The 144,179-nt window shown below is 35.8% G+C and overlaps 2 protein-coding genes and 1 non-coding gene across 14 annotated transcripts; 2 read left to right on the top strand and 1 right to left on the bottom strand.

The window, feature by feature from the left end:
- Nucleotides 1-52,249: 52,249 nt before the first annotated feature.
- Nucleotides 52,250-79,701, bottom strand: LOC144376311 (uncharacterized). Of its 6 annotated transcripts, XR_013436623.1 has the most exons (4): nt 79,488-79,701; nt 79,021-79,235; nt 72,181-72,228; nt 60,901-61,245 (listed from the first exon to the last, which is right to left on the bottom strand). XR_013436623.1 is itself a non-coding variant. In XM_078043591.1 (3 exons), the coding sequence occupies exon 3, from the start codon at nt 54,999-55,001 to the stop codon at nt 54,636-54,638; it is 366 nt and encodes a 121-aa protein (XP_077899717.1). In that variant the 5' UTR covers nt 55,002-56,754; nt 79,021-79,235; nt 79,488-79,625; the 3' UTR covers nt 53,691-54,635. The 6 variants fall into 6 exon arrangements, 4 of the variants coding, with proteins under 4 accessions (XP_077899716.1, XP_077899717.1, XP_077899718.1 ...); XM_078043591.1 differs by lacking the exons at nt 60,901-61,245; nt 72,181-72,228 and adding an exon at nt 53,691-56,754 and having other exon boundaries at nt 79,488-79,625; XM_078043592.1 differs by lacking the exons at nt 60,901-61,245; nt 72,181-72,228; nt 79,488-79,701 and adding exons at nt 53,691-56,754; nt 79,368-79,460.
- A 163-nt stretch (nt 79,702-79,864) lies between these two features.
- Nucleotides 79,865-143,869, top strand: Kpna4 (karyopherin subunit alpha 4). 7 transcript variants are annotated; one of them, XM_078043586.1, is made up of 20 exons: nt 79,865-80,003; nt 80,593-80,730; nt 81,848-81,921; nt 83,781-83,854; nt 114,729-114,773; nt 115,627-115,716; nt 115,821-115,850; nt 115,944-115,996; nt 119,626-119,721; nt 120,254-120,339; nt 121,700-121,786; nt 126,505-126,674; nt 126,767-126,811; nt 130,123-130,254; nt 130,345-130,473; nt 131,987-132,091; nt 136,521-136,592; nt 137,918-138,080; nt 140,382-140,476; nt 141,891-143,869. In XM_078043586.1, the coding sequence occupies exons 5-20, from the start codon at nt 114,732-114,734 to the stop codon at nt 141,987-141,989; spliced, it is 1,494 nt and encodes a 497-aa protein (XP_077899712.1). In that variant the 5' UTR covers nt 79,865-80,003; nt 80,593-80,730; nt 81,848-81,921; nt 83,781-83,854; nt 114,729-114,731; the 3' UTR covers nt 141,990-143,869. The 7 variants fall into 7 exon arrangements, with proteins under 7 accessions (XP_077899712.1, XP_077899713.1, XP_013219685.1 ...); XM_078043587.1 differs by lacking the exon at nt 81,848-81,921; XM_013364231.4 differs by lacking the exons at nt 80,593-80,730; nt 81,848-81,921.
- LOC120884686 (small Cajal body-specific RNA 7) lies at nt 130,833-131,143 on the top strand. Its single transcript, XR_005727107.2, has one exon.
- Nucleotides 143,870-144,179: the final 310 nt, after the last annotated feature.

The following is a 144,179-nucleotide window of genomic DNA, read 5'->3' as shown; positions in this document are numbered from 1 at the left end:
CAAGCTACATTAGAGACTGACATACTATTTTGCTCCATGAGTCCTATATAGTAGATTTTCCTTTGAATATCAGCAACTGGACTCTGTATTTTACCAAGTGAGTTTCCCAAACCTAAGAAATCCATTCAAACATGGTTGTGAAGGAAAGCAGCTTTTTAATGCTCTATGTACCTTGAATATTGTGCTCTAATAACATTTAATAATTGTAACCTTAAAAACATTTTATAAGCATTTGATAAAATATTCTTTATCATCCATCTAAACCTAAAAATAACATTATGACATTTTATGGATGGGAACCTGATGCACGGACATGAAGTGACTCATCAACAACAGAGCCGGGGTTTGGACCCAGTCATTCTGGGTCTCCAATTCAGGGACTACCTCATATGGACAGCCTCACTTCCTTTGCCAAGAAATGAGTCAACTGAATAATCTAGTGGCAAAAACTTTATTTGACTAATTCAATTCCTTCCATAATTAATTCTATAAAGGCTAAAATATATAATATTAGAATTATCAAACATAAATTTTGCATATATATATATATATATATGCATATATATTATACATATGCAGAAGTTTATTTCCACTTAATCTGGATTTCCCAGGAAAACTTATCTCACAAAAATATTTTAAAGAGGCAATTTAATTCAAAAGATTAAATTAAACAAAATATCATCATGACTTTAAGAAAATATCTTTAAAGGACAGTTTGGAGAAATCAATTGCAAAAAAGTCTGCCAATTTTTGTCAAGTAAGGAAATTATCTGTCTTTCAAAATGTCTAAGTTATAGTTCAGAGAAATTAATAAATATTCCAGCTGTACAATTACCAACAAATCAATCTGAAGACTGTTCAGATTTTACCTGATAAGACATCCTAGTGTTTCAGTTGCTGAAGTTTTATTGTTCTGATTATAAATGTACAGGATGACACAGCATTTTAAATAGATTCTGCTGGTGCTTTCTTTGTAGTTCTTCAAAATTATTGCCAAATTATCATATGACCAAACATAAAATTTTAAATGAAGTTGGCATTTCATTTATAATATGATGTTGGAGAATCTACTTATTAACTCTAAATTCAAAGCATTAAGAAATCAAATATAAAATAGCACAGTCTTATTTATTAGCCATATAATGAAGATTTACTGCCTCCTTTTAGCTATTTAATTATTCACCCCAACCAAAGACATATTCAGCTTAATCATCAGAATAGTTAAAAGACGGAAACTCCTCATGCCAAGAGTGAACAGTAAAGTAAATCAGAAAATATTGATTTAATAATAGGGACCTATGTTCAGGTGAATCTGGCCGGAAGTCAAATACAGAACATATTTTTATGGGAAGAGATGCAACTTCTCTCTCATACTTCTTTTTTAGCATTAAGCCTCGTGTTAATAGAATAATTTAAAAGTACAAGCCAAATGCTGAGAAATAATCCTTTTACAAACAAAACAGCATTATGTCTCTCATTTTGAAATCGGTTTCAAAAATGAAAGACAAAATGAAGAGCTAAAGAAGGCTTTTATCAATTAATTTAAGGGCAAACAATTGAAAGGTAACTGGAAAATCAGAATTGGGTAGCACATTGGGATTTCTGGAAAGGTACTCCTATCATTGGTTCACTTCCAAAGTGAAGTAGGCTATTCTGCAATTATAGGATCAGTGAAGTTTTTAAGTGTTATCATTCAAGGAACAGAATTTCTGTCATAATAATCCAAGACTGATTCAACACTTCCTTGACTATATCTGTGGAAAGTCACTATGTCACTCTGGTCAACTAAATTAATACATCTACATCTCAATTTGCTTTTTAAAAAAATGTTGGTCCTCCCATAAGATGTTGGAAGAATTTATTAGATAATAATAGGAAAAGGCTTTGCAAGACTATGTATGTACTTACTAGTTGCAAGCTAAATATTACTAATAAAAGATGAGATGTCATTTAAAAGAAACCACTTGGGATTTATGCCAGAATGACACTCAAAAAGAAATTTGACTTTTGACTCAAATATTTTTGATCAGCTAGCGGTTCGGTGGGGAGAGTTCTTCTTTATCTCATTCTAGAAAGGTAAATGTGAAAGAACAGAAAAGAAAATTATTTATGCCTAAAATAATGATTCTCTCTACTAATGCCAGTATATAAATAATTTTTTGTGAAAAATGTTAGATTTTTCCTAGCAATTTAGACCAAAAAAAGGAGTTTTGCATAAAATATCCAATTAATTTAACTAAAATATATTTTAAACTGAATTATTTGTAAAATTACCTCATTTCCTTAAATGACTTTACTACGTTCTACCACAACTAGAAGTAATGTGCAGGTCCAGGCACAGTATTTCACACCTATAATCCCAGCCACTTGGGAGCCTGAGGAAGGAGGCTCATGAGTTCAAAGCCAGTCTCAGCAACTTAGGGAATCCTTAAGCAACTCAGTGAGACCTATCTCTTAATAAAATATTAAAAAAGGCTGGGAGATGTGGCTCAGTTATTAAGCACCCCTGGGTTCAATCCCCAATACCAGAAAAAGGGGAAAAAAAAGAAAGAAAGAAAAGTAATGTGCAGGATTTGAGATATTAGCTCAGATAAGGTATGGTTATTATAATAAGAGGAAAATCAGTATTAACTACATTCATGGAGAGATCTACCAAGCGGGTTGTGATGGAAAGCACTAGACTCTGGAGTTGATAAAATTAGGCTGGAAAATTGGCTCAGCTACCGACTGGCTGTGTGGCTTTTGAAAAATTACTTGACCCTTGAGTCTCAGTTTGCTTGTCTGTAAAGCAATATAATTCCTCCCTTATTGGGAGGATTAAATAAAATTACATTTGAAGAGTGCTTTGTACAGAGCTTGGCTGTTCATTATTCACTTAAAAATAGTGCCTATTCTGTTTGAATGGAATCCAGTACCTCATCATGAGACTAAATGATCTCATTCAAGAAAATCTTGGCCAGTGGTTTGAATGAATATATTTTGAAAGAATCTAAGCAGATAGAGGTGCTATTGTTAATGCTTGAGGGGTAATTTTTTCTTTTCATTATAGTTTTTAAGGTTACATCAGTACTTCATTAATTTTATACAGAATACTCATTTCATAAACTTTTTCAAAGCAAATATTATTTGTATGTGTATACCTGTGTATATGTATTTGTTTACTATTATTTTTTGGACAAAGAACCACTGAACAGACAACCTGTGGATGTGTTTTTACAATGTAAGAGATGATAAATCTGAATTCTTAACTAGTCTACTAAGCTTTTTTTTTTACAGATAAGGAAACTTGAGGCCCAGAGAATTTTCGTAACTTGTCAAAAATCACACAGTACTAGAATTGTGAATAGAATTTAAGTCTCACTGGGTGTGCTGGCACACACTGGTAATCCCAGTGACTCGGGAGGCTAAGACAGGAAGAGTGCAAGTTCAAAGCCAGTCTTAGCAGTTTAGTGAGGCCCAGAGAAACTTAGTGAGATTCTGTCTCAAAATAAAAAATGAAAAGGGCTGGGATGTATCTCAGTGGTTCAGTACCCAGTACCAAAAAAAAAAAAAAAACCACTCAAGTTTCTGGCTGCCAATGTCCTTTTAGTAGTTAAAAACAAACAAACAAAAACAAACTTAAAAAGCAGTTGAAAGCAAGGTGCAACACACCTATAATCCCAATTACTGAGGAAGCTGAGGCAGAAGGATCACAAGTTTAAGGCTAATTAGGGCAACTTTACAAGAATCTGTTTCAAAATAAAAAAAAAATAAGGGCTGGGGTCATAGCTCAGTGGTAGAATGCTTGCCTCAAATGAGTAAGACACTGGGTTTGATCCTCAGCACTACATATAAATAAATAAATAAACTAAACAAACAAACAAATAAAAAAAATAAAATAGAGGTCCATCAACAACTAAAAAATGTCAATTAAAAATAATAAAATAAATTAAATAAAAAATAAAGAGATTTAGGTCTATGGTAGAGTGCTTGCTTAGCAAGTGTGAGGTCCCCTGGATTCAACCCCCAATACTGAAAAACAATGCAGTCTAACACACTGCTGCTTTAATTTTTTTTCTGATAAGAGAATTTAAATGTCAGCACAATCATTTGTTATACATCTTTTTGTTCACACAAATCTAGCAGAGTTGTTTGTCAGAATGAACACTTCAAATGTATATCTCAAATGAACAAAGTTTACAGTGTGTGTGTGTGTGTGTGTGTGTCTGACTGTTTTTCCTATTTAATTTAATTTCATTTTTCTTGGTGTAGTTTGGTAAAATTAGATTTTGCTTTTTGCTCTACATGATATTATAGAAACTACAGTAAGTTTACAATGACATAGGCAAATAAATGATGGACAGTTACTGGAATTTTAAAAAATTATCTGACATTATATAAAGGAAGATTGGCACTACCATGGATAATGCATACTAAAAGTCTCCCTGCCTTTCTTTTCTTTTCTTTTTTTTTTTTTTTTTGGTATTGGGAATTGAACCCATGGCCACTTAACCACTGAGCCACATTCCAAGCTCTTTTTATTTTATATTTTGGACAGGGTCTCCACTAGTTACAGAGGCTGGCTTTGAACTCCATTTCTCCTGCCTCAGCCCCCCAGAGTCACTGAGCTTGTAGGTGTGTACCACTACACTCAGATCACGTGTTTTTTTAAGCTTTTCATTGGTTTATGTTTTGCCAATGACATTTTTTATTTAAATTTTTTTTAAAATTATGATAAACTGTACAAAACATAGAATTCACCATTTTAACAATTTTAAGTGTATAGTTCAGAAACACCAAGAATATTGATGTGCTACAATAACCACTATTCACATCCCAACTTTTTGTCTTCCCAAACTGATACCCATTAAATTATAACTGCTCATTACTCTTCCTTTGCCCCATCTCCTGAAAACCACCATTTTTCTTTTTGTCTCTATGAATTTGACTACTTGGGGTACCTCATACGAATGGAATCTGAAGATTTTATTTTTGTACTTAAAAAACAATTGCCTGGAATTTTCTTATTCCTTTTCCTATATACATTTAGTGTTAGGCTGTGTCTCTGGATAGTCACACATACTGAGGAAAACTGGAAAATAAGGTAACCATAAGATGTTGACTTAATTACAGCAAAAGTGAAAGAGTAAACGTATACCTTTATTAGAGAAGTCATACCCATCAACTTGCATCACAATGTTATATATATGTAGGACCATTCCAACAGTCACAATCTTGCACTAAAATTCATGATTTTGAAGATAATACGAAAACATGAAGAAAAAGATGGTATTCTAATGCTTCACTAGGAAATCTATATTTATTTTCATATACTTTTATATAAAAGAATTCTACACAGAAAAAGGGCGAAAAGAGGATATACCCACATAATAACATTAACTGTGTTAGGGCAGTGGCAATATGAGCACTTCGTCTTATCTCTCATATTTATATGTCCAAGTAAAATGAGTTCTATAAAATAAAGTATAGTTGGACAAGGTGTATATCCCAGTGGCTCGGGAGGCTGAGACAGGAAGATTCTGAGTTCAAAACCACTGAGCAACTCAGTGAGACCCTGTCTCTAAATAAAATACAAAATAGGGCTGGGGATGGTCAAGTGCCCCTGAGTTTAATCCTCAGTACCAAAAAAACAAAAAAGAAAGAAAGTATAGTGAGTATGTGTTATTCATGGCAATTCCAAAGGGTTTTTTTTTTTTTTTGCAAAACCACCCCCATTTTTATAGTTCTCCATACCATATATGATCTTCCCAAAATAAATTCTGAAACTTCCCCTTTCCTAATCTTTCTAGCCTCTAGCCTCTCAGGTCCTACACCTGCTTCTAGCTCTCTGTTGCTCCTGGTCAGAAATTATCTGAAGAACAGATAGGGCTCAGAGCTGGGTATGATGGTGCATGCCTGTAATCCCAGCCACTTGAGAGGATGAGACAGGAGGATTGCAAGTTTGAGGCCAGCCTCAACAATTTAGCAAGGCCCTCAGCAACTTAGAAAGACTATGTCTCAAAATAAGGAATAAAAAGGGCTGAGAATATAGCTCAGTGGTTAAGTGTCCCTGGCTTCAATCCCTAGTACCAAAAAAAAAAAAAAAAAAAAAGAACAGGTAGGGTCCAGAAAGTCATTCTGCTGGCCCAGATGGCATTGATGTCATTGTTCTGGAGTCATCCCTCAGAATGGTAGCTTCACCATTGTAATGAAGATGGTTTGATTCTAGGATTGGTGGTGGCTCAGTCTCAAACCTGTTGCTCCAACCTTTCTAGAGAGTACCTGAGCTTCCTAACCTACCTTAAGAAGTTCCTTACCATTAAAATGAACTAGAGTTGAGTTTCTACTTGCAACTAAAAATGCTGACAGAAAACACTAACAAAAGTAGAGTTTTAGAAGAAGAAAATAAATAAATAATAAACAAACAAAAATCCCCCAAAAAACAAAACAAAAAGTAGAGTTTGTCTTAAGAAAAGGCGGATAAGGGTGACATAAGAGAAGATCAAGCAATCATAGAGTTTTAGATTAAGTGATATAGAGACTTTAAAATGTCTTAATTTCAAAAGGACATTGTGATAGAATAAAACACCTTTTGGTAAATTCCATGTCAGTTTGGAAGAAAGGATTCCAAAGATGATGTGTGACTTTGTAGCTCTTTTCTGCTGTAGCAACCATGCTGGCCTGATGATCCAGTTGATGCTACTTATAATGTGTCAGAGTTTCCAGCAGTCCAGATCTCTGAGAGACTATGTGAAGAGAGCCCCCCACTGATCCAAGTAAACATGTAATGTGAGCAAGAAATAGGTATTTGTTATACGAAGCCACTGAGATTTAGAGGATGATTTGTCATATGGTATAGTCTATCATAGTCTGATTAATACACAATAGTACCTAAAGTGGAAAATGTTTAATAAGCAAAATAAATAAATGCATAAGTTTAAAGCTTTGCATGTCTTAGAGAGAACACTTTATTCAATAATAGTTAATCAAATAAAGAATAGATTTAGCATTTGTTTTCATTTTCCATTAAGCAAAAATATATGGAGTTACTGAAAGCAACAATGAAAAAATGTAGTACATTATGAAAATTCTAAATATTTAATGATGTTAAAACACAGATTATGCTTTTCAATTTCACACTTAAAAAAAGAATTCATGATGTCTATTAGTTTCCTTAAAATAACTTCTCAAAAAGCAAAATGTGATAACAAAAAAGTAAATCATTTTTGCTTATTGTGAAATTTTTGTTTGCCTGCTGAGAAAAGTGTGAGGAAATTGGTTACAGAATTTGTTGAAATTGCTTCTGGCAAACTAAAGAGATGTGAATGCAATACTCATTAGAACAGATGTATCAATGTCTGCTTGCTTTGGCAGCCCTTTTCCTTTCAAATGTCTATTTTGGACTGTACAACAGTAGTTTTTTCACTAGTAAATGGACTTTATTTCATATGAAATGTATAAGATTCTTTCTCCTAAAATAGCTACTGACAAGGTATCTTCTATGTGTTGTTATAATCTGAACCACCCCATCCACACAGGGTGATCCAGGACATTAGCCAAGATTGGCAGAGGAAACCATCATCACAATTCTGTTGTTTGTGGGCTGGACATATGGCTCAGTGGTAGAGTGTTGGCTTAGCATGCATGAGGCCATGACTTTGATCCCCAGTACTACAAAAACATATATCCCCAGGGTTCAAATGCCTTAATGAACCAACCTCCATTATGTCTTAAAGGGTCTCTTGAAAAAAATGGTTTTGCTTTGTCTATATCACAGAAGATCAAATAAAAGAAAAGAGAGTAAAGCAGGATAAATTTCTATTGGACATAAAGAACTTCCAGACTTCCAGAATGGAGAAAATATTGGAACATATGATTAAGAGAGAATGCTGCTGGATGTGGTGGCACACGTCTGTAATCCCAGTGATTTAGGATTGCAGATTGCATCTGTAATCCCAGTGACTCAGGAGGTTGAAACAGGAGGATTACAAATTTCAGGCCTGTCTCAGCAATTTAGTGAGGTCCTAAGTAACTTAGTCAGATCCTATGTTAAAATAAAAAATTAAAAGGTCTGGATGTATCTCCATGGTAGAGCTCCTTTGGATTCAATCTCCAATACCAGAGAGAGAGAGAGAGAGAGGGTGGGGTGGGGTGGGGGAATGTCCATCTTTTGCCAAGCACATCATTTAGAAAGACAAAACTTTTCTGAAGGCATACAAATAGGTCAAATAGTCTTTTGGGGGGTACTGGGGATTGAACTCAGAGGCACTTGACGACCAAGCCACATTCCAAGCCCTATTTTGTATTTTATTTAGAGATAGGGTCTCATTGTGTTGCTTAGTGCCTCACTTTTTCTGAGGCTGGCTTTGAACTCTCCTCCTCCTGCTTCAGCTTCCTAAACTGCTGGGATTACAGGCAAGGGCCACTGTGTCCATTGGTCAAATAGTTTTTCATAGTCCTTTCCAGTTCTGTGGCCTGCTGTAAGACTAATACACATTAGAATTATCTTGGCTTCTCTCTTTTTTAAAAAATTGTTCTTTTTAGATATACATGACAGTAGAGTGTATTTTTGACATATTATACTTATATGGAGTATAACTTCTCATTCTTGTAGTAGTACATGATGTGGAGTTATACTGGTCATGTATTCATATATGAACATAGGAGAGTTATGTCTGATTCATTCTATTGTCTTTCCTACTCCCATTTCCCCCAGCCTTCCCTTCATTCCCCTTTGTCTAATCCAATGAATTTATATTTTTTCCTCTCCACTCCCCTTATTGCGTGTTAGCATCCACCTATCAGAGAAAAATTTAGTCTTTGGTTTTATGGGATTGGCTTATTTCACTTAGTGTGATGGTCTCCACTTCACTCCATTTACTACCAAATGCCATAATTTCATTTTTGTTTATGGCTGATAGTATTCCATTGTGTATATATACCACATTTTCCTTATCCTTTCTTCTGTTGATGGACACCTAGGTTGGTTCCATAGTTTAGCTATTGTGAATTGAGCTGCTATAAATATTGATGTGGTTGTATTATTGTAGCATGCTTATTTTAAATGCTTTGTGTATAAACCAGGGAGTGGGATAACTGGGTCAAATGGGTCCATTCCAAGTTTCCTGAGGAATCTCCATGCTGCTTTCCAGAGTGGTTGTACGAATTTGCAGTCTCACTAGCAATGTAAAAAAAAAAAAAAAAAAAAAAAAAAAAAGGAAAAGTTTACCTTTTTCCTCATATCCTTGCCAACATTTATTGTTGCTTATATTCTTTTTTATTTAATTAATTAATTTTAATTAGGTATATATGACAGCATAATGCATTCTGATTCAATGCACACAATTCAGGCACAACTTCACATTTCTATGATTGCACACAATATAGCATCACCCTATGTGTAGTCATACATGTACCTAGAGTAATGATGTCCATCTCATTCCACCATGTATTCTCGATAATTGCCATTCTGACTGGAGTGAAATAGAATCTCAGTGTAGTTTTTTTTTTTTTTGTACTGTGTATTGAACTCAGGGGTACTCGACCACTGAGCCACATCCCCAGCCCTACTTTGTACTTTATTTGGAGATGGGGTCTTACTGAGTTGCTTAGTGCCTTGCTTTTGCTGATACTGGCTTTCAACTCTCAATCTTCCTGCCTCGGCCTAACAAACTGCTGGAATTAGAGGCGTGTGCCACCATGCCTGGCTCAGTGTAGTTTTAATTCTCATTTTTCTAATTGCTAGTGATGTTGAACATTTTTTCATACATTTGTTGACCAATTGAATTTCTTCTTCTATGAAGCATCTTTTCAGTTCCTTAGCCCATCTATTGATTGGGTTATTTGGGGAGTTTTTTGATGTTTTTTTTTTTAATATTTACTTTTTAGTTGTAGTTGGACACAATAGCTTTATTTTATTTTTATGTAGTGATGAGGATCGAACCCAGGGTCTCACACATGGTAGGCAAGTGCTCTACCGCTGAGCCTTAACTCCATTAACTCCAGCCCAAGCTTTTTGAGTTCTTTATACATCCTAGAGTTTAATGCTCTATCTGAGGTGCAGGTGGCAAAGATTTTCTCCCCTCTGTTCACATTCTTGATTGTTTCCTCTGCTGTGAAGAAGCTTTTTAGTTTGATACCATTTCTCTGGTTTTTATGTATATCATTAGATGTCTCTGGTACCTGCTATTAACTGGTGAAGCTTTGGGAAAGATCTATGGGCCTCTTGGCTAAGTGAACACACACACACACACACACACACACACACACACACACACACACACACTTAGAGGTCAAACAACTCTCAGACATTCTTAGAGACAGATCCAAATTGTGAGAGTTTGGTAGTATTAGGAAGTTCACTGTTTTCACCACTGCCCTCCTCATCAAACTGCTTCATCTCTGAACATGGTCCAGGAGGATAGGCATCACTGACCAGATCTTGAGGATATTATTCCACTATGGATGTTTCCTTGCCAGTGGAAAATGTTATTATAAAACCCTCATCTCTCTTCACATCTCCACCTTTCCTCCTATCATTGTGCTTTCAGTTTTTTCTTCTCCCCCACCTATCATCTCTACCTTCCCTCTCCAGGAATGGCCCTTCTCCAATATTAGCAAGTTGTGGGCCCCCTCCTATGACCTGGAAATCTCAGTACCTGGCACAGACTAAAAATAATAATTTCTTGCTCTTCCTTCTGTTTGTACAAGCTAGGGGAGAGGGAAAGTTTGTATCCCGAAGATGGAAGGTAGTCAGAAGGACATGGGCTGAAGAACTTTGTTTTCTTTTCTTTTCTTTTCTTTTTTTTTTTTTTTTTTTTTTGCCTGTTCTGCTTTGGCTGGTCCATTAAAAAATTCAGACATCTTGCACTCCCAATCTCTGCCAATAACTCAATAGGTCCTTATATGTAAATCATATTCCCCTTTCTATTATGACTAATCAATCAAAAGAGCATCACTTTCTTCCCAACTTTGTATAACAATACAAGACTCCTTTTTACTAACTAGTCATGAGACTAGCCTTTGCACTCTACTGAGCATTGAGGGAAAGGCAACCTGGTCACACATGAAAAGTGCACAGGTTAGCAAATCATGGCTATGGCTTGTGAGACAAATCTAGCCCATGACCTGTTTTTGTTTTTAAATATTTTTTTTTAGTTGTGGATGAATACAATACATTTATTTTATTTATTTATTTTTATGTGATGCTGAAGATAGAACCCAGTGCCTTATATGTGCAAAGCAAGTGCTCTGCCACTGAGCCACAATCCTAGCCTCCATGATCTGTTTTATAAGTAAAGTTTTATCGGAGCAAGACTATGCCCATTTATTACCTGTTGTTTATAAGTACTTCTGCTCTAAAACAACAAAAATGAGTAGTTGCAACAGTGCCCATATGATCTTCAAAGCCCAATATTACCTTTTCCTTATAGAAAAAGCTTGCCTACCTCGGTATAGTGTATCATGTCTGAAAGCAAGACCATCCCAACCCAAAGAAATTATCTGAGCTGCTGATTTTAAGGGTTTTGCATAGATACCTTTTTGCTTTTTCTCTTGAACAGAAGACTTAGACCCTAGAGATGTTATCTATCTATTTTTCTTTCTCTGTACCCTGCATGTCTTTACTGTGGCTAGAGTTATCAAATTTGAGATGGCAGAATCTTTAAAATTAACATCTTTATGTAACTCTCTAATGTTTGATTTAGATGGGCAAGTTCACAAACTTGTAACACTGCAGTCTCTCTTGACTTCCTCTCCTTATCTCTCTATATCCAACTAGTCACCAGGTTCTAATAATTTTACCTCCTAAATATCTTTGACATTAATCCCCCCTTCTCTATTCCCAGTACCTTACTTGCAGCTTTCATCTGTTATCTGAATTGTATCAATGGCCTCCTCTCAACTCTTCCTAGCTCCAGGCCATTCCACCCCAACTAAGTCATTCTCATTTCATGTACTGCCCTCCCCACTACATCATTCATAAATGTAGCCTCCAACCCAAGCTCTTCTTTCTTACCACATATATACCTCTAATCTCAGAATTAGGACTCCTTTGTCATTAAATAGAATCACTCTTTACCTAATCACTCAAGCCCAAAACTAGGAATTATCTCTCATTTGCCATTTTCTCTCATATCCCCATCTAATTAATCAGCAAGTACTTAATCAGCTTTACCTCCAAATATTTATAGTAATTCTTTTTTTTTTTCTTGTACCGGGAATTGAGCTCAGGGGTGCTTAACCACTAAACCATATCCCTTTTTTATATCTTATCTAGATATAGGATCTCGATGAGTTCCTTAGGGCCTCGATAAATTGATAAGAATGGCTTTGAACTCTCGATCCTCCTTCCTCAGCATCCCAAGATGCTGGGATTACAGGCATTTGCTACCATGCCCTGCTTTATAGTAATTCTTATAGTCAAGAGTTTGCCCAATAATTGATGCTTATGTTCCCACCCCCAACTTAAGAACCAGGGACTAGAGATATAGTTCAGTTGTAGAGCATCTTCCAGGCTTGAGTGAGACCCTAGGTTTGGGACTGACCCAAATCAGACAATGGAGATCAAAATACTACTCACTAAAAGAGTTAATATTGATAGTTCATTCTTCTACCTATTGGTAAGAAAGCATCATAGTAGTGAATCCACAGATAGACAGGCTTCCCTTCTAGTCCCAGGCAGCACCACACATATCACTGTGCAGGGCAGAGTGCCTGCTCCTGTAATAATTACAGAACTGAGGAATAGGCCAGAACACACATTTTCAGCATCTTCTATGTGCAGGTAGGCAGATCTTGAGGCTGGAAGAGATGGGAAGCATTCTGGCTCAATTCAGCCCTGCCTGCCCTGCTCTAAGTCCAACAGGTTCTGGAAAGAGTGAACCATAAAGAAGGTTACCAGTAAGTGACAGGAAAGAAGATTCCCTTTCTTCAACATTCCCCATTTTTTTTTGTTGTTTTACCCCTCTAGGCTTAATCATTAAGTGGTGGTGTTGCTGCCCTCCTTTGGGGATAAGACTAAAGATTATTCCCTCAATACCAACCATGACTCTCCTGAAATGCTGGTGGGAAGTGTTTTATTTTTTAACCCCAAGAGACTCTAAAATAGCTCAGAATAGCATGTTAATTAAAATATTTCTAAGCTCTGCATTCCAATCTGTAAATTCTTTCTTTATTCTATTTCCCATCCAAACATTTTAGAGGTCAAAGAATTAAAGTCCCAAAAATCATATTCTCATGTACTCGGGAGTTAAAAATCCAAAGAAATTGAAGTCCAAACTTTATTCTTCCCCAATTTCTCTCTTTTTTAAAAAAATTTTTTCTAGTACTTGGACAAGCATGGTGGCATATACCTGTAATCCCAGTGGCTCAGGAGGCTGAGGCAGGAGGATCACCAGTTTAAAGCCAGTCTCAGCAATTTAGCTAGGCCCTAAGCAACTCAGTGAAACACTATCTCTAATAAAATATAAAAAGGGATAGGGATGTGGCCCCTGGATTCAATAGCCAGTACCAAAGATAATAATAATAAATAAATAAATTTTGCAGTACTGGGGCCTTACACATGCTAGGGAATGGCTCTGTAACTGAGCTATATCCTCAACCCTTCCTCATTTCTAAAGTTTTATTTTAAGACAGAGTCTCACTGAGTTTCCCTGGCTGGTCTGATCCTCCTACCTTAGCCTCCTGAGTAACAGGGATTACAGGTATGCACTACCACCACAACTGGTTTATTCTCCCCAATTTCTTATTCAACTTAGTATCACATACTAGGATTTTAGTGGCCAGATAGAGCTGAGCAGATGCAACCTGGGTAATCTTCAGTGGATGTGGGTCCTTTAGGACTTTAAACATTGCATTCATCTCCAGTATTCTCCATATTTTAAAATTTAACAGAACACAGAAGACTATCACAGCACTGGCCTACAAACTACCAACTCTAGGAAATGAGCCAATATTGTTATCGATATTGTTATCTGAGCTCTATGTTTCCAAAACCCAGAATCACTACTTGCCAAAGACCCTAGTAGTGATTTAATGGGACTGTATTGAAGGAGGTCAGACCAAGAAAATAATTTGGTTTAGCTTCTCCATGATGACAGTCAGTCTGGAATAGTTCTCTGAAACTTGCAATCTAAATTTATACTGAATCTAGATCAACCTCCCATCTAGTAGTTACTTTGACATCATGTATCTATGTATCTGTTGGTGGGGAGAGCTAGGGATTAGATCTCTTTCTAAAATAGTAGAATTTGAGCCAGGAGCAATGGTGCATGTCTGTAATCCCAGCAGTGTGGGAGACTGAGATAGGAGGACTACAAGTTCCAGTTTAGCCTCTGCAACTCAGCGAGACCCTCTCTCAAATTAAAAAATAAAAAAAAGGAGTAGGGATGTAGCTCAGAGTCAAAATTACCCTGGCATTCAATCCCCAGTACCAAGTAAGAAAAAGAAAGAAGAGAAGAAAGAAAAGGAGAATAAAGTAGATTTGAGACATTACAATCTTCTTGCAAAATTAGAAAGTTGGAACAAATAACAGCCCAAATCACCAGGAATTTTTAATGTGCACCCACCTTCACCTATTTACTTATAATCTTTAAATTTCTGTGTTTTCCTTTTTTTCTTTCTTTCTTCCTTTCTTTCTTTCTTTCTTTCTCTCTCTCTCTCTTTCTTTCTTTCTTTCTTTCTTTCTTTCTTTCTTTCTTTCTTTCCCCTCCCTCCCTTCCTTCCTTCCTTTCTCTCTCTCTCTCTCTCTCTCTCTCTCTCTCTCTCTCTCTCTCTCTCTTTCTTTCTTTCTTTCTTTCCTCCACATTTCTGACACCCTGGTGCAAAATTGAATGTCTCATCCATAACCATGAGTAGCCAGGCACAGTGATGCATGTCTATAATCTCAGCCACTTGGGAGGCTAAGGAAGGAGGACCATGAGTTTAAAGCCAGCCTCAGCCAAAGCAAGGTGCTAAGCAATTCAGTGAGTGTAGGAGACCAACCTCTCACTGTTCCTTTCTAATATAATCCCTGCCCTGTTTAGGATAGAATCTTCCATGGAAGTGCCTTGTGTGTGTCCCCTTCTCTTATGTGCCTTTGGGTATGACCTACCCAGATGTCAGTCAACCTGCTGATAGTGGACATCATGAAAATAGACTCAGCCCCCTGAATCCTGACCCCTTGCCTCATTTGAATAACTTCTCCTCAATAAAAGGGGTCAGCATGTGCTCTCTCTCTCTCTCTCTCTCTCTCTCTCTCTCTCTCTCTCTCTGCCTGCGGACAAGGTCAAAGGGGCCGTCACAGCAACCCCAAAGAAAAAGGTATTTGTCTCTCTTGTGTGGTTATTTTGCACAGCCCATTTAGCCCAACTAGAGTGGGCACCAATTGCCGGGTTTCTGTTGGTGATTAGAAGGCTCAGGGGTCAATCTGTCTACAGTAGGGATTTTCACCTAGTCATAGTAGATAAGCTATGGAACCAACCTTGGTACCCTTCCACAGATAAATGGATAAAGAAAATGTGGTACATATACACAATAGCATATTACTCAGCTATAAAGAAGAATGAAATTATGGCATTTGCTGGTAAAGGGATGGAATGGGAGGCTATCATGCTAAGTTGTGAAATAAGACAATCCCCAAAACCCAAAGACCTAACTTTCTCTCTGATATTCAGATGCTGACTGACAATGGGGTGTGTGGAATGCAGGTTCACTAGATTGGAGAGGGGGGGAATAGGGAGAAGGGAGGGGGGATGAGAATGGAAAAGACAGTAGAATTAATCAGACATAAGTTTCCTATTTTCACATATGAATACACAACCAGTGTAACTCCACACCATGGGAAGTTATGCTCCATGTATGCATATTATGTCAAAATATATTCTACTATCAGGTATAACAAAAAAGAACAAATAAAAAAATCTACAGAGATAGAGAGAGAAAAAAAAAACCAACAACTTTCTGTACCACCAAGTCCTTGAAGATGGAGATTAGACACATAAAGTTTTCCTCTATCTTACTCAAATCCAGCTTTGAATAAACTTGGTTTCACTAAATTGCTGAGGCTGGTCTTAAACTTGCAATCCTCCTGCCTCAACCTCCCAAACCATTGGGATTACAAGTGTGTGCCACTGGGCCTGGCAGAAGGGCTGATTATTAAGCCTACAGATAAGTCATGTGAATAGTTAGTTATGTCATAATTTTTTCTCTTGGGCTCAAAACAATGTAAAGTGGAATAAAATTTTAGACAGCAGTTACAGCACTGCTTATCTATAGGTGGCAATAAGAATTTAAAGCCAGAATCTTGTTTACCATCTAAGCCATCTCTGTCTCTTGCTTGGGTCATGACAATAGTTTCTAACTTGTCTCTCAGCCATCATTCCTTCCCCAATAAAGCTTCTACATAGCTGCAAGACTGATATTTTTAACAACTTACATAAGGTCAAAGGACACTAGCAAGAAAGTAAGACAACTCATAGGACAGAAGAAAAATTTCTTAAATCATATATTTGATAAGGACCAGATACACTGAGTATGTAAAGACCTCTTCCAACTCAACAATAAAAAGACAAACAACTCAAGTTTTTTTTTTTACCTTTTAGATTTTATTTTGCTTTTTATTTCAGATTTTTTATTGGTTCATTGTAGTTGTACATAGTGATAGGATTTGTTGTTACATATTCATACATGCACACAATATAGCAATATAATTTGACCAATACATGATGTAATTTTAAAAAGGGAAAAGGACTTGGGTATACATTTCTCAGAAAAGACCTACAAATAGCCTATGAAATGATATTCAACATCATTAGTCATTACTGAGTACAAATCAAAACTACATTGACCCCAGGCATGATGGTTCATGCTTGTAATCCCAGGTACTCTGGAGGCTGAGGCAGGAGAATCACAGGTTTGAGGACAGCTTCACAATTTAGTGAGATGCCGTCTCAAAAAAAAAAAAAAAGTCTGAGGATGTAGCTTAAATGGTTAAGCACCCCTAAGTTCAATCTCTACTCCATATACAATCTACACTGAGATACCACTTCACATCCACAGAGATGGCTATAATTGAAAAGAGAAATATCAAGTATTATTCAGGATGTGAAGAAACCAGAATCTTTATACACTATAGTGGGAATGTAAAATGGTATACCTACTTTGGAAAAGAGTTTGGCACTCCTTTAAAAGTTAAACATAGAGTTATGTAACCTAGCAGTTGCACTCCTAGTTATATAGAAATGAAATGAAAAGCATATGTTTATATAAATATTGATTTATGGATGCGCATGGCAGCATTATTCATAATAGCTAAAAGGTAAAACACCTCAAATTGCTTATTAACAGACAAATGGATAAATAAAATGTAGTATATCATGCAATGGAATACTATTTTTCCCTCAAAAGGAATGTATGTATTACATCTACAACATGGATGAACCTTGAAAAAATTATGCCAAGTGAATAAACCAGACACGAGGAGGCTATATGAATCTATTTATATGAAATGTTCAGGATAGGTAAATCCATAGAGACAAAAAGTAGTGGCTGCCAGGGGCTGAGGGGATTGGGAAATGGGGAATAACTGTTAAAAGATGAGATACAGAGTTTCTTTTTAGGGTAATGAAAATGTATTGGAATTTGTGTTGCTGTTAGTATACAATGTAAAATGCTAAAAACAATGTAGTGTATACTTTAAAATGGTGATTTTATGTGAATTATATTATATCTCAATTAGATCATGATTAATTAACCCTCCATTGGTTAATTAACCCTCCATTGGTTAAGCTTTTTAGCGGTTTCCTGTTGCACTCAAAAAAATCCAATCTTCTTCTCTTCAGGCTCCTACATACAACGCCTAGCCGCATCTCATTTCTCAACAATTCCCAAATTCCTTATCCCATTTCTGTGACATTCAGGTTCACTTTCAATTCATGGCTGTATACTTAATCTTCCTCCTGCTTTGTGGAATTCTGTCTACCTAGGGCTCTTATGGTTCCTCTTTCTTATCATTGAGGTCAACTACTTATTTAGAGTTCACCCTCACTGCACCCATTACTGTCTATCATCTTACCTTCTATTATTTTCTTCACAGCACTTATCAGTCTCTGAATTTGTTTATTTACTCTCTCTTCTAAGAAAACATTCTCTAAGAGCAGGGATTTAATCTTTCTTGTTCACTGCTATAATCCAAAGTGTTAAGAACAATGCTTGACACAGAGTATATGCTCAAAAAATGTATTCTGAATGAATGAATGGTACTTCAACTATGTTCATTGAAAATCTAATTTTTTTTTTTAGTATTTGGATGCTGATAGAGCTAGTAGTTTTGAATGAGGACATTAGAAACCCAGTGCAGTGGTACATGCCAGTAATCCCAGAGACTCGGGAGACTGATGCAGAAGGATCACTAGTTCAAGGCCAGCCTTAACAATTTAGCAAGGCCCTAAGCAACTTATTGAGACTCTGTCTCAAAATTTAAAAAAAATTTTTTTAAAAAGCTGGGGATGCAGGTCAATGGTAAAGCAGCTCTGGGTTCAATTTCTAGCATTTAAAAGAGTGGTGAGGGGCATCAGGAACAATATTTCTGGATGCACTGAAGCCATTAAGAGAGGGGTAAGAAACAGGAGAGTCGAGGAAAGTTACCCCACCATCACTTTCAAAATTTCCCAAAGACAAAGATTTATAGTTGTAAAAACTGTGATAAAACTGCAAAAAATCAGCTACATAAATCATGCAACATAATTCATGATTCTGTTTGTTCACTGTGAAGAGAACCAGGTTGCACATGCTTGATCTGGGTGCATTGGAAGAGATCAAAGAGAGGATGGCCATGAGGCATCACAGTGAGGTGTCCCTGTGATTGCTGCTCAGCCCAGCCCCAGGGCTTGAGCTTTGTTCTTCAAAGGGGCAATAATAAAGAACAGAGGCCTGTAAACCACAGAGCACAAAGCATTTCTGTGCCCAGGAAGAGTGCAAGCTGGGAAAGAAGGGTGGCAAAACAGCCATTGAGAATAGAGGTATGGAGCAATGCTGAAGACATTGTTGGGATGTCAGGACAATGGGAACTATATGGCTGGTATCAGAAAGAGAAATGAAGGCTCCAGGGAGTGAGGAAGGCACTCCCTGAAGACACCTAAGGGTTCTACGAAGGGTCTAGCCTGACTGACTGTATTTTGCTGATGCAGACTAAGCCACATGTTGCTGCTTTGTCAGTATGGCCTAGGAAAATGTTGGTTACACATACAACATAGGGGATAGTTTTTCTATTCCCTTTTTCAAATAAGGAAGATACCTTGTTTTGAATTCTGAGATGATCTATGAATCATATGACATAAATTAAATGGAAGCCACATTAAGGGGAAAAGCCATCTGTCACTGTATATTTTAGTGAGTCTGATCATCAAGCAAAGGAAAATGCTTATCTCTAAACTAAGCCAAGTGGAAGAGAACATAAAGATCATCAAATAAGGAAAAAAGTTATTATGCCAGGAAAGAAAGAATTTGAACTGATGAGAAAGTGAGATGATACAAGGAAACCAAAGACTAGTCTGGAAAAAATAACATTGTGAAATGGAAAGATTAAATTTTGAGCTTGTAAAGGTAATGCTTTGAGGGACAGACCCAGTGGTGCACACTTGTAATCCCAATGACTCTGAAGGCTGAGACAGGAGGACTGCAAGTTCCAGGTCAGCTGCAGCAAGTTAAAAGTGCTAACAATTGAGTGAGACTCTGTCTCAAAATACAAAAATGAAAAGGGCTGGGGATGTAGCTCAGTGGTAAAGTACCCCTGGGTTCAATCCCAAGTACCAAAATCATCAAATCATCATCATCATCATCATCATCATCATCATCATCATCATCATCATGCTTTGACACACACACACACTCCCATATAAGTGAAAGTGATTTTTAGTGAGCAGAATTGCCCAAGCTTGCCTAAACATATTAAGTAACAATGTCTAGAGATGTCTTAGATAGTGGAATTAGATACATTTCTTGTTTTTAAGGAGGAGCCTAGTGATAGTTTGCACAGGTCTGAATTTCCAGAACAGCCTGGTTGGTGGCTTCCACTGTCAAGCCATCCTGCACACCCCATTGCCTAAGTAATCTGCCTGAAACAGGAAATAGGACTTTAATCACAATAAACCCTCAACACCCTCCCATGTCTTTACTAAATCAATTCGGAACTCTGCCTATTCAACCTTCCTTCTTCAAATTCCCTTCTTTCAGGCCTGTCTCTCACGTCCTGCCTCTGGGCCTTTGCCCAACACGATGCCTTGGTTTGAAATGTATTTTTAGTGCTGCGTAATACTCCATGGTGTATAAATGCCACATTTTTTTTATCCATTCATCTATTGAAGGGCATCTGGGTTGATTCCACAGTCTAGCAATTGTGAATTGTGCTGCTAGGAACATCAATGTGGCAGTATCCCTGTAGTGTGCTCTTTTAAGGTCTTTAGGGAATAGTCTGAGAAGGGCAATAGCTGGGTCAAATGGTGGTTCCATTCCCAGCTTTCCCAGGAATCTCCATACTGCTTTCCAAATTGGCTGCACCCTTTGCAGTCCCATCAGCAGTGTACAAGAGTACCCTTTTCCCCACATCCTCGCCAGCACTTGTTGTTTGACTTCATCATGGCTGCCAATCTTACTGGGCAAGGAAATGGATGGCACTAGAGCAGATTATGCTTAGTGAAGCTAGCCAATCCCTAAAAAACAAATACCAAATGTCTTCTTTGATATAATGAGAGCAACTAAGAACAGAGTAGGGAGGAAGAGCAGGAAGAAAAGATTAACATTAAACAGAGACATGAGGTGGGAGGGAAAGGGAGAAAAAAAGGGAAATTGCATGGAAATGGAGGGAGACCCTCATTGTTATACAAAATTACATATAAGAGGTTGTGAGGGGAATGGGAAAATAAACAAGGAAAGAAATGAATTACAGTAGATGGGGTAGAGAGAGAAGATGGGAGGGGACGGGAGGGGGGATAGTAGAGGATAGGAAAGGTAGCAGAATACAACAGTCACTAATATGGCAGTATGTAAAAATGTGGATGTGTAACAGATGTGATTCTGCAATCTGTATTTGGGGTAAAAATGGGAGTTCATAACCCACTTGATTCTAATGTATGAAATATGAGATGTCAACAGCTTTGTAATGTTGTGAACAACCAATAAAAAAAAAAAAAGAAATGTATTACTATCTCCTGACTAACCAAATGTCATCCTCTGTCAAGGTCCAGCTTACATTTCAAATTCCATCATGATCTTTCTTGATTGCCCTTCTCTGAATTCCTAAAACCCAACTGGCTAAATTATATCCTGTAATGTATTATTCACAATTGTTTTACATGTACTAATGCCAGGAAATAAAAGAAAGAGAAGGAAAAATTAATAAAGAAAGGAGTGAAAGTCAAGAGGGGATCCCCCTGTTGTACATTCTGATTTGGAGGTGGCTGCTGCTGGAAGGATGAAGAAAGTGTAGTTGAGTGGTTCAGTGAGTTTGATGCAGGAAAGGAAGTGGGTTTGGCTGAAATGAGTACTCTGTTTTCCATGTCACTTAGCAATGCATCTTAAGTGTCTGGCATCATGAGGAATAAGAAATTTAGCCCGTGGATGTTCTAGATAAGAGAAGTTCACTATGAAAAGTCTTGGGCCCACTCCAGACCTATTGAATCAGAAAGTCTAGGATGGGACCCAGCAATCTGTGTTTTAAGCAGCACTCTAAATGACTCAACTTCACAGTGAAACTACATTACATGAAATTATTTCTGTAATAAATGACATACTTTTTTTGCTTTCTGAACAGAAAAGTGAACTAAACATAAAGTACTCTTTTCTCGTGGGGCCAATCATCATGATGAACATCACTTCTTGCCCAATACTACTGTACCAAGCACCACACAAGACAGAAAAATAAAGCACTATGCTGCCGGAGGAAAAGTCATTTAAGCAACTGACTGCAATTGTCAATGTAGTTTCTTACAGCCCTGACCACTACCTATAACAGTTCTAGAGGGGCTCTTTAGTTTGGGGCTTTTTAAAAAAAAATCCAATGACCAATTGAAACTGACCAAATCACAGCATTAAAAAAAAATCCAAGCGGTTTGCTAATTATACTCATTACAAATATGGAGCAGAGGTATTCTAGTGTCATATTCCAACATCTCTTGACTAAAGAAATGGTGGAAATTTTTAAGCAATTCTCAGGAAATATTTGTTTTCAACTAGATTTTACCTCCATCTTATTCAGGCTCTACGCGTACTCCTTCAAATTACACACTTTATTTTTATCACACACCAGTTTGCCCTGGAATAACGGTTTTCTTAAGAGTAATTTAAAGGAATTCTCATCAGTATCTGTAATTGCTCAAGTTCAGATTTTTAATGACATCACTCTGCCTATGGGTCTAGCCTTCCTTGAATACACTGAGCTGAACCTACCATCAGCTTTTTACTCTTGCAGATCAGCACCAGTTTGCACACTTACGGCTCTTTGCATATTTCTACTTCTGTGTTCTCCCATACTGAGGCTTTTTCAATGAGATTTATATCCAGTCCTACTGGGGAAGAAATAATGTACAGATTAAGTGTAAACTGAATTTCCATGGCTGTAGAGTAGGTACATGTTATCGTTTGACATATATTGCCAAGATGCTTCTTAGAGGAATAGTAACCATGTTCCCAGAAATGTAGATGGTGCCTGTTTTCCCATAGCCTCCCTGACACAAATAGAAATTTCTTTTTACTGTGGGTATCTTTGGACCTATCCCATTATCACATGAAAGTCACCATTAGAAGAATTTCAAACATCTCTATAGATGTTGATGGTTTCTTTTTTAATTTTAAATTTATTTATTTATTCTAATTTGTTATACAATGATAGTCTAATGCATTTCAATTCATCTTACACAAAGAGAGCACAAGTTTTCATGTCTCTGGTTGTACTTGATGGTTTGTTTCTCTTTTCAATGTAATTCAAAGAACTGAATTGAAAACTAACTTTGAAATTATTTCTCCTAAGTATAAAATCAAAGAATTTGTAATGCACTCTGTTCTTTTTCACTTTGAAGATAAATCAACAGTTTTCAAATCAGAAGGAAAAGAAAAACATAATTGATCTGTCCCCTCTTTGTATAATAGTTTGGAGTTTTATGATTAAAAAGCACTGCTATTTATTGGTAATCAAGAGGCTCCCTTACCATGCAGCACTGGGTAATTCTTTATTTCTAAGACAGATGATGTTCAAAAGGTAACCAACTAACCTTTATATGAACCTGAAATTTTATTTGTTTTAAAAGATTACCTCTTTCAAATATTATCTTGAAAGTCCACATCAATGGGCCTCCTTTCATTATCAGGTTGAGTTGAACTCCAAAGTTTCTCAAAGTAGGAATTTAATTAAAAATTCTTCTCTTTATATTTATTCATAAAGTAAATCTGGGGTATTTGTTCTTCATCATTGTACTTCTTAGTTAAGAGACAATTCAAGTCATTTTAATTTTGTGGTATATCACCTGAAGGTCACTTTAATAATAGAGTGTTTTTTTATACTTCTAATAAGTAAATAAAAATTAACCAGGAATTATCTGATTGTCTGATAATCTTACAGTGTTAACATTGCCATATGTGGGGCTGGGGATGTGGCTCAAGCGGTAGTGTGCTCGCCTGGCACGCGTTTGGCCCGGGTTCAATCCTCAGCACCACATACAAACAAAGATATAGTGTCCGCCGAAAACTAAAAATAAATAAATAAATAAATATTTAAAAATTCTCTCTCTCTCTCTCTCTCTCTCTCTCTCTCTCTCTCTCTCTCTCCCCCTCTCTCTTTAAAAAAACATTGCCATATGTTAAAATATAATATATCAATGATTATTAGAGAAATAGAAATTTAAATGACAATGGATATTTTACAAATATTACTCTAGGAAAAACTAGATAATTCTTTATAATGTGTCAGCAATGAAGCTGTAGATAGGAGTGCAGAATAGTGTAGCCATGATGAAGAGCAGCCCATCACTACTTAGGTCAATTAAGTATACTCCATCACCCAGTAACTCCAATTGTGATCACAAATCTAAAGAATTTGGGGGGTAAGGGGATTGAACCCAGGAGTGCTTAACCACTTAGCAATAGCCCCAGCCCTTTTCATATTTTATTTAGAGACAGGGTCTTGCTGAGTAGCTTAGATGCTCAGTCTGGCTTTAAACTTGTGATCCTCCTGCCTCAGCCTCTTGAGCCACTGGGATTACAGGTGTGCACCACCAGAAAGAAACCAAAAAGAAACCATCAAGAACAACCAGAGACATGAAAAAATTGTGCTCTGTATGTATACTATGAATTGAAATGCATTCTACTATCATGTTGTATAAATATAACACTAAAGTACAATCTGCAAGAGAAAATATGACTTCATTAAAATATAAAAATTTCAGTCAGATAGGATGGTGTAACTCAGTAACTCAGGGTGCTGAGGCAGGAGGATTGCCAAGTTTGAGCAAATTAGCCTCACCAAATTAGTAAGACCCTGTCCCAAAAATAAATAAATAAAATTAAATAAAATAAAAAGACTGGGGATATAACTCAGGCAAAATACCCCAGGTACAATCCCAAGTCCAAAAAATAAAAAGTAAAAATAAAAATTGTGTGTACACGTGTGTGTGTGTGTAAATTTCTTCTCTGTGAAATACACCGTTAAAAGAATGAAGAAACAAGCCACAGAGCAGAAGGAAAAATCTGCAAAAATACATATCTGACAAAAGAGTTGTATCCACAAAGATTTCAAACTCAACAATAAGAAAACAAGCAATTCAATTGAAAAATAGAATATATGAACTGACATCTCTATAATGTAGGTACAATGAGACATTCTGCCTTGCTTAGATCCAGAGCAATGGAGTCCATGGACTGTATCTCTGAAACCATGAGTCCAAATTAACTTCTCCTCCTTGAAGTTGTTCTTATCATATATTTTGGTCACAATGATGAAAAGCTGACTAACACAGCAAATAAGCACGTGCAAATGTTGTGGTTTGGATAAGAAGTGTTCCTCAAGAAGCTCATGTGCAGGACAATGCAGGAATGTTCAAAGTGAAAATGATTAGATTTTGAGAGCTATGATATGACCAATGAATTGACTCATTTGATAGATTAATAATTTGAAGGGACTATTGGGTGGTAACTGTAGGCAGGTGGGGCATGACTGGAGGAAGTAGGTCTCTGGGGATATACCGTTGCTATTATATGTTGCTCCCTTGGCTCTTCCCTTTCTCTCTGCTTCTCTGCTAGCATGAGCTACACAACTTTCCTCCACCATGATCTTTTACCATGACATTCTGCTTGGATCCAGAGCAATGGAGTCCATAGACTGGACCTCTGAAACCATGAGTCCAAATTAACTTCTCCTCCTCGAAGTTGTTCTTTTCAGATATTTTGGTCACAGTGATGAAAAGCTGACTAACACAGCAAATAAGCATATGAAAACATGATCAGTATCTCCATACTATTAAGGAAGTTAAAATTAAAACAACAATGAAATACCACTACACGCCTATTAGAATGGCTAAAAATCCAAAACACCAATAACATTAAATGCTAGTGAGGATGTAGAACAGCAACTCTCATTCATTGCTGGTGGTAATGTGAAATGGTGCAGCTACTTTGGAACACTGTTTGGTAATTTCTTACAAAGTTAAACATAACTCTTACCATGTTGTCCTGCAATTGCACTCTTGGTATTTGACCAAATGAGTTGAAAACTCATGTTTATAAAAAATCATGCACATGAATGTTTATAGTAGTTTTATTCATAATTACAAAAACTTGGAAGAAACCAAAATGTCCTTCAATAGGCAAATGGATAAACTGTGGTACATTCACACAATGATATGACACTATGATAAAAAGAAACAAATTGCAATATATTCAGTTAACTATGTATTCAGTGATAAAAAGAATTGAGGTATCAAGCCATGAAAAGATATGGAGGAACCTAAAATAAATATTACACCATGGAAAAATCCTATCTAAAAGAGTTATATTCCATAATTACAACTATAAAACATTCTAGAAAAGGCAAAACTTTGAAGACAGTAAAAATATGGTTGCCAAGGATTAGGGAGGGTGGTATAGAGATGAATAAGTGGAGCACAGGGGATTTTTAGGGCAGTAAATATTCTGTATGATACTATGATACATATGAGAAATTATACATCTGTTAAAAACCCACAGATTATAAAATAGAAACCGTGAAACCATAAATTATGGGCTTTAATTAGTAATAATATGTCAGTATAGTTTCATCCATTATAACAAATGTACCAGACTCATGTAAGATGTTAATAACAGGGCAAATTGTAGGATGGTGTGAGTGGGTGTTATATAGGATCTTTCTGTACTTTTCACTCAATTTTTCTATAAAACTAAAGTGTTCTAAAGCATAATCAATTATTTTTACAAAGTAAAATCCAGAAAGAGTTATATAATATTTTTTTTTAACTTTCGTGTGTGTGTGTGTGTGTGTGTGTGTGTGTGTGTGTGTGTGTATTTATGTGTGTTCTAAGAGAGTTCTCTTACTGGATGTGGTGGCAAATGTCTGGAATTCCAGTGACTCAGGAGTATAGGCAGGAGAATCACAAGTTCAAGGCCAACATCAGCAACTCAGCGAGATACCTATTTCAAAATTAAAAATAAAAGGACTGCACTGTGGCTCAGGGATTAAGCATCCCTGGGTTCAATCCCTGGTATCATTTAAAAAGAGAGAGAGAGAGAGAGAGAGAGAGAGAGAGAGAGAGAGAGAGAGAAAAGAAGAAGAAAACAAAAAAAGAAAATAGTTCTATGTTGACCCAGGTTTTTGCTGCAAACTCCTGGGCTTAAGGGATCCTCCTGCCTCGGCCTCCCAAGATTCTGGAACTACAGGCACATGCCACTGTGCTTGGCTAAAATGCTATTTTTATAACAGAGAGAAATTCATACACAGAAAACAATAATAAACATTTCACAAGAACACATATAAAGAAATGATGGTCATTAAGTGCAATAGAATTATGGCCTATAAGGTCAGTGGTAATGGGAGTAGAGTACAGCAATAGAAAGAAATTAACAAAATATATGAGAGGGACATTTTGTTATCATGGACCAATAATGATAACATGCCATGAACTGAGTATGATTAATTTCGCCTATGAACTTTAAATTCAAAAAGAAATATATATATATATATATATATATATATATATATATATATAAACAGTTTTTAATTTGGACAAAAAAGCCTGAAAAACTGTCTCAGATCAGAGCACACTAAAAAGACATGACCTCTAAATGTAATGTGGTCTCCTGGTGGAGTCCAAAACAGTAGAAGGTCATTAGTAGAAAAACTAGCAAACTCCAAATGAAGTCTGGAGCTAGTTAATAGGATGTACCAATGTTTAATTCTACGTTGTAACCAGTGTACCTTGATCATATTGATGTTAACAATAGCAGAAATTGGTTGAGGGGCATATACAAACTTTTGGTACTATCTTTGCAACTTTTTGGTAAATCTAAAACTATTCTAAAATAATAAGTTTTTAAAAAAGGCTCTAATATGACAGGTGCTTATAATGTATTTTTTTTTTAAATTCCAGAAACCAAAAAGGAGAAACATTTCAAACTGAATCAAAAGAGAAGAAAAACAGGGCTGGGATTGTGACTCAGTGGTAGAGCGCTTGCTTGCCTAGCATGTGTGAGGGGCTAGGTTCGATTCTCAGCACCACATGAAAATAAATAAAGGTCCAACAACAACTAATAAAATATTTTTAAAAAGAAGAGAAGAAAAACATGTTGTTTATTTTTCACATTAATCATTGTACATTTCCTCTTCAAAAATAGTTCTATGATGATGTTACTGAAATATTGTAAACAAAGAAAGAAAACAGAGGTAAAAAGTAAAAGCAAGGTCAAAGATTAGAATGAAGAATAAGGAAGTAAGCTTGAGAGTTCAGAGCTGTTCTACAGGCAGAGCAAGCTTAGGAACCTAAAGTGCAAGGAGAAAACAACTCCTTCAGCCTCTTTTCCTGTCATTTCCAACCTTCCCCAATACCATGATGCTACTTGGAACTGAGCTCAGTAATCCAGAAAGGGACATTTTACGCTTGAGGAAAGTCATTAAAGTCTAAAAATGAGGTGTCTACCTCCTCTGCATATCCTAGATTATCTACAATTGTCTGGGTCAAATCTGGCTATTGGTGAGCAGAGAGAAGCTAAGCTAATCAGAGCAAAAGGAAATTGGCCTTACAAAGAGCACTGAATTCCAGGGAAGGTGGAGGAGGTTTCTTATGATATTTAAATCTTCTTCAACAAAATCATATGATGTTAAAAAATTCTGACATTTGCTTTAAAGTAATCCAGAAGGGGGAAGAAAGAGAAATGGCTATCAGTAAACAGTTTCTACTTGACCTTCCCCCTCCCAGGAGCTCACCATGTCACTGTCCAGTTTTCTCAGATGAAAGATGTTTAGAAATATATACATGCAGTGTCATTTTCCCTTCCACAGATGGTGGTGCTGATTCATATAGTCAAAAACTACCTGGAAAAAACGATTACTTCCATTGTTAGCACTGATTTTAATAGATCCCTGTAGCTTAAATGACTTGAAACACTGCTCTAGAGGCAAATATTAACTAAGAATTTAAAAATTAGCTTACTTTTACTTTCATGTTAAAAACCAATAATTATATAAAGCTTAAGTTTTTAAAAAACTTTAACTAGTTCTATTATCACATCAACCCAAAAAAGGTATGGGTTTTATTTCCATTTTATAAATGAGAAAATGTGAAGACCTGGGTAATTAAATAAATGGTTGAAGAGCATACAACAATTCAGTTATCTGGTTCAGTTCTTGACTCTACCCATTGCTCCACATGGCTTTCCATGCTGGTCACTGCATACTCTTGGTTCCTTTATAGGCTCAAAGCTTCCAACTTCAATAGAATGAAGGCAGATTCTGAAACATGTGGTAATAGGTTGTGCCTCTCACACCAGCAGGTGAGTATAACATTATGCTTGTCTTTCCTTGTCTTCATCCAATGTTGTCTAGCAAAAGGAAATTGGCCTTACAAAGAGCACTGAATTCCAGGGAAGGTGGAGGAGGTTTCTTATGATATTTAAATCTTCTTCAACAAAATCATATGATGTTAAAAATTCTGACATTTGCTTTAAAGTGATCCAGAAGGGGGAATAAAGAGAAATGGCTATCAATAAACAGGAATGACCATATATATGTAGAAAATGGCATAAATACACAGGGCATAGGAATGGCCTTATAAACAGTGAGGCTGAATTATGGGTATGAGGCTTCATTATATAATTTCCTTTATTTTTGTGTATTTAAAAATTTACAGATTAAAAAGTTAATAAATTAACAAATTAATGATGAAATAAATACAGTAAAATCAAGACTAGACTCTGGGAAGAAAAGTATTTAAAGTTTAGAGAATATAGCAACAATTACTTAAGGTAGGTTAACCCATCTTAATACATAGACCTTAAAAGATAAACATGCAAACACAATAGAAGCTTATTTTTCTCTTAAAAAAAATGGTTCAAGGTAGTATTCTGGACTGGAAAGAGAGAAGCTGTGCTCCATGAAGTCATTCAGAGACTCAGTTAAATGGAGGCTCTGCCATACTCAGTGTGGCTTCCAAGGTCATTTTGTTTGTCACCAGCCTGGCCATGAGAAGGATAAAAGTAGTACAATGCCCATCTCTTGAAAGCACAGTCCAGAGGGTACATAATTACTTTTGTTCACATTCCAAAAACAAGAGCTTTGTCATAGGAATCACTTAGCTAGCTGCAAAGGAAGCTGAGCAATGTGGCTTGTGGTTTGACAGGTGCTATAATTTGGGTCTGGAATGTGCACATTAAAGGCTTGGTCCCCACCTTGATAGTGCTCTTGGGAGATGGTGGAAACTTTAAGAGGTGGGGCCTCGTAGGAGGTCTTCAGGTCATTGGTTGCATGCCCTAGCAAGGAATTGTGGGACCCCACTTTCTTCCTCTCTTTGGCTTCCAAGCTCTTAGGTTAGTTGTTTTATTCTCACATGCTTCAACCCTGATGTTCTGCCTTATCACTCATCCAAAGCAATGAAGCCAATTAATCATGGACTAAAACTGTCAAAACTGTTAGCCTTAAAAAATAAATCTTTTCTCTTTATAAATTGATTACTTCAGGTATTTGTTACAGTAACAGAAAACTAACACAACAGGCATAATCAACTTAAAAGTGCAGTGGAAGAAATGATGAATTTTGATGGAAAATTATTTTTCTCTGCCATAGGATCTTTTAGGTTTGTTCATTAACATAAGGCAGAGATCAATTCATCATAATGCTTCTGAAATTTGAAAGTTAGGGTCTCTTACTTGCATGAATCCTTCTAAGGCCCTAAGAGAAGTCTGTATTAATTATCAATTTCTTTTTTTATCAATATACGAAAAAATGTTCATCATCTCTAGTAATTAGAGAAATGCAAATCAAAACTACTCTAAGATACCATCTCACTCCAGTCAGAATGACAGCTATTATGAAGACAAACAACAATAAGTGTTGGTGAGGGTGTGGGAAAAAAGACACACTCATACATTATGAGTAATGTAAATTGGTGCAGCCAATATGGAAAGCAGTATGGAGATTCCTTGGAAAACTTGGAATGGAATCACCATTTGACCCAGCTACCCATCTCCTCGGTCTATACCCAAAGGACTTAAAAACAGTATACTACAGGGACACAGTCACATCAATGTTTATAGCAGCACAATTCACAATAGCTAAACTGTGGAACCAACCTAGATGTCCTTCAGTAGATGAATGGATTAAAAATGTGGCATATATACACAATGGAACATTACTCAGCAATAAAAGAGAATAAAATCATGGCATTTGCAGGTAAATGGATGCAGTTGGAGAAGATAGTGCTAAGTGAATTTATCCAGTCCCAAAAAAACAAATGGCAAATGTTTTGTCTGATATAAGGTGACTGACTCATAGTTGAGTAGGAAGGAGGGAGCATGGGAGGAATTGACGAACTCTAGATAGGGCAGAGGAGTGGGAGGGGAAGGGAGGGGGCAGGGGGTTAGCAATGATGGAGGAATGTGATGGACATCATTATCCAAACTACATGTATGAAGACATGATTGGTGTGAACATACTTTATATACAGAGATATGAAAAATTGTGTTCTATATGTGTAATAAGAACTGTGATGCAGGGATGGGGATGTGGCTCAAGCAGTAGCGCGCTCGCCTGGCATGCGTGCGGCCCGGGTTCGATCCCCAGCACCACATACAAAACAAAGATGTTGTGTCCGTTGAAAAACTAAAATAAATATTAAAAAAACTCTCTCTCTCTCTCTTAAAAAAAAAAAAGAATTGTGATGCATTTGATGTCATGTATTTAAAAAATAAAAGCAATTAAAATTTTTTATTATCAATTTCTATATAATAAGTTAAACATACCAGCTTAAAATAATAGATTTATTATCTCATACTTTTTCTGAGAGTAAAGAATCTAGGAGTGGTACATTAGGGAGGTCTGACATGGAAATCTCATGAGATTGTAATCAAACTGTCAGCCAGGAGTGCCATTATCTTAAGTTTTGACCAGGCCTGGAAGATCCACTTCCAAAATGGTTCCCTCACATGACTGTAGGCTAAAGTCTCAGTTTCTTACCATCAAGACTTTTCTACAGGATTGTCGACGATTCCTACAACATGGTAGCTGGGTTACTCCAGAGTAGCCTCATAGACCAACTCCAATACAACATGAAGGAGGATACCAAGGACATAAAAACTAGGAGATAGGATTATTGGGGGGAAATCTTCATAATTAGAAGCTGGCTACCATCAGGTTTTAGCAATATGGTCACATGACATATTTTTATAACATTTACAAAGTAAGATTTTTTAATATTCTTTTTCCTAATAACCCTCTTCTCCAAGTTGTATTAGCTTTTGGCTCACAAAATGTGAATCTTTTTCTTATCTACTCTTGATTTGATAATTTTTAGAGCAGGACATGGTGGCACAGGCCCATAATCCTACCAACTAGGGAGGCTGAGGCAGCTTCAGCAGCTTAGCAAGATCCTTTCTCAAAATAAAAAATAGAAATAAAGAGGGTTGGGGAGCCAGGCACAGTGGCCCACACATGTAATCTCAGCAGCTCAGGAGGCTGAGGCAGGAGGTTCCTGAGTTCAAAGCTAGCTTCAGCAACAAAGTGAGGCCCTAAGCAATTTACCTAAGCCCTGTCTCTAAGCAAAATATAAAAAGAGATGAGGATGGAGCTCAGTGGGTTTGATCCCTAGTATCCCCCTGCTACAAAAAAAAAAAAAAAAAAAAAAAGATTTGAGGATGTAGCTCAATAGTAAAGTGCCCCTGGCTTCAATTCTCAGTATGAAATAAAATGGTTTTAGAACCAGATGAAACTATTCCACAGATCACTCATAATTCCTAAATTCTGAATGAAATGAATCATTTAAAAATGTATTTATTTTGATAACTGTTAATATTATCTCATTTGTACACTATTGATTTATTATCAATTATTATTTATTATCAGGATAGGTGAGATCTGGATTTGAATCCAGAATCTCTTTCTACTGAGTGGTCTTCCTTTCATAGTCTGCTCTCTGAGGTAGCTCTTTTTTGTCAGGTCAAAGAGAAATCGCATAAACTGATCTATACAAGTACTTCCAGCCAGATCTTCAAGTCTTTGAAGTTAATGTTGACTCTCTATGCCTCAAATTCCTCATCCATAAAATGAGGACAACAGTACTTACTTCACAGAGCTGTAGTGGTGATTAAATAAGATAGCCTATCTGAAGTGCTTAGAATATGCCTGGCAGGCAGCACATATCCAATAAATGTTATTCATTCTTAATATTTTATCCCTGAAAACTCACCAACCTCAGAAAGCTAATGTTAGATGGTTTCATTATATGAGCAATTTGTAATTTCATTTTCATCTCAGATAATTGTGTACATTTTGATAAGTTGGCAAAAGACAACATGAAATAACATCAAGGATGCAGAACAGTTGGAACTTTTATTTTATTTTTTTAAAGAGAGAGTGAGAGAGGAGAGAGAGAGAGAGAGAGAGAGAGAGAGAGAGAGAGAGAGAGAGAGAATTTTTTAAAAATATTTATTTTTTAGTCATCGGCGGATACAACATCTTTGTTTGTATGTGGTGCTGAGGATCGAACCCGGGCCACACGCATGCCAGGGCTTGAGCCACATCCCCAGCCCCATTTGGAACTTTTATACATTTACTGATGGGAATATAAATTGGGATAATGACTTTGGTAAATGTTTGGTAATATATCCTTAAGCTATTATGTGCATATCTTATGATCAACCAAATCCTCTCCTGACTATAAACCCAAAAGATACTAATGCTTATGTCTGTTAAAAGACATACAGAAAAATATTCATAACACTTTCATTCATAAGCCCAAACATGAAAAAATTTAAATGCCCTTTAAGAGTAGAATACAGACAACAATGAAAAAGAATCAGTCTTACCAATATGAAGTTGAGTAAAGGACATGGACAAAAAAAGTACAGACATTATAGTTCCATTATGTAGAGTCTGAAATCAGGTAAACACATTCATGATGTTAGAAGTCAAAATAGTGCCAGGCACGGTGACACACAACTGTAATCCCAGTGGCATGGGAGGCTAAGGCAAGAGGATTGTGAGTTCAAAGCCAGCCTCAGCAACTTAGCAAGGCCCTAAGCAACTCTGTGAGACTGTCTCTAAATAAAATATTAAAAAAAGATCTAGGAAAATGGCTGAGTGGTTAACTGCCCTTGGCTCAATCCCTGGTTAAAGAGAGAGAGAAAGAGAGAGAGAGAGAGAGAGAGAGGGAGAGGGAGAGGGAGAGGGAGAAGGTGGGAAAGGGAAAGAGAGAAATCAAAATAGTGCTTATTTGGGGGAGGATGATTGGGAAAGGGAGAAAGGGAGCCTCCTGAGGTACTTAAAATATTCTATATATTGATCTGAGTAGTGGCTACCCAAGAGAATACATAAGGAAAAATCACTCAAGCTTAAACTTAAGATTTATACATTTTATTATAAATCGTACTTCAATAAAACTTTTTTTAAAAGTTTGTAATATAGAAAGAAACAGGGCTGATAACATTCACATAAATTAAGAGGCTTGATAGCGACTGGAATTTATTCAAGTGTTTCATTTTAGTTAATCCTAAATCTTTACAATCATGGTTACTAGGCAGTAGTTAATGAACAACTATTTTTTTTTATTCTGGGTACAGGGTATTGAACTCAAGGGCATTCAATCACTGAGTCATATCCCCAGCCCTATTTTGTATTTTATTTAGAGACAGGGTCTCACTGAGTTGCTCAGTGCCTCACTTTTGCTGAGGCTGTCTTTGAACTCACAATCCTCCTTCCTCAGACTCCTAAGTGGCTGGGATTACAGATATGCAAAACTGAGCCCAGCTAACAACAACTTTCTTATTACTCCCTATCATATGCTGCCCTACTAGTTGTGTCAATTGTTGCTCATTTCACAAATTTTTAAGTGCCAGGTACTCTGCTAGATGATGGGACCATCAACAAGGAGCAACACAGTTCTTTTCTCCAGAGAGCGAATTCTATCTGGACAAGACAGAAAAGTAAATCAATATGTGCAATTGCAAGTCACAAATGAATTATATGGGTAGTAGAGGGTACTTCCCTCGCTGATGAAGAACAGAGCAGGAGCAAAAATCTGGAAGTGAAAGACTTATTGAAGATAGTAATATCTGACTTAAAATCAGTACCTTTAGAGCAGGAAAAGCACACTGTCCCATGAGCCACAGAGAACATGGCATAAACTATGACTTGAGAGAAGGTCAGTAAGGCTGAAATTAAAGCATGCTAGAGAGAGAAAGGCATGCAATAAATGATGCTAGAGAAGCCAATGCATGGAAGACCCAGTAAGCCCTGTGGAGGATGTTATTCCGTGGACAAAAGACTTGACTCCATGTGTTCCAAATATATTAGTCTGTCTTCAATATGAATAATGAACTAAAGGGAGACAAGATTTAAGGAAGAAAGACTAGCTAGGAGGCTGCTGCAGTAAAGTAGACTGGAAATAATGATATTTAAAACTAAGGCAGTAGTGGAAGCACTCACCTGTAATCCCAGCAGTTTGGGTGGCTGAGGCAGGAGGATCCCAAGTTTAAGGTCAACCTTAGGAACTTAACAAGACACTGTCTCAAAATGAGAAAAAAAATTTAAAAGGGGCTGAGATGTACCTCAGTGGTAAAGTGTCCTTGGTTTTAATACCCCATATCCAAAAAAGAAAAAAAATAATAAAACTAAGGCAGTAGAATATGGCATGATGGTGCATGCCTGTAATCCCAGTGACTTGAAAGGCTGAAACAGGAGCACAAGTTCAAGGTCAGTCTCAGCAACTTAGTGAGACCCTGTCTCAAAATAAAAAAAATTAAAAGGACTGGGGATGTAACTCAGTGGTAAGATTTCCCTGGGTTCAATCCCCAACACTGCAAATAATAACAACAACTTAGGCAGTAGAGATTTTTTAAAAAGAAAATTATTTCAGAAGCTAAAATGGAAAGACTTGAAGACTGATTGGTTAAGTAGATTAGAGAGGCAAATGACAAGTGGTATCTTTTTTTTTTTTTTTGTGCTGGGGATTGAATCCAGGGCCTTGTGCATGCAATGCAAGCACTCTACCAACTGAGCTACATCCCCAGCCCAACAAGTGGTATCTTTATTGGCTGGAGCAACACTTGTGAATTGTGGTGCCATTCACTGTGATAGGGAATACAATAAAGGAATATTTTGCCAATTTTAGGGATTTTGAGGAGGTGAGAGGAGGAAGCTACAGAGTTTTGATTCATCCATCCTGTGCTTAAACTGACTGAGACACTGAGGTAGAAATACTCAGACTGTAGTTGATGCTTAGGAGAGGTGACTGTCCTAAAAAAAATTAATAGGGGAGTCAGCAGTGTAGGAATTACTTAAAACTGTGAAAGTAGAGAAAATCTAAAATCACCCTTGAATCAAAAAAGTGAGAAACAGATTCAGTATAGAACAGTGATGAATACTCATTTAAGGATTAGCAGCAGAGAAAGAGGGTCCCTTGGAGATACTAAGGAGGAACACAGAGAGAAGCTAAAAAAGGGGAGATGTCTCAGCTAAGTGCTGAGTCTTCCAAAGGACCTTCTACTTCTAAAAGCTTGTCTACTTCTGGATGATGGGATACATAGTAAGATCAGTGAATCTCAATGATACTAGTTTAGCTTGGCATGTTGCTACATGCTAATAATCACAATGACTCACGAGGCTGATGCAGGAGGATTGCAAATTCAAAGCCAGCCTCAGCAACTTAGTGAGGCTCTAAAAGCAAGGCTCTAAGCAACTTATTGAGACCTTGTCTCAAAATAAAAAATAAAAAGGGCTGGAGATGTGGCTTAGTGGTTAAGCACCACTGGGTTTAATCCCTAGTGCCAAAAAAATTTATCAGTTTAATACTTTACTTCATTTATCAATAAACAAATTCTCAGGTCAGAAGCATGGTTAAGGACATACCAAGAACACAGGTATTTAGTAGGCTGTAGATAACCATGCAGATAACAATTTGGCATGTAAGAAAAATAAATCTGTATCTATAATATATATATATATATATATTATATAGATATATATTATTGTTTCTGATGGAAACAGGCTTATATAATTAACATGCCACTTGACAGCTAGTTGATATTCAAGGGTTGGGAGCTGGATCAGGGCTCAAGTATGGGTCACTGTTTAAGTGTGGGAGACACAGAAGATGAAGTAACTGTCAGTCCCAGTGTGGAAAGTCAATTTTGAACATATGTGTAATCTATTTCCTTGCTTTAGGAGTGTTGTTAAGGAAGTCAAATCCTAGGCTGACATGGTGAAGATTTGGGCCTTCTTTTTCTTCTATTAGGTGCAGGATCTCTGTTCTAATGTTTAAGTCTTTGATGCACTTTGAGTTATGCAAACAGTTCTAAGAGGAAAATTTATATCAATGAATGCCCATATTAAAAAATAGAGTTTCCAAATAGGCTTATGCTTTCTCTCAAGGCCTTAGGGGAAAAAAAGAACAAACTAATTTCAAAATTAGTAGAAGATGGGAAATAATTAAAATCAGAGTCAAAATCAATGCAACAAAGAGTTGGTTCTTTGAAAAGATAAACAAGATTGACAAACCCTTAGCCAAAGTAACCAAAAGAAAGAGTGAGAAGACTCAAATCAACACAATCAAAGATGAAAAAAGAGATATCACCACAGACCCTACTGAAATCCAGAGGATTATCAGAATCTATTTGAAAATTTATACTTCAATAAACTGGAAAATATTGATGAATTTCCAGACACATATGACCTGCCCAAATTGAATCAGGAAGATATAGAAAATCTAAACAGACCAATATTAAGTAATGAAATTGAAATATCAATAAAAGCCTTCCAAAAAAGAAAAGCCCATGGGGCTGGATTCTTTACTGTGTTCTATAAGACTTTTATGGAAGAACTAACACCAGTCTTTCTCAAATTATTCCATAAAATTGAAAGGAGAGAACACTCCCAAATACAGTCTATGAAGCCAATATAAACATAATACCAAAACCAGATAAAGAAGCATCAAGGAACAAAACCTACAGACCCATATCCTTGATGAACATAGATGCAAAAATCCCTAATATTAGCAAACCACATTTAAAAACCCGTCAAAAAAATAATACACGATGATCAGGTAGGTTTCATTCCAGGTATGCTGGGTTGGTTCAAAATGCACAAATCTATAAACATAATACACTACTTATTAGGGTTTGGCTGTGATTTGTTCCCCAAAAGCTCATGTGGGAGATAATACAAGAAGGCTTAGAAGACAAATGATTGGGCTATGAAAGCCTTAGCCCAATCAATAAATTAATTCCCTGATGGGATTAATTGATTTGTAATTGAAGGTGGGTAAGGTGTGGCTAGAGGAAGTGGTCACTGGGGCCATGCCTTTGGGTAGATATCTTGTATCTGGTAAGAGAACTCTCCCTCTCTGCTTCCTGATCATCATATGGGCTGCTTCCCTCTGCCACTCTTCTACCCTGATGTTCTGCCTCACCTCAAGCCCTGAAGAATGGAGATGGCTATCTCTGGACTGTGACCTCTGAAATCCTGAGCCCCCAAATAAACTTTCTTCCTCTAAAACTGTTTGTGTCTGGTCTTTTGTCACAGTAGTGAAAAGTTGACTAAAACACCACTTAAAACAGAATTATGGACAAGAATCACATGATCATCTCAATAGATACAGAAAAGGCCTTTGATGAAATCCAACAGCCACTCATGTTAAAAATGCTACTGAAGGTAGGGAACTACTTAAACATCATAGGAATTTGCCTAAACATCATAAAGACAATTTATGATAAACCCAAAGCCAACATCATATTGAATGGAGAAAAACTAAAAGCATTTCCTCAAAAATCAGAAATAAGACAAGGATGTCCCTTTTACCATTCCTATTGAATATAATCATTGAAACATTAGCCAAAGTGATCAGGCAAGGAAAGGAAATCAAAGGGATACAAAGGGAAAAGAAGTCAAACTTTCTCTGTTTGCTGATGAAAGGATACTATATCTAGAAGACCCCAAAAAAACTCCACCAGAAGACTTATAAATGAGTGCAGCAAAGCAGCAGGATATAAGATCAACACCCATAAATCAATAGTTTTCCTATACCCCAACAGTGATTCAGCTGAGAAAGAATTCAGGAAAACTTTCCATTCTTAATAACATTAAAAAAATGGGAATTAATCTAGCCAAGGAAGTAAAAGAGCTCTACAGTGAAAATTATAGACATTGAACAAAGAAACTGAAGAAGACCAGAGAAGGCGGAAAGACATTTCATGTTCTTGGGTAAGCAAATGTAATACTGTTAAAAATGGCCATACAACCAAAATCAATGTACAGATTCAATGCAATCTCCATAAAAATATCAATGACTTTCTTCACAGAATTAAAAAATAAATAAAAATTCATTTGGAAGAATAAGAGACCCAGAATAAGGACAGAAGGAAAAACATTTTTCCTAAGCAAGAAAAACCAAAGCAGCAGGTGTCACAATACCTGATTTGAAATTATACAGAGCAGTTAACAAAAACACCATGGTGTAATCAAAATAATACACCAACAGAACAGAATAGAAAACACAGAGAGAAATCCACATATCTTCAGCCATCTGATACTTGTCAAAGGTGCCAAAAATATATTTTGGAGAAAAGATACCCTTTTTAACAAATTATGCTTTGAAAACTGGATAGCTACATGTAGAAAAATGAAACTAGACCCCTGTCTCTCACCCTGCACCGAACTCAAATAAAAATGAATCAAAGACTTAGGAATTAGACCGGAAATCTTGCAACTGTTAGAAAATATAGTGCTCTATCATATAAGTGCTGGTACCAACTTTCTTAACAAGATCCTTAAAGTGCAAGAAATAAAATCAAGAATCAATAAGCAGATGCCATCCAATTAAAAAGCTTCTGCACAGCAAAGGGCTCAGGAGGCTGAGGTAAGAAGATCACGAGTTCAAAGCCAGCCTCAGCAATGGCGAGGCGCTAAGCAACTCAGCGAGACCCTGTCTCTAAATAAAATACAAAATAGGGCTGGGTTGAGTGCTCTTGAGTTTAATCCCTGATAGAAAAAAAAAGAAAGAAAGAAACACAAATAACTAACAAATATATGAAAAACAGTTCAGCATCTCTAGCAATCAGAGAAATTCAAATGAAAACTAAGCTTACTCCAATCAGAATGGCAATGATTAAGAATATAAACAATGAAAAATTCTGGCAAGGCTACGGGGAAAGAAGTACATTTATACATCATTAGTGGGACTGCAGATTAGTTTGACCACTAAGGAAAGAGTGTGGAGATTCCTCAAAAAACTAGGGATGGAACTACCATATGATCTAAGTATCCTACTCCCTGATATTTTCCCAAAAGATCTAAAGTTAGCATACTATAGCAATACAAACACCTCAATGTCTTTTGCAGCACAATTCACAATAGGGGAGTTATGGAATCAACCCAGGTGCCTGTCAATAGATGGATTAAGAAATTGTGATATATAAAGACAAGGAAGTTCTACTCAGTCATTAAGAAGAATGAAATTCTGGTATTTGCTAGTAAATAGGTGGAAATGGAGAATATCATGCTAAGTGAAATTAGCCAGACTCAGAAAATGAAAGGCTTAATGTTTTCTCTCTTAGGCAGAAGCTAAAGTAAAATAAAGGAAAGGGGGAGGACAGGATAGGATATCATAAAGATCAGTAACATAGAAGACAACTGAGAGCCAGAGTGGAGGGATAGGAAAGGGGAGGCAATACATAATGAAATACTCAAAAATCATGTTATGTGCATATATAAATATACTACTGAGAATTTTACCTTTATGTATAAGAAAAAAGAACCAACCAAATATAAATAGACCAGTTAAAGTAAGTTTAGAAGAGTAGAAGAAGGAGAATGAGGAAGGGGAGGGAGGGCTGGAGGGAACAAGGTGGGGATCTGGAATCGAATGAACTGAAATTGAATGAACTAAAAACAAATTCCATGCAAGTATGAGTTTTGTCAGAATGAATCCAACCACTATATGTAATTATAAATCTCTAATTGAAAAAGTACACATGCATCTGCTTGGAATGAGAATGTTATTATGAGAAAATATTATTGTCTTTTTTTGGGGGAGGTTACTGAAGACTTTTTTTTCATCTATTTATTTTTTTATTAATTGTTCAAAACATTACAAAGCTCTTGACATATCATATTTCATATATTAGATTCAAGTGGGTTATGAACTCCCATTTTTACCCCAAATATAGATTGCAGAATCACATTGGTTACACATCCACATTTTTACATAATGTCATATTAGTAACTGTTGTATTCTGCTACACTCCCTATCCCCTACTATCCCCCCTCCCCTCCCCTCCCATCTTCTCTCTCTACCCCATCTACTGTAATTCATTTCTCTCCTTGTTTATTTTCCCATTCCCCTCACAACCTCTTTTTTTTTAAAGAGAGAGAGAGAGAGAGAGAGAGAGAGAGAGAGAGAGAGAGAGAGAGAGAGAGAGGAGAGAGAGACAGAGAAATTTTAATATTTATTTTTTAGTTGGTGGATACAACATCTTTGTTGGTATGTGGTGTTGAGGATCGAACCCGGGTCCCACGCATGCCAGGCGAGTGCGCTACCGCTTGAGCCACATCCCCAGCCCCACAACCTCTTATATGTAATTTTGTATAACAATGAGGGTCTCCCTCCATTTCCATGCAATTTCCCTTTTCTCTCCCTTTCCCTCCCACCTCATGTCTCTGTTTAATGTTTTTTTTTGTTGTTGTTTATTTATTTATTTATTTATTATTGATTTTTTTTTTTATTGGTTGTTCATAACATTACAAAGCTCTTGACATATCATACTTCGAACAATAGTTTCAAGTGAGTTATGAACTCCCATTTTTACCCCAAATACAGATTGCAGAATCACATAGGTTACACATTCACATTTTTACATAATGCCATACTCGTGACTGATGTATTCTGCTACCTCTCCTATCCTCTACTATCCCCCTCCCCCCCATCTTCTCTTTCTATCCCATCTACTGTAGTTCATTTCTCTCCTTATTTTTCTTCCAATTCCCCTCACAACCTCTTTTATGTAGTTTTTTATAACAATGAGAGTCTCTTTCCATTTCCATGCAATTCCACTTTTCTCTCTCTTTCCCTCCCATCTCGTGCCTCTGTTTAATGTCAATCTTTTCTTCCTGCTCTTCCTCCCTACTCTATTCTTAGTTGCTCTCATTATATCAAAGAAGACATTTGGTATTTGTTTTTTAGGGATTGGCTAGCTTCACTGAGCATAATCTGCTCTAATGCCATCCATTTCCCTGCAAATTCCATGATTTTGTCATTTTTTAGTGCTGCGTAATACTCCATAGTGTATAAATGCCACATTTTTTTAATCCATTCATCCATTGAAGGGCATCTGGGTTGGTTCCACAGTCTAGCTATTGTGAATTGTGCTGCTATGAACATCGATGTGGCAGTATCCCTGTAGTACGCTCTTTTAAGGTCTTCAGGGAATAGACCAAGAAGGGCAATAACTGGGTCAAATGGTGGTTCCATTCCTAGCTTTCCCAGGAATCTCCATACTGCTTTCCAAATTGGTCGAACCAATTTGCAGTCCCACCAGCAATGTATAAGAGTACCCTTTTCCCCACATCCTCGCCAGCACTTGTTATTATTTGACTTCATAATGGCTGCCAATCTTACTGGAGTGAGATGGTATCTTAGGGTAGTTTTGATTTGCATTTCTCTGACTGCTAGAGATGGTGAGCATTTTTTCATGTATCTGTTGATTGATTGTATGTCCTCTTCTGAGAAGTGTCTGTTCAGGTCCTTGGCCCATTTGTTGATTGGGTTGTTTGTTGTCTTATTGTCTAATTTTTTGAGTTCTTTGTAAACTCTGGATATTAAGGCTCTATCTGAAGTGTGGGGGGTAAAAATTTGTTCCCATGATGTAGGCTCCCGATTTACTTCTCTTATTGTTTCTCTTGCTGTGAAAAAACTTTTTAGTTTAAGTAAGTCCCATTTGTTGATTCTTGCTATTAACTCTTGTGCTATGGGTGTCCTGTTAAGGAATTTGGAGCCTGATCCCACAATATGTAGATCGTAGCCAACTTTTTCTTCTATCATACGCAGAGTCTCTGATTTGATATCAAGGTCCTTGATCCATTTTGAGCTAATTTTTGTGCATGGTGAGAGGAGGGGATTCAGTTTCATTTTGTTGCATATGGATTTCCAGTTTTCCCAACACCATTTGTTGAAAATGCTATCCTTCCTCCATTGCATGCTTTTAGCCCCTTTATCGAATATAAGATAGTTGTAACTTTGTGGATTAGTCTCTGTATCCTCTATTCTGTACCATTGGTCTACCCGCCTGTTTTGGTACCAGTACCATGCTGTTTTTGTTACTATTGCTCTGTAGTATAGTTTGAAATCTGGTATTGCTATACCACCTGATTCACACTTCCTGCTTAGAATTGCTTTTGCTATTCTGGGTCTTTTATTTTTCCATATGAATTTCATGATTGCTTTATCTATTTCTACAAGCAATGCCATTGGAATTTTGATTGGCATTGCATTAAACTTATAGAGGACTTTTGGTAATAACGCCATTTTGATGATGTTAGTTCTGCCTATCCATGAACAGGGTATATCTTTCCATCTTCTAAGATCTTCTTCTACTTTTCTTTTTAGGGATCTGTAGTTTTCATTGTATAAATCTTTCACCTCTTTTGTTAGGTTGATTCCCAAGTATTTTATTTTTTTTGAGGATATTGTGAATGGAGTGGTTTTCCTTATTTCCATTTCAGAGGTTTTGTTGCTGATATACAGAAATGCCTTTGATTTGTGCGTGTTGATTTTATATCCTGCCACTTTGCTGAATTCATTTATTAGTTCTAGTAGTTTTTTTGTAGACCATTTTGGGTCTTCTAGGTATAGAATCATGTCATCTGCAAATAGTGATAATTTAAGTTCTTCCTTTCCAATTTTTATGCCTTTAATTTCTTTCGTTTGTCTAATTGCTCTGGCCAGTGTTTCGAGAACTATATTGAATAAAAGTGGTGATAGAGGACATCCCTGTCTTTTTCCTGATTTTAAGGGGAATGCCTTCAATTTTTCTCCATTCAGAATGATGCTAGCCTGGGGCTTAGCGTAAATAGCTTTTACAATATCAAGGTAAGTTCCTGTTATCCCTAGTTTTTCTAATGTTTTGAACATAAAGGGATGCTGTACTTTGTCGAATGCTTTTTCTGCGTCTATCGAGATGATCATATGGTTCTTATCTTTAAGTCTATTGATATGGTGAATTACATTTATTGATTTCCGTATATTGAACCATCCCTGCATCCCAGGGATGAATCCTACTTGATCATGGTGCACAATTTTTTGATGTGTCTTTGTATCCGATTCGCCAGAATTTTATTGAGGATTTTTGCATCTAGGTTCATCAGAGATATTGGTCTGTAGTTTTCTTTCTTTGATGTGTCTTTGTCTGGTTTCGGAATCAATGTGATGTTGGCCTCAAAAAATGAATTTGGAAGGACTCCCTCTTTTTCTATTTCCTGGAATAACTTGAAAAGTATTGGTATTAATTCTTCTTTAAAGGTTTTCTAAAACTCCGCTGTATACCCATCCGGTCCTGGGCTTTTCTTGGTTGGTAGTCTTTTGATTACTTCTTCAATTTCATCCATTGATATTGGTCTGTTCAAATCGTGTGTGTCCTCCTGACTCAGTCTGGGCAAATCATATGTCTTAAGAAATTTATTGATGTCTTCACTATCTTCTATTTTATTGGAATATAGGTTTTCAAAATAGTTTCTAATTGTCTTCTGTATTTCTGTGGCGTCTGTTGTGATATTGCCTTTTTCATCCCTTATGTTAGTAATTTGAGTTCTCTCTCTTCTTCTCTTCGTTAGCATGGCTAAAGGTTTGTCAATCTTGTTTATTTTTTCAAAGAACCAACTTTTAGTTTTGTTAATTTTTTCGATAGTTTCTTTTGTTTCAATTTCATTGATTTCCGCTCTGATTTTAATTATTTCTTGCTTTCTGCTGCATTTGCTATTGTTTTGCTCTTCCTTTTCTAGGGCTTTGAGATGAAGTGTGAGCTCATTTATTTGTTGGTTTTTCCTTTTTTTGAGGTATGACCTCCAGGCGATGAATTTCCCTCTTAAAACTGCTTTCATTGTGTCCCATAGATTCCGATAGGTTGTGTCTGCATTTTCATTTATCTCTAAGAATTTTTTGATTTCCTCCTTTATGTCTTCTGTAACCCGTTGATCATTCAGTAACATATTGTTCATTTTCCATGTGATATTGGATTTTCCCTTCCTTCTTTTATCATTAATTTCCAGTTTCAATCCATTATGATCGGATAAAATGCATGGTATAATCTCTACCCCTTTATATTTATTGAGGGTTGCCCTATGGCATAATATATGGTCTATTTTTGAGAAGGATCCATGTGCTGCTGAGAAAAAAGTATATCCATTCGATGATGGTTGGTATATTCTATATATGTCAGTTAAGTCTAGGTTATTGATTGTGTTATTGAGGTCTATAGTTTCTTTATTCAACTTTTGCTTGGAGGATCTGTCCAATGGTGAGAGAGGTGTGTTGAAGTCACCCATAATTATTGTGTTGTGGTCTATTTGATTCTTGAACTTGAGGAGAATTTGTTTTATAAACTTCGAAGCGCCATTATTTGGTGCATAAATATTGATAATTGTTATGTCTTGTTGTTTAATGGTTCCTTTTAACAGTATATAATGTCCTTCCTTATCCCTTTGGATTAACTTAGTCTTGAAGTCGATTTTATTCGATATGAGGATGGCCACCCCTGCTTGCTTGCGAGGAGCGTGTGCGTGGTATATTTTTTCCCAACCTTTCACCTTCAGCCTGTGTATGTCTTTTCCAGTCAGGTGAGTCTCCTGGAGACAGCATATTGTTGGATTTGTTTTTTTGGTCCATGTTACCAGCCTATGTCGCTTTATTGGAGTGTTTAAACCATTAATGTTTAGAGTTACTATTGATATATGCTTTGTACTTACAGCCATATTTGATTATTTATCTCATTTTTTTATTTTTATTTTTTTAATTGCATTTGTTTCACCAAGATTAGTTTTCCCCCCTCCGTCTGTCTTTACTGAGGTACTTCCCACTGTTGGCTTTGGTTATTGTTTTCCATTTCTTCCTCGTGAAGTGTTTTGCTCAAGATGCTTTGCAACGCTGGTTTTCTGGCTGCAAATTCTTTTAGTTTTTGTTTATCGTGAAAGATTTTTATTTCATTGTCGTATCTGAAGCTTAATTTTGCTGGGTACAGAATTCTTGGTTGGCATCCATTGTCTTTCAGTGTTTGAAATACGTTATTCCAGGATCTTCTCTCTTTCAGCGTCTGAGTTGAGAAGTCCGTTGTTAACCTTATTGTTTTACCCCTGAATGTAATCTTTCTCTTTTCTCTTGTAGCTTTTAATATTTTCTCTTTGTTCTGTATATTGGATATCTTCATAACAATGTGTCTTGGCGTTGGTCTACTGTGATTTTGTATGTTCGGTGTCCTGTATGCATCTACAATTTGAATATCTGTTTCCTTTTTTAATTCTGGAAAGTTTTCTGTGATTATTTCATCTAGTAGATTACTCATTCCCCTTGTTTGAATCTCTATCCCTTCCTCTATCCCAATGACTCTTAAATTTGGTTTTTTAATATTATCACATATCTCTTGTATGCTTCTCTCATGATTTTTAACCAGCCTATCTGAGATGGCTAGTCTCTTTTCCAGATGATATATTTTGTCTTCATTATCTGATGTTCTAGCTTCTACTTGCTCCACTCTATTAATGATACTCTCATTTGAGTTTTTAATTTGGTTTATAGTTTCCTTCATTTCTAAGATTATGGTTTGATTCTTTGTTATAGTCTCTATCTCCTGATAAAGATGCTTAACTTCTTCCTTTATCTGTTTGTGTAATACATTCTCAATGTGTTCTTTCGCTGCTTGAATTTGCTGTCTTGTATCCTCTTTAAGGTTCCGTTCCATCTGTCTCAGGTGTTCCATGAGTTCTTTATATGACCATTTTTCTGGTGGTTCTATATCCTCCTGAATATTTAGGCTGCCCTGCATTGTTTGCACTCCTTTTCTTCCTTGCTTTTTCATGCTGTTCATATTGTTTCTTGTTCTGTTTGACTGCTGAGTTACTGTTTACTCCTATAAATATATTTGAAGCTTGGGAGGAAAGGTATTAGAAGGGATGGGTAGAAGTCACTAAAGAGAATAAGAGTAAGCAGGTAGAATTCAAGGAAGGGGGAATAAGAAAATTAAAAAGAGATGTAAAGACAGGAGAAAAGAAGGATAGAAAAAAATAGAAGATTAAAAGGGATTTAAAGAAAAATAATAATAGTAGAAATGGAAAATGAGATTTAAAAAATAGAATAAAATAAAATAAGATGGATTAAAAAACATTTAAAAAGACAGCAAAAAAAAAAAATTTATAAATGCAGTCCTAGAGTTCAATTAACTGCTCTTCCAGTGGGTGGAGCTATGCCCACCGGGCCAAGTTTCTCCTCTCAGTAGGCGGGAGTCAATCACTGTGCAGAGGTACTTCCTCCCGGATTGGGCGGGTCTCCATTCCTGCTGTTCGCTGTGTGGGCGGGGCCTTTTGCAGAGCTGGTCAGGGGTCGTTTGCAGCACTGGGTTGGCAGGTGGAGGGTGGTCGTCTGCAGCTCCAAACCGCCAGAGGAGGTTCACAGAGTCGAGCCCTCGGGGCCGGGCAGGCAGCGCCTGCTCCCCCACTCACTGCAAGGGTGTAGGCAGCGGTTGCTTGGCGGTAGCCAGTGGCGGTTCACAGAGCTGGTCTGCGGGGGCCCAAGCAGCCAAGCAGGCAGCGCTGGCTCCCAAGTTCACTGCGCCGTGTGAGCAGCGGCTGGATGAGGTTCACCAAGCCAGCCCGGGGGAGGGGGGGGGGACAGGCAGACAGCCAGCAACTGCTTCCAAGTTTGATGTTACGTGTGGGCGGTTCACAAAGCCAGGCTGCGGGGACCCAGGCAGGCTGCTCCTACTCCTAAACTCGCTGCAGCGTGTGGGCGGCGGTCGGCTTGGGTTCACAGGGCCCGCCCGCGGGGGTCCAGGCGGGCAGCAATGGTTCTCAAGAACAATGCAGCGTGTGCCCAGCGCCGTATGGGATTCAGAGAGCCAGCTCGCGGGACCCGGGCAGGTCGCTCCTGCTCCTAAACTCGCTGCCACGTGTGGGCGGCGGTCGGCTTGGGTTCACAGGGCCCGCCCGCGGGGATCCAGGCGGGCAGCAATGGTTCCCAGGAACAATGCAGCGTGTGCCCTGCGCCGGCTGGGATTCACAGAGCCAGCTCGCGGGGACCCAGGCAGGCAACGACCGTTCCCACGAATGCTGCAGCGTGTGGGCAGCGGTCGGCTTGGGTTCACAGAGCCCGCCCGCGGGGGTCCAGGCGGTTAGTGTCCGCTCTTATGCTCACTGCAATGTGTAGGCAGCGGCCATTCGGCGGCCCCTGGCGGGACTGTGCCCCTGCTCTGGGTTGCCGAGATTCAGTATTTTGTGACAATCTGACACCTCCTATTAAACTTACTAGTTCCAGGAAGGTCTACTTTCAGAGGAAATTTGCTTGAAGTTTCCCAGCAGGACACATGTGGGTGTATTAATGAGTCTCTCTGATCCCCTTACCACGGAGGCATTGTATGTGCTGCCTCTTCGCTGGCAGCCATGTTCTCTCCTCTCTGTTTAATGTTAATCTTTTCTTCCTGTTCTTCCTCCCTGCTCTGTTCATAGTTGCTCTCATTATATCAAAGAAGATATTTGGTATTTGTTTTTTAGGGATTGGCTAGCTTCACTAAGCATAATCTGCTCTAGTGCCATCCATTTCCCTGCAAATTCCATGATTTTGTCATTTTTTAGTGCTGAGTAATACTCCATGGTGTATAAATGCGACATTTTTTTTATCCATTCATCTATTGAAGGGCATCTGGGTTGGTTCCACAGTCTAGCAATTGTGAATTGTGCTGCTATGAACACCGATGTGGTAGTATCCCTGTAGTACTCTCTTTTAAGGTCTTCAGGGAATAGTCCGAGAAGGGCAATAGCTGGGTCAAATGGTGGTTCCATTCAAAGCTTTCCCAGGTTTCTCCATAGTGCTTTCCAAATTGACCGCACCCGTTTGCAGTCCCACCAGCAATGTACAAGAGTACCCTTTTCCCCACATCCTCGCCAGCACTTGTTGTTGTTTGACTTTATAATGGCTGCCAATCTTACTGGAGTGAGATGGTATCTTAGGGTGGTTTTGATTTGCATTTCTCTGACTGCTAGAGATGGTGAGTATTTTTTCATGTACTTGTTGATTGATTGTATGTCCTCCTCTGAGAAGTGTCTGTTCAGGTCCTTGGCCCATTTGTTGATTGGGTAATTTGTTATCTTATTGTCTAATTTTTTGAGTTCTTTGTATACTCTGGATATTAGGGCTCTATCTGAAGTGTTAGGAGTAAAAATTTGTTCCCATGATGTAGGCCCCCTATTTACCTCTCTTATTGTTTCTCTTGCTGTGAAAAAACTTTTCAGTTTAAGTAAGTCCCATTTGTTGATTCTTGTTAGTAACTCTTGTGCTATGGGTGTCCTATTAAGGAATTTGGAGTCTGACCCCACAATATGTAGATCGGAGCCAACTTTTTCTTCTATCAGACGCAGAGTCTCTGATTTGATATCTAGCTCCTTGATCCACTTTGAGTTAACTTTTGTGCATGGCTAGAGGAGGGGATTCAGTTTCATTTTGTTGCATATGGATTTCAGTTTTCCCAACACCATTTGTTGAAGATGCTATCCTTCCTCCATTGCATGCTTTTAGCCCCTTTATCAAATATAAGGTAGTTGTAGCTTTGTGGATTAGTCTCTGTGTCCTCTATTCTATACCATTGGTCCACCCGCCTGTTTTGGTACCAGTACCATGCTGTTTTTGTGACTATTGCTCTGTTAATATAGTTTGAAATCTGGTATTGCTATACCACCTGATTCACACTTCCTGCTTAGAATTGCTTTTGCTATTCTGGGTCTTTTATTTTTCCATATGAATTTCATGATTGTTTTATCTATTTCTACTAGAAATGCTGTTGGGATTTTGATTGGCATTGCATTAAACCTATAGAGAACTTTTGGTAATATCGCCATTTTGATGATGTTAGTTCTGCCTATCCATGAACAGGGTATATTTTTCCATCTTCTAAGATCTTCTTCTACTTCTCTTTTTAGGGTTCTGAAGTTTTCATTGTATAAATCTTTCACCTCTTTTGTTAGGTTGATTCCCAAGTATTTTATTTTATTTTATTTTTTTTTGAGGATATTGTGAATAGAGTGTTTTTCCTCATTTCCGTTTCAGAAGTTTTGTCGTTGATATACAGAAATGCCTTTGATTTATGCGTGTTGATTTTATATCCTGCCACTTTGCTGAATTCATTTATTAGTTCTAGTAGTTTCTTTGTAGACCCTTTTGGGTCTTCTAGGTATAGAATCATGTCTTCTGCAAATAGTGATAATTTAAGTTCTTCTTTTCCTATTTTTATGCCTTTAATTTCTTTCGTCTAATTGCTCTGGCCAGTGTTTCAAGAACTATACTGAATAGAAGTGGTGATAGAGGGCATCCCTGTCTTGTTCCAGATTTTAGAGGGAATGCCTTCAATTTTTCTCCATTCAGAATGATGCTAGCCTGAGGCTTAGCATAGATAGCTTTTACAATGTTGAGGTATGATCCTGTTATCCCTAGTTTTTCTAATGTTTTGAACATAGAGGGATGCTGTACTTTGTCGAATGCTTTTTCTGCGTCTATCGAGATGATCATATGGTTCTTATCTTTAAGTCTATTGATGTGGTGAATAACATTTATTGATTTCCATATATTGAACCATTCTTGTATCCCAGGGATAAATCCTACTTGATCATGGTGCACAATTTTTTTGATGTGCCTTTGTATCCAATTCGCCAGAATTTTATTGAGGATTTTTGCATCTAGGTTCATCAGATATTGGTCCGTAGTTTTCTTTCTTTGAGGTGTCTTTGTCTGGTTTCGGAATCAGGGTGATGTTGGCCTCAAAAAATGAATTTGGCAGAGCTCCCTCTTTTTTTTTTATTTCCTGAAATAACTTGAAAAGTATTAGTCTTAATTCTTCTTTAAAGGTTTTGTAAAACTCTGCTGTATACCCATCCGGTCCTGGGCTTTTCTTGGTTGGTAGTCTTTTGATTGTTTCTTCTATTTCATCCATTGATATTGGTCTGTTTAAATTGTGTGTATCCTCCTGACTCAGTCTGGGCAAATCATATGACTTAAGAAATTTATCGATGTCTTCACTATCTTCTATTTTATTGGAATATAGGTTTTCAAAATAATTTCTAATTGTCTTCTGTATTTCTGTAGCATCGGTTGTGATATTGCCTTTTTCATCCCGTATGTTAGTAATTTGAGTTCTCTCTCTTCTTCTCTTCATTAGCATGGCTAAAGGTCTGTCAATTTTATTTATTTTTTCGACAAACTAACTTTTAGTTTTGTTAATTTTTTCAATAGTTTCTTTTGTTTCAATTTCATTGATTTCCACTCTGATTTTAATTATTTCTTGCCTTCTGCTACATTTGCAGTTGTTTTGCTCTTCCTTTTCTAGGGCTTTGAGATGAAGTGTGAGCTCATTTATTTGTTGTTTTTTTCATTTTTTGAGGAATGACCTCCAGGCGATGAATTTCCCTCTTAAAACTGCTTTCATTGTGTCCCATAGATTCCGATAGGTTGTGTCTGTATTTTCATTTATCTCTAAGAATGTTTTGATTTCCTCCTTTATGTCTTCTGTAACCCATTGATCATTAAGTAACATATTGTTCATTTTCCATGTGATGTAGGATTTTTCCTTCCTTCTTTTATCATTGATTTCCAGTTTCATTCCATTATGATCAGATAAAATGCATGGTATTATCTCCACCCCTTTATATTTACTGAGGGTTGCCCTATGGCATAATATATGGTCTATTTTTGAGAAGGATCCATGTGCTGCTGAGAAAAAAGTATATCCACTTGATGGGGTTGATATATTCTATATATGTCAGTTAAGTCTAGGTTATTGATTGTGATATTGAGTTCTATAGTTTCTTTATTCAACTTTTGTTTGGAGGATCTGTCCAATGGTGAGAGAGGTGTGTTGAAGTCACCCATAATTATTGTGTTGTGGTCTATTTTTTCCCAACATTCACCTTCAGCCTGTGTATGTCTTTTCCAATCAGATGTGTCTCCTGGAGGCAACATATTGTTGGATTTGTTTCTTTAATCCATGTTACCAGCCTATGTCGCTTTATTGGAGAGTTTAAGCCATTAACGTTTAGAGTTACTATTGATATATGGTTTGTACTGCCAGCCATGTTTGATTATTTATCTTTTTTTTTTTTAAATTTAGCTTGTTTATCCATGATTAGCTTTCCCCCCACCCTCTGTCATTACCGAGGCACTTCCCACTGATGGTTTTCGTTGTTGTTTTTCATTTCTTCCTCGTGTAGTGTTTTGTTCAAGACGCTTTGCAATGCTGGTTTTCTGGCTGCAAATTCTTTTAGCTTTTGTTTATCATGAAAGATTTTTATTTCGTTGTCATACCTGAAGCTTAATTTTGCTGGATACAGAATTCTTGGTTGGCATCCATTGTCTTTCAGTGTTTGAAATATGTTGTTCCAGGATCTTCTCGCTTTCAGTCTGTGATGAAAAATCCGTTGTTAACCTTATTGGTTTACCCCTGAATGTAATCTGCCTCCTTTCTCTTGTAGCTTTTAATATTTTCTCTTTGTTCTGTATATTGGATATCTTCATAACAATGTGTCTTGGCATTGGTCTACTGTGATTTTGTGTGCTTGGTGTCCTGTATGCATCTACAATTTGTATGTCCGTTTTCTTTTTTATTTCTGGAAAGTTTTCTGTAATTATTTCATTCAGCAGGTTACTTATTCCCTTGGTTTGAATCTCTGTACCTTCCTCTATCCCAATGACTCGTAAGTTTGGTTTTTTTTATGTTATCCCATATCTCTTGGATATTTTTCTCGTGATTTTTTACCAGCCTTTCTGAGTTGGCTAGACTCTTTTCAAGATGATATATTTTGTCTTCATTATCTGACATTCTGGCTTCTACTTGCTCCACTCTGTTAGTGATACTCTCAATTGAGTTTTTAATTTGGTTTATCGTTTCCTTCATTTCTAGAATTATTGTTTGATTTTTTTAATAATCTCTATCTCCTGATAAAGATGCTTAAGTTCTTCTTTTATCTGTTTATGTAATTCATTTTCAATGTGTTCTTTCACTGTTTGGATTTGCTGTCTCGTATCCTCTTTAAGGTTCCATTCCATCTGTCTAAGGTATTCCTTGAGTTCTTTATATGACCATTTTTCTGGTGACTCTAGGTCCTCCTGGGTATTCATAATGTATTCCTGGTAAAATTGAAATGCCAAAAGATGTATCACTTTTATTTGAATCCATTATGCAGTGTACATTTCAGTTAATTTCTTTAGGGGTCTAACATCTAATTTATGTGCACTGTATACTGTTTTTATGAATGTTTTATTTTATATACCACATGCAAAAATGTCCATATGCACTATTTAAATGTTTTAAATAATATATTCCTTCTTTATAATGCTAAATCTATGTGAATACCATATTATTTTTATAAGTCGGTGCCCTGACTGGTTTCATTTTAGAATTAACAGCTGCTTCATGATGTTGGTTATTGAGCAGAAATAGGTAAAAGTGGCATGGCTGCACTTATTTTGTGTGTCATGGTTGAGTAACAGTAGGTGGTACAATTAGGCAATTCGTAATAGTTTTACTTTGGTACAAATAAACACTGTATAAGTATAATCAGTATAATTGCATTGCTGTGTCTGGCGCTTCATTGTATAAACTTTTGTAATAAAAGAACTTTAATGTTCTAAAATAATAATAATAATTAAAATTAAAAAAAATAAAATTAAAAAATTAAAAAAATTTTAAAACATTTTAAAAAGAGTTAAAGAACAACAACCAAAAAAAGATGAAAGTGAAAGAAAAAAAAACCCAAATTAAGAAAAAATAATAATAATAAATGCAGTCATAGAGTTCGATTAACTTCTCTTCCAGTAGGTGGAGCTGTGCCCTCTGGGCCAACCTTCTCCTCTCAATAGGTGGGAACCAATCACTGTGCAGCAGCTCTTCCTCCCTGACTGGGCGGGTCTCCAATCCTGAGTGCCTAGGGCCTTCTCTTGTGTTTCCTCAAGCCAGGCCCCGCTCACCTGTGACGCTCACCACAGTACTGGCTACATGCCAGGTCTGCTGCTCCTGGGAGCCCTGTTTTCATGCACGCCTGGTCACACTCTCCCTGTTTGCCTCCTTCAGACCCTAATTTTGTAGAGCTTGGGGCTGAGAACTCCCAGTGAATTTGCTTGCCCTCCAGTAGCCACGCCCCCAGTAGCTGGTGCAAGGGACCTCAGTTGTCAGCACTGGTGGGAGCGGTAGCTGGGAGTTCCGCGCCTCGAGTCCTGCGCCACTCCTGATTCACTCGGTCTGGCTATCACGCTCAAGGGAGAGCTGGGAGGGGCCCTTAAGGTTTCCCCGCTGTGTGGAGAGGGATGGCTAGGGGGTTACACACCTGTCGCCGCTGGTTTCAATGAAATTATCTCCTATGCCCGTGACGTCAGTTCTATGCCATGGTGGTATCCCATGCAAATGGTGTCCGTTCATTCCCTTTGCCAGGTGACCAATGCAACGGGTGGGTCCTGACTATCTCTCCCAAGCCCTGTTTCAATCCTGTGGCCACTGCCTATGAAGGCTCGGTTGGCTTTTACCTCTGTAAGTTCAGAAGGGTCGACCAGTTATTTCAGTGGGATCATTAGTGCTGAGTCATGAGAAGCAGCCTATCCGGGCTTAGTGTGTGTTCTGAGAGGCCCAGACTGTTCGCCCCATATCCACGTCAGCTCAGCATTGCCTAGTGAACCTGAGCAAACAGCATTTAGACAGTTTATGACTCCCTATGCCCACACAGCTGAAGGGGTCAGAGACTTAATCTCTCCACGCCCGCCGCCATGTTGGATCTCCGGGATGATGAAGAATATTTTCACTACCACCAGCTTCTTCAACTCGCTGCCCGAAGCGCAACTTGTGGCCACGCCACCGCACTGTACCTCCTCGGCTGGCCATCGCCGAGGCCGGGCCATGCCACAGCGGACCAGGTCCCAGCGCCCCTGAGCAGCCGAGCCCCGCCCCCGGGCCGCCCCCACGGAGTCCCCGAGAGGGCGCCGGCGCTGGAAAGTTTCGGTGCCAAATGGTGGCCGGAGGGCGCTGTGGCAGCGGTGGGGGCGGGGCAGGGGCGCTGGTGGCTCCTCGCTCCCGAGCATGGAGAGTGGGGGAGCTCTACTGAAGACAACCTAGGGGCACTTAAACACCGAGTCACATTCCCAGCCCTATTTATTTATTTAGACACAGTTTTTCTAAATTGCTTAGGGCCTTGCTAAATTGTTGAGACTGGTCTTGAACTTTCGGTCCTCCTGTATCAGCCTCCTAAATTGCTGGGATTATAGGTATGCAATACTACATCTGGAGAGAAAATCTTGATTATAATTTTTTTCTCCAATAAAGAGGAGGCAAGGTCATCAGCTAAAAGTAAGGAAGGGTCAAAGATGTGAAGAATTATGGTTTGAATTAGCTACTCATAAGAGATATGTGATTTGTAAAACAAAGATAGAATTTGGGTCAGTTTGCAGATACCAAATTATATGATTGTTCCTGCCACACCGAACCAGAAGCCTGCTATAATCCACTGAAAACACCAAAAACACCATAATGGACAAATATATCTTAAGACTATAATTTGTTTGTGTTAAAAATAATCACTAGTTCACAAGTGAATTTATTGGTAATTCAAGCTAAATCAATGTTATTCTTTAGATATTAAGATTGGTTGGCTGACTGATTAATTATAGTGGGAATTGAACCCAGGGACATCTCCAGTCCTTTTTAATTTTTTGTTCCTGAGGCTGTTCTTAAACTTGTGATCCTCCTGCCTCAGCCTCCTGATTCACTGGGATTATAGACATGCACAATCATGACCAATTTAGGTATTAGATTTTTTTTTTAGTTGCTCAAAACTTTACAATGATCTTGACATATCATATATCATACATTTGATTCAAATGGGGTATGAATTCTTATTTTCCCATGTGTACAGATTGCAGGATCACATTGGTTATACAGCCACATTTATACATACTGCCATACTAGTGTCTGTTGTATTCTGCTGCCCTTCCTATCCTCCCATCACCTCTCTCTACCCCTTCTACTGTAACACATTTCTTTTTTTTCCCTTTCCCTCTCAGGTATTAGATTTTTTTTAAAGCCTTTAATTTTAGTTGTAGGTATTAGATTTTTAATAGCAACTTTTGTCTAAGACTTAAGAATATATAAAAAATATTTGGAATAATTATTGTCTTAGTCCATTTGTGTTATTTTATCAAAATGCTTGAGTTTGGATAAGAGCAACTATTAATTTTTCAGTTCTAGAGGCTGAGAGGTCTAAGATCAAAGCATTGGTTGGGCTGGTGTCTTGTGAAAGTTTGTTTTTGTAGAAGACACCTTCAGGTATCCTCATCTGCTCAGTGAAAGAGCAGAAGAAAACAAACCTTTCTTTCTTTGAAGATTTCATTTCTGAATATTATCATATTTTGAAAGTTTCATGAGTCAATTTGAATGTCAACGTGATCAGATTAAGAGGTGCTGACAATTAAGAGCCTTATGGGTGTGTTGGTGAGGGTGTGTCTAGGAATGATTGCATGTGGGAAAGTCAACTGAAATGGAGACTTTCCCTAAGCATGGGCAGCACTGTCCAATAATGATGGCTTGGATGGAATAAATGTTGGAAGAACTAGGAAGCAGCAGCAGATGCAAGCTAAATGCTTCTTGAACAGGTTTTTGATTGCTGCTGCTATTGTCTGAGGACACTGGACTCTTGCTTCTTCACTCTTCCAAAGCAGATTCTGCCAGTGATTCTCCAGTAGCCTTCGATCTCAGACTAGGGTAGCACTGTTGATCCCTCTTGTTCTGGGGCTTCAGCCTCTTGGATTGCACAGCTACTGGTTCTTCCAGTGCTTCAGCCTGTAGACAGTCATTGTGGATTATCCAGCTTCTGGTTACATAAGCCAACATAATAAATCCCCCTTTTATAATTATACTTCCTGTTGATTCTGTTCCTCTAGATAACCTTTACTAATATAAACCTAGAATTCTAGGAGACACATTCAGGCCATAACAATCAGCTCATAAAATTGGTAAAATCTATCAGTAACAATGATTGCCTCTAGTGAGGAGAACTGGTAACCCAAACATGAGAGGGGAAAGATATTTATTTTTCACTATGTACCCTTTTGTAACTTTTGAATTTTATGCTTATACATAAAAATATCTATATAAACATTTATCCACAAGTGCACTCCTCTGCAAGGTGGTAAGAAGACAGGGATCTGGAAAATGTGGGCCTTCTGTGGTCTACCCTATACCAAATGATACCTACTACTGGTGATTTTTCAAGCCATATGCTAAACATCAGTTAATCAGAAAGATATTTTCCAAAATCTCTGTAGTAAGATTATGAATTATTTTTCACCAGTATTCAAATTTTCTATTGTCATGTATTCATTCATTCATATATTCTTACGTGGTAGAAGAGGTTCGTAGTTCTCTGGAGTCTCTTTACTAAGATCACTAATTTCAATGATGAAGGCTTTGCCCTCATGGCCTAATCACCTTCCAAAGGCCCAATCTCCTGATACTATCACCTAAAGGGTTAGGATGTCAACATATGAATTTTGAGGAGACATAACATTCAGCCTATTGAAGCAAGTCTAGAGATAAGAATATAATCCAGTTAGGGCTAGGAACGTAGCTTAGCAGTGGACTGATTGCCTAACATGAGTGAAGCCTATCTCATGAAGTTCTATCTCAGCAGCACACACATAGGTACACACACACATAAACACCATCCAGGGAAATAAGAATAAAATGTGCAAGGAAATATTTAGTGGGAGAAAATGCCAGAAAGGAATGCATGAGTCACACTGCCTTGAAGAGTACCCTGAGACATGCACTGGGGAGCCACTGAAGTTTGTGAAAAGAAAGTAACAATTTCTATTCACATGTTAGGAACATAATATGTTTTAGGCTCTCTGATGACATATAGAACACAGACTCTGAAGTTAAGCAGACCTTCATTTGGATCTTCTCTTGTATTCACAGTGTCCTTTGGGGCAAATTACTTAACTTCCCTGCTTCCCAATTTCATCAAGTCAAAGTAGATTTGACAAATGAAAGTAATGAACACACTTGCATGGTACATAGTAACTGGTAATAAATTATAAGCATTATTCTTATGGTAACCTGGAGGATATATTAACAAGGAAAAAGATTGGATAGCCTAGTTCAAAGACTAATAGAGTCAAGTGAGAGGTGATGAGGGTCCAAAATATTAACTAATGACTATTGGAACAGAAATGAATGAACAAACATAAGATCATGGCATCTGGTAGACAAGAGGCCAGGGATCCTAAAAACAAAGAGTTATCTGTGCCAATAGGTCAGTAGTTCTCTTTCCATTGTTAAAGGGTATTATTAGTGAAAAGAGATCAGAAAACAAAACTAATTTTTAAAATTATAAAATATTTAAAATGTACTTAAAACATAGTAAAACAGACATCTACATACTTACCATAACACAAAAATCACAACCTCTTCCAAAGGAAGGAAAAAGAAGTGGAGCTATTAGTCTGCATAATTCTTGAGAAACATTCTAGCCTTCTATAGCTGAGAACTAGTTGTATTTAAAGAAAAGTAGCCAAATATCTTCAGGTTAAGAAAGGTCTTTCTCTTTCACAGAATTAAAAAAAAATTCTTGAAGGAATAGTTTATTAAATTAAGGGTAAGAAATTTCTATTTGTTTCATTAAACAACGATATTAATGAATATCATTAAGATAGCATAATGTCTCAAAAAGAAAGAAAAATTATAGGATGCTATGATAAAAACTCAATAATTGGATCATAAAACATCATGGGAACTCTACAGTCTTTGCTTAAATGGGATCAGATGGGAAAATCTAGTCTAACCTTACAAGCCCCTAGTACCTCCATCAAAATCTGACATTGGTTAAGGATCCAGTTTCAGTATGGGTATGACTTTCAGACTGTATATTCTACTAAGTATGTGCTGTCTTCCATAAAATGACACAAATATAAATGGAAATACTTAAAGTGATTCATTCAGGCTTTTAGTGAACATTATCACTATGAGTTAAGTAAAGAAATGCAGACAAATGGAGGTCATACACACCCATCAGACAAGGTGCTGCTCCTTTAGTCAAGCCACTTCAAATTCACACCATGGCATATTTAAAAGATATATACTTCAAGATCATTTAGAATCACTGTTGGCCAAGTAGTAGTACAAATGTAAAACTGGCTTTTGCTAAGGATCCATTATATATATATGTGTGTATGTATGTATGTATGTGTATATATATATATAAATAAAATCATAGTACCTACCTACAATTACTCCTGTGACAGTTATCAACATGACTATTCTAAGAGATGTCCAGAGAGCTGGTGAGAAATTACTTCTGGTGTGTCTGTGAAGGTCCTTATGGAAGAGATTAGCTTTTAAATTAGTAGGCTAAGTAAAGATTCACCCTCGGGCTGGGGATGTGGCTCAAGCGGTAGCCCGCTTGTCTGGCATGCGCAGCGTGCTGGGTTCGATCCTCAATACCACATAAAATAAAATATTGTGTCCATCTAAAAAACTAAAAAGTAAATATTAAAAAGATTAACCCTCATCAATGTTGGTAGACATCACCTAATCCATTAAGGGTCTGAAAAGAGCACAAAGGCAGAGATAGAACAAATTTGCTTTTTCTTCCTTTTTTAAAATTTTTGTTTTGTTTTGGTGTGTGTATTTGTGTGGGGGGGGTGGGGGGTACTGGTGGTTAAACACAGGCCTCACACATGCTAGGCAAGTGCTCTACTATTGAGCTATATTCCCAGGCCTCCTTTTATTAAAAAAATATTGAGATAGGGTCTCACCAAGTTGACCAGGCTGGTTTTGAACCTGCAGTCCTCTTGCCTCAACCTCCCTGAGTAGCTGGGATTAAGGTGTGCACCATCATACCCAGCTTCACTGTCTCTTCTTAAGCTAAGAATTCGTTTTTTCCTGCTCCTGGGACATCAGAGTTCCTGGGTCATAAGCCTGTGCACTTGGACTTACACCACACCTGGTAGCTTCTATAAAATTTAAAATTAAATATGTAACTTGTATTATATTTCTACTGGGAAGTATTAACCTAAAGCTTAACTTACATATCCAGCCACTTCTGGGATCAAGTACACTCTAATTCATACTTATTGCTATGATATACATAGTAGAAATGAACACTCAGACATTTTTTAAGAAAAATATATTTAGAATATATATATTTTTAAATGACATTGTAGCTGAGCATGGTGGCACACATCTGTACTTCCAGGAACTAAGGAGCCTGAGGCAGGAGGATTGCAAGTTTGAGGACAACCTCAGTAATTTAGCAAGGCCCTAAGCAATTTAGTAAGACCTTGTCTCAAAATACAAAGTAAAAAAGGGCTGGGAATGTGACTCAGTGGTTAAGCAACTCTGGTTTCAATCCCCAGTATCAAAATCAATCAAATAAAATGACATTGTATTTGATTACACTATGGTTCTGTGAAGGACAGAGTAGTCTCAACCCTATTTCCTTAGATAGGAACCAGTGAAATCAATTGTAAGAGGCATTACTTTTCTGCATATGTATGTTATGGTGTGGATGTGAGGTGTCCCCAGAAGCTCACGTGTGAGACAACACAAGAAGGTTCAGAGGAGAAATGACTGGGTTGTGAGTCTTAACACAATCAGTGAATTAATACCCTGAGAGGGACTAACTGAGTGGTAATTGGAGAGGTAGGGAGTGGCTGGAGGAGATGGGAGTTGGGGCATGGCTATGGGGTCTATCTTTGTAAGTGGAGTCTCTCTCTACTTCTGGATCATCATGTGAGCCATTTCCCTCTACCACACTCTCATCTTGAGCCCTGAGGAATGGAGCAGGCCTTCTATGGATTAAGACCTCTGAATCCCTGAGTCTTCAAATAATCTTTTCCTCCTCCACAATTGTTCTGGTCTGGTCTTTTCATCACAGCAGTAAAAAAGCTGACTAAAGCAATGTACATATAAATAATTACAAATGAGGAAGGAAGATGTATATTTATTTTCTCAAAAAAGATTTGACCAAGTTCCACGTTGAAAGTTTTCCCATCCATAAATTATATTACTGTAAACTTAATGGCTTCAACTCATTTTTGTGAGTTAAATGTTCAGGTACTGCTGAGCTGGGTCCTCTGTAAGACTGAAATAGTGGTGTTAGCCAGGACTGAGTTCGACTGGAAAGGATCTACTTTTATGTTCGTGTGCAGCATTCAGCTCTCTTCAGTATGACAGATGATCCTATTTCTTATTTAACTGTTTAGAGTCTTCCCTCAGATCCTTACCACACAGTCCTCTCCACAGAGAAGCTGACAACACAGTAGTTTACTTCTTCAAAACCAGCAAGGAAAAAAGACAGATGTTACAATTAATTAACATAATCAAATATATGTAACCGCTTATATCCTATCATCTTTGTTATATTATCAGTATAACACAAAGTTAGAAGCAAACTGCATGGCCCACACATTCTTGAGGGAAAGGAATTATCCAAGGGTGTGAAAGGGGTTAAGTCCTACACAACAGAAAACTGGCTTAGGGATAAAACTTAGGGAAAGATGTCATAGTGATGCCCAAACTATCTTTGAGAAGACCATTTTTAACTAATGCTTTTAAATGACCTGGAAGAGAGGGAAAATAACAAAATCTCCCAGTTTTCTAAAAGAAATACTTTTCTAAATAGTGAAATATCATGGCAATAAGAAGCAAAGACTGGTCAATGCAAATAATAAGCAGCAACAGTAGCAATATCACTGGCAAACAGTATATGGACTTAGAATATCTGAGAACTAAGATACAGAAGCAAAAATTGAAACTATATAAAAGTCCTGGTGAAATCAATGGGAAGATAAGGTGATTGACTTTCTTCAGGAATTTCAGAAACTGGGGATGTTCAGGTAGTGCTAGCCAAAGGATTTAACAATAGCAGAAGAAAATTTGCTCACTGCCCCACAGGAAAAAAAAAATGAGTACATGGTGAAGTTTCTCTTTTAACAGAGATTTACAATAGTCTAGAAATAAATAAATAGATAAATAAATAAATAAAATACTTAGGAATCAACTTAATGAAAGAGGTAACAGACCTCTATAATGAAAATTACCGAACACTAAAGAAAGAAATTAAACAAGACTTTAGAAGATGGAAAGATGTCCCTTGTTCTTGGAAAGGCAGAATTAATATTGTCAAAATGACCATACTACCAAAAGCACTATAGCAGGTGGTGCTGAGGATCGAACCCAGGGCCTCATGCGTGTTAGGTAAGTGCCCTACCACTGAGCTACAATCCCAGCCCCTCATTTGCTTTTGATAAATATTTTTTAGCAGTTATTGTTTTAGGGAATGCACTAGGTGCTTGGAATAGAGTATGAGCAAAAAACAGGTGAGGTTTCAACTCTCAAAGAGCTTGTAAGTAGTAGGGAAAGTTTGGGAATAAATAATTATGCAAATAACCATGCAATTATTAATGGTGAGTGCTATAAAAGACAAGGATAGAGGGTTTTGAAAAAAATATAATAGAAGAATTCAATTGAGCCTGCAGGGTCAGGATTGCAGAGGTAGTGAAGGTAGGGGTTCTACCAAAAGTTAGAGAAAGTACTTGCCAGCAGAGGAAATAAAACATAAGGACCTAAGGGGAAAAGGAATTTAAGTTGGACTGCAGTTGATGGGAGGCTAACATGGCTCCAGCATGGTGGCAGCTTAAAATTATAGAAGCAATCATGTAGGGCATGGTAAGCCAAGTCAAAGATTTTTAATTTTATTTTAAGAAAAATACAAAGCCACTAGAAGATTTTAAGCAGAGAAATGACATATTTTCATGTCCCTTATAAGTTGACACTCTTATAACTATTGGAAATTTGATTGAAGGGGCAAGTTTAGACATAGAATAGCCACTGAGGTTTTTTTTTTCACAGTCATCCAGAGATATCAACCCCTAGTAGAGATATGGAATTTTCAAGGATGACAACCAGATTTCTGGCAGAGCCATTTGGGAGGACAAAGTTACTACTTACTATTAAAAGGAAAAACTAAGTGCAATTAAATGTGGGGGGTTCAAGAGGCTTTAGTTAGGAGATGAGAGATGCTCCCTTCTCTTGTCTATGGTAAAACAAGGATAATAAAAGAATGTAGAATTAGGTAATGATTGAACCATACAACTTTTGCTTTTTAGTACATTAATGCACTGTGCTTTAGGAAATAAATATATCTGCTAGAGAAGCAACCAAGATGCTACAGAGCAATCTTTTTGGACTTTTCCTATAATTTACTTCTCAGTGAAGCAAACTTATTTTGGCAAAGTTCCCCCATAATCAACTCTAGCAAGTCAGTACTAAGCAAACCAAGCTTGATCAATCTTACCTCCATCAATGTAGTAACTATCAAAAAGTGAAATCTTTTTGCCAGGACCAAACTAAACAAAATTAAAATCATGAATGACCCAACATTTCTTTTAGGGATTAAGAGAATTTCTAAATTCTTGTTCTATTACCTGAGGACAGCAGACAATTGTTTTTCTAAGCAAGAATAAAGCTTATTTTTTTAAAAAAAATATATTTTTGTAGTTGTAGATGGACACAATACCTTTGTTTTATTTGTTTAATGTATGTGGTACCAGGGATCAAACTCAGCGCCTCACGCATGCTAGGCAAGTGAGCCACAGCCCCAGCCCCAAGAATAAAGCTTTATCTACCAACATTATTACAGCACGATTTCACCATCATGAAAGTGTTCAGATTATGAATTTATCTTCTGTATTCAGGTTATATAAAATTTATTTGTCCAAGTGTTTTGCTTTTTCATGCTGATTGGACTGTCAGGACAAACATTGTGAAGCTGCTAGAAATAGTACTATGTCTTAAACACCTTTCACCTGTAATGTACATTCAATGAGTGTTTGCTGTATAAAGAAATGACTATTTTGTGGATTATAGTTCTAAGAAAAAGATGCAGAAATATGATAGTGACTTCAATGTAGGTAAATATCCAGATAAATAAATTGGAAGATAATTCAGACCATACTAATGAAACAACTAGGTTCTGAATTATCACAGTGTAATAAAATAACTTGTTTATAGAAAATAACTACTTTGTGTTCCAAGATAGTAGCTTAATTCAATGAACAATAAAGAGAGACTATATTTGCCATGATTTTAGAAATGTAGTAAATAGAGTTCAAATAGAAGCTGTTGTTGACTATGACAACACAAGTAATTTATTTTTTTCTTTAAAGGAGTTCACAAATCACTATTTGTTGCCATGCAAAAAGAACTCCTTAGGTTTACAATGCTTAAAAAGGGGCAAGGGTGGGGCTGGGCATGGTGGTACAGGCTTGTAATCCTAGCAGTTCTGGAGGCTGAGGCAGGAGGATTGTGAATTCAAAGCTAGCCTCAGTGACCTCAAGTACTAAGCAACTCAATGAGACCCTGTCTCTAAATAAAACACAAAATGTGGCTGGGGGTGTGGCTCATTGGTCGAGTACCCCTAAATTCAATCCCAGATACCTCTGCAACCTCAAAAAAAGGGGCCAAGGGTGAATAATATGAACAAAGGTCACAGAGGATATACTCAATAGACAGGGACACTGAAAACATAGTTGAGTTCCAAAATTGTTGAAGTTCAATTGCTCAACTAAGATGGAACCCAGTCTCTGAAAAGCAATGTCTAATTAAGGTTTGAGGTGTGCATTTATACAAGTGGTTCTCAGGAGAAACTGGCTTGACCACCACATCAGAGGTCCACCTGATACAAGAGGGCAGGTTGGGTGTTGATGGGGAAGCTCCAAAGCTCCAATGCCTGCCAAAGATAAGAGTGCAGCCCTGATAGGGTCTAAGATCTCAAAGTGTCTATCAAACTGTTGAGTTTTTAAGTCCAGTGGTTAAAATCAGTAACTAATATGGGGGATCTGATAAGGTATGAGGAGCCATTCCCTGAGAGTTTGCTCCAAGTTCCCACATATGTACACAAGTAATTTCTTATGCTACAAACAAACAAATCAGAGAGCAGTAAATATAAACATTCAGAATTAGGTTTATTAAAATACAAAATGGATTTTTCTGGCAATGCATATAGCTTTTCGAAAAATCTATTCAGTTAAAGACAATAATTAAACAGTTATTCAAATTCTATGCCATTAAAAGAAAGGAAATATTCCATAAATTATGCAATTGTTTAAAATCTCTCAGCATGTTTGACTTATCATTTGTTTCCATAATTTTTTAAAAGCATGGTTAAACTATAACCTCAGTGGTGCCTATTGAATGATCCACAACAGGGCATTCTAATTTTTATTATGCAATCATTTATAAATTTTGGATCATTTACATTTATGTGTAAACAACACCAATGATGACTCAGGAAACCAATGCTGTATGGCCCTTTCCAACAGTGCCAAGGTACATAGCCTAACGTGTTTTTTTTTTTTTTAAGACTTTAAAGACTGAACTGCAAGAAGGGTTGCTCATTTATCTCAGTGACAGAAATTGGTAGTCTCTTCAGAGGGAAACTGGCAGACTCAGGAGCAGGTCTGGAAATAAGAGTTGATTTTCACTGGCTAACCTCCTAATGTTTTATTTTCTTAATATATATACTCTTTCCACATGCATGTATAGCCCTATAATAATCACAAATCACAATTTAAAAACAATAACAAAGTTAGTCACATGATGAAACAAAACCATATAATTAGTTTTCTGCATCTATCTTGGAGATAGAGCTTTTCCCAAAGTTCCATAGAACTTAGTGATAGTCATACTATTAAATTCTCTATTATATAACAAACAAAACAGAAACTCTGTATATGCAAGAGGAACAAGTTAATTCTCTACGTTCCCAGGGTTATGATACCAAAAATAAACTGAACTCTTTAAAATGAAGATATTTTTATTCAAAAGTGTGGTTCTACCCCATGACTTTTTGTTAAAGCTAATAAAGAATACAATAGGCTAAACTGAATTAAATTCTCTATTTTTTCATAAGTTTTGAGCTCCAATGAATGTATCATGAGTAGTAAAAATGCATTAAAATCAATCAGAGAATCTGGGTGGTTTTTGAAGAAATTAAGTCACTGAGAAAGAAAGAATTGTCTGTATGTAGCACAGAAGTTAAGATGGTAGGAAATAAAGCAGGCAGAACTTAACTACCTCAGATCCAGGGTCCCAATTCACCTAGAAAAGAGCCTCAGATAAATTCACTAATGTTATTTTCGTTCATCTGTGGATCAGATGTACTAGTAAATTAACTTTAATTAATAAGAGTGGGCAAGGGCTGTAAAGATAGCTCAGCTGGTAGAGTGCTTGCCTCGCATGCACAAGGCCCTGGGTTCAATCCCCAGCACACACACATAAAAAAAAATCTAAGAGATCAAGAACAAAAAAAGAGTGGGCAAAGAGACCTAGGTCACCCACATTTCCTTTTTTGGCGAGGCATGTCTACTTAGGGCTCTAAAATCCAGATGAAAAATTGCTTTGAAGTCTACATCAGAATATAGGACTTACATTGTCATAAAAATCTGATTTGAAATTTTTTTCTCACTTTTAACTATGTTGATTCAAGAAATGGAATAAGTTCTAATTTTAACAACTTGCTGACAAAGCCATTCTTTTTCCTTTAAGACTTTTGAATAAAATGTTTTCGTGCAAAAATATTTAGGGTTAGGAAAATTTTCCAAGATGATCTATACCAGAATGTAACAATCTCTGTACATAGTTCAAATATCTCTCAAATTGCTCATAATAGTACATATATGTGGTTTTCAATTCATATGGGTTTGAACTGTGTACTATAGTTTGGAAAATCTGCCATAGTATTGTGAATTGAGTGTGTACCTATTCACTTCCAAAGTACACAGTCACATACACGTACACATACTCAGTCTATGTCACTATATTTCAGATTTTATCTTATCCCATTATAGTGCCTTCTCACAGTAGAACATATCCATCAATTGAACAGATTTTATCAAGCTTAATTTTCTTGGTTTGTGTTAGGAAAACAATAGTCATACTGAATAAGCTTTTTTAAACTACAAACACTCTCCTACCTTAAGAATGATTGCTCTAAGTTTACCATTCAATTCTTCCTCTAACAGCACACTTTTCTTAGACATATTCCTCATACCTTTATAATGGCAAAATTTCAACCTTATAATAATGCATATGTGACGTTAAAAAGATTGTTATAATAAAGTTGGAATGAGTGTCTATATAATTATAATGTTTCTATAATATATTGTGACATTTGCTACTATGTATTAAATTCATTTTTATGGTTTTGGCTTCCAAAAAATTTATTCACTATTCACAAAATTATAGTTAATCTAGTAAGGTGTCAGTCTTTGGACTGAAAGTATACATCTTGAGATTTAAATTTTAATTATCTACTGAAACAACCACAACATTCTTATATTTAAAGCAATCACCTTTACTAAAATAGCTGAACAACATTTATTGCTTAAAAATTTTAAAAATATTTTTAGCTATAGATGAAAGCAATACCTTTATTTTTTTATATGTTGTGCTGAGGATCGAACCCAGTGCCTCTCACATGGTAGGCAAGGACTCTACCACTGAGCAACAACCCTAACCCTTTGTTTAAAAACATTTTAACCCATTTTCAAAAGTAAAGAAAAAGTAAAGAAATTCAGCAAGGCCACGTGGCACATGCTTGTAATCCCAGCGGCTCAGGATGCTGAGGCAGGAGGATCAGAAATTCAAGGCCAGCCTCAGCAATTTAGTGAGACCCTGTCACAATAAAAAAATCAATGGGCTAGGGATGTGGCTCAGTGATTAAGTGTCCCTAGGTTCAATCCCTGGTTAAAACAAAACAAAACAACAACAAAAAAAGTAAAACAAATTCTGTTCCTTCATTAACAACCTTGGACACCACTGCTATTGTGGTCCTCAGCGCATGAATCGTATAGTCAGGTCATAGAGTGGGAATCCAAATCCTGCTACCAAGATTTTTAGTTCTTTTCTGACTTCTTTCATTTTGTTTTTGAATTCTTATTCTTTTATTTCTTATATAATTTCCTGATTTTTTTTTTTTTACCTCACTCTGAAATAATGCAGTGTGTTGGTACTGCTTTGTGAGTACATTTTCCTGGCATACTCTTATCTGCATGGATGTTGTTTTACTCCTTATTTTATTTCTTTATTACAACTTTGTATGACATCTAACCTGGATATTTTCCTGTTGCTCATTTTTGCATGAATTTAGTTTTCCTGGACTTTAAGAATAAAGCATTATTCAGATAACCTTAATAACTTGGTTTTTAAAAACATGGGAGCTTGGGCTGGGGTTGTGACTCAGCGTAGTGCACTTGCCTAGCAAATGTGAGGTCCTGAGTTTGATTCTCAGCACCACATAAAAATAAATAAATAAAACAAAGGTATTGTGTCCAACTACAACTAAAAAATAAGTAAAAATTTTAAAAAATCATGGGAGCTTGCTTTCAGCAGTTTCTGACTCTGTTCCCTTATCCCATTTTAGTTTGGATCTTTCTTTCCTTCTCCATTATCCCTGTTTGACTGCATTTTGACTGCATTTCTAGTCACTTCTCCCCAAATGTGAGGTCCCAACCTGGAAATAAAACTTGTGGATCAATTTCAAAAGTCTGCTAAACTAAACTATTCAGAGGCTAAGGTTGTGGCTCAGTAGTAGAGTGCTTGCCTGGCAAGTGTGAGGCCCTGGGTTTGATCCTAAGCACCATATAAATAAATAAACTAATTAATTTTAAAAAAAAACAAAGATATTGTGTCCATCTACAACTAAAAAAAACATTAAAAAAACAAACAGCTTGCCTAGCATGTGTGAGGCCCTGGGTCTCAGCACCACATTAAAAAATAAATAAATAAAGATATTAAAAACAAACAAACAAACAACAACAACAAAAAAAAAAAACTATTCAGTCCCCTACAGGCCTCTCCTGGAGATTCTCATAGTCTTCTACTTCGGTGTGATTTTGGACAAATTGCTCATTCTTTCTGTGCTTCCCCTTCCTCATGGGAAAAATAGGAGAGTAAATAGGAGGGAAAAATAATAGGATAATAAGTTTTCATTCAAAGTGCTTAAAACCTTGCTTAACACTGAGTACTTTTTGAATGTTAAGTGAAATATCCATCTGCTCCTTATTTATGAACTCACGTGGAAGTTCTACATGCTTTCAGGTTAGCTGATGGCAATTCCCCACCCCAGTGCTTCGGAAGGCCATTCCTATGCTAACCATAGATAAAGATTCAATTTAACCTATCAACATAGTTTACACTAGTTTGGTTTTCAATAATATTCCAAGAACAGAAAGCTGCTAAGTGTCATCCTAATAAAAACATAAATGCCCTTTGTTTCTACTGCTGATTTAGGAAATGGTATTTCTTGTTATAAGTTTCATTTTTCCTTTCCCTTGATTCTTTAGGGATGTGGAGGTAACTGTATTTGCATATAATCATATAGGAGTTTTTTCAACACCTGGTACCTTTAGCCAAGGTGGTAAGCAATCTTTTTAGAAAGGCTCTGTGAAACTTAAAAGTTCAGAACATTTTCAAAAGACTAAAAAAAAAAAAAAAAAAAAATGGGGGGGGGGCGGATACTGGGAATTGAACCTAGGAGCGCTTTACCACTGAGCTACATCCCCAGTTCTTTTTATTTTGGTCTCACTAAGATTGCCCAGGTAGGCCTCAAATTTACAATCCTCTTGTCTCAACCTCCCTGCTTGCAGGATTACAGGCATGAGCCACCATGCCCTGTGGAATTTTCATTTTTTGAGTTTAAGCAAATCATAAGCAGCAAATTCCTGTTACCTATAGTCAAGTATGCTACTTCTTTAACCTATTGGATCTGATTTTTTTCCTTTTTAAGTAACGTTTCTGTTTTAAACATACAAACAAACAAAAAAAGCTAACCAACCAGATTTTTGGAATTCAGGTTTCCAAAAAGTAATTCCTTATACCATTATAGGATTTGTCTTGGAAAATGTGACTCAAAAAAAGTGGAGGAGAGACTCATGAAGACTGAAAATAATATATATTCCTGGTTTGAATTCTGGACAAGATTTTTTTCCCTTTCTTTTCTATAAATTAGAGTATTACTGGGAAAATGTAAATGTAGGATAGATATAATTTTGTATCAGTTTTTCTCATTTAGGTAATTATTCTGCAATTATGAAAGAAAATGGAATGGAAGCATTTGGAGCATAAAAACATCATGCCTGCAATTTACTATCAGAGGTCAGACAAAAAGAGAGGATGTGAAAGTCAATGTGGTAAAATACTAACATTTAGAGAATCTTTGTGAAGGATATATGGGAATTCTTCGTACTATTTTCTTATAACCTTGTATTTTCTTACAACACTGAAATTATGTCAAAATTATGTTTTTTAATAGTTGAGGGGTTAAGAGCAGAAGGACAGTAAATTAGTGTCCTTAGTCTCTTTGAGCATATACAGTATCTGTGAATGTTACATGTGGAAAGCAAGAATCTTATTATTATTATTATTATTTTTAAATTTTAGCCATTTTATTTATTTATTTTGTTTTTAGTTTTCGGCGGTCACAATATCTTTGTCTGTATGTGGTGCCGAGGATCTAACCTGGGCTGCACGCATGCCAGGCGAGCGCGCTACCGCTTGAGCCACATCCCCAGCCCCGAGAATCTTATTATTTTTAAAGAAAAGTTGAGGACTTTTATATACCTCACATATTTAGCTAGTAGGCCAAAACAGAATCACCACCTAGTGGAATTAATGGTATCCTAGTGAGATAATAAGGTAAGCTAAGACCATTAGATAGGCGCTATCAGATTGGCAGAGATGAAATTGAGTTACTATGCTCAGTTAGCTTGTGGGGCAATGACAATGCCTGTACACCCTTGATGGGATTTAGATTGATATAATCTAGTATGATCTTTCTGAGGAGCAACCAGGTGGTATGTATCACATTTTAAATTGCTCTCAGCAATTTCACTTCAGAAATTTATCCTAGGGAAATAGTGGGGCAGGTACACAAATATGTATATTCAAACATGTTTACTCTATCACAACAAAGAACAGAAGGCAACATGTGTCCATCAGGAAGTGATTGATTAAATTAATTAAGATTTACCCATATAAAAGACTACTCTTCAGCCACCAAAAAGTATGATAAATTAATGTCTCTCTATTAAATGAAAAAGCAGGTTTAGAGTGGTATATAGCGTGATCCTACTTACATTTAAAGTGCTTATTTATATTTAAAATAGAAATACTATACAAGCATTTTTTGAAAAGGTTGAAAAAAAAAGAATTGTAACTAGTTATAAGAATGTACTCTATACCATACTAGCAGACAACATAACTTGCAGGAACTAGAGCAGAATGAAAATGTGGAGCTCCATGTTTCAAACCTAAGAATTTCAAGATAGTGACAACAGAGCATTAAGCCAAGCATGGGACTCTATGTGATTGTATGGGTCACATGTTCATAAAGCAGTACCTGACTATACACTTAGATATACACTAAATTGTATTATATATTACACCATAAAACATAGGCTAAGATACACACTAGTAAGTTGTTGTATATGGATAGGTGGGTAGAAATATAAAAGGTACTTTATATTTTCCTCTCTTTCCTGTTTTTTTTTTTTTAGGTCAATACAGTCTGTGATATAAGCAACACAAAGTGTGTTTATCCTATAGATCAACTCAGTGCCAATAGAGTGCCTCCAAGAAGACTGACAGAAATCCAACCAGTAGACAGAGATATGTGGCTCTTAAAAGATATCTATGACTAACCTGAATTACTTTTTTTTAAAAAAAAGAGTTTCACATACTAATGATTATTAGGATAGATAAATGCAAGGTGATTTTTCCTCCTTTCACATGCAAAGTAGAAGTATAAGAAAAGTAAGAATAAAAATATAAAACTTAAGAATTTTCAGTCCTTAGAATTAATTTTTCTAAGGTATTTAATTTAATAGCTCTACCAGGTCACCTGGGTATTGATATCTTTCTACTGTTCTAAAGGGTCCCATGATAGCCACGAATTAACAAAATAGTAGTATTATTAGTCATTAGTTGACTTGATCTTCCCACAGTTAAATGTTTCCTTTGATGCTTCTATTTATAAGCAGAACTAAAAACCTGGGAAGTCTAATTTGGGATCAGTATGGTAGCTTATGTTCTGCCATGTAGAACATCAAGGTTTGATTAGGCAGATCTTAGCGCTGTAGCCAAAAGGCAAGAGTACAAGACATTCTAATATCTAATGACTTATAAATAAGATGGCCTAACACTTACCAGGTTCTCATTCTCGTTAGTCATATAATCAGCAACCTTCAACAGGTCCTAATAAGAATGTTGGAATAAGCATACAGGTGAAATGACAAAGGTTTCTAGGATTTAATAGTGTGCTAGAGTGAGAAAAACATTAAAAGATTTGTTGTTAAAGATTTTTCTGAAGTTCATCATTAGGTAATCAGTGACAACTAAATCTACGTGACACATCAAAAGCTATAAACATTTGACTTTGTAAGTATCTAGAGAATCTGTCAAAACTCTTATTTGAAAAGTTCTCCAAGACACTTCAGGGTTTTGTATAACATGGTGACAAACTATAAATAGAAAGTTGATGAATCCTATGAGGTGTGTATTTCAAGACTAATTTATGTGCCTTGAAAGTGTTCAATTTTGTACTATTTTTAAATTCTCATTCCAGAATTACATGTGTATACGTGGTACCATATGTCACATATAATGTATGCTCAGTAATAGAGACAAAAAAACCTAATAAATGCACCAGAGAGTTCTACTTATATGTGATTATCCAAAGCAGTCATCTGTTTTAGAGCATCAGTTTGTCTTCACTAAAGTTATTAAAGCCAGTCATATTAACAAGAATTTTTACCAATCTGTTTAGTACTACTATTCTCAAATTTCCAAGTATGATATATTACTAAAGGTAGGAATCTATCATTTTCACAAACGAAAGTAAAACTCTATTTAATGATTTACCTTTGGTTATCTCCATAGATATTTATCTGCTTTTATCTTTGTTTTATGATGAATTTTTTTGTTTTAAATGATTGTTACATATATAAACGTTCATCAAGAAGCACTTAACAGTGTCCTATGAAGACTAAATGGGCTATGACAATATAATTTCCAAGACATCAGGAACATGAAACAATTCTTATAGACATTATACAGGGATGACAGAGGATTGGAATGGAAAGAAGGCAAATTCATGAAGATGTTCTATTTATTTATTACAATTCTGTACTTACTCAACAAGGGATGTAGGAGAAAAGAATGAAGAATCAAAGATACCTAACATTTCAACTCAAGAAACTGAGTAGCACAATTAGTAGAAGTGATTGGGTATTAATGGATTTTTCCCCATTGTTATGATTGTGAAGGAATCTTTGAACAGGACAACTAAAAATAAAGATGCTAAATCTGTATTTCTGTTTTGTTTGTTGGTATCAGAGATGATTCTAAGAGGTTGGTCAGATCTGGCAGGAAACCCCATTCCTCTGTGCCTGTAGGGGCAGGGCCTGAGAAAGAGACTAGTAGAAGTAAACTAGCATGCCTGGCAAATAGACTGGAATTCATAAGGAAGAACAGTTAATGGAGTCACACTTTGCCTCTTTGGGAATTGACTCAAGAACTGGGACAAGTCTGAGCCTTTAAGGAGCTAGAAGGGCAGTGGCAGAGTAATATAAGATTTAAGCTAACACCAAGAAACTCAAAATAGACTTAACAGGCCCAGTGGAGCCACTTACTGTGAAAAATGCCATAAACTGGTATTGGAGAAAACTCAAGAGAAAAATTAGACACAGGGAAAACATTGCGTAAATCTATTAAAATATGCAATTAGATGTTATGGCCTAGAAGATTCTGTTCTTAAAACATTATTTGGTACATTTTTGAATAAGAGATATATAACCAGGACTTACCTATTCATTATAATTGTATGACATATGATCTATTACTGTGATGCACAATTACTCTTATTTTAACTTTGCCCTTATCTTAAGCCTGCCACCTTATAATAAGCTCTGTTAGGGCAGTTCTCAAAGGATGTTTAAGGACGTAAAACATCATTAGCATCACCTGAGCTTCTGCTAGAAATTCAGCTCTTCAAAGGCTATGCAGGCCTACTAAAACAGAAGTCCTAGGGACAGAATCTCCCAATTTGGGTTTTAAGCCTCTCAGGTGATTCTGATACACTCAGGTTTGAGAAACACTGTCTGTCTTCAGAACTAGCTCTTTATAGAGATCCAGCTGAGATCTGTGTGAGAGGCTAGGGAGGCAGAAGGGTCAACTAGAAACAGTGAGGTTTTTCAACTAAGCAGACCTAGAATCAAACTAGAACTCCAGCACCCTCTAGTTGTGTAGGATCTTAAGCAAGTCACTTAACTTCCTCATAAAGAAAATAGAAACAATAATACCTACATTGAAAGGTTACTATGAATACTGAAGTTTATGTATCTCTGTGATAATCAGGAGTGTTGACTGTAATGTCAGGCCTAGTTCAAAATGTCAGCTCTATCACTGCATGATTTTGGGCAAATGACTACACCTCTGTGCTTCTATTTTCTCATTTGTAAAGTGATTACTCTTACTTCACAGGGTTTGAGGATTCAATGTGTTTATTTGTGTGTGTGTATATATATATATATGACTTATATAGTGTATATATAAATTTATAGAATTGTTTAGAGAATACCTGCCCCATAAGTGCTCAATAACTGTTATCTCTCTATAATAGAAGAAATACAAATACAACAATAATAATAATCAATACCTCATGCAAATAAAACACCTACCTTGACTCGAATATAGTAGATATTCAATAGTTGGTAACAGTAATTATTACTGTAACTATAGAATTCTTTCCCATAAAGTGTAGGATTGTAGAGTTTCTAGTATATGGGGACCCCTGATACCTTCACATATTATTTATATTCTAATGTCTTCCCTCTCCTCTGAATAACTTAAATAATAATAATACCAATATTTATTGCCTTTTCTTGATAGTATACTATAGTTAGGTAATATGAAACGATTGGGGGAGACAGTAAAGGGTATATGGGACCTTCTTGTACTTTTTTTTCAATTCCTGTGATTATTTAAAAATAAAAATTTTTAAAAATAGGATTACAAATGTCTGAAGTAAGTAATCAGATGGACATTGGGGGGAAAAACTCAGTTTTTCTCCAATTAAATTGTCAAAACTAAGTTTGTTTGTTTATATTTGGTAACAGGGATTGAAATCAGAGGTGCTTTACCACTGAGCAATACCCCAATCCTTTTTTTTTTTTTTTTTTTTTTTTGAGACAGGGCCTTGTTACGTTGCTGAGGCTGGCCTTGAACATTCAATCCTCTTGTACCAGCTTCCTAAGTCACTGGAATTACAGGTGTGTACCACCATGCCTGACTCAAAACTAAGTTTTTAAAGAAATAAGATAAATAAATACTAGGTGATTCACTTCTCTCATTTTAATATTAATTTTTAACTCATCTTCATCTTTTCATTCAGGACTTTAATATTAATTTTTAACTCATCTTCATCTTTTCATTTAGTCAAAATAAAGAAGTCATCTTCTCCAATCTCCCGAGGTTATAAGTCAGAAAAGTCTGGCAATGGAGAGAAAGGAGCAAAGTCCTCTAATACCTGGTAGATTTTACTTTCGGAGAAAATAAGGGGACATTCCTGTATTAGCCTATTTTATATTCGATTAAAGAAACACCTGAGGCTGGGTACTTTCTAAAGAAATTTTAGAAAAGAGGTTTACTTAGCTCACAGTGGGGAGGCTCAAAGTTCAAACAGCAGAGTAATGGCTCTGGTGAGGACTCCCCAGCTTTATCACATCAAGACAGATGGCATCAGGGACAAAGTGAGTGTGAGAGGGAAAGATCACAAGGTGTGACAGATAGTCAAAGGGAGAAGAGAGGCCAGGTTTGCATTTTTTACAACAACCTAATCTTGAGAACTAACTCAGGGTCACATGAGAACTACCTTAATCCCTTCCCAGGGCAATTACCCATAACATCTAATCAACTCCTACTAGGTCCCACTTCTTCTCCCCACCCCCTCAGTATTTTTTTTAGTTGTCAATTGACCTTCATGTTATTCATTCATTCATTCATTCATTTATTTATTTATTTATATGTGGTGCTGAGAATTGAACCCAGTGCCTCATACTTGCTGGGCAAGTACTCTACCACTGAGCCACAAACCCAGTCCCTAAGTCTCACTTCTTAAAGGTCCCACAACCTCTCAACATTACCACACAAGTGACCAAGCTGCCAATACATGAATATTTGGGAAACAAACTACATCTAAACTATAGCAATTACCAAAGATTCAATATTTTTCTCTAAAATAAGATCTAACCCAACTGTCCAAGCAACATGTATATTTCCTTCTTTTTTTCAGCCGGTACTACCCAAAATATTGCTCAAGAAATCATACATAATTGAAAGTATTCCCCAAATATAGACTATAAAATCCATATTAGAGATTCTATAATCCTCAACTTAATGTATACATGAATAGTCCAAACTGCTGAAATAATTAAAAATTACAATTCCTTTTGAGATGACCATCTATACCAACTGAAAGCTTGTGTGAGGTTTCACAATCCCCTCAACAAATCTGTTGCAGAACAGAAAACTTCTTTATTCAAGACTTTAAGAGAACTTCATGATACACTGAAAGCAAATATCTCTATAATATTTTAGAGTTTCCCTATGCCAAAAATAATAAGTTGAGTATTAAGTTACCTAACATTGAATAGGCTATTGGAAACAGGTCTTAAATGTAGAGTAGGTTTTGTAGTGCTTGGTTATAATAACTATATTTCATACACTCCAAAAGCCTCTTTGTTAAATTAGTCCATATTTTTTATAGACTTGAATTTTTGTGTCCCTCCCAAAATTCATGTTGAAATTCTAATCCCCTATGTGACAGTATTAAGAAGTGACACTAAAGGTAATGAAATCATGAGACAGTTTACTCTCTCTGGCGGCTCTCTACCACACGAAAATATAAAGAGAAGATAAGCCATCTACAAGCCAGGAAGAAAGCCCTCACCAGTTACTAGATCTGCCAGCACCTTAATATTGGACTTCATGTCCTTCAAACTGTCTGTTTTTTAAGCCACCAAGTATATGTTTAACTTATTATAGCAACCCAAACTTAAATAATGTCAAAATGGTATTAATAGTTCTGCAGTTTACTACTTCCTTAGTTCAACAAATTAAATTTCCCAAACCTCCTAACCAGACTTAGTTCTATCATGTCTTGCCAATTAGGTGGCCAATCTGCATTTAGAACTATTACCAACTCCCTGAAAAACTTCCTTGATAAATTATTTATCTTCTATATCAGAAGAACTGTAAGTACAGACACCAAACATGTAAACTTGTTGGCAAAAAACTAGTAACAACTTCAAGTGAAAAACTTAAGCCAGCAAACAGATTACCTATGAATTATAATTAAACTGTCTTAACAAAGTGTATCCATCTGCTTTTAAATGTGGGGGCAGGGCATGTCTTGCCCTGAATCATGTCTGACTTATTCCTTAAATTTTAATCCTGAAATTAGTATGGATATCAAATCAAAAATTTTAGATGAAACAGTGTAAATCAGAAGCAATAACAACTCAATGTACATTTACATCAAGAAGTGTTAACTTGTTTTTCAACTTTAGAGACATATATTTTAAAAAGCTCAAATTCACTTGTTGCACCTGACAAATAGTCACCAAGAACATACAATGTGCTGAGTACTACTGCATTCTATATATACATAGTGTACAAAATAAATATGATCCTTGATTTCAAAGAGCTTACTGTCTGGAGAGGAAGGCAGACCTCAGCCAGACATTAGACAAATAAAATTATAAGATGTGTTTAAATATTATTTGGATTACATCTCTCCCAGTTGGTAACAGTCGTCAAACCCATTTAAGGAGAATTCTGCAAAGAGAATTTTAGGCTGTTTTATTATCAGATATAACCAGTTGTAGCTGGGAGACATGAAGACCTACACAACAGTAGCTAATTCCATGAACTTCATCACAAAAACTATCATAAAATTTATTTCCAGAAGTACAAAGTATTCATCTATACATGCACGTTGACAGGATAACTTCTAATAGCAGAATAGAATTCATCAATGCATTTTTTCCTTGAATCCTACTTATGAACAAAATATGATGGTGAAAAGCACACATGCTTTACAACTTAATTTTCTTATCCTAAACTTTTAAATACATCAGTACTCTAGCATTCAAATATAATACTATTTCAATTAAACAAGTCTCTGGGAAATAAAAATTTACAATCTTACCAGTTTTATTTTAAGGTCTGCATTTAATTTACAATCAAGTTAATCTTCGGTGTGAATTATTTCTAGGCACAGTTTGTTTGCTAAGTTTATTTTCTAAAGTTTATTTTTACCTTTCCTTCATTGTAACACCTTCAAGCGACTTCAATAGTATTCCAGTGCTCTGAGTTCTATAAACCCACTGACTTTCTTTAAAAAAGCATATATGTATAAAATATAAATATATATATACATATAAAACATGTGTGTATATATATATATATATATAGAGAGAGAGAGAGAGAGAGAGAGAGAGAGAGACACAAAACAAACGAAAACCCTCCTTTGCCTTAAAAGTGTTTAAGAAACGCTTCCACTTTAAACGTTTATTTCTGTATTTTGCTCCACAAAATATACCAGACAGGACCAAAAGTTTAAAAAGTTCCAGAAAGGGTTTGAGTTAGGATCTCTTCCTCCTACCTTGCCACATAGAAATACATTCAATGTCTCGGTTCCCCGCTCGCACCCTAACTGCATTTCACCTAACACTGTATCTTTGGGATACTGCATCTTCTTTTTTGAAAAATCTGAGTACATTCTTTTGTGTTTGCGTTATTTTTGCCCCTGCTACCCTTGGAATTCATTTCTTTTCTCAAGAGTTACAATGTTATATGGCTGTGTGCCACGATCCCCGCCCTGTATAAGTTTTCATTTTGTGGCCAAGTAACTTCTTCAAGTTTCTATGAGGAAACACCTAGGAAGCGGTATCATCACAGGCTCATCAACTCTACCTAGTTTCCTACCTGTTGCGGGTACTCAGGATAAATCCAATTCATCTAACGGACCGCTTTTCTTTTCCATCACCACCCTCTCACTTTGCTCAGCGCCTCCGGAACGCTTGTAGCCCCTGCCAGTCCTCAGCTCCAGACCTGGCCCTTGGAGGTCTGGCCCTATCCGGCGTGGAGCCAAGGCGCAGGTCTCTCTCCTCGAAAAGCGAGCGGAGCGCTCAAGAAATGCCCTGGAAGAGAGGGCGCACCAGAGGAGAAAAGAACGTTTCTTTGACCCTGGACCCCAGACTTTTGGGGCTGCCCTGACAACAGCAGCAAACCAGCTTGTCCCCACCCAGTCTCCCGGCTTCTCCTTCTTTTACCCTCTCTCCTCGGAAATCTACTTTCTCTCACTTCCTCGCCCTCTCTCGGGAGACACTGGGTCCCGCCCAGCGTTACCCTCACCGCAGCCCTCCTTTCCCCTCCCCTCCCCACCCACTCACCCAGCCCTGGGCCGTTTCCTCCCAGCGTCGCTTTCTTCCCCTTTCTGTTCGCTCTCCATCGTCCCTTCTGATTGGCCGAGCGCACCGGAGCCTGGTTGGCCAATCGGCGAGCTGGACTGGTGGCGATGGGCGTGGCCGCGGCGCCGGGGCTCCCATATCGAGGCTGCCTCCCCCTCTCAGCCGGCCGCACATTCCGCCGCCGTTGCCGCCGCCCGGCCCCACAGTTGTCTTCACCGGAGCTGCTGTCGTTCTGGGGGTAGGGAGGGGGGGCGGGCGGGGAGAGCGGGAGAAGGCCGCGGCGGAGGCAAGTGAGAGGAGGAAGGAAGCGGCCGCCCGGAGGGCACAGCTGCTCAGGCAGCGGCCGGGTTCCTGGGAGTGTCCGTGCGGCGCGGTGGTTGGGGCGGATCCCGCGGGGCCCGGGCGGGGGAAGGAGTCACCGGCCCGGCCATGGCGGACAACGAGAAATTAGACAACCAACGGCTCAAGAATTTCAAGAACAAAGGCCGTGACTTGGAGGTAAATTCCGGGGCGCCGGCGGGTGGGGGCCGTGGGCCTTGGGCCGGTCTCCGCCGGGACTCCGAGTGCAGGGGGTAGGGGCGGGCGCCGCCGCCGGGCCGCGAGGGAATGGCGCTGGGGGCTGGCCCGTCGGTGACGCCTCTGCTAACGCGCCGGGAAGTTTGTGTAGGGCCTGCTCCGCCTCCGCCCGGGAACAAGGTGCTGGGGCACGGCTGGCGCGGCCTAGGCCTGCCCTGTGGAGCCGGCCAGTTGCGGGTGCGAGGGGCTGGGCCGCGCGGCGGGGAGGCCGGGCGCAGCGAGTGCGGAGTAGGCGTGTGAGTGTGTGTGTGTGTGTGTGTGTGTGTGTGTGTGGCCCGCGCTGCCCCCCTGCCGCGGCCAGCTCCCCGGCAGTGGCGGAGATTCCTGCTCTCGCTCGGGCACCGCCGTCTGGCGCCGCGGGTAGAAGGGAGTTGGGGGAGGCGTGCGTGTGCGACCGAGTGGGGCTCGGAACTTCCTCAGCGAGACCCAAGGCGCCTCCACTTAAAGGCATTTTTTCTGGTCTTCCCGACTCCCGCTTTACCCCTGCCTCCCCTCAATGTCCAAACTACAGGAGTCAACTTCTCCGTTGAAAAAAACACCCCCGGCGTGAGAGGCCATCCTGGTGATGCTAACAGTGCCTTCCAGCGGCCTGTGTTTTACTCTGGATATAGCTGATTCAAGATGTGGCTCACGGTGTGCCCACTTCCAGGCAAAGGATACCCCTTATTTCAGCTTGTTCACAAATCTCTTTAGCCCCTCCAGAGAGACCACCAGCTGCATTCTTACATTTAAAGTCCAAAGGGTTATACAAAGCTGTCATCCTCTAGTCTACAGTATCCTTTCCCTCCACCTGCTGGTGGTGGTAATGGGGGATGGGGTGGGCTGTGGAATGGCATCATCACGTTTTATGATTTTTAAAAAGGAAAAGAAAAAAAAGCTTCATTGTCTTAGATTCAGCTGCTTCCGAAATTGTCAGTCTACATAAGGTGTTATGTGTTAAATGCACGCATTCACCGCCGAAATTTTTGATAAAATACTTCACTTCAGCTTTAAGAATTTAGGTTCCTAATTTTTTAATCCATTCTGAGTCAGGAGTTTAGCTTTTAAGAAAAAGTGGTAAAGTAGTATAGTTTATGTTGGCCCTCTGCATATTTTAATACTGTGATCTTCAAATCCCTATGATGTGTGTCTAATCTTGATTATTTAATTGGTTAAGATAGTAACTTTTTTTGAGCTTTCACAGAACTATTCAGCCTTTAAAGTAGTTTGTGTTCCTTTAGTGGTTTTCATATTTTGAGGGAGTACATGTCTGGAGGTGTGGCTATTCTCTGATTGTGTTAAGGTTAACATGAGAATGATTGCCCTGTTATCCTTCTAATGAAAAGAACTCTTTATTGAAATAATTAACGTGCCATAAAAGTCAGTACAGTTTATGACTTCAAATAATTTGGTTGTGCAAGAATGTGATGGAAATTTTTTTTACTAATATGAATACTTAGAGTGAGAAAAAAAATCACAACCTTAAAAACTGATAAATATCACAGTTACAAAATCCAGAAAAGTAGCTATTAGGTGTTTGATGAATCCCTGTAATCCTTTTTTCCCTCTGCTTTGTTATTTCTGACAGGTTCACTGAGATGTAATTCTCATACCATCCAATTCACCCATTTAAAGTGGCTTTTGGTGCATTCACATAGTTGTACAACAATCATCAAAATCAATCTTAGAACATTTTCACCACCCTAGGAAGAAACCATTCTTCATTAGCAGTGATTATCAGTTTCCTAATTACCCCAACCCCAAGCAACTACTTTCTGTCTTTATAGATTTGCCTATTCTGGACATTTCATATAAATGGAATTATACAATGTGTCATCTTTTATGACAGCCATCTTTCAAGGTAGTATGTTTTCAAGGTTCATTAATGTTATAACAGTGTATCAGTGTTTCATTTCTTTTAAGGGAAAAATAGTCTGGCATATGAATATATACCACATTGTGTGTTTTCATCAGTCAATGGACATTTGCATTGTTCACACTTTTTAGCTATTATACATAGTGCTGCTAAGAACTTTCATGTACACATTTTTTGTTTGTACTTGTTTTAATTTATCTTGGTTATAAAACCTGGGAGTGGAGTTGTCTGGTTATATGGAACCTTGATATTTAACCTTTTATGAGATTGTCAGACTATTTTCTAAAGTTGTCCTGGGTTTTAAAACTGATCTTTACTGTTAACTGTATATTTATTGCTTCTTTAGTCAAAATGAGATCAAATGCTGAATATATATTAAAATAGTATATGTAGTTAAATAACTATAACCCAGATGTGGTAGTACAGGCCTGTAGTCAACTTACTTGGGAGATTAAGATGGAAGGATTGCTTTAGCCCATGCTTTAGCCTGGGCAACATACCAAGTCCACCTAAAAAAAAAAAAAAAAAAAAAAAAAGCCAACCAAAAAAGCCCTACTGTGGGTACATGTTAGGCAGATATTTTAAGGTTCATCATGGGTAACCTGTGATGATTGATATATCTACATGTACATTAGGAATATTTTTTATTTTCCATCTGAGAAAATGATATATTACTGTAATGGAGAGTCATACTTTCTCCTCACTGTGACTTGTTAAATCACTTCTACTGGTTGGATTGTAGAGAACTTGCTTAGCATGGGTGAGTCCTTGAGATTGGACCTCAACCACACAAAACAACAACAACAAAAACCCCATAAAAATCCCATATATTTGTAATGAGATAGATAGAAACATTTTTTAAAAAAAATTTTTGTGACTACTATAATCACCTATTTTGTGTTTAATTGTATATGTTCTTATGTCTCTCAACATGGATATATTATGCCTATTTTCTCCCCCTCCAAATATGTTACACACATAATGTATATAAGGATGTAACAGTTTTGAAAATAATTACATTTTGGTTTAAATATTAAAATGACATCTGTTTTCATTGGGAGGTGTTTGGAAAGAAGTATGAACCAGTGCTGTACAATGAATTTTAATTCTGTATGTCCAAAATACCATTACAACATGTGATCTGTATTAAAAAAAAAGAAGAAGAAAAGAAAATCAAAATTTTATATTATCCTAATACTAAGTTTTCAGAATCTAATTTGTATTTGACACTCTCTTTTGGAGTAGCTGCATTTCATGGCTAGTGGGTACCTTATTGGACAACATTATATATGTATAGAGAGGGAAAGAGGGGGGGATACATATAGAGTGAGGTAATTATAGCATTTGGGGGTTTGACCTAAGAGTTTTCTTGATTAATGGAAGAGTACAGAGTCCTAGAGTTTATTTTAATCTGATCTTTAACTTTTTATGTGATAATGGAGGAAGTCACTTAGTCTTAGGGTTCTTTCCTCTGTAAAACTAGAGGTGCTTGACATCTGCTTCATGAGTGTTTTGAAGATTGATAGGTTAATGTTAGGGAGATGGTCTGGCAATTCTCTAAGCATTTTATCATCTTCAGCTTTTCTTTTTGGGGTTTTGAGGACTTAATAGGATTAAATGTAATTGATTCTGTCCCTTATTTGCAGTTGGCTCTGTTTTTTCTCTCTGTGTGTATATATAGCTTAAGTTATTGGGGAATGCTTTTTAATACAGGGACATGTGATTGCTCACTGAATAATGTGGGCAACAGGGAATTAGTGACCCTTCTACAATCATAATTTCTGAGTGTTAAAAGTTGAAACTGATTCATAGCTTTCAATCTGATATTCATTGCTCCCTTTCAGTATACCATTCTGGCTCCTCCAAAATATGGTCATGCTAACTTTCTTGGAACACAAAAGCATCAAAGGAAATATATGTGAGTATCCATTTGAAATAATTTTCAGGAATTGTCAGATGATATCCACCAGTGCTTGTCTTCTTCCTTGTAGTGTGGTAAAGGATCACAGTTACTAGCTTTGGAATAGTAACTATAGAGAGGGTGAACAGTTTGTTGTTGAGCTTCAGATTGAACCCAGGGCCTGGCGAATTGCTAGACAAGTGCTTTATCACTGATTTGCATTCCCCAGCCCTAGAGAGGGTAAACAGTACAACACAGGAAATGATTAGTAACCAAACTTGCAATAAGAAATTAATCAGGATAAAATTAAGTTCATTCAGCTTACTTTTTAGAGAGGACTTCTTTTGTAGCGTAAACCTGCATAGTTTCTATAAAAGTTCTGAGAGTATCACATGTTAGAAAAATAATTAGATCTTATGTAAAAATAAATTAAAATGCTACATAATTTGATTTTCCATACAAACTATGAAGTCTGCTTGAATTTTTTTTTAAAGTGTTTGATTGACAAGAGTTTAGTAAAATTAATCAGCTATTTTGTTTTTTGGAAATAGCCTTAGTGATTTGTTGAAGTGTAGAGTGAAAAGCATTGTTAAGCTATTAAGTCTTGTTAACTTTTAGCGACTGATCTATCTCATCACAAATCTTGGAACATATTTACTGTACTTAAAATAACTATTGCCTAATTTTCAATATAATTGTTCGACCATGTGATGATATGAAATATCTGATGGAAATATAGTTAAAAACAATTATTTTTGTGCTTCCTGCCAACTTTCCTGATTTCTAAAATGACCAATTTCAGAATTGTTTCATTGATAATTTTCTTAGTGATATCAAGATGTCATTGTTTTTCTTATCACTAGTGTGTCAAGTGAATATTCAAAATTAAGAAGAAGTGTTGGAGTGATTTAGGTTTGAAAGAAGGGGTTTTTTTTTTTGTTTTGTTTTGTTTTGTTTTGTTTTATGGTGCTGGGGATTGAACCCAGATCTTCATGCATCCTAGCATTGGTAGTTTTTAAACATTGAACCCTAATCACTGATACAAGTTTTGGGTCCTTAAAATAGTGGATGTTATTTAGAGTAGCATCTACTTGAGTCCTATAAAGATGAAATGAAAGTATGTCATCAAATTTTAACCTTATTTGCTGATTTTCTTGTTCTCTGGTTTAGTTTTAGAACAGAGGGAAGAGTATGATTGAAAAGGACTTTTTGAGCACCTTCTTCATATACCTTTAATTGTATTCTCATGTCTTTCAGTCTTAGAAGTAGGAATTATTGTTATTTTTGTTGTTTGGTACTGGGGATTGAACCCAGGGGTGCTTTTACCATTGAGTAACTTCCTAGTTCTTTTATGTATTTTTTATTTTTTTCATTTTTTTGGTAGCTGGATTAAACCCAGGGGCACTTAATCACTGAGCCGTTTTGCCAGCCTTTTTATTATTATTATTATTATTATTATTATTATTATTATTTTATTTTTTTAAATTTAGAGACAGGGTCTTGCTTAGTTGCTTAGGCTCACTAAGTTTCTGGGGCCGACTTTGAACTTGGGATCCTCCTGACTCGGTTTCCCAAGCTGCTGGGATTTGGGGCATGTGCCACTGTGCCCGGCTAATCCTTTTTATTTATTTATTTGTTTGTTTATTTATGGTACTGGGAATTGAACTCGGGGCCACTCAACCACTGAGCCACATCCTTAGCCCTAGTTTGTATTTTATTTAGAGACAGGGTTTCACTGAGTTGCTCAGTCTTCCTTAAGTTTCTGAGGCTGGCTTTGAACTTGCAATCCTCCTGACTCAGCCTCCCGAGCAGCTGGGACTACAGGCTGAGCCAGGATGTCCGGTGTCCTTTTTTTGAGAGAAGGTCTCACTAAGTTGCTGAGGGGGTTGCTAAATTGCTGAGGCTGGTCTTAAACTTGCTGGCCTTCTGCCTCAGCCCCCTGAATAGCTGCTTGCCTTTATTAAGTGCATGTTAAAGAAGAAACTGCATTTGTCTTGACAACATAACAGTTAAAGGAATAATTTTAATTCAGGTATGCCAAAGTCTATACTTTTTATACTGTATCATCCTACTTTAACTTTTCTCAGCTTAAATGCAGATCTCAAATTTTATTAAGTGAAAGCACCTAGCATAGTTTGTAGAAGTGTAATAGATATTCAGTAAGTTTTTTTCCCCTCTAGAGATTTTTGTAAAATTGTGTATCATTTGTGAACTTTAAATATTAGAGAACACAATCTATTTTCTATGCTTTCTGTTTAGATTTGGTAAAAGACAGGCTTGGAGGAGGCTCTCTTTTCTACAGTTAATATGAGAACAATCTTTTTGATTGGCACAAACAAAATAAAGACAATATATATGTTTTTGTAATGGACTTTATTCAGAAGTTTTCAAAGGCTTTGGGCTCAAGACTTTTTAAAGATGGATTTCTACTGATATTTTACATTTTAAAAATCAAAATTAAGAATGTCTTTAAACATCCTTAAGTGTTAAGGGAATTTCATCAAAATAGAGAAAGAATCAGAGTAGGTAAAGGGGATTAAGGAGGAGGAAGAAGGAATTGGGAAAAGAGAAGAATAGTGGGATGCATCTGACATGCATTTACGTATATGCATGTATGGGGACACTGTGGGTCCTTTTATCAGGTGTATCCACAAGACACTAATAATAAGTAAATAGATTGATTGATGGGTGGATGGATTGGAGGGGGAAAGCCAGGTAGTACTGGGGACTGAATTGGAGCAGGTTGTGTTCCATGTTTTTGTGATCATGTCAGGGTGTGTCCTGGTGTTATATATAACTAAGAAAGAATATATAAAAATGTTTAGGATCTGGGGTTGTGGCTCTGTGGTAGAGCACTCATCTAGCACATGCGAGCCCCTGGGTTCCATCCTCAGCACCACATAAAAGTAAATAAACATTATTTTTTTATACCTTTATTTTAAGTGTTTAAACAAAAATAATAAATTAATTTTATATAAACATAAAATTTTTAATAGAAAAATTATTTGTTTTTCAAAACCAAAAATATTAAATGAGAAGAATGGCCATGTTTAACTTTGTTTTTTTCAAGTCTCTTTTAATATTTGGCTTAAGAGAAAACAGCAGGATTCTCATATCTATTGCTTTTTAAAAAAAAATTTATTGAGGCAGGCTCTCACTATGTTGCTTAGAGTCTTGCAAAATTGCTAAGGCTGGTCTAGAGCTTGTGATCCTCATACCTCAACCTTCCAAGCTGCTGAGGTTACAGGTGTGCACCACTGTACCTGGCTCCTATACCTAATTTCTGAATTCAATGTTTTGTGCTACACCCTTGGTTGAAGTATAAAGAATATCCACCTTCATACAAATAGGCATTTGAAAAAACTAATCACCTTTTCAGGATATTTATGGAGATTATTTTTTGATTGTACACAAATGATAGTTTCAAACTTTTCTTACACTGTTACATTAAAATCTATTGGTCCACAGACATTGGTGTAACTTGCACTTAAATGAATCTTTTGGCTGCCTGATTTTGTTATATATTTTGGGCTATTTGGAAATCATCATGTCATTGATAAAGGAAAAAAAAACTAGTTATATAAATCTTCCAAATGCTGACACATTTTATTATACAGTGAAATAATTCACAGTATTGTAACCACACAGTTCAGGAAAGTCTTGAGTATTACAAATCTGTCACACCTGCAATGATAGACACAAATTTTTTAAAATTCAGATTTTCACTTGAAAGCTCAAATTTTATCATTAGTAGAAAATACTGATACTAGAAATGATTTCCTTTTAAACCGTAGGCTGGCTTTGTCATTTTTGTGAAAATATCTGCCAGATACCAAGTCAAATGACCATAATTTATCTTTTCTTTCAAGTATAAGTGGTGTTCCCTGAAAAAAATGGCTAGTTTACTTTACAACTCAATCACATAAGTACTTTTTTCCTTGAGACAGTCATTCAACTGTAGAAGTTATGTTGTAGAAGAGATTTATGTATAATCCCTGTTTATCATACAATTGGAAAGAAAAGACCATTATTTAATAAGAGTCATTATTTTTTACTGGCTCATCAAGGACATTCTTAAGTGAGCTGATTTCTAAAATTTTTTTTATCTGAAATGTAAAGACACTATTACAGCTTTGTGTTTTGTGTTGCCTTAATTTATACTAAAGTGATAGCAGTTTTTCCTTCTTTGCATTAATACAGCTGTTAACATTGTATGCTCTCACACATAACAATTTTATGGAGAGAATAAATTTGACTTTGTGAACTCTGTGAGACGGTATCTGGAACCCCCTATTAGGACACTGGACCATACTTTGAGAACCAATGTTTTAGTTTATCATGATTGCTTCTGTCACAGATGACTTTCACTTTAATTAATGCAGACTCTTAAAAGACTTTATATAGGATAGGGGTTTAAAAGAATATGGACTATGGAGTCACTTAGACTTGGGTTTGAACCTTGGTTCCTCCATTTAAAAGTTATGAAGGTTAACTTAATGTCTCAAAGTCATTGAAATTCTCAGTACTGCCTAGCAATGTAGAACATGCAGAGTGAATGGAAGATCTTACTATTTCTACCAGCTTACTTCATCATATATTACATCCTGGTATATTCCTGTGTTCCCTCTCAGAATAATGTTTTGTTTGCAGTTTTTTTTTTTTTTACCACTGTATGGCATAATCCAAATCATATATAACATATAACACAAATTGGGGAAGAATTCCTTCCCCCTCATTAAAAGCCTGATTTCTTCTCTGTATTTCAACCAAATTGTCAAAAAATTACTAGTTTTTCTAATCTGTGTTGTCATTTAATAAATCCTTTATGTAGATTTCATAACTGTTTTCCCATTGGTTGTAAATTTAAACTGAAAACAGGTTTAATTCACAGTGTTCAGTATTCATAATGATTTAAGATTGTAGACATTTACTGGTAATGTAAGATTAGCTTGATTATTAAGCATGCTAAACTTTTTTATGTCATTATATGTTTGCTATTAGAAAAAATTTGGTCACCAGTTACTTTTACCCTGTAATTCACATTGAACTTAATGTAAATTACATTTTAAATGTTGTATTTTGGCAAACCTAGAATTTCCTTAAATTTTTATTAACAAAGTCAGAATTCTCAGATAACCAATACAGGCAAATTTTTTAATATGAGAAAGCAAATCGTATTCAAGTCATATTGTATCTCAGTGTCTTGTTCTTCAGTCTGTTGCTCTCCCAGCTGAGCTATTTCAGTGGGCCCATTGTCCTCTTCCTGAAAACTTTAGTTGTCCAATATCTACTCTTTAATACCTGATTTAGTTTTTAGCCTATGTTTGTGATCCTTTGAAATAGCAATTATATAAATTTATTTAGTAGTTGGATCCTGAAAGCTCCTACATTAAGTTGTCTCTGCTTGGTTGTATTAAGTGTCCCTGTCCTGCTTCTTTACCCTGGTTCTCTTGTCACTTTCAGTTGTTACTGGTTCAGAAAAACAAGGAAAATAATGGTCTTAAAAATTTCAAGTAACTGTTAGTTACATCATCCTGCTTTTTTAGTAGGTAGGTCTAAAACCCAAGTGTTTTCTGGCTCTCTTTAGAATAGTGGTTTTAAGGGTTTTATGGTCTTTTTAGATAATGTTAACATCAAAAGTTAAGTCTGTAACTTCAGGCAGTAAAAACTGATTTTTGTATTATGTAGTTGTTTTAGGGAACAGAAACCTAGCTCAGATTAGTGTAAGCATAATGAGAGAGTCATGCTCTCATAACCATGTAAATCAAAGGTCACAGCTCACATTAATTAATTAAGAATACTAATCAACGTCTAGGATGGGCTTTGTTTGGCCTTTATTGAATACTTATACCTGAACTAATCATTGGATAGTGGAATATAGTTCTGTGATTGGCCAGTGCAAGGTCTTGTGGCATATGTCTAATTGTCTATGTTGGAGATGAGGAGGGCTATTGGTACCTTCACTCAAACCACAGATTTGCCACGGAAGGAGGGGTTTGTTGGGTAAGAAAAAAAGGAAGAAAACAACCTATTGAAGACAATATTATAAAGTACCACTGTCCAGTATAGATGTAGGTGCTTGGTTCCTTATTTTGTCTTTGAATATTATATGGAGATACTCACTATATCAGAAGAAAATCCATGGAATTGGGTTCATTATTGATAAGTTATTAGGCATCTTAAAGTATTTATTCACAATTTTCTTCTTAATGTCTTAAATATTTTTTCTTAATTCCCTTTTGGCCCCCAGCTTTAAAACAGGAACAGTGTTATCTTTAAATGATGAAAAGCTTGGGCTGGGGTTGTGGCTCAGCAGTAGAGGGCTCGCCTAGCATGTGGAAGGCCCTGTGTTTGATCCTCAGCACCACATAAAAATAAAATAAAGATATAGTGTCTAACTACAACTAAATAAACAAAATATTTTTTTAAAATGGTGAAAAGCTTAATTAAGACCAATAAGTAGGAAACATACATAATCAACATCATTAGTAATTAGGGAAATACAGATCAAAACCATGAGATACCACTTCATGCCCACTAGATGACAATGCCCCAAAAGAAAACAGTAAGTGTTGAGGATCTGGAGAAAGTGGTATCCTCACACCTGGTTATGGAAATATACAATTGTGTGGCCGTGGTCTGGGTTATAGATCAGTAGCAGACTGCATACCTGGCATGCACTGGACCCTGAATTTGATCTGTAGCACCATAAATAAAATTTAAATGAAGGTACAGCTTCTTTGAAATGTAGTTTGGCAGTTCTTCAGGAAGTTGAACTGTTAACTTGTGACCCAGCAGTTCCACTTCTAGATAGCAAGGATAATTGAAAACATTTTTCTGCAACAAAAACTCATTTGTGAATATTCATAGCAGTACTATTCAAGATAAAGACGCAACCCAAATATCCATCAACTGACGAATGGACAACTAAAATGTGGTATAGCCATACAATGGAGTATTATTCTGGTATAAAAAGGAATGAAGTATTGATACATGAAGCAGTATGGATGTACCTTGAAAACATGCTGCTTGTAAGAAGCCAGTCACAAAAGATCACATATGTAATTCTGTGTGCATGTGAAAAGAGGAGAAAACTTCCCCTCACCAACCCCCCAAAACTGTTTTTTCTACTCTGCTGTCACTCAACACAGTACTTCTGACACCCAATATTTAGGGAGGTTTTTCACGCGTGAGGAAGCATTTAGTTCTTTAGTAAGGCACTAGTTGAGTGTCCTCCAATTCAGTTCTGACATCTGACACTATTTACCCAAAGGTAGCATCAGATTACAGGTTGAGGGCTCATTTCCACAAGACTGCCCCCCACTTTTAGATGCCAATTGGAAGTACAGGTTGTTGTGGCCTTTTCTTATCAAATGGCTATAAATTAGTATTTTCATGACCCCCTCCTGGTTCAGTTAATTTGCAAGAGCAGCTCGCAGAGCTCAGGGACACAGTTTACTTAAAGACATTACAAAGGATGTAGATCAACAGCCAGATGAGTAAGGTATATGGAAAGTGTCACAGAGCTTCCATGTCCTTTCCTAGTATTCCACCCTTTAGGCACCACCATATGTTCAGCTACGTGGAAGCATGCCAAACAAGTCCCCCCCTCCTTTGGCTGAGGGTGGTGGTGAGGGGACATGTTTTATGAAGCTTCAGTACATAGACATGATTTACTAATCATTAACCATTGGTTATCAGTTAACCTTCTCCTCTCTTCCCCAGAGGTTGGGGGTTAAGGCTGAAAAAGTCCCTGCTGTCTCATCATATTTTGGTATTTCAGGTGATCAGCCCATTCTGGGGTCCTCTAGCCTAACTAGTCATCTCAGTAGCATACTAAAAACATTTTTGTGCCTTCAGAAATTCCAAGAGATCCCAGATGTGGTGTTGCACACCTATAATCCATTGACTCAGGAGACTGAGGCCAGGAGGATTGCAAGTTCAAAGCCAACCTCAGCAAATTAGTAGAGACCCTAAGCAACTTAGACCCTGTCACAAAGTAAAAAACAAAAAGGGCTGGGGATGTGGTTCAGTGGTTAAGTTAAACACCCCTGGGTACAATTGCTGGTATTAAAAAAAAGAAAAGAAAGAAAAGTAGATTCTAAAGGATTTTAGAAGCAGCATGTGTCATAGGATCAAATATATATTCCATCAAATTATAATATTAAATGCCTGGGATAGATAATTCCATAAAGACAGATAATGAATTAGTTGCCAAGGGTTAGAACAAAGGGAAATTGAAGAATGACTGCTAAGGAGATAGAATTGTGTTTCTGATGATCAGAGTCATCTGGAGTTAGTGGTGATCAGTGCACAACTTTGTGAATATACTAAAAACTATGGTGTTGTACTCTTTGAACTGTATGTTGAGTGATATTTTAATAATACTGTTGTGATAATTAACAGCTTAATTAAGATAAATGAGTTGGGGCTGTGGCAGCTTTCTACTACCTGAGAGTCACATCTGAACTTATCTAAGTAACTCTTTTTCACTGACTTCCCCTTATTCTCTTCCCTGTTTTGAAATCATTTGTTCAACAAATAATTGTTCAGCATTGTGTTCAAAGTTCTGTTGTAAGCAATGAGGACAAAGCAGTGAATAACACAGATTAAGTTCCTATTCTAGCAGGTCAAGATCTCTCAGATCCCTGGCCTGAAGACCCTATGGGGACCATAGGTTGTAGTAGATCATTTTATTATCATAATAATGAAAGATATTATTATGTTGTAGTAATAATAATATCTTTTTATTCCTTAACTTAAATTATATTCTTTAAGTTTGAAGAGAAAGGAAATCCTAAATATTTCGTGTCTGATAACTCTTACCTTGAGATTTATGGAAAAGCTTGATTTTTTTTTTTTTTTTCCTAAGAATTGGATGACCTAGACTTGTATCTCATTAGCTATATGCCATGAGGAAAATTTAATATTTTTTTCAGTTTCAATTTCTGCATCTATAAAATTAAAATTCTATCTTAGTGGAATTTTTGTTTTGAATTAGTCTTTTTAATTTGTTTTTTATATGATGCTAAGGCCTTTAGTGGAAAAAATGGACAACATTTAAGAAAATGTATTTAAGGGAAGTAGAGAGATGGAAACTCTAAAAGAATTAAAAGAAAATGTTGCATAAAATGTTAAGTTTTAACTACAAATATTATATTCTATATAATATATACTTATATGTACAAACTTATACTATATACTAGATTTTACACACACATACATGCACAATATGTACAACATTATACAGATGCAAAAAAACTTAAATAAAAATTAAATCTAACAATATACAAAGAGAGATTTACCAGAAAAGCATGTTGCTTTCATATCTTCACACTGATGTAATGCTCTTGCCCAACCCAGGGTACATTTTTATGACCCTTCTGAGACACCTCGGGTGCTTTTATCAAGAAAGAGGTCACTAGCTGAAGGAAGTGTGCTACTGTAATTCCAGTGGCTCAGAAGGCTGAGGCAGAAGGATCACAAGTTCAAAGCCAGCCTCAGCAATTTTAGGCCCTAAGTAATTCAGTGAGACCGTGTCTCAAATTTTTTAAAAATTTAAAAAGGGATGGGATGTAGATCAGTGTTGTTAAGCACCTTTGGGTTTAATCCCTGATACCAAAAAAAAAAAAAAATTTTTTTTCACCTAAGTCTGAATGGATCTGAAACAACTGAAGGCATCACCACATTTCCATAGACAAGGGTCTTCTCCATTGTGAGTTCTTCATGCTATTCAAAGAGAACTGGAAAGTTGAAAGTGTTATTACCACCTTTCTTAAAGGACAAAAGGGTTTTTTCCCCTAATGTGAATCCTTTTGTGTCTTTAAAGGAAACTGTGAAAGTTGAATACTTCCCCACATTGCTTATTCACAGAGTTTTTTCTACTGTATGAGTCCTTTCGTACCACTGAACAAAACTTGACCATCTGAAGCCTTTACAGGGTTTTTTTTTTACATGAATCTTCCCAGTCCTTAGAAGGAACTGGGAATACTGTAAGGCTTCTCACATGTTTCACACTCAAAGGGTTTCTCTCCATAAGTACTTTCACATATGAGAAGAAAAATGAAACATCACATATTCAGGGGAAAACAGTTATTTGCCTTTTTTTTTTTTTTTTACATTTTTAAAAGAATTATTCAGTTGGACATGGAAGTATATACCTGTAATCCCAGCAACTCAGGAGGCTGAGGCTGAAGGATCAGTTTGAGAACAGCTTCAACAACTTAGTAAGGCCCTAAGCAACTCGGCAAGTACCTGTCTCAAAATAAAAAATAAGAAGGACTGGAGTGGGGATGGGGTTGTGGCTCAGTGGCAGAGCACTTGCTGAGCATGTATGAGGCACTAGGTTTGATCCTCAGCAACACTTTAAGGAAGGAAGGAAGGTGCATCAACAAATAAAAATTTTCTAAAAAAAGGACTAAGGATATGGCTCAGTGGTAGAGCATCCCCAGGGCTAAATCCCCAGTACAAAAAGAAAAAAAGTTATTCCACAGTGTGAGTCCTGTCATGTCGTTAAATGTGACCAGGAAAATTGATTTACTACATTTTACATGCAAAGGATTTTTCTCCAGTAAACTTTTATGTGTTTATGAGTGAAAAGGTAACAACAGAAGGCTTTGCCCATTATTTTCATTAGTAGGTGAATTAGTCTTTTAGTAACACAAGAAACCTACCTTTATTCAGACTTGTTCAAGTAGTGTAGGTTGTTAGGAAAGTTAAAGGGCCAGTTCTCAAATTATACTAAATATTTCTGATAGGAATGGCTTTGTGAGAACATATGAACCCAATATGAAATTTTTCCCCCACTATATTGCCTGTGGACACCAAGTCAGCTATGAACTTTTATTTTTCAGGTCAGGTGCTTTCCTGTGTTCCAGCACCAGTCAGCTGTGGTATGGAGAAGGGTGTCAACGTAGTAGACAATATGCTTTGCTTCTTCAGAGCATCCCCTAGAAAGAGCAGGGTTTTTTTTTTTGCTTGTTTTAGATAAGCTTTTAAGTATGACATTATTTAGTTAATGTCATTTTCATTAGTTCTTTTCTGTTAACTTTCTTCTCATAGCTACTATAATCTGTGCGTGAGGCACTGGGTTCAATTCTCAGCACCACATAAAAAAATAAATAAAACAAAGATATTGTGTTCATCTACAACTAAAGTTTTTTTTTTTTTTTAAATTGAATAGATTTTTAACTAGTAGGAAGATTGTGTCGGTAGTTTAAAAATCTCCTAATGAAGACAACTTAGGACCAGATAGTATCACTGGTAAATTCTATCAAATATTTGAGAATTCTTGAAAAACTGATACCAGTCTTACTCAAACTTCCAAAAATTTGAAGAGAAGAGACTATTCCAAAGTTATATTATGAGACTACCAAAGCCAGAAAAAGACACTATAAGAAAATCACAGACCACTATCCATGATGAATATACATATAGAACTCCTCAAGAAAACACTCACACTGCCTTGTACAGCCCTTTAGAGGATCATCCACTCTGACCAAGTAGGATTTATCTCTAGGGTTCAAGGATTATTTAACAGATGAAAATCAATCAATGTAGTACACACAGAATGAAAGGCAAGATGTACATGATGATATCCCTTGATGTAAAAAGAGCCTTAGGCAATTCAGAACCCTTTCATGATAAAAACATTCAACAAATTGGTAAAAGAATTTCCTCAACATAATAAAGGACGTATGTGAAAAATAGGCCATCAGAATTCAGTGATGGAAAACTGACAGCTTTTTTTTTTTTTTTTTTGGTTCTGGGAATTGAACCCAGAGTGCTCAATGACTGAGTAATATCTCCAGCCCTCTTATTTTTTTTTTTTTTTTTGAGACAGGGTCTTGCTTAATTTCTTAGGGCCTAGCTAAGTTGCTACTTGAGATCAAAGTTGCACCACCATGCCGTGCTGATAGTTTCCTTGATCAGAAACAAGGCAAGAATGCCCACTCTCACTACTTCTATCAATATAGTATTGGAAGTCCTAGCTAGAGAATTAAATGAGAAAAAAATAGAAATAAAATTTACCTTTGTTCACAGGTGACATGATATTAGAAAATCCTAAAGATTCCATACACACAATAAAACCTATTAGTATTAACAAAAAATCAGCAAAGTTTCAGTACATAAAACAGCATACCAAAGCTAATTGTAGGGGAGGAAGGAGGAAATGAAAGGGATGGTAGAGGAAAATGAGATTGATCAGATTGTTATGTATGTGTTCAAATATGGTATATTGAATGCAATTTTGTGTAAATAATAATGTATCAGTAAAAATGGAAGTTGTATTTTTGTTGCTAACAAGTTTCAATCTAAAAAGAAAATTTAAAACAATCACCTTTATAATAGCATCAAAAAGAATAAAATATTTAGGAATAAACTTAACCAAAAAGGTAAAAGATTTATACACTGAAAACTAAAACATTGCAGAAAGAAATGACAGTGCTCATGGATTGGAAGACTTAATATTATTAAAATGCTCATATTTCCCAAAGCAACCTACAGATTCAGTACAATCCCTATCGAAGCATACTGACAATTACTCTTTTTTAACAGAAATAGAAATGTGATCCTAAAATTCATAAGGTACCACAAAGGACTCCACATAGGCAAAACAGCCTTGAGAAATAAGAACAAGGCTAGATGTGTCATACATCTGGACTATAAAATATTACAAAGCTACAGTAATCAAAATAGTATGGTATTTACACAAAGACATAAACCTGTGAAACAGAATAGAGAACCTAGAAATAAACCTTTCACATAGATAGTAAAATGATCTTTGACAAAGATGTAAGACTACATGTTGTGGAAAAGTACACTTTGGACTATACGTTCGTCTTTTCAACAAATGTTATGAAGAAAATTTGAATGCAAAAGAATAAACTTGGACCCTTACATCAGATACAGAAATTTACTCTTAGACGTAAGATCTGAAACTAGAAAACATAGGGAGAGTTTTCATTGGTCTTGGCAACGATTTCTTGGATATGCCATAACAAACATTTTTTTTCCCTTAGTAGGGTGCTTATAAATAACAAATTTATTTCTCACAGATCTGGAGGCTGGAAAGTCCAAAATAAAGACACAGGTTGAGTTTCTGGTGAAGGCCCACTTCCTAAATCATGGATGATTTTATTCTTATTGTTTGCTCACAGGGTAGAAGGCCAGGGAGTTTGCTGAGTTCTCTTACCAGGCCCTCATCCCATTCATGAGACTCTGAAAAAGCAAACATTTTATAGCAAAACAAAACTATTAGCTGGATACAATGGTATGTGCTTATAGTCTGTGGCTTAGAAGGCTAGGGTGGGAGAATCATTTGGCACCTATAAATAATAAAACAGTCTGGGCAACATAGGCCACATCTCAGAAACAAAAAGCTCTTAAAATAGAAATAGACAAGTGGTACTACATCAAAATAAAAGGCAAACAATCAAGAGAATGAAAAGGCGTCCTGTGGTATGGGAGAAAACTTAGGCAAATGATCTGTCTATCTGATCAGGGGTTATTATCCAAAATATGTAAAGAACTGCTTAAACTCAATAACAGTAAAACCCAAACAGCCTTATTTTAAAATAGGCAAAGGATTTGTAGATATTTCTCCAAAGAAGATATACAAATAACCAACAAGCACATGAAAAAGATGTTTGACATCATTTGGGAGATTCAATGAGGTATGATCTCTGGCCCATTAGGAAACCACTATTTTTTGTTTGTTTGTTTGTTTGTTTGTTTTTAAAGAACAGAAAATGGTGTTGATGAAGATAGAGAAATTGGACCTGGGGTTGTGCTTAGTGGTAGAGTGCTCACCCAGTGCAGGTGAGACACTGAGTATGATCCTCAGCATCACGTAAAAATAAATAAATAAATAAAAATAAAGTATTGTGTCCACTTAAAACTTAAAAAAAAAAAGATATTGGAAACCTTGTACATTTATAAGTGCTAAAGTAAATGGGGTATCTACTATAGAAAACAGTCACTCAGAAAATTACAAGCAGAACTGGGTGTGGTTGCACATATAGGTAATCCCAGATATTTGGGATGCTGAGGAAGGAGGATTGCAAGTTTGAAACCAGCCTGGGTCAGTTAGCAGGAACCTGTCTCTGAATTTTAAGAAGGGTTGGAAGTGTAGTTCAGTGGTAAAGCACTTGCCTAGCATGGGCAAGGCCCTGTGTTTATACTTCCAAAAGAAACTAAAAATAGGATTATATGTTCTAGCAATTTCACTTCCAGGTATCTAACCAAATGAATTGAAAGCAGGAACTCAAAGAGATATTTTTACCCTGGGTTTATAGCAGCATTATTCACAACATTCAAAAGATGGAAGCAATCCAAGTGTCCTTTAAAGGATAAATGGATACAACTCTGTGTGTGTCATTATGTTATTTTAAAAAAGATAATATTATGATTCCCCTTAGATATTTAGAATAGCCAAATGCATAGAAACAAAGAATAGAATCATGGTTGCCAGGGGTTGGGGAAATGGAGAAGTAGGGAGTAGTTGCTTAGGTATATGGTTTCAGTTTTACCAAATGAAAAGTGTTTTGGAGATTGGATGCACAATAATGTGAACTTAATACTGCTGAACTATATACTTGAAAATTATTAAGATAGTAAAGTTTTATGTTTTGTGTTTTTTACTACAATTTTTTAAAATGGAAAGATAATACATTTTATGTTACGTTTATTTTACAGTTAACAAAACCCTGATAACTTCAAATGCTGGTGAAAATTAGGAACTCTCATTCATTGCTGGAACCTTAGACAAAATGAAAAGGGCCACTTGAGAAGACACTGTGGCAGTTTTCTTACAAAATTGAGTGTACTCTTACCATATAATCCAGCAGTTGTACACCTTGGTAGTAACCCAGACAAGTTGAAAACTTATGTTTTCACATGGTAACTTTGTTTAAAATCACCAAAACTTGGAAGCTCCCAAGATGTGTCCTTTGGTAGGAGAATAGATAAGTAAACTATGATACATCCTGACAATGGAATATTATCCAGCACTAGGAAGAAATGAGCTACTGAGCCATGTTAAAGACATGGAGAAACCTTCACTGTATGTCACTAAATAAAAGAAGTCAATCCAAAAAGGCTACATGCTACACAATTCCAGCTATATGATGATCTGGAAAAGGAAAAACTGTGGAGACTGTTAAAATTTACAGTCATTGGTTACGAAGGATCTGCATTGGGCAGAACACATGGGATTCTTAGGACAGTGAAAGTACTCTTGACACTGTAATAGTAGTTGTATCATTACACATTTATAAAAATCCACAGAATGGCCTGGGGTTGTGGCTCAGTGGTAGAGCGCTTGCCTGGCATGTGTGAGGCATTGGGTTCAATACTCAGCACCACATATAAATAAATAACTAAAATAAAGGTCCATCAACAACTAAAAAAAAATATTTTAAAAAACAGAGAATGTATACCAGAAGTGATTTCTTAATGTATGCTGTCATTTTGGGTGGTAATGATATGTTAATGTAGGTTCATCAATTGTAACAAAGTTGATAGGAGGCTTTGGGAGTGGGTGTGGAGAATATATGGAAATAATCTATACCTTCCACTCTAGCTTTCCTCTGAACCCAGAACTTCCCTGAAAATTTTTTAAAGAGTATGTATGGTATGATACCATACTTGTAAAAAATTGAAATTATAAAACTATTGAAGACATGGTGATATACAGCTAAAACAACCAAGAGAATTAATCAAATTCAGTTGTTTCTGGGTAGGAAAAAAAAAGGCATGAACAGGGTTGTCAGTGAAGTGAGATTTTAGCAGTCCTTATAACACTTTAACATTTAAATTTCTTTTAAAAAAAATAATAGTGACATGTATTAAAGCATGAGTGTTGGGCTGCATTTGGAACTCAGTGGGTAAGTGGTTGCCAGCATGGATAAAGCCCTAGGTTTGATCCCTGGCAATATACACATTAAAAAAAAAAACAAAACACCAGTGTCATGAATTTTTCCTTTTTGTATATTTGACATATTTCATGGTTGAAATTTAAGTCCATCTTAGAGACGTAGTTACCTTGAATGTTTATATTAAAATGTAATCTATGCGCTGGCTACATTAGCTAAAGGACAGTTTACACAAATTTAGTCAAAGGATTGTCCTAATAATACCATGATTTCATCAGAAATGGAACTGTCCTTAAACTGTGGGTGTGGTTTTGTTTTGGAGAAGTTTTAATGTATTGTTGATACCAGCACTTAGTTTTAGTTCTGTAACTTACTCAGGTGAAATACTGTAGCAAGTAAGTGAGATGTAGGTTAGAAGCATTAGATCTTGAGTAATATGGTTAAGCTTGTTGAAATGCCCAGATAGGGGAATAAATAATAATAGAAACAAATCAGGATTTATATTGGATGTGGGAAAGGGAGTATTAGAATCTGATTCTATGATGATAATTAACTGTGTCAAATTACTTTATGTATATATATTTAGTAATTCAGTGGTCCTCAGTTGACACTTGGTCCATCACTAGCACTTGATATAATTAATTATACTCCCTTGGAAAGTAACTTTTTTACTTAGTTCTAGATTTCCATAGATTCCTGATGTTTTTCAATGTCAATGACTGTTCATTGTTTCTTATTTTGTGATGCCTAGGGTTGTGCTCACTCTATTAAATATTATTTCTAAATTGATAGCTTTCTGAATTGATAATTTTAGACCCAGCCTTTCTTGAACTGCAGGCTCATTTGACTTCTTACCATTTCATTTTGATATATTATAATAAGCATCTTGAACTTAGCATGTTGGAAAGTGGTATTACTCACCAAACCTGCTAATCAGTATGCCCTATCTTAGTAATGGCAATTCCATTATACTGCTTTAGCAAAATAATTCATTAATTTTCCTTTTTATAGGCTGGGGTTGTGGCTCAGTGGGAGAGCACTTGCCTAGCATGCATGAGGCACTGGGTTTGATCCCAGCACCACATTAAAAAATAAATAAATAAATAAACAAACAAAATAAAGATATTATGTCCATCTACAAGTAAAAATAATTTTTAAAAAAGTATTCCTGCTGATGGGATTCTGATGGGCAGAATCACAGCCTCTGGGACAAGGATTCCCCTTTGTTTCTCTTTTTCTAGCAAAGCAATAAACTTTCCTTTTAAAAAAATTCTTTTTTATGAAGATTTTCCTGTTAAATTTGAAAACTTTGACTCTGAACTCACAAAGAAAAATTAATTGGTAAATTGTGGTGGGGGCCGGGGGGTACCAGGGATTGAACCCAGCGGTGATTAACTACTTAGCCATATCCCCAGCCCTTTTTTATATTTTATTTAGAGACAGGGTCTTGCTAAGTTGCTAAGTGCCTCACTATTCTGCTGAAGCTGGCTTTGAACTAGTGATCCTGTTGCCTCAACCTCCCGAGTTGCTGGGATTACAGGTGTGTGCCACCCACACCCAGCAAAATATTAATATTATTGAACACCGAGGGGGAACAGAAAAGTAGTTTATTTGAAGAGGTATGCATGCAATAGGTAGACACCTTCAATGAAAAAATAATATGTGGTGTGGTAGAAAGAACACTTGGACTGGGTCCAGAATATCTGAGCCTTGGTATTCTTATGGTAGTCACTGGGACTTAGTTTCTTTCTCTATAAATAAAATTAAGTAGTTTAAATGATTTCTGTTTTTCCTAGCAGCAGAATCCTGTAATGCTCTTTGTTTAAATGTTTCCATAAGAAAAACATGAATTTAAATGTATTATGTTCTTATAAAATAGAAGGGAAGTAAATGTTCCTCAGTCTCTCTTTTGAGTTTTAAAATTCCTTTTAACATTGTTTTATAAACTGGAAAAAAATATTTTTTCTCATCTGGGAATATACCACATCAGCAGAGAAATTAGATTCCTTCAGCAATCATGTTAAAGCTTGATTTGTATTGACTTTATTTAATTGTATTTCACTTCATCTCCTATTGTTTCTTTGTCTGCCTTTTCTGGGAATCCAGCAAACCATCGCCTCACACATAGTAAGCAAGCACTTTTTACCACTGAGGTACATCCCCAGCCCTTCCTCAGTAATGTTTCCTAATATTTTTTTCCATTTGTTGAGTTTTTTTGTTGGTGGTGTTTATTTGTTTGTTTTTGGTATCAGGTATTGAATCCACGGGCACACCTGAGCCATATCCCCGGCCCATTTTTATATTTTATTTAGAGACAGGGTCTCTAAGTTGGTTAGGGCCTCACTAATCTGCTGAGGCCTGCTTTGAACTCATGATCCTCCTGTCTCAGCCTCCTGAGCTGTTTAAGCATGCACCACCATGCCCAGCTCCATTTGTTGACTTTCTCTCTCTCTCTCTCTCACACACACACACACACACATATTTCTTGTTTAATAATTATCTCTACTACCAAAACTAAAAAAAAAAAAAAAAAAAAAAGCTCAGTGATTTCTATATCCTTTTGGTATTACATTACAGTTTAAGGTGAGAAAAGTGTAAAATAGGAAAACACTGAGCAACTATACCAGAGTCACAAAGTAGCTTTACATTGCGATTTTTGAACTGACTTTTTTTTTATGATTCTTATAGAAACTATACTGCCTAAATTGTAGACCTCTCAACCTCCCAACTTCCCATCTTCCCATCCTCTGCCTCCTATCTTTTTCTCCTTCCCCCTTTATAGACTTTGTCCTTTGCATAGCTCTTCAGCTAATGAATAAGCTTTTGACCAGTTTGGTAGTTTTGAGGGGGATTTGTAATTGACAGCACTGCTTACTGGATCAGTGTAAATCGTGAATACATAATGATATATTTTCATGGAATATGCAAAACATGTCTAAGATAAGGGGAAACTTAGAAAAAGAAACCTTACGTACTCTTTCACAGGCCCTCAGAAATGAAAGTCCTTGATTTTAGAATAGGTTGTGACTTTGAAAGTGTCTAAATTTCTGATACCACTTCTAAGGGATTGGATTTTTGGAGTGAAAAGCGTGGGTAAATGTTGCCAGGCCAAGTGCATAGGATGTTTTCTATCAGTTTGTTTATAATCTTTTCTTGCCCTATAGCAAAGATTGTTAGTGCTCTTACTTTGCAAAGAGTTTCTATGAGTAGTAATAGCCTTAATCTTATGTTCTTGGTAATGTTAAGTTGATTTATAAATTCTTTAGTAGTTCTAAATTATCAATCTCTAAATTTAATAAAATGTACTATAGTGGAAGGACTTATTTAATAGTTTGCTTTAATGAAAAGAAGTTAGAGCTCATTATACCCCAATCCTGCTACATTAGATGGAGGGGTTACTAATAAAAACTTCTTTATTTTTAAGGTTTGATTGTTTTAAACTTTTATTTTTATTTTATTTTTATGTGATGCTGAGGCTCAAACTAAGTGCCTCACACATGCAAGCACTCTACCATTGAGCCACAACCCCAGCCCCATAAAAACTTAAAATTTTTTTCTTTAGTTGTAGTTGGACACAATATCTTTATTTGTTTTTATGTGGTCCTGAGGATTGAACCCTAAGTTGCTTAGGACCTCACTAATCTGCTGAGGCTGGCTTGAGCCACAATCCCAGTCCAAAACTTTTTATAAATTAGAAATAACTCTGTCCCTCAGAAGTCTGCTTTATTAACTTTATTGAAAGCAGTTTTTTAAGTAATACATCTTTTGTGTGAGATGTAGGACATAGTTTTTTAAAAAGTAATATTAGAGTTTATTGCTTTTCTGTTATATGCAAAGTCCCTTTGTCCTGGTAATACAAATTGAGTATTCCTTATCAGAAGTGTTTGGGACCAAAGATTTTCCACTATTTGCATATACATAATGAGATATCCTGAGGATAGGACACAAGTCTGAACACAAAATTCGTGTATATTTAATATACCTCTTATACACATACTCTGAAGGTAATTTTATGTACTACTTTTAATAATTTTAGTATGAAACAGTTTCATGGTGTGAAGTTTTTCACTTTGGGCATATGTTAACACTCAGAAATGTTCAGCTTTTTTTTTTTCCTGAGCACGCCTGTAATCCCAGCAACTCACGAGGCTGAGGCAGGAGGATCTCAAGTTCAAAGTCACCCTCAGCAACTTGGTGAGACTGTCTTTCAAAATAAAAATAATTTTTCAAAAAAATGGTAGGTGTGGGCTGGGGTTGTGACTCAGCAGTGGAGCTTTCACCTAGCACATGCAGGGTGTTGGGTTCAATCCTTATTACCACATAAAAAAAAAGTATTGTGTCGAACTATCAAACTACAACTAAAAACAATATTTAAAAAAAAAAAATGACACGGGTGTCACTCAGTGGTTAAGCACCCTTGGGTTCAATCCTCAGTACCAAAAAAAAAAAAAAATTCTGATATTTGCAACATTTCAGATTTTCAGATTAGTGATGCACAACTTGTGTTCTCAAATTGGCTTATTCTGTCTTTCATATGTATGGGAGACTGTGGCTTAATGGATGGCTTTGTTGGCTTTGGGTTCTAATCCTGGCAGTCATTGGACAAGTTCTTTAATTTCTCTAAACCTCAGTTTGCTTATTTGTTTAAAAAAAATAAGGTTTCTTCTTAACTCTTGAGGCTATAATGATTAAGATAGTGGATGTTAAAACTCTTTTTCTGTTCTTTTATTGATGCATTACATTTATAGATAATGGGGTTCGTTGTTACATATTCATACATGCAGATGATATAACAATTTAATGTGGTCAATATCACTCTCCATATATCCCCTTTTCCTCCGTTCCTCCCCCCAATGCCTTTCCTTATCTTAACTAGTATCCCTTAGATTTTCATGATTCCCCTAATGCATTTCTTTTCCTTTTTCTTCTCTTTAACTTCCACAAATGAGAGAAAATATACTGAATTTAGCTTATTTCACTTAACATAATGCTCTCAAGTTTAATCTAGTTTTCTTCAGTTGACATAATTCCATTCTTCTTTATGACATCATTAACACATTTTCTTTATCCACTTGTTTGTTAATAGACAGCTGTATTTGTTCCATAATTTGGCTATTATGAATTGTGCAGCTATAAATATAGGTATGACAATATAGTATGCTGACTTTAATTCTTGAGTGTATATACCAACGAGTGTTATATAGCTGGGTCATATGGTAGTGGCATTCCTCGATTTTTTTCAGAAACCTCCATGCTGATTTCCATAGTGGTTGTACTAATCTCACCAACAGTGTTGAATATTCCCCTTTCTCCACATCCTCTCTAAGCATTTTTAATATTTGTATTCTTGATGGCTACCATTCTAATTGCAGTGAGATGAAATCTCAATGTAGGAAATATGTCTAGGCAGCATAGCATTCAGGTAATGGCATGGGTATTGCTAGTGGCTTTTAGCCAAGTTTATTGTGAAGATCAAGAGTAGAAAGCAAAGCAGAAAAATTTGAAAAATTGGGGTCTGGGGTTGTGGCTCAGTGGTACAGCACATGCAAGGCCCTGGGTTCGATTCTCAGCACCACATATGAATAAAAATATTGTGTCCAACTACAACTAAAAAATAAACATTAAAAAAAAATTTGATAAACTTGGAGTTTGACCAGAAAATGTGAGCAAAACTGGAACTATGGAATGAGAGACTTTGCTCAAGAGACTTGGGAGCATTTCAGACTTAAGGGCGGACAAGTAAAATTTTTTGAGAAGAGATTAGTGGGGCACTCTGCTTAAATAAGAGGGCCTAGGAAGTTGTTTCACTGTGCTCTGCTGCCCCGGCAATGAACCTGCTGTAGCCATGAAATTCTTGGCCTACTATTCAAGGTGGTGACAGACTTTGGTATAAATCATGTGGTGCTGGTTCTGTAGGAATGAATGATGGCAGAGTTCAGGGGTCATGGAGGCTTACACCGAGATTTCAAGAAGATCTGAGAGACCAAGCAAAGTGCACCAGGGTTGGAGTCCCTGCAAGCTGCCCTTAATAGAGCAATAGGTGGTGATGTGAGGAGGAACCCCATGCTGCAGTGGAAACCCCCAATTTTAAGAAAGGCCAGTACCATGGAACATCTGCTGAAGAAAGTTTCAGGAATTAAGCAGAGACTAATCAACAAAGAGGCCACATGAACTGAAACCAGCAAAGTCATAGGGGCAGAGTTTTGGAAGAGAGTGTCATAATGCCAAGTGCTTCAAATGCTAGACATGGAGCTACAGCACTTCTTTGCCCAGCTGGATTTCAGTCCTGCTTTGGTCCCATCCCTTTTTTAAAAAAAAATATTTATTTATTTATTTTAATTGTAGTTGGACACAATAACTTTATTTTACTTATTTATTTTTATGTGGTGCTGAGGATTGAACCCAGGCCCTGCACATGCTAGGCAAGTGCTCTACTGCTGAGCCACAATCCCAGCCCCCCATCCCTTCTTTTTATGCCCTTTTTGCTCCCTTATAGAGTGGAAATATTTATCTTTTTTTTTTTAATTTTTTTTGTAGTTGTACACAATAACTTTATTTATTTATTTATTTATTTGTTTTTATGTAGTGCTGAGGATCAAACCCAGGGCTTTTGTACATGTGAAGCGAGCACTCTACTGCTGAGCCATAACCCCAGTCTGGAAATATTTATCTTTATATGTTAGATACATGTAACTTGTGTTTGATTTTTACAGGAGCTTACACTGAGTTTGCCTTGAGTCTCAAGGAGACTTTGGACTTATACTTTGGGGCAGTGTTTGAACAATTATTAAAATTATGGGGACTTTTGGAAATGGACTAAGTGTATTTTTCATTGTGAAGTGGGCATGAGCTTTTGGAGGCCAGGGGCAGAATGTTATGGTTTTGGCATTAGTTATCCCCCAAAAGCTCATGTGTGAGACAGTGCAAGAAAGTTGAGAGGTAAATTGATTGGGTTACAAGAGCTTTAACCTGATAGAGATTAACTGAGTAGTAAATGTAGGCAGATTACAGTGTGGCTGGAGGAGGTGGGTCACTGGGAGTACGCCTTCGGGATATGTATTTTGTCTCTTGTGAGGAACTCTCCCTGCTTTCTGGTGTCTTGTCCCCAGCTGCTTTCCTCTACCACACACTTCTTCATGATGTTCTGCCTCATCTTGGTCTGTGAGGAATTAAATTGGCCATTAATGGACTGAGACATCTGAAACCAGGAGCCCCCAAACAAACTTTTTTCTCCTCTAATTGTTTTTGTTGGTCTTTTGTTCACAGCAGCGAAAAAGCTGACTGACTAAAATGGGTGAATTTTGTTGAAGGCCTTCTCTAAATCTGTTGAGGTGATCATGTGATTTTTGTCCTCCATTCTATTTATGTGGTGAATTACTTTATTGATTTGATATGTTTAGGCATTCTTATAATCCTGGAATGAAATCAACTTAGTCATGTTGTACAATTTTCTTAATAGGTTATAAATATGACTTGCTAATGTAGAGTATTCTTGCATCCAAGTTCATCAGGGATATTGGTCTGTGTTTTTTTTCCTTGATGTGTCCTCTGGTTTTGGTATGAGTGTAATACTAGCTTCATAGAATGAATTTGGAAGTGTTCCACCCCTTTCTATTTCATGGAATAATTTGAGGAGCTTTGTAATTAGTTCTTTAAAGTTCTGATAGAGTTCAGCTGAGAATATATCTGTTCCTGGACTTTTCTTTGTTGGGAAGACTTTTGGTTAGTTTGGATGAGGGTTTCTCATTCTTGTTTATCTTTTCAAAGAACCAACTGTTTTCATTGATTTTCTTTTTATTTTTTAATTCTCTGTTTCATTAATTTTGGCTTTGATCTTAATTATTTCTCTACTGTTTTTAGAATTTGTTCTTGTTTTCTAAGTGTCTTGAAATACATCGTGAGGTTATTTATTTGGGATCTTTCTAATTTTTCTTATGTAGGCACTCATAGCTATATGCTTTCCTCTTAGAACCACCTTCATAATGTTCCAGAGGTTCTGGTATGTTGTATCACTGTTCTTGTTTGCTTTAAAGAATGTTTTTACTTTCTCTTCTGATTTCTTCTGTCATCCATTCATCATTTAAAAGTGTGTTGCTTAATCTCAGTATGTACACATAGTTTCTGTGGGGTTGTTTTTTTTTTGCATGTTGATTAGTAACTTTAATCCATTATGATCAGAAGATAAGATGCAAGGAATATATATAAACTTTTCTGTATTTGCTAAGCATTACTTTATACCCTAAAATACAGTCTTTTTTGGAGAAGTTTTCATGACCAGTTGAGAAGAAAGTGAAATTTGTTGTTAGATGAAATATTTTATATTTGTTAAGCCCATTTGACTTAAGAATGTTTTAGGTCTGAAGTCTTACTGAGATGATGTCTGGATGACCTATCAGTGAGAGAGGTATGTTGAAATCACCTAATATTATTGTCCTGGAGTCTGAGTCTTCAAGTCAAGAAGTCTCAATTTTATGTTATTAGGTCACTAATATTTGGAGCATAATTATTTACTATCATATCTTGTTGGATTTTCCCTTTACCATTATGAAGTGACCTTTTCTGGTCTCTTCTGATTAATTTTGGCTTGAAGTATGTTTTGTCAGATATGAGAGTAACTACTCATTTGCTTGTTTGGCTTCATTTGCATGGTATGTCAATTTCCATCTTTTCACTTTCAGCTAGTGGATATCTTTTCTGTAAGACGAGTCTCTTGCAAACAACATATAGTTTGGTCTTGTTTTTAATTTAGTTGGCTGGCCTAATTTAGTTGGTAGTGCAACTTATTTGCTTAGGCACTCTTCAAATGAGATTTGTCCACTTGCAAGCTCTGGGATTTGTTGATTTCTCTTCTATAGTATTTCTTTAGGTACCTAATTTTCGGTAGTACTTGTATAGTAGTTTATAGTAATTCTTTTAGTTTCTGCTTCTATTGGAAGGTCTTTATTTCCTCCTCAATTTTAAAGGATAGTTTTGCTGGATATAGCGATCTTGTTTCACAGTTACTATCTTTCAGGACTTGGAATGCTTCATTCCAATCTCTCCCGGATTTTAGAGTTTGAACTTAGAAATCAAGAATAGTTAATTTTTATTATTACTTTTTTTTGTTCTAATTAGTTATACGTAACAATAGAAGAGTAGTTCTAATGGCTTGCCTCTTTATGTGACCTAATATTTGGCCCTTGAAGCTTCTAAAATTCTATCTTGGGGGCAGTGGATGTAGCATAGTGGACAAGCACTTGCCTAATGTGTACAAAGCCCTGGATTTAATCCCCAGCACTGCAAAACAAAACAAAAAAACTTATCCTTGTTTGTTATGCACTTTAATTATAACGTGTTGTAGAGAAATTCTTTTTTGATCTTGTCTGTTTGAGGTTCTGAATGATTCCTATATCTGGATATCAATTTCATTTCCAAGGTTTGGAAAGTTTTCTGTATTTTAGCTGAAGAGATTATCTATGCCTTTTGCCTGCTTCTTACGACCCTCTTCAATTCCAGTGATTCTTAAATTTGGTCTCTTAATGTTTGTCTAGAGTTTTTTTATATTCTGGTCATGGTTACTTACTTTCTTTAATACTCAATGTTCAAGGATGGCCACTTGGTTTTCCAGGTCTGATATTTTATCTTGTGCATAGCCTGTTCTAATGGAGAGACTTTCAACTAAACTTTTTAGTATGTTGTTCCTTTCATTTCCAAGATTTCTGTTTGGTTCTTTTTCAATATCGTTATCTTCTTTTTAAATTTCCTGATTCACATCCTGTACTAACTTTCTTAATTAATTCAGTTATTTTTTTCTGTTTGCTTCAAATTTATTGATATTTTTATAATAATCCTTTTGAATTTTTCTGATATTTTATCCACTTTAATATTTTTGGAGTCAGTTGCTGGTGAATTATGAACCTTAGAAGGTGTTACTACCTTGTTTTTATTTTTCATATTCATCGTATTGAGTTTTGTACACCTATTGGAATGGATTTTTCTTTCACTTCTATTGTGTGGACCTTTTTAGGGCACATCCTTCCCTTAGCAAAGTGTTCTGGGATGTCAGGTTGTTCTGAATTTTTCAATATATTTCCCAGTGGATTTTGTAGTAGTTTGTTTGATAGTTCTTTGGTGGTGATTAGTGTATTTTGATACAGTGTGTATTGGGTTAAAGTTTGAGAATTCTACTTTCTCTGGAGTTCTCACAAGAGTGGTATCCTTGAAGATGGGGTGATTGTGTTTATGCAGCAGGGATGTGAGATAGACCCTCTCTGATTGCTCTTCGTCACTTATACTCTGTATTCTAAAGGAGTATGGGAGCAACTTAGATTGACATTCCTCAAGGGTGTTGTGTCCACAGTCTTGGTGTTAATTCTGTTTTTGCTGTAGGAGTGGGTCAGACCTACATCCACAAATCAGACTTGGGAGCTTATTCCCCCTCTCCTTACTGTTCCTATTTGGGCCCTGGTAATTAATTTGGGGTTTTCATCTCCCCTGTTTTTTGTATTAAAGTATTGTTGAAGTCTGAACATGGTTGGTTTGTGTGTAGAGAAAGATATGCTGTCTCTGCTGGGTTTTTTGCTCAGTAGCAAATCTCTACTCGTGAACTTGAAGTTTTCCAGTAGATTACCAGCACTTCAAAGAAAAGGGGTAAACATACAACAGTAATGAACAATACAGCAATAAAAAAAATACCTGATGCCTCCTGCAACATCTACAATACTAGTTACCACAAAAACAGGAATGGAATGGTAAGCAGTTGCCAGCAGCAACAATAATAAATAGTAATGAACTGGATTTGGCATTAAACAACAGTTGTCAACTATGTCATCCACAAGTACTAATAACCTCAGCTACGTGAATGGTGAAGGCAGAAATTACATAAACCAAATAGTTCCTCCAGATGGTAAAAATACACTTTTTTAAGAGAAAAGACGTGATAGGAAGGTAGAAGAGAGTTTGGAATGTTCAAAATGTGAACAGAGAGAAAGCAGATGAAATGTGGCAAGTGATAGCTTTAAAGTAGTAGGAGAAATTTAGGAGGTGAAGAAAGGAGAGAAATAAATGAGAAACCCAAAATAAACAGAAAACCCCAATCCTCAAAAGACAACAAAGAAAAATAAAGAACATAAGACAATGCTAAAAGTATGAAAAAATGCACAAGGCTATATGTGTATATATATATCCATGCTAGAATCAGTACAGTAGGAACACCAAAGGGTGCGGGGAGGAAAAAACTCTTAATGAAAAATGAAAAAGTTGTCTCCACAGATATAGTCAAAACTTTCAACAGGAATGTATGTATGTTCTCTTCCTGTGCCAGAGAGCCCTGCTTTCTGTTGCTTCTTAAGCTGTGTACTCCTTAGAGCAAGGACTAGGGGATGTTAAACCCTTCCTCTTTTTTCATTTCTGCAACTGAAGCTGGTTGAAATAGCTCTCAGCTTCCCTTCTCACCAGTATATGGTAGAGTGAATGGAAAGTGCTGTCAATTGGCGTTTTGTCTGGATAGACCAAATTGATGCACTCCCAAAGTGGAGCTGCTGCACAGTTCTAAGTGGGAAATTCTCTGGCTGGATTTTAACTCTAATCAGACCTTTGGGACTTGGTCAGATGGTATTGGTTCTGGAGAGATTAGATCAGCATATACCCCTTGGCCAACCAGGTACATACCTATACGGAATGTCTGGTTCTCAGGTGCCTCCCAAGAATTCTTTCCATAGGGTGGGGGAGTTAACCCTCCACAAGTCTCTCATAATCCACCATCCACAAATGTTGCCTTCCCTGACTCAGTCCCAGAGTGTAATCATTGAGTATAATCATGTCCACCTGTTTAGTTTCCCTACCCTATTCAGCTGGTCACATGAGGTGCGAGACTCAAAGGAAAAATGAGTTGCATTCCCCTCCATATCTCTGACTTGAGTCTCCCCCCTAGGTATAATCTTCTCTGTGCCAGTTTCAATCTCATTCTGCTAGGGACACTCTAGGCCACACAGCAGTCACTTGCCAGGACAGTATGGCAGTATTTGCTCTGATCTCCTATGCTGCCATAGCAGCAAGCTGCAACTTTTGCCTCCTCTAGAAGTTCTCTCCACCTCAGTTCTCTGCTTGCCAATTGAGAAACACCAAGCAATTTTCAGACACCAGCTCACTGAGAAACTCATTCAGCTAAATTGAAACTGCTTCTCTGTTCTACAGATTCTCCCCTGCCACATTTCTTCATCGTATTTCTCAGTTTGTGTTATCCTTCACCTGTGTTCCCCTGTGTAGCAAACTGATGACACTGGCGCTGCCACCACCAGCTTGGCTTCATTTTGCTCTTTCTTGTCGTTTAGTTAACATATCTGAGTTTCTGGGTCTCTTAAGAGTCTCTGTTTGATCTTGAATTTCAGTGAATTCCCTTTTTCACCCACCTTGTTGAGAAGCAGTACTTTTTCAGTTTGAATACCAACCCATGGAGCAACTGGAAATGCAGCCTTTCTATAATCTGCCATCTTGAATTCTGTTAAGAACTGTTATAGTAGTGCTTAGCTAATTGTTTTTATTCATGTTTCATTATTCATTCATTAGTATTTTTATAATTGAATCATTGTTTTAAAAATCTATATCTGTACCAAAGCTCAGAAGATCTCCAGAACTTCACTTAAGCAAAGTTAGAATAAAATGGTCTGGTCAAAAATTGAGCCAAGTGTAGTGGCACACACCTGAAATCCCAATGGCTTGGGAGGCTAAAGCAGGAGGATTGTGAGTTCAAAGCGAGCCTCACCAAAAGGAGGCACTAAGCAATCCAGTGAGACCCTGTCTGTAAAATGAATACAAAATACGGCTGGGGATATGACTCAGTGGTCAAGTGCCCCTGAGTTCAATCCCCTATACCCGCCCAAGAAAAGAAAATTGAAGCAAAAAACTTATGTACATGTAAGATTAGTCATAACATTTAAGATAATAATTGTTTCTTGTTATTCCTTATATATAGAAGTTAAAATGTATAGTGGCAGAGGTACCAGTATAAATGAAAGTATATAGTAGAATTTTATATTAGAAGGTAGTAAGTGGTATGAAGAAAAATGAGGCAGAGAAGGGAGAGAGAGTACCCAGACGGAAGTTTGTGGATGATCAGAAAGGAGAAGACCTCAAAACAGTGGTGAGGGACTCAGAACTACAGATAGTGGGGAATACTATTTCAGACTGAGGAAGTAATAGTATAATAATTAACACATATACTGCTGTGTGCCAGGAACTGTATACTTAACAAATATTTATTTATTTAAGCCTTACGGTAAGCCTATGAAGTAGATATTTTTACTGCTCCCATTTTATAGACAAGGAAACTGAAATGCAGAGAGCTAATAAATAGGATGTTTAAGACATTGAATCCATGCAGAAAATTCCATTTGCTTAGGAATTGCTACAAAGTATATTATTCATGAGGCAAGAGTTTCCAGTGTGTTTGAGTAATAGCAAAATTGGTGTGGGTACAGCAAAATGAATGGAGAATGGTAGAAACTAGTCTAAGTGGTGGTAATTGGAAAGTGAATGAGATGCGAAGATTCAACAACTTCAGCCATTGTAAAGATTTAGCTTTTACTCTAAAGTGGAGGGCCATTGAATGGTTTTGAAAAGGAGAGTGACAGGATTTGTCTGACTTTCCAGTATTTCTTTTTTAATATTTATTTTTTAGTTATAGGTGGACACAATATCTTTATTTTTATGTGGCGCTGAGGATCGAACCCAGTGCCTCATGCATGTGAGGCGAGTGCTCTACCTCTGAGCCACAATCCCAGCCCCTCAAGTAGTTCTTGATAAGAGTCCTTGGATCCTTTTCCCCATGGAATTTATGGGTAGAATTCAGGATAGCCTGGGAATTTAGGAGTATTTTCACTAAACTTCTGATTGAAACAGTGGTTTCTTCACATAATGTAGTCAACAAACCAGAGTAGTACTGAAGTTACCTGTGACTTTGTCATGGCCAGTACATATCACATTGTTGCAGATATCTTGAAGTAGCATTTAAGGTCATCATTACTTTGAAATTATAAATTCTTAGACCCACTACTAGATCCCACTTAATGCACTAATTAAGAAGCATATTGTCTTTAATATATATTTTAATAACTCTATATCAATATAATTGGTTTTCTTAGTAATCTCATGTAATTTTTTGTGTACTTAAAAACACTGAACGTGTTCAGTTGATTTCACCAGGCTGCCAAAGGAGTCCATAGCACATAAAAGATTGTGTAAAGATTACTATGGCTGCTATGATAAGAGTAGACTGGGGAGGAACAAAAATAGAGGGTAAGAAAAGGAGGGAAATATGTTAGAAGACTTTTGCAGTAATCTTCATGAGGGGTGATGGTTAGTTGGACCAGATTAGTGGAGGAGGAGGTAGTGATATGTAGTGCAACTTTGGATGAGTAAACGTATACAATGAGAAGAAAAACAATCTTAGGATGGCTCCAAGGATTAGGATCTGTGGAAAGAAGGATGGACTTGCTATTTGCTGAGGTGGTAGAGTCTGTTTCAAAAAATTCAGTTTTGGATATAAGTTTGAGATATTTGTTAGACATGTAAATATCACTTTGTGATTTGGTATTTTCACTTAATATATCTTGACATTTGCGTTATCAGAAAGAATAAAATGAATATGTACCCATGTATTAGTTAACTTAAAAAATTGTTAAAAAAAAAAAAAAAAACTTGTTACAAAATAAGAGTGGTACCTGGATGTGATAGAATGGTTAAATTAGAAAGAATGACAATCTGGGTTTTTTTTTAATAAATTTTATGTAACAGTTTTTAAAATTATAATATAGCCAGTATTATAATAATAATACTAGTAATTTAAAAAGAAATATAAATGTGAACTAAAGATGGAAAATCACCTATATAGTATGATAATGAGATGAGTAATATATGACTATCTGCATATTTAACTAGAAGAAAAGATTAGGTTGTGCATTAAAATGTTAATAGTGGTTTTCTCTGGGTAATGGAATTTGAGGTGATTTTAAATTTTTTTATTTTTTATTTTTTTGTAGACTATGAGAAGACAGCGAAATGAAGTTGTAGTTGAATTAAGGAAGGTAAGTCTGATAAATATTGGAACTTCCAGGCATAATTCTAACAGCAATATAGAATATATAGAAGTCGTTAAGTATATATTTTTATGCAAATATATTTCCTGTTGTGTAACTAATTTTTTTTGATTGAATATAGTTAAGCTTTTTATCAATCTTAGATGTTCAACATTTCTTTTTCTTTTAGAAAAGGAAGTTTTGACTAGTTTTGAAAAGCTATTGAAATTGGCAAGATAGGACTTGTCCACTGTGCAAAAGTAGATATAACAACTTACCAGATTTTTTGTAATTTTTATTAACTTAGGTAAAGTGTAAGTTATAGAGATATATAAATAGTTCTAATAATTAATAGGTGATAGGCCTTGAGAAAACTTGTTACTTATAAATTTTATCAAATTTTCAAGTATTAAAAGTAGATTGTGTAGTTGAGGATATATTTGTAAATTTGCCTCAAACATTTTTAGTGAAATTCAAGTGGCCCTTGATTTTTGTAAGGCATTACTGATTTTTGTCTAATTTTGAATTGTCCAATTTTTGCTTTGACTTTGCTTTTAGGTGATAAAAAGAAGCTCCCAGATGATGTGTAAAATGATTTAGTACTTTTAAGTAAAAATATATATGTTTGGTTCTGGTTTAAAACTATACATATTTGTGATTTGGGACTTAAAGTAGTATCAGTTAAGTGTTTGGTTCACACTTTTGTTTAATTTTTTTGCATTTAAGTTTTAAAAGACACTTCATGTTTCTGTAGGCTGAATCCTGCAAATCTAACCTTTGGAAGTGTTTGGCTTTTTTTTTTTTTTTTTTTTTAACAGAAATTCTTTGTTTGACTTTCTTTTTTTATTTTTATTTTTTAAAGAATAAAAGAGATGAACATCTCTTAAAGAGAAGAAATGTACCACATGAAGATATCTGTGAAGACTCTGATATAGATGGTGATTATAGAGTGGTAAGTTACTATTATTCTGGTAACTTGTGAAAGATTTCATATAAATATAGCTTTCTAAGGTGATTTTCTAACTTTATTTGTTCTCTTTAACTTTTTTCCCCCAGCAAAATACCTCTCTAGAAGCTATTGTTCAGGTAACTATCTTCTCCCCACCCCTTTGTATTTCCTGGACTCAACAATTAATTATTATGTCTCTCCATCATAAATTGTCTTATTTTTTTTAATAGAATGCTTCAAGTGATAACCAAGGAATTCAATTAAGTGCAGTACAAGCTGCTAGGTAAGTTAAGTTTTGAAGACAGATTTAAATTTTATGTGTTACATGGGGGTACTGTTTAGGGTTATAGTCAAATTTAACTTTGACAAACAGTAAAAAGTAATAGAAAAACTAAATTTATTCCACAAAATTGTTCTCTGATTTAGAGTATTAACATTGGTGGCAATTTTTAAATCCTCATGAGCTTAAATAAATACAGTGAATCTTTCAATTACATAATACATAGAAATTCTAGGGAAAAGTTGATTTAACAGATTACTGCTTAGAATAATAGAAAAGCATTATTTACAAAGCTTTAGCTGTTACTAATTTATAGGCTTTATTTTATAAAAGTCATATTATTCAAACCCTTAACAGTCAGCTAATTTTTCTGATATCTATAAGCATACTATATCAGTGTGTAATAGACTTCAAGATATATAGCTGCATATGCTCTTGGTGTCTTTCCAGGCCAGAAATACCAAGTTATTTTGTACCTTTTTGTTGTGAATCCTGTGCCCTCATATTTTAAGGGAAAAACCAGAAGAAAAAAAAATTATTACCAAGGCATCTGTATGAACAAATAAATTGGGGGAAGTCAGGTCGTACCATTATGCAAATGGTAATTGCTTTGTATATTTATGAATATAATAACACCACCGTATTAGTGAGAAAGAGACACACAATAAATTGATCTTAGTTAATACAATTTCAAACTGGAAAAAATATTTCACAGATTCATCCATTATCTTATCCAATGCATGAATCCTTTTTGTATTGCTCTACTTTCTACTTTTGTGTATTCACCTTAAATAACTTAGAACAAATAGGGAAATATAGAATTACATAAAAAACTTTTTAGAGAATACTAAGGCATGTAGGAAGAAAAACTACAAAACTATTCACATCTCAGAAAGGCTAATAATTAAGAAATTGTTAGTGTTGTTTGTTAACAGTTTCTGTTTAGTTTCTGTGAGTGTATGAGCTCTGCAAGAAAATTAAAGCCTAGTGCATCTTAAGAGGTTCTCAAAGCATAGTCTATGCATTCTTAAAGATCTGAGACAATTTCAGGCATAAAAAAACAAACTAATTTTAAGACTTTTTTTTTTTTTTTTTGCCCTTTTTCATCATGTTAGTAACCTTTACATTGATGTTGCAAAAGGAACTATGGGTAAAACTGCTGGAACCTTAACACAAATCAAGATGGGCACCAAACTGGTTTTATATTATATGTTGTATATACTGTATTCTTTTTTGGGAGGGAGCTTAGTGGGGATTGAACTGAGGGGCACTTACCACTGAGCCACATCCCCAGCCCTGTTTTTTATATTTTATTAGAGACAGGGTCTCACTGAGTTGCTTAGTGCCTCACTAAATTGCTGAGGCTGGCTTTGAATTCAAGATCCTCCTGCCTCCACCTCCTGAGCCGCTGGGATTACAGGCGTGTGCCACCGTGCCTATCAAAAGAATAAAAGCCATTTATGTCCTTTGTGAAGCAGTAAAATATTTTTATTAAATCTTTACCCTTTGGGGTTGGGGTTGTGGCTCAAAGATAGAGTGCTTGCCTAGCATGTATGAGGCATTGGGTTTGATTCTCAGCACCACATAAAAGTAAAGAAAGAAAATGAAGGTATTGTGTCCAACTACAACTAAAAAAAATATTTAAAAAAATATTTCTTTAAAAAAATCATTACCTTTGATTTCCTACAACCTTGAATGAGAAAAATTTGGTGTTACAATTTTTATAATTTTTTTTTATTTCTATTGTGGTAATTACTGTGCCTTTTGTTTTGGAAAACACCAAGTGATCTAATTTTTCTCTTAAGTTTAGAATCTAATTGTGAATGCAGAACTACATAGAAAGTAATGATACTTAGTAGCAAATTAGGACTGTGCTCTGTAAATGCTAGAATAGATAAATGGTATTGTGTAAAACATAGAACTTGAGATGGACTTGGAAGAGATAGCATTTGAATAGAGAGGTGCTAAGGCATTAACAGAGAGGGGAGTAGGATATAAGAAAGGACTTAGAAATGAGATAGAAGTCAGGTGTGATAGTGTGCACCTGGAATCCCAGCACCTCAGTTGGCTGAGGCAGGATGGTATAGTTCAGTAGTAAAGTACTCCTGGGTTCAATCCACAGTAGCAAAAAGCAAACAAAAAATGAGATTGTGATGGTGTGACAACGAGTTTTTGAGTTACAGAGAGTAAGATTAATTAGGTAAAGTAGAGCCAATTTGTAGAGCAGTTTAAAGCTAGGTCAAGGAATTGTATATTCTTAGGGTAGTAAATAAGCAACTGTCAGTTTACATGGGGGAGATGAGCTGCTTAAGGGTTTTTTTGTTTTGTTTTTTGGTTCTGGGAATTAACTAAACTAAACTCCAGGGGTATCCTACAACTAAGCTACATCTCCAGCCTTTTTAATTTTTTTATTTTGAGACAGGATTTTGATAAGTTGCTTAGGGCCTGGCTAAATTGCTGAAACTGGTCTTGAACTTGGAATCCCCCTGCCTCAGCTTCCTAAGGTGTATGCCACCAGGCTGATTCCTTTTATTTATTCATTTTGTTTGTTTGTTTGTTTGTTTTGGTACTAGGAATTGAACCCAGGGAAGCTTACCACTGAGCCATATTCCCAACCCTTTTTATTTTATTTTTGTGTTTTGAGATAGGGTTTCACTAAATTGCTGAGGCTTTGACCTTGCAACACTCCTGCCTCAGGTGTGTTGGTTCTTAAGCCTTTCTTTTCTTTTTTTAAATGTTGTTTTTAGTTGTAGATGGACAAAATACCTTTATTTTATTTGTATGTGGTGCTGAGGATTGAACCCAGGGCCTCACATGTCCGAGGCAAGCACTCAACCACTGAGCCACAACCCCAGTCCCATTAAGCCTTTTCTTTATATACTAATAATGCAGGGGATTCCAATGTAAAGATTTGTGTCAGGTCACATTTAGGGTTTAATCTGCTAACTGTAGTCTCCCACATGTGAAAATAAGTATTAGCTGGGTTTTGTTTGTTTTTATCTTATAAGCTCCAGGGATATATCTAATCTGTCTCAGACTCCAGCATCTCTTTGGGTATTTTCCTGTGTATTGCTGTCATTATTCCATTCATTTTTAGTTGGTGAGATGAGAGTGTTCTGTACACTCAATTTAGGGTACAGAATAGGATAAAAAATTGAATACTAGTGTCAGCTGTAAACATAAATCAGCAGCCTACTTGTTCTTGCCCTTGACTCTTTTGTGACTTAATATGAATCATTTGGGTGTTTCAATGACCTATATTTCTTTCTTAGAGTAAATGCTAGGTCAAAGTTTGCCAACTATTTTCTCTGAGCCCAAAATTTAATTAAAACCAAAGGTAAAGCATATAAAAACATTTAGTTATAAGCCATATTCAGAACTTCACTGAGGGAATATAATATTATATTAATAAAAGTGATAAAATGTCCATCGTATTTTCCTAATTATTGATCATCTCTAAATTTAATATACAAATTAGTCTTTATAATTAGAGAAACTATTGCATTATATAAATTATAAAAATTAACTTTCAAAGAAGGTACTTGTGCCATATATTTAATATCTGATAATATATTTACCAAATATATAATTGTGTATGTCAGTAAGTTACAAAGAGGTTATGTATCTTACAGGAAGCTTTTGTCCAGTGATCGAAATCCACCAATTGATGACTTAATAAAATCTGGAATATTGCCTATTTTAGTCCATTGTCTTGAAAGAGATGACAAGTAAGTACATTATTTAATAAATTTAGAATATATCCTTTGGAGATGGCAAGATTTTCTAGTATTTAAGTTTGATCTTTAAAGAAAAGAAGGTTGTGGGATGGAATTAAAGTCAAAAGTGAAAAGCAATGCAAAATAAGTTAATGTCAGGAGATGCAGGCAAAAGGCCAAGTAGGAGTTTAACTTGATAAATTGATAACTTGATAATGATAAATTTAACTTGTAAGGCTTGAAAATGGACAGAAGACAAAACTAGGGGAATAATATACAAGTATCCTAATAAAGATACATTACAAAAAATAAGGATATAGGAAGAGGTTTTATATATATATATACACACCTTTATATAGAAGTAAAATGTTTTAAACAGTGATTGGGGTTTTTTTGGGTTTTTGTTTTGTTTTGTTTTGTTTTTAAATGCTGGATGGATAGATGATGCATTTTAAACATATTAAAATCTAGAGGTAGGAAATGATTGGTAGATGTTTGGGTCAGTGTAAAAATCATCTGTTTAAATAATTTTGTTGTTTTATAGTCCTTCTTTACAGTTTGAAGCTGCATGGGCTTTGACAAATATTGCATCTGGAACCTCTGAACAAACTCAAGCAGTGGTTCAGTCCAGTAAGTTGTTTATTAACAAACAAAATTGTGATTTTTAAGTCAGTAAAGTATATAACTATTTACATTATAAAATAATAGCTACCCATTAGCGTTTAAGGCTGTTGAAATAGCTAATTTAAATATGTTACTTTAATCAACTTGTTCAGGTGACTGACATTTATTTTCTCTTAGATTACTTTCTAAAACTGAGTATTTCAAGAGTTGTAAGTGGAAAATTACTATGAGATATAGTAACTTAGGTGTATTTTTTTCATGAATACTATTTCATTCTTCTACCAAAGAGTAATCATTTTTTAAAAAGATTTTAAGGATTGTTAAACATAAGCTATGTATAAACTAGTTCAAATCATAAGCACTAATTTCTTAATGGTTTTGAAGGTGTGGGGAGCAGATGTTAGCCATGCAAACATTTTATATTCTAACGTGTGTTATAATTTAGGAAAAATAATCATCTTACATCCTACTAAAACTTGTTTAGTTTTGGGTTCAAGTATGTTTTGTTTTGTGTTTTGGCTTTTTTTTTATATATAGTTGGCTATCAGGTAAACTTAGGATTTCATAATGTCTTATTCATACCTCTGCTCTTTCCTGTTTTATGCCATCCTTAAAGATTAGAAAGAAGCTTAGAATTATTCATACCTCTGCTCTTTCCTGTTTTATGCCATCCTTAAAGATTAGAAAGAAGCTTAGAATTTATCACTGCTAGTCTGTCTTAATATACCAAAAATAGATAAGTGAATTTTTATTGTAAGTTAATATGATTGATTTACATACACCTACATAGTTTTCTTCAAAGTGGTATCTGAAGGAAGGAAGGAGATATCATTTGTTTTGTGTTTTATTATTCTGTTCATTTACAGATCTGATTGTTGTTCCCATCTTTATTAACCAGCTGATTCAAGTCTCATGTGGCCCAGGAATCACAGTCCTAAGGACCCACAATCATACTAAATTTGTATATTCAGAATTTCTTAAAAGTTTAATCTTTGTTTTATTTGTAGGTGATATTGACTTTTTAAGGAATCTTTATTTTGGAATTAAGATGGTGGTTAAGGCTGAATTTGATTCCCCAACCCCCCACCATTACATTAAGTTCAGGTTGAATTTGACAATTGTCTATATTTTAAAATTCTTTTTGATACTGAATAAGGAGACTGCTAGTCAAAAATTATTACAGTAACGCAATTCTGACTTTAAAAAGAGATCAGCCAGGATATATTTTTTAATAGATTTCCATACACACATTCATATACATATGCGTACATGTATATTTTTTGAGATCTCAGCAGAAAATCAAGATTAATTTTTGTTTTATAGTATGGTCTTCAGCCTTAAGTGTGAACATGTTTTCCTGCTTCAGATGCTGTGCCACTTTTCCTGAGGCTTCTTCATTCACCTCATCAGAATGTCTGTGAGCAGGCAGTGTGGGCATTGGGAAATATCATAGGTTTGTATAAAACTTATAATGCTAATCCAACAATTTTTGCCATATGCTAGGTAATAAAAATTACTACTAATAGATGAAAACGAAAAACAATTTGTCTTCAGTACTTGTTTTTGTGAGATAGCTTCCAGAAATTTTGTATGTAAGTATAAAGCCTTTGAAAAACAGAAGGAACATTTTTGTTGCTTAAAATATATATATATATATATTTATATATAGTCAACTTTAAAATTACTTGAAGAATTATAAAATATGATTTAGATCTTATCCTTTTGAATCCTGGAATCCATTCTATTTCTCACCTTTCTCCATCAAAGACAATATTAAAAAAAAACAGGGGGGTGGTGGCAAAACTTAAACCAGTAATTTTCCTCTTTAATGGCAGTTTTGAGTTTAAAATGACTTTTTTTTAATCTTTTATAGACTTTATCACATTCAAATTTAGTAATTTATAAAGTACAGTGGTATCTCCTACCATGAATCAGTAGGAAGTATCTGCTAGCCTATTAAATGTTGCACAACACAATCACAATTACTATACCTATTAGGTGTTCTCTGATAAATAATTCTATAAAGAATAATTAAAGATAATTTTAATATTTCAAGTATTAGGAACTAAGATCATCCAAACTCAAAAAATCAAGGAATTCTCTTCAGTAGAGAATGGGAAAAAATCTAGGGTCTGAATGTCTGAGTGTCCCTGATGTAGATGAGAGACCTAGCTATTGAGAGAGAGCACCTTTCTTATAGGTGTGTTTATTTTAGTAAGTGAGGTTTCTGAGTTACTCTTGCCACAGATATATTGTTGTTCTTGCATGGAAGTAACTAATATTGTTTTGATGTGCCTTTTTTTGTTCAAATTTTTTATTGATGTATATAATTATACTTAATAGTGGGATTCATTATGCCATATTTGTACATACACATAACTTGATCCATCTCATTCCCTAATACCTTCCCTTTTCTTTCCCTCCTCCCTCCTCCTGATCCACTTGCTCTACTCTACTGATTTCCCTTCTACTATTATTATTTTAATTATACATTATAATTATATATAAAAGCAGGAATTATCATGATATATTCATACTTACATAGCATAATTTTATTTTCCAGTACTTCCCCACACTCCCTGACTTTTCTCTACTTTATTGGTCTTCCTTCTGTTTTCATAAGGATCTCCCACGTAGGCTCACACACACACACACACACACACACACACACACACACATTTTTTGATCTCTTTCCTCCCTAGTCTCTCTTCCACATATGAGAAGAGAGATTCCACTCTTGACTTATTTAACTTCACAGATGCTTTCCAGTTCCATCCATTTACCAGCACAGGGCATAATTTTATTCTTTAAGGCTGACTAAAACTTATTCTTTTTTGATTATTATTATTAGTTGTTCAAAACATTACATAGTTCTTGATATATCATATTTCATACATTTGATTCAAGTGGATTATGAACTCCCATTTTACCCCGTATACAGATTGCAGAATCACATTGGTTACACATCCACGTTTTTACATATTGCCATACTATACTAGTGTCTGTTGTATTCTGTTGCCTTTCCTATCCTCTACTATCTCTCCTCCCCTCCCCTCCCCTCCCATCTTCTCTCTCTACCCCATCTACTGCAATTCATTTCTCTCCCTTGTTTTTTTTCCCTTTCCCCTCACTTCCTCTTATATGTAACTTTGCATAACAATGAGGGTCTCCTTCCATTTCCATGCAGAAGTTATTAGTATTCTTGATGATTGCCATTTTGACTGGAGTGAGATGAAGTCTCAGTGTGATTTTGATTTGCGCTTCCCTAATTGCTGAAAATGTTGAACATTTTTTCATATATTGGCCATTTTCTCTTTTGAGAAATGTCTGAGATCATTTTGCACATTTATCAGTTGGGTTATTGGGGGAGGTTGAGTTCTTTATATATCCTGTATATTAATCCTCTATTGGAATACTAGCTGGCAAAGGTTTTCTCCCATTCTGTAGACTCTTTTTATGCTCTTGTTTCTTTTGCTGTAAAAAAGCTTTTTAATTTGATGCCATCCCATTTATTGGTTCTTTATTTCTTGAGCTTGAGAAGTCTTATTAAGGAAATTGGTGCCCATGCCTATTTGTTGGAATGATCCTGTGTTTTGTCTAGATCTTTATCCACTTGAAGTTGATTTTTGTACAGGGTGAGGGGTAAGGATCCAGTTTTATTTCTCTTCATGTGGTTCTCTAGTTTTCCCAATATCATTTTTTTAAAAAGCTATTTATTGCCAGGTGTGGTGGCACACACCTGTATTCCCAGCGACTTAGATGACTGAGGCAGGAGGATCACAAGCTCAAATAGCCAGCCCCAGCAAAAGTGAGGTACTGAGCATCTCAGTGAGACCCTGTCTCTAGATAAAAGACAAAATAGGGGATGTGGCTCAATCAAGTACCCCTGAATTCAATCCCTGCCCCCCATCACCACCAAGAAAAAGGCTTTTTTTTTTTTTAAGGCTATCTTTTCAACCGGGTGTAGTAGCAAATGCCTGTAATCCCAGCTACTCAGGAGGATCACAAGTTTAAAACTAGACCCAGCAACTTAGAGGGACCCTTAAATTTTTTAAAAAGGGCTGAGGGTATGACTCAATGGTTAAGTGCCTTGAGTTCAATCCTCTGTAGCAAAAGTAGGAGAGCATCTATTTTTTCCTCTAACATAGGGTTTTGGCCCCTTTGTTGAGGATCAGATGACTGTATTTATGTTAGCTTGTTTCTAAGTTTTATTCCATTGGTCTTCATGTCTGTTTTTATGACAATACCATGCTGGTTTGTTACTATAGCTCTGTAGTATAATTTGAGATCAGCCAGTGTTATGCTATTGGCATCATAGTCTAATTTGATTGTTCTAGGTCTTTTTTTCTTTCATGTGAATTTTAGTACTGTATTTTCTACATCTGTGAAGAAAATCATTGGTATTTGATGGGGATTGCATTCAATCTGTAGATCACTTTGGGTAATGTGACTAATTTTTCCATATTGATTCTACCTAGCCAAGAACATGGGATATCTTTTCATCTTCCAAGGTCATCTTCAATTTGTTTCTTCAGTGTTCCATAATTTTCATTGTAGAGGTCTTGTATCTCTTTGGTTATATTTATTTCCAAGATTTTGGAGTTGGGGGGGAGTTCTGGGTTTTTTCCTTTTGTTTGTTTTTTTATTTTTGAAACTGTTGTGAATGGAATTGTTCTCCTGATTTCTTTCTCAGCAGATTCATTATTGTGGTATGTAAATGCTATTGATTTTGTATGTTGATCTTGTATTATCCAGAATAATTTGTTTATCAGCTCCAAAAGTCTTCTGGAATTTTTTGGATCTTCAAAGTATAGAATGTTGTCATCAGCAAACAGATAATTGAATTCTTTTTCATATTTATATTTAATTTCCTTCTCTTGCTTGATTGCTCTGGGTAGGAGCAAGAACTGTGTTGAATAGGAAGTGAGCATTCTTGTTTTGTTCCTATTTTTAGAGGAAATACCTTCAGCTTTTCTCCATTCAGTATGATGTTGGCTTTGGAAAGTGGAATATAGCCTTCATGATGTAATGTACCTCTTTATTGTCCTCTGAAAGGAACAGCATGGAAAATGGCGTGGTTATGATTGTTTTTTTTTTAATGGGAGGATTTCTCTATAAAATGTTCCCAGCATAGGGACTATTGCTATAGGAATTACATTATTTGTATATGCAAGGGATCCTTACTCCTTTGCTTTCTTATCTCCATATATAGTAGTGTAAGAAAAGGTCTTTTTTTTTTAATGGAAATACTTCATCACTGCTTCATATTAGAAATTATAGTGACACTCTATAGATATAGAAATTAAATTTGACTGCTATCTACAGTACTGGTTCTTAAACTTTAGTGTGTTGTCAGAATCACATGGAGAGCTTGTTAAAATACAGAATCCTGTACCCACAGTTTCTGCTTAATTATTATTTCTGGGTTTTAGCTCAGAAATCACTACTGTACTACTATTTAGTTCTCTTTTTTTCTGATATAGTTTTCTAAAGCTATAAGTTATAGTCCCTACTCTTGGTTCTCTGATAGTGGATAAGTATGAACTCTACATATATTTTCTTTTTAATGGCATTTTACATATGGGGCGGGAGGAGAAGTGTATTACTGGGAATTGAACTCAGGACATGCATATGCTAGGCAAGCACTCTGCCACTGAAGTACATCTCCAACCATTTTTATTTTTATTTTGAGACGGGATGTTGCTAGGTGGCCCATCCTCCCCCTGGAATTTGTAATCCTGCCTCAGCCTCCTGGGTTGCTGGGTTAGTAGGCATGTGCCACCATGCCCAACTGTTGATATATCTTTTTCATTAGATGAAAATGTGTTACAGTAAGCATTCTATTGATTTTTTTGAAAAATAAAAGAAATGGTTCTTGGGTCACAGAGTTATTTTTAAAGACTTAGGCTTCCAGAGTTCAACTTACATAAATATATTTTATAACTGACAGCTTATAAGGAAGGCTGAAGTTGTAAATAATGTGCAAAAGAATACCTTAGCACTCTAGGTAAAAGACCTAGAATGAAATTAGGTGTCTTATTGCTAAAACCTTTGCATAAAACTGAATTGTATTCTGACTAAAATACTTAAAGGAGCATTTGTACCTGTTGCTTTATGTTTTCTAAAAATGCTTATTGTTAATGTATTTTATTAAATTAATCATTTCTACAGGTGACGGGCCACAGTGTAGAGATTATGTCATAAGTCTTGGAGTTGTGAAACCTTTACTTTCATTCATAAGTCCATCTATTCCTATAACATTCTTAAGAAATGTTACTTGGGTTATGGTCAACTTATGTCGTCACAAAGACCCACCACCACCAATGGAAACCATTCAAGAGGTAAACAAATTTTTAAAATCAATAAGTAAATTAGATACTATTATTATATGTATGTTTTTATTTGTTTTTATATCTGTGTATTCTCTCCTCAGATTCTTCCAGCCCTTTGTGTTTTAATACATCATACAGATGTAAATGTGAGTAAATGTTCCTCATCATATATTTTTTTACATGTATATATGTGCATGTTGTATATGTAGGGTTCCCCATGTGACGTAGAGTAAAAAATATATCAAGATCATGATAGTTTATTCTCTGTCAGATTTTAGTATTCCAAAACCTACAATGCATATCTGGTATCTTTATATTTACTCTGTTTTTCCTGTGTCACAAAATACAATTTCAGTGAAGAAATAGAGCCTATTATAAAGTTGGCACTTAGTAATCACTCTCACTAAGATCATGTTTTATATTTATGCACTTTTTATGGAATCTCATTTTGGCAGTCTGGCTATTGAATGCGTATGGTGTTTTTTTTGTTTTTGTTTTTGAAAGATAAAGAGAAATATTGGTCACATGCTTGAATTTTTTTATTTTTTGGTACCAGGGACAGAACCCAGGGGTGCTTAACCACTGAGCCATATCCCTAGCAGGTGCTGCCAGCCCCCACACCCCCCAACACACTTTTTTTTGGGGGGGGTATTGGTTTTGCTAAATGCTTATGACCTTTTAAGTTGCTGAGGCTGGCTTTAAACTTGGTGTCCTCCTGCCTCAGTCTCCTAAATCATTAAGATTATAGGAGTATGCCATTGTGCCTGGCTTATATGCATGAATTTGTATCCATATGTACACACCAAACTATGAAAATCAGTTGCTCTTAATTCTGTTTTTACTTTGTTTCTCCAGTTATAGTGACTTTTAGCTTCAGTTAGTATAGGGAGAACTGTTGGTTGTCCAACTAACAAGGGGAGAAAAGGCAGTACAGACAAGATAAAATCTTTGTAATGTTAAAAACATTACAAAAATATCTTGCTTATTCTTATTAACACAAATAACAAAGGAAAAAACAATGCAGGGAATATAAATAAAGTGGAAAACTGCCGTGACTCCTTATAAAAGCCAGACTAGCCTTTGGTGTGTTAAATTAAGAATGTGTGCTAGGGGTATAACTCTGTGGTAGGTTCAATCCCCAGCAGAAAAAAAGAAAACACACACACACCCATACCCATACAAGCAATATAATAAGTAAGGAAAAACACATGAGTATATAGTGACAATCAGGAATTTTTTAAAAATAGTCGGCACAAAGTTGCATGTCTATAATCCCGGTGACAAGGGAGGCTGAGGCAGGAGGATCACAAGTTTGAGAATAGCCTTAGCAACTTAGCAAGACTCTGTCTCATAAAAAGAAGGAAAGAAAGAAATACAAAGAACTAAGAGTGTAATTCGGTGGTAAAGTAAGTGCCCCTAGGCTCAATCTCGGATATTATTACCAAAAAAAAAGTTCAGCAGCTGAGTTTAGTGGTGCAAACTTATAGTTTTCAGTCACTAGGGAAACTGAGGTATGAGGATAATAATAGTCTCTAGGAATTTGAGGCCTACCTGGGCAACATAGCAAGACCCTCTCTTTCAAAAAAAAAGAAAAAAACATTTGATATGATGACCAGTTTTAAGCTGCTGCCCAGTTTCTAGGGATATATTTCTCTAAAGTACATAAAGCAAATTAAAGATAGAATATACTGTGTCAAACAATGATATAATTTACAAAATTCATAGGTAAACATGATCTCTAAAAAAAATTTTTTTTAAGCTCCAGATAGTCTAGGACTTATATATATATATATATTATGCAATTTTTGGTTTGGGCTCCTTATAGCGAAGATTTTGGTTAAATTACAAATTTCAGTATTTTGTTTTTGAAAGATTCACAGGGAAGATTAATCTCCAAGTTTATATCTTTTTTGGAAAACCAGGCATTTTACTTGACTTGACTTAGCAGTATATTTTGTTCTTTCTACCTATTCACCCCAATCTAGATGAGGTTGTACTTCCATTTTTCTTATTTTTGATGTATCTTGGAGGAATTCGTTTGCATTGTTCTTATAATGTAGTGTACTAAATATTGTTTTACTAAAAATAAAATCTTAAATTTAAGTTCTAAGAGTAAATTCTTAAATTATGCCATCAAAGATGTTATAAAAACTGCTTTCACAAACAGTGCCATTACACTGATATTACACTGTAGTTACAGTTAGAGAACTTACGGTAGAATGTAAACTTTGATACAAAAAAAAAATATATATGTTGGAGGGCGGGGGTTGTGGCTCAGTGGCAGAGTGCTTGCCTTGCATGTGTGATGTTCTGGGTTCGATTCTTAGCACCACAAACAAAATATTGTGTCCATGTATAACTATTTTTATTAAAATTTTAAAAATATGTTAGAGATCTAGTTTGAATTGGGTTGTAAGTTGGATCCGAGCATATCAATGACATGTTTAGCATTAGACTTTTAAAAAGGGAAGGATGCCAGGTTTTTATGTGCAGTCATGAGCAAGTAACTTGAAATTTTTGGCCTGTATTAACAGATTCTGTTAACGCTACAGGAAAAGAAATAGTTCCATTTGAAAATTTAAATAGTTGTTTCACATATATTGATACTAGTATATTTGAGTTATTTTCATGAATGTCTTCTTTTACATTGAAACACATCCTTAAGCATTTTCTTGAGTTTCTGAAAGAATAATGACAAAGTGCTGTTGTCTCCTTTTAGGGGCTCCTTGATTGTCTTAAAGTATAACATTTGTTTGTAATCTTAAAAGTTTTAAACTTCTGGCTTATCCTTTGATACAGTGTTCACATTCAAGAAAGATTTTGGAAGTAAAGTTCCAGGCACAGTTATCTTTCCTGTGGTTTCTTTATTTTTCTCTTACTTTTTTGGTCAATAATTGTATTTTTTTTTTTTTTAAGTAGCAGCTGGTGTAAAGCTTTTTTTTTTTTGCTTGCTTTTTGGGGTCTTTCTGTATTTAGGAAGTTGCCTCCAGTTTTATAAGCCAATGCAAACTAGTTGGAGAAGATTAAACTGCTATAAAACTAATACCACTATAAACTAATACTAATATTGTCTTTAAGTATACCTGTATGGTATATCCATATAGTATAGATGTTTAAACCATTGTGCATGTTGGATACCTATAGTCTTTCTAACTATATACATAAGCTACAATATTTGTGGGCCTGTTATCCCTTAGCCTGAGCATTTGAGAAAGAAAATTATTTTTTTTCCTATTTCATGTGCTATGTAGTACATATATAGGTTGGTGAATTAAAAATAGATATTGGCATGGATTTGGGACCTACACTTCTGAATTTGGCTAAATGATGCACAATAAAGATTCTAATGAATTATGGTAAGAGAAGAAAATAGTAGAACAATCTTAGGAGTATGGGTAAAAATTACTGCAATGAGAAAGTATTCAAAGATTGTTGGAACTTTTATTTTATTTATTAGATATTGGTAGATACGGTCTGGGCCCTCTCTTATCTTACTGATGCTGGCAATGAACAGATACAGATGGTAATAGACTCTGGAATAGTTCCTCACTTGGTTCCTCTACTCAGCCACCAGGAAGTTAAAGTTCAGGTAAGTTTGTTCTTGATAAAATCATGTTTTCTTACCATTAGTTACTTTAAACATGGCATTCAAAGATAAACATATCTTTTTACATTTCAGACAGCTGCACTTAGAGCAGTGGGCAACATTGTTACTGGAACTGATGAACAAACACAAGTAGTTTTGAACTGTGATGCCCTCTCACACTTTCCAGCACTCCTGACACATCCCAAAGAGAAAATTAATAAAGTAAGTATTTTAAAATAGTATTAAACTGGTAGTTTTCATTTATATAATTTGGGTCCCAGAAGTATCTGTAATGTTATTAATTTAAACTGTCATGTATGTATCAAGAGAAAGTATATCACTCTTTAGAAACACAAATTGGGTATATAATTTTTACATATATAAAACAAACAAGTTGCAAAGTGTTTTTCTTTTCTTTTTTCTTTTTCTTTTTTTTTTTTTTTTTGTTGTTGTTGTTGTTGTTGTTCTCTTTTTCTTTGGTGCTGAGGGTTAAACCCTGTGCCTCACATGATCTGCTCATAAGCATGTGCTTCACCTCTGAGCTACACCCACATTTGCACTGTGGAGTTTTTTGGCTCTTTTGGAAATGATGAAATGGAGATACTTGGGTGTTGAATGTTGTATGACTGAAAATTTTTAATATATTAATTCTAGATTAGTATTTTATGGTAGTTAATTGTGTGTGTGTGTGTGTGTGTGTTTTGGGCTATGGAAAGGGGGCACTGAATGGTGATGCTGATATTGGAGTGCATCTGAGGCTGTTGTAGAAATAATAGGGGTGTTGATTTACAACATTGCCAATGATTATAACCCCAAAGCGGCTCACCTAACTAGCCCAGCACCCTAAAATCTCTAACAGGTTCATTAAACATGGTCCTGTGATCTGATCCAAAAGAGCCTATTGTATAGTAGTCAGTGCTAATGTGTTTTAACAGTTTGTAGGAATAGAGAAAATGTTTTCCTTTAAAAAATAGGTAAGTTTAATAAATTTAAGTTAGGAAAATTCTGATAATATCCTACATAGCATATAGGTAGATATTTTATCTTATTTCATGCCAGCTGTGTCTTTAGTAATTGCATTTATTATCTTTGAAACTTTAAAGCACTTTGGAATGACCATCACCTTTACAAAAGTATAGCACCATTGTAATATAAAAGATAACATTACAAGATCATTAAGGTAGACCAATAAAGTAGTCAAGCATCTGGGTCCACTTCAGCTTTTCAGAGAAATGGTGCAAATGAATGAGTATTATAAAATATACTAAAACAGCCCACTGTTTTATTTCTGATGCTCCATTGTTATGAATAGTTGATATATACCTACTTTGGTTAGGAGTCTAAGGGTAGAATAGACAATAAAGCTTATTACAGGAGAGAAGGCTATTGAATGTCATTTATAAAAGTTTTAGTTTTGAATTTGAATTTCTTTTACAGCTTATTGTTTTTTGGGTATTTATCCAACCAAGCAAGCTTCTTTGGAGTCATACTCTTTGGGAGCATTGTCATTGAGAATTCTTTAGAAGGGTTAGTTCATTGTGATTTGGATTAGGGGCCATTAGCTATTTGTTCAAAGAATATATGGAAAGGGGGAAGAATTGAAATTCCCAAGATTTTTATTATAGAGTTTACTCAGTAGTAAAATCATTTGGACACGGTACAAATGCTTTTTTTCTTAGTTCAGATACAGATTTTATATTTTAATGAGAAATATTGAAAGGATCTTCTTCTACAGGAAGCAGTGTGGTTCCTCTCTAACATCACTGCAGGAAATCAACAGCAGGTACAGGCAGTAATTGATGCCAATCTTGTACCAATGATAATACACCTTTTGGATAAGGTAAGAAGATCATATTGTACTTATCTAAATAAGGGGAAAGGATTTTACATATATGTAATATATATAGTCTGCTTTATTTTTTATTTATTTTTGCATTGCAATTCTTAATACACCTTTATACCACAATTTATCATATCTCTGATTGTATATAAGGTATGTTAACACTAAATTCACATCTTCATACATGTATTCTGTATAATGATGAGGGTCTCCTTCCACCATCCATGCTATTCCCCTTCCCTCTTCCTTTCCCTCCCACCCCTATTCCCTATCTAGAGGTAATCTTCCTTTTTTTTTTTTTTTTTAACTTGTTTGTTTTATGATGCTGGGAATCAAACCAGAGCCTCACACATTAGGCAGGTGCTCTACCACTAAGACATACCTCCAGTCCCTAAATATATACTTTTTTTTCTTTGTTTATTTGATTAGATCCTATAGTGATGCTAATATTTCAGGTAAAATAGTGTTCATATTGAAGCTTTTGAATCCAGCAGTTTTTAATATGATTCATTTCTTCTTGGAAACCTCTGGCCCTTCTGTATTTTTTCTTCCCAAAAAAGTTGGGTATTCACCCTAATAGATGAAGGACCTGTGCTATAAAATGCCCAGAATTAAATAGCAAGTAAGTGTGATATTGTTATCATCTCATGTTCATATTAATATTTGGGGAAAACAGAATTTACAATTATAGAATCACAGCATGAGAGTTTTTGTCTGATCACTAATTAAACAAAGTGTTAATTCTATAATTAAAATGAAGATACATCTGTCTATGTATATGACCTGGTATAATCAGCTTACTCTAAGCTTACTTGTGACATTATTCATGAGTCTTTCTCCTAATGATTTTTAGGTAGTTATTGATCATCATTGCCTGGAATCCCCTATTTTACTAGGAGTTGCAAAATGGTGGCTTTCTAATTTTGTCAAAGAATATATTAGCCATGATTCTTCAGTAGTGAAGAGCTTTTATCACTCCAAAATATAGTCTGTATGGGAAAAGCATGATAAATGCTTAATGCGTAATTCTTTTTTTCTGTCAGTCATTTTTTACACTTTATCACATGGTTCCCTAAAACCTCAAAAGGAGACCAGAGTGAAAATTTTATGATCATTAGGAAATTGAGTTCTTATTTTATAAGTTTTAGTCCATTTTAAATGTTATTCCTTTTGACACCCAAGTTATCCCTGGCCATTTGGAACTTTATCTTAAAGTTAGTACCTGTCTCTTAAATACTCTACCTTTTAGATATGATTCCTAGGATTATCTTTTGCATTTTCTGACCTGGATCTAGAATAAACTATTCCTCCAGGATGCCTTGATTCTTCCGACATAAAGATGAGTATTTTTACAAGGATGTCATTCTTTTTTTTTTTTTTTTGTACCGGGGAATTTAACTCAGGGCCACATCCCTAATCTTTTTTGTATTTTATTTAGAGACAGGGTCTCACTGAGTTGCTTAACACCTCACTTTAGCTGAGGCTAACTATGAACTAACTATCCTCCTGTCTCAGCCTCCCTAGCCATTGAGATTACAGGCATGTGCCACTGAGCCTGGCAAGGGTGTAATTTTTTGTCGGCTTCAGTAAATAAAATAAGTGATAGGTATTTTTGTATTCATGTTATAAGGTGTAAAAAATGACTGATAGGAAAAAAGAATTAAGCTTTAAGGATTTATCGTGCTTGTCCCATACGGACTATATTTTGGAGTGAGCAATAGGTAATATTTTTGACAGATGAGTTGATGATCATGAGAGCTTTTTTAGCAAGTTATGTATTCATTGATTTATTGGTATATTATAATTACACATACTAATGGGATTCATTGTGACATATTCCTGCATGCATATGATATAATTTGGTCAGTTTCATTTCCCAGTTCTTCCCTTTCCCCTTACCATTTCCTTCTCCCTGGTCCGCTTCCTCTACTCAACTGGTTTCCCTTCCTTTCCCTTCCATTATAAGAATTCATTTTTGAGGTGGGGGAAGGGACTGAGGATTGAACCCAGGTGTGCTTTACCATTGAGTCTCATTCCCAGTCTTTTTTATTTTTTTATTTTGAGACAGGGTCTTAATAAGTTGTTTAGGGTCTTGTTAATTCTCCCAAATATGAGAATTCTGAAGAAATGAATCATGAAAGGAAGCTATCAAATATTATAGGGTTATCTTTTATATACAGTACAGTTATACATATTTTGAGGCATACCATTGATGGTATATATCTTATGGATAAAAAATTGTTTTCAGCCTAAGGAAGAGATGTAAAATATATTTATAGTATCAAAATAACAAGTCACATTGCCATAACAACATGACTACTGAGGGTTGACTACTGAATGTACTTTTGGGTCAGGGGATATAGGGGATTGAACTCAGGGATACTTGACCATTGCACCATATCCCCAGCCCTATTTTGTTGTTTCTTTTGGGGGGTGGGGGTGTATGTGGGGGACAGGGTCTCATTGGAGTTTCTTAGTTTAGTGCCTTGCTTTTGCTGAGGCTGGCTTTGTATTTGTGATCCTCCTGCCTCCGCCTCCCAAGCTACTGGGATTATAGGCAAGTGCTACCGCGCCTGGCTTTGAATGTACTTTTTTTTTTTTTTTAATTTTTTAAAGATGTTGATTGATCTTTATTTTATTCATTTAATTATATGTGGTGCTGAGAATTGAACCCAGTCCTCGCACATGCTAGGAAAGCACTCTACCACTGAGCCACAACCCCAACCCTTGAATGTACTTTTAAAAGATGTATTTCTAAAAGATGTATTTCATTAGTGAAATACTTAATGTGTACCTCTGAGTGTGGTTAAGCCACCAACTGGATACACAGATTGATTGTTTTTATAGTTGTAGATGGACAGAATGCTTTTATTTTATTTGTTTATTTTTATGTGGTGCTGAGGATGGAACCCAGTGCCTCACACATGCTAGGCAAGTGCTCTGCCACTGATCTACAACTCCAGTCCCTGTTTTTTTTGGGTTTTTTTTTTTTTTTTTTTTTTTTTTTTAAATAAGCATGTTACCTTGATTTTTAATTTCTTGTTAAAAATATACTTTTGTTTTCAGGGCACATATTCAGAGGTCTGATTTTCACTTCCAGTCCTCCCTCCCTTATTTCTTCCTTTAGATAATCATTTTACCCACTTTTGGTTTATCCTTCCATTATTTCTTTCTAAAATAGAAGCAAATGGATATGTATATGGTTATTTCCACCCTTATACAGAAAATAATATACTGCATATCCTCGGGATACTTGTATGTTTGTATGTATGTGTGTGTGGGTGTGTGTGTATAAGCACTTGAAAAATCTTTCCAGAAAACATTTTCTCTAGTTATCCATATATATCCTCTTGTCTCAGCCTTCCAAGTCTCTGGAATTATAGAGTGTGCCACCATGATATATAAATGTGTGTGTGTGTGTGTATGTATATCCATGTATACACACACACATATACTCATGCATACACTGGAGATCGCTTTCATGACATTATAAAGAGAGCTTCTTTATTCCCTGTTTGTATTTCCCTTATTCTTCTTTTTATTATATAGTACTATACATAGTACATTATATGGATGCACTGTAACATAATCAATTATGCATGACATTTGAGATATTTCTAGTGTTTTGCTGTTGAAAATAGTGGTGCTTTCACAAATAGCTTGTAAGGGGTTTGTTTTGTTTTGTTTTTACCCTTTTCACAGGTTGTATTTAGGATTACTGGAAATATACAAAAACATTTGTAAATTTTGTTATAGTGTCAATTCCCCCTCTTTGAGGATTGTGCCTTTTTGTACTCCCACCAACTTCACTGACAAATACTTGGATTTTCTTAACCTCATTTAGTACTGCTCATTTAGTTAGGTATCTGTAATTAGTTATATTCCTATTATAAAGATTTCAGTTGATTTTATTTTTTGGCTGTGCAATTCCCATATTTTCTTGGTAAATTCTAAAAGATGAGATTATAAAGATATAGATCTCATTATATAAATTGTTTCAAAAAGCACATATATGTATAAATATTCAGAAATATTTGCATATGCATGTGTATCTTTTTTAAGTTATTTATATAAACAAATATATATACACATCTTTTTAAGTTATTTTTAAATATTTTTTCAATTTGTATTTTTGTAATGAAGTTACAGATTTTTCCAAAATTTTCTTTACTGATTTTGATGTGATAGCATTGAATAGTAACATTAAGTCAAATTGTTTTCAGGAGAGTTTCCAAAAAGAAAATTCCTTTGTTCAGGGTATATTGGGTGTTATAAATCTTATCTTAGTAAGTAAAAATATATATGTATGTAGAAAAGCTAGAAGGAAACCTGGAGAAATAAGCACTTGAAAAATCATTCCAGAAAACATTCTTTTTAGTTATCCTTATGTTGCCGACAGTAGCCTTTTGCTTTGTTTTTATTTTTTTAGGGGGATTTTGGCACTCAGAAAGAAGCTGCTTGGGCCATAAGTAACTTAACAATTAGTGGAAGGAAAGATCAAGTAAGTTTAACTTTTACTTATTTCTTAAAAGTGGTGTTAAAAAAAAAAAAACAGTACAAACAGATTATATGATTTAGATATAAGTAAACCATAATTTAAAATAATAGCAAGATAACTATTATGTGATTTTGGGGGACAGGGGGTAGGAGGGGTGTGTGGGGATATTACTGGGGATTGAACCCAGGACTTTATACATGCTAAGAATTTGCTCTACTGCTGAGCTATATACTTCCAGCCACTTTTCTATGATTTTTTTTTCATATAGAATATCATCCTTTGACTTTTTTTTTAATATATATTTTAGTTGTAGGTGGACACAGTATTTTTATTTCATTTTTATGTGGTGCTGAGGATCGAGCCCAGTGCCTCATGAATGCTAGGCAAGCACTATACCACTGAGCCACAACCCCAGCCCCCACTCTTTGACCTTTTTTAATCAAAAAAGAGAGGGGATTTTTTTTTTTTCCCTACCTGTCCAGGAGCTAGGGATTGAACCTAGAGCCTTTTGTAGGCCAGTAAATTCTCTACCACTGTGCGAAATCCCCAGGAATCTTGAAAGAATTTCTAACCTATAATAAAATCAAGGGGCCTAAAATTAGGGTTGTGTTGTTTTTTTAACAGTACTAAGAACAGATTTTGGAGTGGTGAATATGGCAGAAAAAAATTGTCTCATAGATTCTCCTAACAAATGAACATCAGGAGCAAAAATTTTAAAAATCATCAGCAACAACAAACTACTCAGCAGTTAGAAATTAAACTTTACTAGATGGCTGAGACTAGGAACTAGGGTGAGAAACATGAGGTGCATAGGGTTTAAAACTTAAAAGCTGGGGATTCCAGGGCTACATTATCACTGAGACACATTGTCTGCCTTTTCTATTTTTTGAGACAGGGTTTACTAAGTTACTGAGGGCCTCGCTAGGTTGCTGAGGCTGATCTCGAACTTGTGATCCTCCTATCTCAGCCTCCCACATTGCTGGGAATATAGTTATACATTGCCATGCCCAGCTTACTTTCTTACTTTTAAAGAGGAAATGATTTTCAAAGGAAGTACTCCTTAAAGCAAAGAAATGTTTAATAATAAGTTGAGTGATTCCTTCATTTTCATTTCAGTTCCCCCTCCTCTTAAATTCAAGAAAAACAAACTTGCTACTTTAAAAAGAAAGGAAAATCAAGTTAATAATGAAGTTTTAACTATGTCCTAGAGATGAAGTCATGTGTGTCCGTACTCAAAATTTCAAAGTGAAAAGCATTCTGTTAAAACATCTTGATATACAGATTTTGCCTACATTTTATTTTTTCATGTTTTTTTTTTTATTCTTTAGGTGGCCTACCTTATTCAACAAAATGTTATCCCACCTTTTTGCAACTTACTGACTGTAAAAGATGCACAGGTTGTGCAAGTAGTACTCGATGGATTAAGTAATATATTAAAAATGGCTGAAGATGAGGCAGAAACCATAGCCAATCTTATAGAAGAATGTGGAGGTAAGTTCTTTATTAGCTATTATTCCACATTCTAATTTTTTTTTTTTTTGGTAACTATCTTTATTTTCTGACTAATATACCACTTCTGTAATTTTCTGTCTTAGATTAATCAAGTAACAGAATAAATTAATAAAATGCTATATTCTATATATAGTCCTGCTCAGCCTCTTGCATGTGTTTAGGTAACTGAATTGTTGCCTTATATTGAACAGGCCCTGTGCTAAAAGTATTGGAAAGACAGTGGTAAACAAAACACAGTCCGTGCCCTCAGGCATGTAGTCTAGTTTTGAAGATAAATATGAACTGATTTAATGTGCTAATTACCCTAATAGAAATGTACAGCAAAATGGGATACCTAATCCATCCTGGAAGAAGCAGGAAGTGACATCTGAGCTGGATTTTGAGAGATGAATAAGGATTAATAAAGTAAAAAGGGATGAAAGGTGTTCCAGGCAGAGATAACACCATGAGCAAAGTCTGAGGTGAGAAATAGCATTCAGCAAATTATAAGTAGTTCAGTGTTGCTGAATCACAAAGTATGGGGTAGAAACTGCCAAGAGATGAAGCTGGAGAAATAGCCAATAACCAAACTCCTTTGAAGTTTCATAGCACAGCAGATACTTTATTCAGTAAGGCAGTAGTTACCATTCTGGCTGTGCACCAAAGTCATCTAGAGTGTAAACAACACATTAGATTTCAATCTCAGAGTTCATATATAGGCAGAATACCGGAGTCCAAAATGTGGCTATGGAACAGAAAATAAATGTTTCCAACTTGAATAATCATAAAAGTAAAGGTATTTCTGACAGAAGCTGAAAAGTGAATGAAAGGAGAGGTAACAACAAGAATGAGAGAACCCATATCAACTAAGTGGAGGAATCAAGACTTGAAATAAAGCATGTTTGAAGTTACTAAAGTGACAATTGGAATAACAACAAATAATGTATAACCATCCAGTTAGGAATAGGAAAATGGAGAATGATATTAGGAACTAATTAGGGAATAAGAATTAGTAAAATGAACAACAGGTATTTTATATGTAGATATTGATTGATTCTCAAATATTGCCTCCCTCACTGGAGATATGAAATAGAAATATGTTTTATAAACTTCCCAAAGGATTTTGCCATAGGATATGATAGGCCATTGGAGGATTTTCCTAGAGGATTGGTGCTTAAATAACTGAGGAATGGAGCCTTTGGAGACAGAAGGCAGACCAATTAGGAAAGCATATACTGTTCAGGCCAGAGTAAATGAAGGCCATAATAACAGAGACAAAGGGGAGATTACAGAATTTAGAAATGGATGAACAGAGTTTTGATATTTGATTGAGGAAAAGGAAATCTTAGATCTCAGATTTCAAGCTATTTAGTGAGTATCAACAAGTAAGAATTGTAGGATGAATAGTTTAAATGAGGAAGGAGAGTTAACAAACTGTTCTAGATAGTTTGAGATTTAGGAGCCTAAATGTCCTTGTAGAATTTTGTAGGCATTTGAATTTTGTGCTAGTAAAGTTATGAAAATAAGTAAAACTACAAAAGCTACAGATGATTATAAATCCTCCACTCACAATTAGTAGCTAAATTTTTTAATGAAAGGATCACCAAAAGTAAAGTGTGTAGAGTGAAATAGGGGCCCGAGGTAATTTCGTTCACTTAAGAAATGGATAGAGGAAGAACATAAGTGAAAGGAGCAATTTCACTTTATTTCATAGGTCTACTATTATTGCTCCTAAAAAATAAAACAAGATCCAATTTGCATATCAACAAGTTTCTGCCTCTGATGTAATAAATTTATTAATGTTTACAGGGAAAATCCCTTTTCCCCTGAAATATTGTGATTGTTCTCTTTTTTTCATGTTTAAGTATGCTTAATAGCTGTCTTATGGATCAAATTTGTTAATTGCCAGTATCTTCAGTTTCTTTTTAGTCCATTAGAAAAACTTGGCAGATGTTAGAAAACAGGAATTTTGCTTTTTTATTTTTAACAAAAGCAATTTTACATGTTATTGTTCTTTATAAGCATTGGTTACCTATTATTTTGCTTTATAAATAGATGTCCCATTGTTTCTTATCATAATTTACATGATATTAGACACTAAGATTGTTAATCTTTTTAAAATAAATATGCCTATTTTCCTGAATTAAATCTTTTTATATTTAAGATTTACCTATAGCGTCTCAAAAATTATAATCCAAAAATTTTGCAATACAAAAATTGGGTTATACATTCAAGATTATTGTAACCTGTCACTATTTTTTTTAATATTATTATTGTTTCACTTCATAAAATCTCTTGCAGGACTGGAGAAAATCGAACAACTTCAAAATCATGAAAATGAAGACATCTACAAATTGGCCTATGAGATCATTGATCAATTCTTCTCTTCAGATGATGTATTTAATAATTTTGTAGTTTTCTTAGTTTTATGTTAAAACATAATAATTCTGAACAAAATAGTATATAGTAAGCTAGAGGCATATGCATGTATGTCCTTTCTGCAGTTGAATTAAAATAGGTATGTGACTGTGATGTCACTTGCTTAACAAATATTTCAGTATTTTTAAATTTCTAATAACACTGAGTGAGTCACTAGTATATCCTTTATAATAGCAATTAGTTAATACACATTTACATATGTTGTCATTTTTATTTGGTGACTAAAACCAAATGTGAGGATAATAGATCAAATGAAAATCACCAAAAAAGAAAAGGCATTATATAGTATAAAGTATGATATACAAAAATTTCTTCAGACTGAAACCTTATAGTAATTGGAGTTAAGAAATTATTTTTATTGCCTCTTTGAAAGAGTAAATCTAAAATTAAAGTAGTTTCTCCTTTAAAAAAATAGAGTGGTTAAATACAACCAACAGTGGATTTCTTGGATGATTTTTTCAACTTTTCAAAGAATAAGTCTTTAAAAGAGGACAATAGGGGTTGGAGATGTACCTCAGTGGTAGAGCATTTGCCTAGCATGTGGGAGGCCCTGAGTTCAATCCCTACCCCTACCCAAAAAATAAAAAGCTACTAAACCTTTCTGTTGATATTTGAACATTAATCACAATGTGGTAGAAAATTTGTAGAAAAGGAAATTATAGACTGTTTACTTAGAGATGTTCACACTAAAGCCTATTTAGATTAATGATGCCCAGTTAAATCAGAAATAAAATCCAAGAAAAACATGCTCTTACAGGTAGCTTTAATCATGTATCTTAAAGTTGGGATTTTAGATGTACTAATTTGTAGTTAGGTGACTAATTTCAGTAAGGTGACAAGGCCTATGTTTTCTAATATCTTTTTTACTCTCTTACATTGTGAAAAAAAATAATTTAACTTACGTACATGGTTATAAAAGCCACACCCTAGGTTTGTAATTTTGTGGAATTTAAAACCAAATATAGTATAAAGCATATAAAATATTAGCCACTATTAGCAAGCTCTTGTTTTACTGTTTTGAGGCTATATGTCCCTAGTTGTATTAAAAGATTAACTAGGGGCTAGGAGTAAAACTCACTGTTAGAATACATGCTTAGCATGTACAAATCCCTGAGTTCAATTTCTAGTACCCAAAAGATGGGAGGGTGGGGGGGAATTAACCAAATAATACACTTACTTTCCAAAAGTGGTGGCTTTGAAAGGAAAGAAAAAGACTTTACATTGTAAAGTGTTTCAACTTTCCAAAGGATGGTAGCACATTGCTGGCACTCATCACCTAGTTCTTATACCATTGTTAAGGGTAGTAAAACAGTTACTCTAATGCTTCTTTTGTCTACTTTAAAACTAAAACTAATTTTTTTCCCCCCCTAGATTGATGAAGATCCCAGCCTTGTTCCAGAGGCAATTCAAGGTGGAACATTTGGTTTCAATTCATCAGCCAATGTACCAACAGAAGGGTTCCAGTTTTAGAAAGATATTGTGGAAGTTAGGTACAATGCAGCACTCAGATATATATATATATATACATATATATAAAAAGGTTTGATCCATCAAGCTTGGCTCATGGGATCTGCTGCTGCATTAAATCGGGAAAGAAAATGTGAAGATTTCATTTGGAATCACAGGAAATGCCCAAATGAGGTCAAGATGGCGAGTGGGTGCGAGTGAGAATGAGTGGCAAAATGTAATGAAAACTTTACGTGGATGCTTATTTAGGTTGTTCAAAGTAAAAAGGGCTACGGGTCACAGATCTTCAGTGCCTGAGAAGGAACATTGACTTACTCTATATCAATTGAGGGGAAAGTGAAATACTGTCATCTTCAAGCCTTGTAAGCATAAAAGAGAATAGAGTGCCCATATAAGTCAAGGAAAATGAGCCCAGGCCTTGCTATAAAGCAGTGTGTGAATGGACAATGTTGAATGAATGTCTGGCTCAGTGATAGAGAGCCAGGTTCATCTTTCAAATCTAGGGCTCTTCACTCATGAAGCAGACTCCTAGTCCTGGAGTGACTGTGTACGAGAGTGTGGTTGTGGTGCTGTATGTGAACGCATGCAAGCTTGATTCGCCTTCGGGGGGCTGATAACAAACATAGTAAATCATCAAAGTGAGATCACAAGTGTTAATGTACACTGGACATAAAAACAAAGACCGGTTTAGCAGCAGACATTGGTTTATTCTGCAGCCTGTGTTTTCTATTTCCCCTCTCCCCCAAAACCCTCACCCCATTTTTTTTTTTTGTCATCCCCCCCCCATTTTTATTTACCTAGTATGGCTCTTTTAGTTGCTTCTCAAGTCAGAAAACTTTTCAGGAAGGTTTCCCTGTGCATTTGCACCAGATGAATGTTTGATGCTATGAAAAGCTTTCCATATCATCAAAACTAATTTGTGTAGATTTTTGCATGTAAAAAAATCATAAATTTCCCTCAAAATAGACTGTTGCAGTACACAAGTTACCATAATAGTATAAAACAGTAAAATGTGCTTAAAAGGCCATTCTTTTCATTTTCAGAGATAACATAAAGACCTTTGCATGAGGTAAATCTACAGCATAGTTCATTTTTAGATTTTGTTGAGTCCTGTAAAGAAGAAGAAGAAAAAAGTTTCAGTTGTGATAGAATACCGTGCTGTGTTTAAATGTTACTTGTTTTCAAATTTTGTTTTCTATGAAAATGATATGGAAACTTCTAAAATGGAATTTGGTGCATATGTACTGCTGAATAAAGACCGATGAAGAGGTTTGAGTAGATGTACAAATCAAGTAATGGTTTGAACACCTTTAATAATATGCCTAATCTGTTCAATTGTTTTAGAATCTTTTTATCTTAGATGTAGGCAGCCATGAACAATCTATTTTGAGCCACTTTAGGGAGAAAACTTTGTATTTTTAAAACTTGCATAAAAGTTATGCAAGTGGTTTTTATAAATTGGAATAATGCCTCAGTTTTGAGGTTATGCACACTAAATTAAATGTGACATAAATTAATTTGTACAAACAGAACTCTTTATAAGGTGGCTCATTGTAGGAAATCCTGTGCCTTCCCCTTTGAGCACAAGTGTTGCATGAACAACAGTTTGCTATAAGAAACATACCAGATTAGCCACCATTAGCATCTATATCTACTTTGTGTTTAAAAATCAACTGGTAATTCTGAAACACTGTAGAATGGATAAAAATTATTTTGTGATCATAACTCTTTGTTGAACTAGAGTATTTTTGCAGCATTCCTTGTCATCAGAAACATGGTTAAAGTTTAAAACTAGAAGCAGCAGAAAACTAGCTTGTAAAATTTATCCAAGTAGAGTGCAGGCTAGGCTGTCTTGGGGAAATAAACATTAAAACTTAAAGCAATGTTTTACATGGGGTGTGTGCGTGATGTGTGGATTTTTTTTTTTTTTAAATATTACTGTTGAGTTAAAGTGTGTAACTCACTGGCTCCTATTAGTTCTTGTCTTTCTTCAACTTTTTGAACCATAACCAACATAACAAGTTTCATAAGTTCTGTAATTTCAGTCTGGACACTATAATTATGCTTTCTTCCTATTAAAACCAAGGTTTTGGCCTTCTTCACTCCAAGACAAACAGACAACTTGAGCTTTATTTTAAGTATTAACATAACTTCAAATAAGGCTACAAATTGCATACAAAGCTTTTTTTTAAT

This window comes from Ictidomys tridecemlineatus, chromosome 3, assembly GCF_052094955.1.
Source record: "Ictidomys tridecemlineatus isolate mIctTri1 chromosome 3, mIctTri1.hap1, whole genome shotgun sequence".
In the NCBI taxonomy this organism is placed as follows: domain Eukaryota; kingdom Metazoa; phylum Chordata; class Mammalia; order Rodentia; family Sciuridae; genus Ictidomys; species Ictidomys tridecemlineatus.
This window is presented reverse-complemented; position numbering and strand designations above follow the sequence as displayed.

Bases quoted from the DNA above. Each gene is read 5' to 3' on its own strand.
- LOC144376311 (XM_078043590.1), bottom strand. From the start codon at position 79,679: ATGTGCGGCCGGCTGAGAGGGGGAGGCAGCCTCGATATGGGAGCCCCG. The intron at 53,061-79,487 runs GTGAGTGGGTGG...CAATTTTACCAG, and splicing joins AGGAAACGGCCCAGGGCTGG to GAATACATTATGAATACCCA.
- Kpna4 (XM_078043584.1), top strand. From the start codon at position 80,112: ATGGCGCTGGGGGCTGGCCCGTCGGTGACGCCTCTGCTAACGCGCCGG. The intron at 115,851-115,943 runs GTAACTATCTTC...TTTTTTTAATAG, and splicing joins CTCTAGAAGCTATTGTTCAG to AATGCTTCAAGTGATAACCA. The intron at 130,255-130,344 runs GTAAGTTTGTTC...TTTACATTTCAG, and splicing joins ACCAGGAAGTTAAAGTTCAG to ACAGCTGCACTTAGAGCAGT.